Genomic DNA, 116,070 nt, shown 5'->3' with positions numbered 1-116,070 from the left:
GCAGAAGAGTGCTGCTGCATTCACTTTGAAAAATGTATCAGAAGGAATGAACTGGGTTTCCTGAATCGGGCAGCTGGTCTTTTTCAATACTTGTGTAGGCATTAGATTGAACATTCTTGCAGTTACTAGTCAGGATCCTTTATCCTGTGAACGGTTTTTTCCTCCCTACAGCTTTGTAGAACAGTTTTGGATTATGATAATCCACTGAATTTGTTCCACTGTCATTTCAGCGCAGGAACTAGATGTAAAAAGAAGTCACCATCAGGACAGATAGATGCACATATAACAAAACAAAAATGGGGGACAGGAATGTAAAATGTTTATCATTTCCTTGTAGTGGAGATTCTCCAATCCCGTGATTCAAGTAGCAGGAGTAATAGGAGCTGCAGAAGGAGAAGCTGTAGTAAAAGGAAGATTAGCTGCAGGGAGTAGCGAGCCTTGTTCTTTAGCTTGCTTACCTGTTTGTGGCAGCCCTACAGAAGATGTTTTTGCTCAGAAAGCTCCTGCTGAGAGGCCTGTCACTGACCTGACTCCAACAGACCTGTTTCACTGGACTTTTGTTCATTGGTTGCTGCTAGCAGGTTCTTTTGAGAAGCTTAGAAGCTGAGGACACCCCACTCAAGTCATAACTATTTCAGATATCTGAGGAACTATGTGGGAAGCAGCGAGAACATCATGGGGTGCATGTGGTACACTGTGCAGAAAGTGGTCTATGAAGCCATGCCCCCCTACAGTGCAGTTCTTCATATGTTTACTCAGAAGTAAATCATATTATTTGCCTTTATTCCCAAAAGAACATATGCCAAGCACCACTGGATCAGACCAGAGGCCCATCTAGCCCAGCTGTCTGCTCTTACAGCAGCCAACCAGATGCCCAGGGAAAACCTGCAGGCAGGACCTGAGGACAACAGCACTCCCCCATTGGTGGTTTCCAGCACCTGGTATTCAGAGGCACTGCCTCCAAAACTGGAGGTAGTAGATAGCCATCATGGCTGATAGCTATTGATAACCTAATCCTTCCTGAAGGTGTTCTTAAGATTGCAACCTACAGGGCAATTCAACATGTTTAATGAAAAGCAAGCTTCATTGAGTTCAGTGGGGTTTAGGTTGCTTCCGGATGACCTGCTTATTAAGCAGTCATTCTGATTTGTTTGCAGGGAGATTAGATGACATCATGTCAAGTAAGTGTTATTCCACACTTTCAAGCGCATTTCTCGATCACTTTCCTTATTGCAAAAAGCACACTTACCGTATTTTAGGGATGTGTGTTTGCTATGCAAAAGCTTTAATTGCTCAATCTGAATTTGCCAGTGTGTGACTGAAACTCACTCCAAAATAGCAATGGTCTGGAAGTACCCTTACTCCTATATAAAGATTGCATCCAGAGTTGCTGTGGAAAGAGTTACAGCCTTGGATTCACTTTCTTCTGTACACCAGACTTCATGTGTCACCTGATGCCATATGTGCTTCTTTTAGTTTCTTTGAAATAGTGCTGTAATTTCCCGATAGAACACTGTTTTATGAAGCCAAGTAAATGAATTAATCTGTGTGAGAGCCTGATGTTAGTCAATCAAGTAAGGAAGCATGTTAGACAGATGCCACAGGGAGAACTACTTGGGTAACCAAGGTACAAAGGAACAGATTACATTCAATAATATGCTCTGCTAGGTGAGTCATATTATTAACAGTGATGAGAGCAAAGATATTTCCAAGCTGACAGCCTGGGAGGATTCAGCAATACAGATTACTCATTTTCCTTCAGACTGCTTATGGAGCATGTTCCCACATGCCAGCTATATTGAAGCCTGAAGGAAATTCAGAAAGTAGCTGCAGCAAGGACAGAATAATCTGCTTGGGATCTGCACTAACTGGTAGGTTTGCCTTTGCTGGGCATAAAAACAGGCAAACCAAGAGGATTCCACTCCAGATTCCATGTCTGTGGCCTGACAGCATCTAGCAAAGGTTAAGGATGAAATGTTTAACAGTGTCAAAAACGTAAGACCACGTGCCACATATGCTACTTAAACTAGCTGTTTTATTTAGGAATGTCCTACAGCTGAGAAGCATCCTTACCCAGGCTGCCGCTGAAGAAGAAAATTCTATTTCTGAGATGCATTAAAATTCAATAAATGTTGGCTTGTTTGAAAAGCTGTTTCTCCTTTGCCTTCCTACACAGTGCCTTCCTTCCCTCTCTTTTCTCCCCTGTACATTATTGTAACAGGAAAAGAAGGGCATGTTCCTTTCTCAAATGTGCTTTGATCAATACTGTACCCACCCATTTTGTATACCTTTTTTCTTTTCCAAATTTTAATCTGAAAAGGAGTTCTTTGAAGGCAGTGGCTGCTATTCAAAACAGAGTTAGGGAGGCTTAATCCCATTGAAATCAAGTATGCCTAGTGTGTTTGTGTGTTTCTCTAACATCGGAATACAATCTTACTTTAAAAACAAACAAGAGTGAAAGCACGGCTACATCTATAACATTGTATGGCTACAAGCTATAACATGTAGCTTCCTGCAGGAGCAACATACACAATAATGTTATGGTGATGGGCTATATTGTGAACTGCCCTGAGATCTTTTGATGAAGGCTAGTATATTACACACACACAAACACACACACACACACGAGTCTAATGATATTGATTCAAGGCTAGCAGAAAATAGCAATAAAGGGGGGGGGGACATCTAGACTTTAAAATCTTCCAGAAATGCCTCATAACTAATTTTGAGTTTGTGGTTTTGAACCTTGCACAAGCCCGTCTTTCCAAAATTAGCAACACCTTGGAAGCAGACTACTGTCTGTGTGGGTAGAAGCAAAAAAGGAAAATGCTTTCCTTTTTCCTGATTCATTTCCATAGAATTACAGTGTGTTACTGGCTCTCTCGAAACCAAGATTTGTTGAGTCATAGATCCCCACCTTAGTTTAAGGTAATGTGAGTGAAGGATCGTATCAAGAACATACTGGAGAAGACTTTGTTGGAGAGAAGAATATGCTGTCCAGAAGTTACAAGCAAAGGTAAGCTTCTTCGTATGAGGGGAAGTGAGAGTAGATGGAGCATTTTGATGCTCTTAATCTTTCAGTTGTTCTCTGTAAAGGTTCCAGAGGATGGCACTAAGGAATACTGGCATACTGTTTCATTCTGAAATAAGGAACTTAAGTGTCGTAGGTTTGCAATGTCCAAGTTTTGTTTTGTTTTTGTAAAGAACTACTACAAAAGATAATACCATTCATTAACTATATTTGAACTGGAATATTTCACTGTAAGGTGCTTCCAAAGCATTTTGTGGGTAGGGAAAATAAAAATAAAATGCAGGGCCAAATTAGGAAGAGAATGAAAGGACAAGAGGAGACCCAAACATTTTGTCCAGTCATATGTGTGCCTGCCTGGACTTTGAGATCTTCTGTGGAGGCCACTAAGTGGCTGTTGTGGCGGGGGTCTTCTGAGGGTAGGTGTTGTACATTTTCTTTCTTTCTTCATTGTCGTGCTTTTTAATGGTTTTAAGTGTTCAAATTCAGTGGCGTTTTAATATGGCAACTTATTTGTTTTTTAAAAAAATATTTATATTGATTGGTATGTTTCCAGTTGTATCTGTTTCAGTTCAAGTTTTGAGCCTCCTTGAGTCCTCTACTGGGAGAAAGGCAGGATATAAATAAAATAAGGATAAATAAGAACATAAGAAGAGCCTGCTGGGTCTGGCCAGTGGCTCATGTAGTCCAGCATCCTGTTCTCACAGTGACCAACCATATGCCTGTGGAAAACACTCAAACAGGACCCAAGCATAAGAGCACTCTCCCCTCCTGTGATTTCCAGCAATTGGTATTCAGAAGCATACTGCCTTGACCGTGGAGGCAGATCATGGCCATTAAGCCCAGAACCTTGTATTTAAACACATCTGTAAGACTCTTTTGTGACATTTTCAGATTATAGTATGCTGCATGCAAAGAGTAAAAATGATCAAAACATTTATCCAAAAAGGTGACAGTAAAAATGGCAGAAATGAAAAGGTTGCTGCTTGAAAAAGTAATGTGAGAAGGTGTATAGTAGAAATATAAAGCAAGTATTTAATTTATTACAAACTCTTCTTACCATATTCTTCAGTCTGAACACCTTCAGAATGGCTTGCATCAATTTAAAACAGCGAGAGATAGCCAACTAAGCCATAGTCATAGCCCACCCACTGAAATCAATTGACTCAAGTTACGCAAATCCACTGATTACAGTGAGTCTGCTCTGCGAATGACTAACATTGGGTATCATGCAGTAACAATAAACCATGTAGTGTATCATGTGGCTCTCTGATCTACCGATGGTGCTGAAACCAAAAGAAATAATTTAGTTTACTGCTTTGTGGATCAAGGCTATCTGGCATTCGCCCAACTAAAATGGATGGTGTTTAAAGGAGGCTAAGTTAGCCGCTAACATATCACAACTGTGAGTGTGAACACTTCCTCCCTCTCTTTTTTCATATTGCCTGCCATGGACACTTATAGGCTGTGTAAACAGACACTGCCTCCAGTACGTCCCCCACTGTTGATCTGGGAAGCAAGTTTACCCACAATCCATTTTGAATCTCTATCTATCCTGTCATTTCTTATGAAATACTGCATTTTGATGTATTTCTCTCCAAAGCAGTTTCAAACCAAATTGAGAAAAAGAATGATATTGAAGTTGGTAATGTGTATACAGCAATGTATCCTCAGAGAGAATTTTATTTGTTTTTTAAAAATTTGTTTGTCTCTTTATCTTGCCCAAGGAAACCCAAAGCAACTTTGGTATTTTGTTGTATTCGGTTGACTTCATAGTCACAAACAAAAAGGCTTTTGGGGCACCACAAACATTAACCCATTTACAGCACATTCTTATGCATGACCCCCAAAACGAAGTCTCACTATATTCCAGGAGACTTATGTTCAGGCAAGCACGCATTGCATTGCAATCACATTGTTGTGGGAGCTACTGGAGGCAAGGGACTACTTCATCAGTTGTATGGAGCGGAGAGAAAATATGTGCACACATATATGTAGGCGCTCAAGTCTTGTGCAGGGAAAAACTAATATATTCTTATTATCCTCCTTGTATGTGTGTGGGGGGGGAAGCTATTTATTATTTTAAAAAATTATAGTCTGCTGTTCATCGCGTACTGATACCAGGGTGGAGTACAACATAAAACTAAGGACACAACACACACACACCCTCCCCAGGTACATCTTCACTTGTTATTGAAATGATAACAGGATCAGCACCTGACATACCAGTCCAGAAACGGAACTCCACAAAGGATGCCCTACTCCACATCAGCACCTCAATGAGTCTCCCTGAAAGAGAACTAGGAGATGGTGGCAGTTTTGTGTGGGGAAGTGACTAAAGGGAAGGCAAGGGTTCAGCTGTGGTCCTGCTCCGAGGGCCTTCTGGCAGTTCCCTCACTGTGAGAAGTGAGGTTACAGGGAACCAGGCAGGGGGTCTTCTTGGTAGTGGCGCCCATCCTGTGGAACACCCTGCCATCAGATGTCAAGGAAATAAACAAATATCTGACTTTTAGAAGACATCTGAAGGCAGCCCTGCTTAGGGAAGTTTTTAATGTTTGATGTTTTATCGTATTTTTAATATTCTGCTGTGAGCTGCCGAGAGTGGCTGGGGTATAAATAATAAATTTTATTATTATTATTATTATTATTATTATTATTATTATTATTATTATTATTATTATTCAGCAGCAGCTCCTCTCTCCAAGCTTGGTGCTTCTCACAGTTGCTTTTCCTTCAAGAACAGGACAAAACCCAACAGCATTGGGAGACAGTTACACATATCTACTGGATGACATCTATTTTGACCCTCACAATTTCAGCAGCAGAATTCCCCTCCAGCGTGGCTGATGGGTGTGTTTCATCGGAGAATTGCTCATCAGCAATTTTATAGGAACCGCTCTTATGCTGCCGCGCTTAACTTTCAAGGAAACTGAGAAGTTTTGAGTAATTTAAGTACGAGTAGCAGCGGCAGCCAGAGTTCTGCAACTCAAATCAAGTTTTAAACCCGCAAGGCAGAGAAGCAAAAGAGACACCTGATATTGGAGAAGGGGAGTGAGTGGGGGCGTACTGGTTAAACCAGTTGCACCGACACCAACACTTTCCCATGAAAACGAGAGGATTTTTTTTTAAAAAAAGCTTCAAATACACTACATCCTTTTACCTCTGTTGTGGGAGAGGGGAGAGAGAATGAAGAGGGTCAGCTTGTGCTTATGCCGCGGCCACAGAGAAGAGCACTCTGTCCATGCGCAAGGACCACTTGTTTTACAGTCCTAGGCTAGCTCAACCACGACGTGCCTCTCCGCAAAGCGGCCCGTTTCTTTGTCCCTCCTCTCCTCGCCCCTTTCGCCTCCTACTCCCTTGCTCCTCGCCCGCGCCCCTTTCGCGCCCTCCTCCTCCTCCTTCCTGCAGGGGCGGAGCCGGCAGCGCCTGCGCCCGGCAGCACCTGGCTCAGGTGAGCGCACCGCGGAGCAGAGCCGCAGCCCAGGTGAGGAGCGCCCGAGCGGTGAGTGTCGCGGGAGGGGGGCGAAAAGGCCGAGAAGGAAGCTTCCCCCTCCCGACCCGTCTCTTGCAGGTAGGCTCCGTCCCCTCCTGGGCTACGGTCGACGGTCATTCCCGCTCCAGAAACCTGCCCGGGCCTTTGGCGGCTCCAGCTTCCCACCCTCGTGCGCTTTGCTTATCCCCCTGCTCTCCGCGCTCCCTTCTCGCCCATGTGTTTCCTCCTTGCCTGGCCCTCTGTGAACTATTATTACCTCTTGCCCCCCCCCCCACTCTTCCAAAGCATTTTTTTAAAAGGCTGGTGTTTGTTTTGTTCACAGTTTCTGTTTCCCAGAGTCCTCATTTCCCTCCAAACTTCGCCCTCGTTGCTCTGCGCTCGAATCTAATGGAGGCTTCCTTGCAAATAATGGCTTGGTAGTAAGAGGACACTGCGAAAGCCTGAGGGAAAGAAGGGCTCCTTTGACTATAGCCTTGGGTTGGAAGAAAAGTTCCTGCTCTGGGGCCGTCCACACAAGCAGGAGTTGCTTTACTTGGGGCAAGTAAATAACCTCATGGGATTTAAATCAGTGGACGATCTACAGGACTGTTGTGCTACACGACTCTGGCGTGTTTACTGTGAAGTAGATGGGGAAGGCCAGGGCGCTGCACTAGATAATATTGAACTTGGTAGGAGCTGCTCTTTAGTGCATGTAGCTCCTGCTGCTGTAATGTGCCTGAGCCTAAAGTTTCCAGGTGTTTTGGGGAACATTGGAAGTTGCCCTGTGCCCAATATTGTCTACAGAGCCCCCCTCCTCTGGCCTGGATTTCAGACAGGAAACTTTCCCAGCCCTACCTGGAGCTGCCAGGGCTTCGAATGGGGACCTCTGTATGCAAAGCATGGGTTTTGCTATGGAGCTACTGTTCTTGTAGATCACCTGTATGCTGTGGCACACAACTGGAGCAGAGTTGGCTGGGAACTGAACCTCCTTTAAATGGATCCAGCAAGGATCTACCATGCTTACAACTAAGTCTGAGGATAATAGGCTATCCTGAGTCCATTTTTCTTGTGGGTTATTTGAGTTAAGACAGACCTTTTGTCATGGTAACTGAAGTGTTTGATGCGGGTTGATTAACTTATTCTGGCATTGTTATGCAGATTGTCCTCAAGTTTCAGATCTGAGATTAAAGTCTTCATTTATAGCAGGCCTTGTGCAGCTGCACCAGAGAGGAGTTGTAAACACTTATGTTACCTCATCGTGTGCATTTCTAGAATGACCACTTTTCTTGTGCCTCATCAAAGGACAGGGTTTAATAATATTTAATATAAGGGCTTAACTTTGTGGTATTTGGTCTAAAAAGCCAGATAGCCTAGTTACAATAAAGCGGGGAGCTTTATCTCTGTGGATGACACTTGGTGATATTCAGTGTAGAATAATAAAACTGAAAGCAGAGCTTTAAAGTTTGATAGTTTATTATGTTAAAAATTAGTAATGGAGGTACGACCATGCAAAGTAAGGGGTGAGGAGCCTCAGGCCCAGGGTCCTCCAGGCCTCTCTGTCTGGCATGTGGTCCTCTCCCCAGACTGTACATCCTTCTCAGCCACACTCCCTTCCCTAGCCTTTCTTCATACCCTGCCCCCCTTGAGTGATTTTGCCTCTCTGAAGTGTTTCCTTGAACTCTGAGTGCCTCTTAATTGGTTGGGGGGGTGGGAGTACAGCTTAAAGATAAAATTTGCATTTGTTTCTTCATTTTTGCTTTTGGCTCTGCCCATCACTATCTTGCGGCCTAGAAATGTAGCCCTCATTCTGAAAAACGTTCCCCACTCTGGATGTTTAGAGAAGCATTTATTTATTAACTTCTATCCCATCCTTCCTCCCAAATGAGCTGGGTAAGGAGCTGGACATCAAAGTAGTAAGACGTTCTTATTTAAACAAACCTACCCAGTTGTTTTGGGACGTGGGTGGCACTGTGGTCTAGACCACAGAGCCTAGGGCTTGCCCATCAGAAGGTCAGCAGTTTGAATCCCCGCAATGGGGTGAGCTCCCGTTGCTCGGTCCCAGCTCCTGCCAACCTAGGAGTTCGAAAGCACGTCAAAGTGCAAGTAGATAAATAGGTACCGCTCCAGCAGGAAGGTAAACGGCATTTCCGTGCGCTGTTCTGGTTTTGCTAGAAACAGCTTAGTCATGCTGGTCACATGACCCAGAAGCTGTCTGCGGACAAACGCCAGCTTCCGTGGCCAGTAAAGTGAGATGAGCGCCGCAACCCCAGAGTCGTTCGCGACTGGACTTCACTATCAGGGGTTCTTTACCTTTTTATGTCTTTCAGCTATCAAATATATATGTGAAATAAAATGTTCTTAAGTTGCTTCTAAAACTTAATAATGATAAATTAATAACAATAAGTGTGTCGCTTCTTTCCAACCTTGTTCATGGGCATAAATATGCTGCAGATAAGGGCTAATGGGTAGGATGTTGGTCCCTGTGAATAATTTTGAGGATAGGGTTGTGATCTTCTTATGTGATGTCTCCATATGGTGACATATCTCTAACATTGCATCTTAGTGCTGGGAAATTATGCACCTAATGAATTTCTGCCTGCTTGCTAAAGGCACTGTATCTCAGTTGGGAGTGGGGAGGAGGGAAATGAAGCAGTCCTAGTTGGATATTTGCTGGTCCTGACAAAATTGTTACCCTTTGAGGATGGAACACTGAAATAGTGTTGGTCTGTTTTCCAGCAGTCGTTCTTTGAAGTTTAGCTCCCAAGGAGACAAATATGACTGGGGGACGCATCTTGCTTCTAGTGCACATGCATATAAGTATGTGCACATGAATGCAAATATGTTTATGTGCTGCACAGGCTGCTATTTGACACACCGTAGGCGAGAACAAGAATACTGGAAGCATGTCTGTATTTTTCTTTGTGGAATGTTTGAGGGGGTGTACTTGAGACAACTTAAGGAAAACAAAACTGCATTTGAGATTGGTGAAGTAAGATATACTGAATGTGCAGCAATGACTTCACAGGGTCAGAAAAGTGTTGGGAAGGTTTATTCAACTCATTTAGGAGCTTAATGATAAGAATTGCATAAAAGAATTTTGAGCAGCATGCCTTCAAGCTACCAGCATGGGGCATACAAATAGCCCGCAGTAGTATCTGAAGAGCATTCTTAGATAACTGTCTGCCTAGTTTGCCAACATACAAGTCTGTGAAGCAAGAGGTGGGATTTGTACTTTCGGTTTCCCTAATTTGGTTGTGCCAGAGCCCTGCCTAATGTTAAGTGACTGCAGTACTTTGGATACTGCTCTACAGTACAGTGGTACCTCGGGTTAAGAACTTAATTTGTTCTGGAGGTCCGTTCCTAACCTGAAACTGTTCTTAACCTGAAGCACCACTTTAGCTAATGAGGCCTCCTGCTGCCACCATGCTGCTGCCGCACGGTTTCTGTTCTCATTCTGAAGCAAAGTTCTTAAACGGAGGTACAATTTCTGGGTTAGCGGAGTCTGTAACCTGAAGCGTCTGTAACCCGAGGTACCACTGTACTTTGGATACTGCTCTACGGTACTTCCTTAGCTCTCGTGAGGAAGTTTTCTTTTCTTTTTTATGATAGGGCTTGTGATCAGTTGCTGTTGTCAGAGAAATATGCTTCAGGATATATTTGGTTTCACTGTAATAATGGAAATCACCTTTTTAAAAAGGCTGGGACAAATTTGCATATGGTCAAATTTTGTCTGGGCTAAAATAAACAATAACTGACTATTACAGAAATACCTTTTTTCTTTAAAAAGTGGTATTTGAGCAGGAGGGAAGCTGCATTTCAGCAAGAGGGACAGAGGATACCCTTTATCTTCATGCACAATTATGCATATACATTATGTCTATTATGTCTTCGTCATTGTGCCACACTAGCAAAAACCTTTAAAAGGAGATTCCAGCACACAGCTGTAGGAATTCATTTACAAAACTGAAACTATCAGACTTGGGTTCACATAAGAGACTGGGAGTGGCTAGCTCCCTACAGAAAATTGTTGTCCCTCTTTAGGTGCTTATACATGTGACTAATCTTCCTTTGCCAATTCATCACCGGTTGAGAGTAAGTCACGCCTACTATGATTTCATCTCTTAGTCTGGCCGGATCACCTTTTCATTTGTGCTCTGCATGGTAATCTTTTACATTGTTTGGCTTCACATTCCTTCCTGCCCTCGTTTTTTTCCTCCCTTCTCTCATGGTATAACTGATGCTGACATTAACACATGCTTCTGATGAAGTGTCTCACGAAAGCAATGTATCTGTTAGCCTGTTGCAGGAAAAATGAGGAGTTGTGTGGCAACCGCTCTGGCTGGCTTCTTGCAAGGTGTTTGGCGAGCACTGCCTACAAATAAAGTGTTTTGTGTCTTGATCTGTAGTTAACTTATGCACTCCATTTCACTTATACTGCATGTAGCTGGAGAAACTGTGTTTGCTGCCGCACATGCCTGCTGTAAAGGTTTGCAGTCAGTTTCTTGAATGCCTCTGTTTGTTTTTTTGTATTGATTGTCATTTTCGCTACTGTGGCTAACAGAATAACAATAGCAATCTGCTTATTTAAATTTATACACATCCCATCTTTTTGCAGAAATCAGGTCTCCAAAGCATCTGACAATAAGTGAAAAATAATAAACAATAAACACAAGGTTCTTTTTAAAAATAGTGGTTTGGGAGAGTAATTGAAAATATATGATCCCTATGTCTTATGGCTTCAAAGAACCATAGAATTGTAGAGTTGGAAGGGATCCCAAAGGTCATCTAGCCCAACCCCCTGCAAAGTAGGAATCTCAACCAAAGCATCCATGATAGATGGCCATGCAACCTCCTTAGAAACCTCCAGTGAAGTAGAGTCCACCACCTTCCGAGGGAGTCCATTCCATTGTTAAACAGCTCTTACCATCAGAAAGTTCTTCCTGATGTTTAGTCAGAATACTTTCTTGTAACTTGAAGCCATTGGTTCAGTACCTACCCTACAAAGCCGGAGAAAGTAAGCTTGCTCCATCTTCCATGTGACTGCCCTTTAGATATTTGAAGATGGCTGTTGTTTCTTCTCTCAGTCTCCTCTTATCGAGGCTAAACATACCCAACTCCCTCAACCATTCTTCACAAGGCTTGGTTTCCAGACTGTTTATCATCTTGGTCACCCTCCTCTGTATACGTTCCAGCTTGTCAATATCCTTCTTAAATTGTGGTGCCCAGAATTCATTCTGTTAGTTTTGGTCCAGCTCTGCAATCCATTAAGGTCATCTTGAATCCTGATTCTGTCTTCTGCGTCGTAGTCTACACCTCCCAATTTGGTGTCATCTGCAGATTTGATGGGCATCCCATCAATTCCTTCATCCAGTTATGATGAAAAGACCACCTGTGCCCCTAGTCCCTTCAGGAACCAGGAACACCATTCACATCAATTCAGTGTCATGACCTCAAGGCATTAAATGGGATTTGTAAACACTCCAGTGTTGCCCCCTCCCCCCCGCTTCTGGCCTCTGCATGGCTCAGCCTTTCTTCCCTTCGCCAGGTTCCTCTTATCCTTCTGCTTTCCCTGGGAAAAAACACTCTTTAGTGGTCAGTTGGAGCAAACAGCAATTGGGTTTTCCGTGGATTGCAGTTTGTTCTGGCTTAAAGCTAGAGAGTGGGAAAGGAGCAGGGCAAGGGGAAAACTGTTTGGACCCGTTCTTTCTAGACACTGGACGAGCAGAAGTGGGGGCAAGGCCTTAGATATTTCTGCTGCTGATTTGACTATCCCAGCTGCTGCTGTTCAAAGATTCTCTAGTGATCATAGTCACAAATAATGACTATGCTGTAATGGTGGTACTATTTATCATGTGTTGGATGCTTTGTCTTTACACTATGGCCAACAGCCTAATGAGGAAGCTGACCTTCTTTCTCTTCTGTCTTTTGTCCTTTTTAACCATTCCTCTTCACCACTGATCCCTTTATTTTTCCTCTTGTCTGTCATATTTGCTGTTGTGTTAGTTTTCTGCTCTTATAGGGTTGATTTTTAGTGGGGAATGAGCTTTGTTCTGTGTGTGTGTTGTCTGTGTGTGTTGTCTGTTTCCTTATTGCTTTTATGTGTGTTTGGGCTATGATGTCACCTGTTGATGTACCACTGCAGCTCTGGCACTACACCTGAGCAGTTGCAGGGATTCATTACTGGGTGACTGGGTGTCTGTCCACTGATTCCTTAAGATTTTGCAGTGGTGGATGGTGTCTTTGCATTGGAACTTCAATCTTCTGCATTGGCACATGAAGTCTAAAAGCCCAATCATACTTTGAGTGTAAGGCCCTACTTTTGCACTTGACTATAAGGCATTGCTGGGGACGCTGGTGGTGCTGTGGTCTAAACCACTGAGCCTAGGAAGGTCGGTGGTTCGAATCCCTGCGATGGGGTGAGCTCTCGTTGCTTGGTCCCAGCTCCTGCCAACCCAGCAGTTCGAAAGCACATCAAAGTGCAAGTAGATAAATAGGTACCACTCCGGTGGGAAGGTAAACGGCATTTCTGTGTGCTGCTCTGGTTTCGCCAGAAGCAGCTTAGTCATGCTGGCCACATGACCCGGAAAAACTGTCTGCGGACAAACGTTGGCTCCCTCAGCCAGTAAAGTGAGATGAGTGCCGTGACCTCAGAGTCGTTCCTGACTGGACTTAACTGTCAGGGGTCCTTTACCTTTACCTTTTTATAAGGCATTGCTGCTTGGTAGTTCTGTTTCTTTAATGATGGAGCTGTTGACTTGCTGTGGATCATATGTTCCTCCCCTGCTGTGTAGCATCATGCTCTGGTAATGGATGCTTTAGTTGACTGCATTGATGAGTATTTAATATTATGATGACTAATTCTGAAGAAAAAGCATGCTGTAAGAACAATCAGAAAAAAGGGTGTTGGTTCAGAGTTCAAAAACGTGTTTTATCTATGAGGAGCACTTCCAGAAGTATAATATTTAATGAAAATGTTTCAACCATGTGCTCCAAAAAAATTAAGTATTTTTGATGTGGTGGTGGTGTGATGATTTTCTGGGTATGGGAGGAGCAGAAAAAGCAAGAGGGCCAGAGGGCGTCTTAGAAAACGGAGGTTGAAACAGGGGGTGCTGCAGAAGAGAAGAGATTAGACCCAGGGAAATGAAGGAAACTGAAAAGAGTGAGGAAGTTTGCAGCAACTTGAAATAATCGGCTGTATCCATTGGTGCAGATCTCTTAACATTATTGTGACATCACTCTGGTTATATTTATGTTGATTGTTTATTTCATAGCTGAAAGCTAACCCAGGGCAAGTAAACATGTTATTGCAGCTGCCTGTGCTACGGTGCCCTTTCTGGCTAATTCGTTTTATTTAAAAGCATTTCTAAACCACTTAATATTTAAAAATCTCTATAAACTGTGTACAAAAATAAAATATTAAAACAGGAACATAAAAACAGAGACACAATCTATGGCATATTTCTAAGGAGTGTACACATTTATTAGGCCAGGGATGGGGAGGCAGTGTTCCTCCATATGTTGTTGAACTTCAATTCCCATCAGTCCTTGGTTGCAGATGATGGAAATTATATAGTCCAGCAACATCTGGAGGACCTCAGGTTCCTCATCCCTGTATTAGACCTATTATTATTATTATTATTATTATTATTATTATTATTATTCACATTTCTTCTTGGAGCAGAATAAGGCTGGGATTACATGTGTCCTAGATAGAAGGGCTCAGTGGTAGGCCACATACTTCACATGAAGAAGATCCCAATTTGAACCCCACAGCATCCCTAGGTAGGTCTAGTATAGGCTCCTCTATCTAGAACCCTAGAGAACTCCAGCGTTGACAAGATAGACCAATGTTCTTACTGATTAGCCTGGTTTACAAGCCACAGTAAGCAAAACAAAGACTTACTGGGATTGCACAAATGTGCCGGCTGCTGGAAGAAGCTTGCAGCTGCTTTGTTCCTTCCTGGTCTTTCCACCCCCTAAACATAGCCAAGGTTTGGCTGACTGTGCTGTCTGAACCTGGGCTCTCTTCTAGCTAGCCATATGACCTGTACATTGTTTGGATGAGCCTGGTTTGGATGAAACGCTTCGCCCAATCTTTACTTAGCACAGTGCGGTGCAAGAGTAAAAAAGACCACAAAGGAACAAGGTGAATTTAAGCTACTCTCTGGAATCCTACATCTTTGTGCAGTACTGGTAAACCATAGTTAACCGATCTGTGAACGAAGCCACATGTAATGTACAGATGAACTGCCATTTCAAAGCAAGTCAACTTCAGACCATGACCTATGAAGCTGATGGGTTTAAGCAGAGTTTGTTTTAAGCCAGGATTCCTGATTCATACTATTTAACGAGCTGGCTGGGGGAGCCCAGTGTATTGTTCTACCATGGCTTAGCATTAATTTATCAGCATGGGTAGTATAAACCATTTCCATGTGTTCCTTTGTGTGGCTGCTGCTTTCAAATGGTCTGTTTCAGAGACATGCGCCACACTGTGATGCAGTGACAAAAGTAAAGTGTCCTAGATGTTACTGGTAGGAAGAAAGAAGCAGACACAATTTTGGAGGGGCTAGAGGCCACAGATATGTTGCTGTATCTAGTTGTGGTCTTGTTAGTTAAAAACTAAAACTAAAACTGTACCATACAACTTAGTCCCATTTGTTCAGCTGTTCTATCCCATCTTAGAATTGGTGTCCTCAGTGTATTAAAAATGGATAAAGGCCGAGATTTTAAATTAGAATTCTTATTTATATTTTGGGGGGCTATGCTCACCTGAGTTCAGCTAGTATTTCCAAGCTTATCTTGATAAGTTTAAGTTGACTGGATTCTCCCCTCCCACACCTTCAACAAAACTCAGGGAGTTGGCATGGTGTTTAAAGCAGCCACAATTGGTTTCTATTGCTTTGTTATCTAGAAAATGAAATGCTATTTGCATTTGCTTTCCCCCCCACTCCAGATAATGGCGTTACATCCACGGAGAGTTCGATTGAAACCCTGGCTGGTAGCTCAGGTAGACAGTGGTATGTATCCCGGTCTCATATGGCTTAACAGGGTTGCAAAGCGATTTCAGATCCCTTGGAAGCATGCAACTCGGCACAGCCCTCAACATGAAGAGGAGAACACAATTTTTAAGGTAATGAAATAATTCCATTCCGCTTTGGAGAGCCAGTGTAGATGAACTAGTAGTCATGGACTGGTGAAATCCAGATTCATGTTCAGCCATGCACTAACCTTGGTCAATCATTATACTGTCTTACGGAGTTATTACAGGGATAACATAGAAAAAAACCCCACCCTTATTTGCCATCCTGAGCTCCTTAGAGGAAGGGTGGGATGCAAATGTAATAAAAAGTATTACAGGTGACTTGCAGCAGCTAAGACCATTGTTTGCCAGCACCTTCTGCTTCATAGTCCAGGAGGATCACTGCTGCAAATGAATATGCATTTGCCTCCACTTCTTCCGTTTAGAAGGCTAATGCATTTCCTAGTGTTCATTTGTTTTGTTCATGTGATAGCAATTGCTTTAAACTTGGACATCATGGCATGCCACTGTATTCTGTTATTAAATGGTGTTTTAGTTACCATGGGATCAAATTGGTCAGCTGTGCTTTTAAAGCAAATATGATCCTAGAGCTGTGAAGAGAGATATGCAGCACCATGAATGTGTACTCAGATCATAATACGACTTGTACTGGGAAATACTGTGGCAAAGCAATGTGAAAGGGGCTGTTCTATTTAAATCATTCATCTTTCAAGTACTTGTGGGATAGAGAGATGCCTCTATAGTTTCTGCAATCAGTTCTGTCACATTTTTAAAGAGACTGATAATTTTGGCGTAATGCTGGTGGTCAACAGAAAAGGTTTAAAGACTGTCTCAAGGCAAATCTAAAAAAAGTAGTATAAACACCGACAACTGGGAAACACTGGCCTGCGAGTGCTCCAGCTGGAGAACAGCCTTTACCAATGGTGTCATGGTCTTTGAAGACACTCAAACTCAAAATGCAAGGGAGAAACGTGCTAAGAGGAAGGCATGTTTGGCAAATCCACACCGTGATCAACTCCTACCCGGGAACCAATGTCCCCACTGTGGAAGGATGTGTGGGTCCAGAATTGGCCTCCACAGTCACTTATGGACTCACTGTTAAAATTGTGTTTCTGGAAGACAATTTTACTCGGCTACGAGTGATCGCCAAAGAAGAAGAAGAAGACTTGTGGGATACAGCTTCCTCCCTCCCAATCAGCTGCTTTTTGCCTTATCATCACTCTGTGTACTCTGTGCTCCTGCAGAGTTGATTTTCCTGTCCTTTATCTGGTTGTTGACTGTTTCTCTTTGAAGGTAGCTCTTTAGTGGCTTCCCTTCTGAGAATCAAGGTTCTAGTTATCTACTTCTTAAGTCTTCATCTCTTCTCAAGTTAAGAGTCCTACAGCATGCCAGCTGAGTCCCGTAAACCTGCATAGACTTGCACTGCACAAGGCTCTTCTGGTTTATTGCTGTTGGTTTTTGACCTTGTTCTGATGAACTGTTTATATTTTGGTTCTCAGACTGAACTGAATTTGATGCAGAAATTATTTTAGATCATTTTATACGTTCTGGAAGCAAACTCCTAGGCATTAGCAATGGCTACTGTTTTAAGGAGAATTTTACAAATTTTCTGTGTTAAGAGATTTTCTTAGAAGATTATTGAGCAAAGCCATGCTTTTGTGGTGACCTGTGAAATGCTCTTCCTGTGGTAGCTTGCCTGGTACCTTCCTTACATATTTTTAGGCACCAGACAAAAGCATTCCTCTTCTTTCAGGCTAAGTAAACAATCTATGGCCTTTTATATGAGAGTGTTGTTTGTTACTCTGTTATGTATTTTTTTGTTTTTAGATTGTAAACTGCCCTGTGATCCTCAGATGAAGGGTGGCATAGAAAATTAATAAATAATGTTACCAGGATAAATCTGGGACCTTAATTCCACATACAAATAAGTAAATAAATGAGAGCCTGGTTTGCCATTAGATTGGGTTCCTTTAGACACAATTGGGTGGCCTCTATTGGAATGGTCTGTCATACCATGCATAAAAAATTGGTTTGGATAATCCTAAAATGATTTGTGCTGCTTTTGTCTGTTTGTGTTGGGGAGGGGGAAAACAGTGCCAGTCATGTCTGGCTGACTAGCTGCTGCACTAAGTATTTACTGCCTAGACTTATGTGATAAATGCAAGTTTGTTTGGTAGCATGATTCAACATTAGCTGGCATGATGACAGTACTTAACTGAGCATGATGTACTTTGCTCCCAGGCCTGGGCTGTGGAAACAGGAAAGTATCAGGAAGGAGTTGATGATCCTGACCCTGCGAAATGGAAAGCCCAGCTCCGGTGTGCTCTCAATAAAAGCCGGGAATTCAACCTGATGTACGATGGCACCAAAGAGGTGCCAATGAATCCTATTAAAATTTATGAAGTGTGTGACATTCCACAATCCCAGGGAGCAATAATTAATCCAGGTGAGATGCACAGTGATTCTGTTGGTTTTTAAGGAAGCCTGGTAACAGGAAGTCTTCTATATGCCATGATGCTATGTTGTTAGTGACTCCTGCTGGGTAACTCGTTTTTAATTGAGTAAGCATTTCACCTTCTCATTTGTGCAACGTAACTAACACAAAGTGAACTGTAGGTGACAGTTCTGCCTAGTCAAGGTTGCATTCAACACAGGGATGTTATTAATTGTTCAGCTTTCTGTTTTGTTTTTAATCAAGTCTAAAAGAGAAAAGATTTCAGGGGAAAGCTTTGAAGATCAGGTGCATGCTACTAAAAGCCAGAAGCAAGAGGGGAAAGGCATGGTGTCTGGGCTTAAGGGCTTTCAGTTCTTCATGGCCTTCCTTTCCCTTGTTCCCTCTTTTGCACATTGTCCCTAAGCAAGCATTCTAATAAGATGGCAGTCTTTAAAATTCCATTCTTCCAGAAATGAGTGTTTCATTAAATGAAATTCACTGGGAATTTCTCCTGCATGTTTACCATTGAAAGAAATGGACCTCACTGGGCACATGTATGTGTACCTGGTAGAAACATTTTTGGAGTTAGCTGTTGGATGCAGAAGGCTAGCAGGTTCTGGGATCAGCTAAATGTTCATCTGGCCCTCTGTGCACCTTTGTCCAAACCAGCTGAGAGGTTGGATGAGGCCGGTTGTGGGATTCTGGTTGGATAGTACAAGGGCTGGGAGAGAGTTGCTTCGTGCTATATGTCTTCCATGCATAAACTGAGAAGCATGAAAAGACTATTGGCTCTGGTGCTGTTTCTGGAGCTATGAAGCAAAGCAAACAGTACTTTGAATAAAAAGCCACAGGAAAGAGATGATTGTACACAGTGCTACTAGTAGAATTTTTCTGTGTAACTTCTGTGGGTGACACAAATGTCCATTCCACTTCTTTATTCTCTTCAGTTGATAAAATTCCATATTACTTGCTAATTCTCCAACTGCACTTTTCCTACAGGTTCTACTGGTTCCGCTCCATGGGATGAGAAGGATAATGAGCTTGATGATGAAGATGAGGATGAATTAAACCAGCCTCAATCTCATGTAGCAATTCAGGATACCTTTCCATTTCTTAATATCAATGGTTAGTAGATAGACTCTGGCATAGAGTGCACATCAAACCCTATCTTTTAAATGGCATTTTTCACTTCATTATTACAATATGAAGCAACCATGCTTTCAGAAAACAGTCTTTTAAAAATCTCTGGATTGCAGCTCGGCTAGCAGTTGCTTGACCAGTACGCTGCAGAAAATGGCAAAAGGAGAAAGGCAAAGTCTGCGCTATATGAGAAGTACAAGATTAGTCTGAACTGAAATATTCCTATTGTTCTGTGTTGATATGTTCATACACATGTTTAGTGTGGTCTAGCTGTCCAAAAGCTAGCTAGGTGTGAAGGAAAAGGCCATTCCCTTGAAATCTGTGCTGCTGTCATGGGTTGAACTGGGCCCTTGAGAGCTGTGAGGCCGACTGGGGCAGGGTGTGGAGAGATATTTGTGCCTTCCCCTTTGGTTGCAATGATGCTGTTCCAAGTGGGGCAACAGGCTGTTGCAGCAGCTCCCAACAGAATATAAAAAATAGAATCAAACATTAAAAATTTCCCTAAACAGGGCTGCCTTCAGATGTCTTCTAAAAGTCAGATAGTGTTGTTTATTTCCTTGACATCTGATGAGAGGGCATTCCACAGGGCGGGTGCCACTACCGAGAAGCCCCTCTGCCTAGTTCCCTGCAACCTAACTTCTCGCAGGGAGGGAACCGCCAGAAGGCCCTCAGCACTGGACCTCAGTGTCCGGGCTGAACGATGGGGGTGGAGTTGCTCCTTCGGGTATACTGGTCCGAGGCCATTTAGGGCTTTAAAGGTCAACACCAAGACTTTGAATTGTGCTCGGAAACGTACTGGGGGCCAATATAGGTCTTTCAGGATCGGTGTTGTATGGTCTCGTCAGCCACGCGCAGTCACCAGTCTGGCTGCCGCGTTCTGGATTAGTTGTAGTTTCCAGGTCACCTTCAAAGGTTAGCCCCACATAGAGCTCATTGCAGTAGTCCAAGCGGGAGATAACTAGAGCATGCACCACTCTGGCGAGACAGTCCGCGGGCAGGTAGGGTCTCAGCCTGCGTACCAGATGGAGCTGGTAGACAGCTGCCCTGGACAAGAATTGACCTGCACCTCCATGGACAGCTGTGAGTCCAAAATGACTCCCAGGCTGCGCACCTGGTCCTTCAGGGGCACAGTTACCCCATTCAGGACCAGGGAATCCTCCACACCAGCCCACCCCCTGTGCCCAAAAAACAGTACTTCTGTCTTGTCAGGATTCAACCTTGGCACTATGCCAAGACCTCACAAGTCACTGTGACAGTCACTTAGCTAGCATTCTAATAAGAGGGTTAATTCCCACAATGTAGCAAGAGCAGACACACCTTTTTGCCCAGTGTGTAGCCTATAATGATGATGCAGCTTTGTAAGTCTGTTCCTTGGAGTGTGGTTCTGGTTTAACAGGTTTTAACAGTAATATTGTCTCAGCAGACACATTTGCATAAGTTTCCCAAGAACCAGACCTTGTTTAAAGTTATATTTTGATGGTGATGTGTTTTGAAATAATATTACTAATCCACAAATGGTGTTTATTATGGTGCATTTTATAGTATACACTTTTCATTCAATGAACCTTTTTAAAATGTTTATTTTCTCTTGCAATCTAATTGTCTGTCTGGTGCATCTCTACCAATATTAATTCTTTGATCTCATAATGGGGTACATATTTTACTATCTAGTAAACTGTTCAGTTAGAAGTGATAGGCGAGTTCACTTATTATTGCATAGGGGGGAGTTTTCCTTCAGTAAGTTTGCAAAAGGCCTAGAGACTGATCTTTCTTTTTCTGTGTACACTTTGAAAGACATTTTAGGTCAAGTTGGGACATGTTGGCTGTGATGTTAGAATTACACTGGAGAAATCTGAGGGCATTGACCATTGTGTTCAGTAAAGAAAGTTGCTTCTGATTAACCTTGCCAATTATTTCCAAGATACTATACTTTTTACAGCAGGAATGCCAGGCATAAGTTGTTGAGTATATTTTGTACAGAAAGATGGGGTAAATTATTAAGTGAGAACTCCTGTGGCCATATCAGGACTTTAGGGGGTCCCAATGTGTCTTCTAGCAGTTCTTCCATGCTCCATACATTATTAAATTAACTTCAGAACTGGGAAGTTGATTTTCCCAGGCAAAGCACTAACCACTCAGAGCTGCTGTTGGATTCCACAGCAGTGGGTAGAATCCAACATTGTGCAAATGGCTTTCTGCTTGCATAGTGGGACTTCACCTTCCTCTCCCTGCACCCCTAAATGTGCTCTGCAGGATCCAGGGGGCTGCACTGGAGAGGATTAGGTTATATCTCCTTTCTTATGTATTGTTATAAGTATTGCATTTTTTGTTACGTTCATATTATAAATGGTTAAACATAGGTAACTTACCCAATCTGCAGGGGGCTTTTTTAATTTTCCCAGGGCTAATGTCTAATTGAGGCAAATTGATAGTTCAATGTTAAGGTCAGTTGGAATTGGCAGTTTTAGTGAACAGTTATAACCTGGCCCTAGGGCATCTGCTGGATAGGGGATTTTGTTTTCCAGTCCTTTTGACTGTGACACGCTTGCTTTATAAATGCAACTTTATAAACCAAGTTCCTAGATATCCTCACTACAATTTACAGAAGTATGAGCCATGGATCCCCACCCACCCTTTCTTGGCATAGCAGTTGCACCATCTTGATCACCAGTGCTTTTCAAGTCATTTGTTAAAAACCTGGGAAATGAACTGTCTAGAGTGGTCTTCAACTCATGGGCTGGGACCCATTGCTGGGTCACAGTTTGACCTGGCATGCAGCAGCACAACCACCATTCAAATGTATGGCAAAAAATTAAGTGGGTCCCCAATTGCATGTGTGGGCTAAAGGTGAAGCCTTGGTTGGAAAAGTCTATTGATCGAGAGCGTGCAATTAGTGCTGATATCACGTCATTACTGTGCTTGGAGCTAGATAATGCAAGCTGCATTCTTGCTTCTTACCAAGATATTACTTACTGGGGGGGGGGGGGAGTTGTAACCACTGGGGTTCCTTTGCTGATTGAAGGCACTTTGATCCAGTGGAGGCTTCCGGCAGCAGAACAAAGAACACTATTTCTGTTGATTCTTCCCTTCTCCTGCAACTCCTTTGACCACCAGCTCCAAACCGCTTCAGAGGGTTGCGGGACTTTTTAGAGCAGTGTGGGAGGTGCTGCAGAGGGAGTCGGAATGAACAAAAGTTGCCTTCCTCTCCATTCAGCTGATGGAAACCTCTGGACACAAGCCAGAGTATCCAAGCTTTCAAGTTCTTTTTTGTCAGACTGAATGAAAAGGAAGATAAATTACCATTGGTAGAAGGTTAAATTCTTAGCCACATAAAGTAGTTGAGCTATGCTTGCCATTCCAGTATGAGAAGTGTCCGAGTGACATCTTGTGTAATTTTAAAAATGTCAGCAGTCCTTCAGGATATAATACTACTACTACTACTACTACTACTACTACTAATAATAATAATTTATTATTTATACCCCACCCATCTGGCTGAATTTCCCCAGCCACTCTGGGCAGCTCCCAATCGAGTGTTAAAAATAATACAGCATTAAATATTAAAAACTTCCCTAAACAGGGCTGCCTTCAGATGGCTTTTAAAGAGAAGATAGCTGCTTATTTCCTTCACATCTGATGGGAGGGTGCTCCACAGGGCGGGCGCCACTACTGAGAAGGCCCTCTGTCTGGTTCCCTGTAACCTCACTTCTTGCAATGAGGGAACCGCCAGAAGGCCCTCAGCACTAGATCTCAGTGTCCGGGCTGAATGATGGGGGTGGAAATGCTCCTTCAGGTATACAGGACCGAGGCTGTTTAGGACTTTAAAGGTCAGCACCAACACTTTGAATTGTGCTTGGAAACGTACTGGGAGCCAATGCAGATCTCTCAGGACCGGTGTTGTGTGGTCCCAGCGGCCACCCCCAGTCACCAGTCTAGCTTACATAAAATGTACTACTTATGCTTAGATTCCCCAATGGCACCCACCAGTGTGGAGACCTGCAGCCCTGAAGCTGCGTGGCCAAAGAATGAACCTGAAGACATTGAGATGCCTATGCCTCCTCCGGTTATGCCCCATGATATGTTCAGCTCTCCTGAAGTCTGGATTAATTCTCTTCCAAGTAAGTCTGTCTGTTGACTATGTCGCTAGATACATCTAGATTGTTGTGTGCATGTAAAGTCCACATAGGGAGTATACTACATATTGCAAAAACATGCTGAACGTGTGCTGTTTCCCCCCTGCAGTTATTTCTGTTTAGATTGGGGTAGCCCAGAGAGGCTTCTGTGTCTGAAAATGTAATGTACTCATTGGCATCAGCAGATGAACAAAAGAAAACCAGCTGGAACCTGCTGTTGAATTTGGAATAGTGTGTGTCAGAAGTAACTTCTTACACTAGAAGCTTGTGTAAGAAGAAGCTTGAGGTGGTCGTGATCAGCCATACCAACTGATAAGTTTGTGTCTACTGATCAGTGCTGCATTCGTGTGAAGAGCAAGCCTCTCTGCGATAGATGAAGTACTGCTGCTGTTATTTGGTGTTATCTTGTGATCACCCTGACTTTGGGAGTTGGCTCTTGGTTTCCTTGGCACTTGTAAGGAAGACTAATAATTCTGCCCCTATTCTGTGCAAATTTCATTCAGCCCTAAAAAAGAGCCATGATAACCGGAAGAATAAGAAATCAAGATAACAAACTTTTTATAAAAGAATGGAAATGGTTTATTGAATATTTACAGATAAATTGCAAACAGATTAAAAACACTGGCAGGATTATTGTAATAACCTGCAGTTTCATAAGAGTTTATATTTAAAGTAGATAATTATATGAGCAAATAAAATGAATTTGGATATGCAGAAGATATTAAAAAATAAATTTAAGGAACCACAGAAAGAGGAGGAAGGAAGTCAAACTTTGAAATGTTAAAATGATTGTAAAATTAATGAAATGTATACATTTGAAAAGTATAAATAAAAACTTTTTTTTTTAAAAAAGTGCTATGATAGACAATGCAGGTTGTTGGAATTATGGATCCTGTTGCAGTGTCTGATATTCTAACAATATATCCTTCTAATCAAGTGACAGACCTTGAAATCAAGTTTGAGTATCGAGGCAAAGAGTTTGGGCCAACAATGACTGTGAGCAATCCCCAGGGCTGCAGACTTTTCTATGGAGAACTGGGTCCAATGCCAGATCAAGAAGAACTCTTTGGTCCTATCAATTTGGAACAAGTAAAGTTTCCAGCACCGGAACAGATCACCAATGAAAAGCAAAAGCTCTTCACAAGCCGTCTGCTTGATGTCATGGACAGGGGGCTGATCCTGGAAGTCAGTGGCCATGCTATTTATGCTATCAGGCTTTGCCAGTGCAAAGTGTATTGGTCTGGACCGTGCGCACCTTCTGGCACCACACCAAACTTGATTGAAAGACAAAAAAAAGTCAAGGTGTTCTGCTTGGAAACATTCTTGAGTGGTGAGTAATTATAATGCTCTTGGGTCACCATCACAGAGTAGCCAATATGTTCTTTTTAATCCCTGAAACATTTTGTATACCCGATTATGGTACTGCAGCCCATTGGGATTGGGTCCCAACCGGTTAAGTCACCTGGGGCTGTGTCTGGTGTTACTGGTATGATGCAGATAACAATTTGTGCAGAACTTGCTGGGCTCACAATGTGCACCTTATAGTGTTTGCATGCAGGCATTAGTGAATGGGCATTGGTTCGATGTTTGTTGTGCTCTAACATAGCTGGTTGAAGAGAAGCAATTCTCGCTTCTTCCTTTATTTTTTGCCCTGAATCAATCATCAGGAAGCATAGCTGTGGTTGACGTTCTCGCCTATGGTCAGTGAAGTGGCATCCCTTATATTTGTTATAGTATACAGGGTCAAAGGGAAAACAGCATTGATAGCTAATATCATTATGGCATCTCTAGACAAAAAGATTATGGGAGAGAAGATAGAAAAGAGTGTAGGAGAATTGGGTTTTGAACTAGAAGAGGCAATATGTGGGAAATAGTGTTGCATCCAATATGTGGGAAATAGAGTTGTACATCACAAGCTTTGCTTTCCCTCCTGCTTAGAACTGATTGCTCATCAGAAAGGACAGATTGCTAAACAACCCCCATTTGAGATCTACTTTTGTTTTGGGGAAGAATGGCCAGATGGAAAATCCAAAGACAGGAAACTGATTGTTGTTCAGGTAAGAGAACAATGAATTACTAAGGAGCGTTAATTGTCAGAACTTACTGTGAGAACATTTAGTTGACTCCTAGTTTTCACAAGATATAACTATGTGCCATTTTATAACCCAGAAACTTTAATTCAGCAGCCGATGTAAATGTACACATTAGCATGCATTCTGCTTCTATCAGGCGTGGACAATGCAAAGAAAAATGTGTGACTCTAGAGCCCTGGCCACTGGAAGTCCATTGTCTACAAACATTTAAGACTTGGGGCAGCCTCGATATTTGAAAGCTGGGGTTCTTATAGTGTTGAACGACTGTACTGATACCAGTTTCAGCACTGGCGTGTTCATCCACAACACAGACACGCTTATTTGCAATATTTATAGACCACCTTTCCAATGAAAAGGTTTTACAGCACTTTAAAATACAAATAAAAACCATTCATACGAAACAGGGGGAAATATAACTGAAGTAATAGCGGTTTAAAACTACCTAAAAGCATAGTCTTTCCACTAATGCCTGAACGCCCAAGAGAATAAAAAAATATCAGGGAAGAGAACGTGGATGTCCCCTGGAAGAGCCACCTGGCAACTTGGAACATCTGTGTAAATAGCCTCGGCCGGATAGATAACAACTTTGCCTTCCTCAAAGAAAGATCTTGAGGTCAAAACTCATGAATATGGCCCTCTGGGTTGTGTATCTGTATGTGTTTGGGAGAAGGCACTCCTTGAGTTGCTTAGGACAAGACAAAACCACCAAAAACTGGCACCTCTGAATTCTGCCCTGAAACAAACTGGTTTCAGTGTTATGGAATAGGCGTAATGTGTTTGTGCCAACCAATCCATGTCAATACAGTGGCACCTCTGATTACAAACTTAATTTGTTCCGGAGGTCCGTTCTTAACCTGAGGTACCACTATAGCTAATGGGGCCGCCTGCCGCCACCAGACGATTTCCATTCTCATCCTGGGGCAAAGTTCTTAGCCCGAGGTACCACTTCTGGGTTAGCAGAGTATGTAACCCAAAGCGTTTGTAACCTGAGGTGTTTTTTAATCCGAGGTATCACTGTAGATGGCCAATGACCATAGCTGCCACCTGAGAATCTAGGAGTAACGACAGGTCCAGGAGCACCCCCAGGCTAGAACCTGCCCACGAAGGGACAGTGATTCCATCAGTGATAGGCATTTTCTTAGCTAACAGGTCAACTGGGTCCCCAGCTACCATAAGAATAATTGAATAAGTTTGTGCAGTAGTTCATACTACTGCTCTTTCATCTTGGCTGCATTAGCATCCTATCTGTCTGCAACCAATTCTACCTGAAAGGCAGTGCAGACCATGTGGGCCAAATGTTTTATCTGAGGCCTGGATTTTTACAGATGATTGGAGCTAACATCCTGAATTGGTAGGCATTTCAGAATTGTTACCAGTGCATCTACTCTGCTCGCATTGTGAGAACATATGTTCTTTTATTTATCTTACATCCTTATCCTATCTTTCTTCTATCATGACTAATAATGACTCAAAATGAAAATGAATGCAAGAGTGAAAATTTTTGTGTGTGTTGCTGTTATACCTTCTACTTGAGCTTTTAGCTTATTATTTTCGGATACAATTGAAAATCCCATCTGGATTGACGCTGCAAAATTTCTTTCCAAACAGGTAATTCCAGTTGTAGCTCGCATAATCTATGAGATGTTCTCTGGTGACTTCACCCGCTCCTTTGACAGTGGCAGTGTACGGCTTGAGATTTCTACCCCTGATATCAAGGACAACATAGTTGCTCAGCTGAAGCAACTCTACCGCCTCTTGCAAAATCATAATGAAGGCTGGCCAATGCAGCCACCAAGCATGGAGATGGCCCCGCCCCTTGCAGCACAGTGATGACCTGGTTTTACCTAAATGAGAAATTAGCTGGATTAATGGATTGTGTGTTTATATTTCAATTAATTTTAAATGTCTTTTGAGTAAGTGCAACTGTAATGTATTATGTACAACATAATCTGTTTTAAATTTATACTTTGCAAAAACTGCTCTGGATTAATGCATGTAGACGAGAACATTTGTCTTTCTCTTCAATTAATGTAAATATATCAAATGGCATTTACCGTAATTTGCGCCTTAATTTGTGTGTTAAATGTTACACACAGTTTTCTTTGTATATGTGATCAGTGTTCAAGTGCTCTTTTTAAAAAGTAGTTTCACAGGGCTAACAAAAACACTTTCACCTTAGTTTTATCTCACCCACTGGCTTGATAACACAGTCAAATTTATTACATAAATCGCATGTTTCTGTATATTTTTTTATATAAAAAATAGCCAGTGCTGTTGGCACATGTGAAATGTTAGAACTAATGCAAAACATTTTTTTAGTGTCTGTAATTCTAACTGTTCAGTGAAACTGCTTTGCAAAGTAGTAGTAGACTGAGAAGTTATCTGGATTTTCCACTGCTATTTGATAGTATTTCCTGTCTGCATACACTACAGATGAATAGTGCAAAATAATGACTTAAGTCTTAAAAGGCATAGTTCTTATTAAAGTTACTTAACAATCAGTTGAGCCAGATCTTACAATAAATGAAGTACAGCTAAGGTATTCGGAAGATACTAAATTGTTAACTGGAAATCCAAGAAGCTGCTTTTATTGTAGTTCCACGTTGCATGCTGCAGCTCAGTACAGCAACTAGTGGCGCCTTCTGTTGGACTAATCCTTGCTAACCTGGATTTGTCCAAAAAGTCTCCATTGTTTGTAAGTATATCAGATTGCTAGAAGATAGGGAAAAGCACCAAAGCCCCCTGCTTGCTCTGTGCAGGACCTGTTTGGCATAGATGTAAGAAGATTGTGGAACCTAGGAAATTTGAATACTGTTTGAGATGTAATATAGCTGGCTTTAAATATGACAGTGCTTTCAATGCTAAGCTTTGTTCTGAACTGGTTAAATGGCTGCATTTTTGCGTGTTTCTTTCCTCTGCTGGAAAATGCCTTAAAATGTCCCATAATAAAGTTTCTGGTTAACTATAACGTTTTCATGTCTCTTTTACTAGCAAGAGTTAAGTATATTTAACTTGCACCTCCAAGAAAACTAGCATTCAGCTCTGTCCTACGTAGCATTTTGTCTGAAACATCTTGAATTGAATGGAAGGAAAATACCTTGTGTACTGCAAATGTTTCCCTATGGTGGAATTCAATGCTATGCTATTACAGACATTCCATCTGTGCAAGAATTTCAGCTTGCCAGATGGAATTATCCCCCCTAAAGTGTTGTTCTGGGGGTTCTCCCAACCCTCTGAGCCAATTGCAGGAGACACATGGAGAGTGTGAAGATTTTTTATTTGTGCGCAGTTGTGGACGAAATGCAATTATTTTGCGGTGGAGACAAGGGAATGTAGAACTGTGGTTGGTATTTAAATATCTGTGTTGGTGCAAGGATGCAGCAGGACTCCCATCCTCCCCTGTGTACCCCACACCATCCCCAAAGCTACCCTAGAGGGTCAGAAGAATGTTCTGTTGTGCAGGAAAAAATCCTTGCACTGACATACTGTTCTCCGTAGTGCTACTTTGTAATTTTTTCTTGATTTTAGGCTGTTATCTTTTCGTAAACCACTTTTGAGTTCTTTTTACAATAAATTTTATAAAATAAATACTTTGAATACAACCCTAAAACTATGCTATATTAATTACTTTAGGAGAGAGAAGGTGAAGGGGTGGATTACCTGCTTACAGCTGCTTTGCTGGTATGATGCTATAGCAACAACAAAAAAATGCTTCAAAAAAGGCTATGGTTAAATGTTTGGTTTCAGCCCTGCAATCAGGAGAGCTGGGTGAGTGGGGGAACACTGTCCATAGAGAGCATCAGAAATGCTTCTTAACATTATAGTAAAAAGGTAAAGGTACCCCTGCCCGTACGGGCCAGTCTTGGCAGACTCTAGGGTTGTGCGCCCATCTCACTCAAGAGGCCGGGGGCCAGCGCTGTCCGGAGACACTTCCGGGTCACGTGGCCAGCATGACAAAGCTGCATCTGGGGAGCCAGCACAGCACACGGAAACGCCGTTTACCTTCCCGCTGGTAAGCGGTCCCTATTTATCTACTTGCACCCAGGGGTGCTTTCGAACTGCTAGGTTGGCAGGCGCTGGGACCGAGCAACGGGAGCGCACCCCGCCGCGGGGATTCGAACCGCCGACCTTTCGATCGGCAAGCCCTAGGCGCTGAGGCTTTTACCCACAGCGCCACCCGCGTCCCTAACATTATAGTAGTGCTATTTTAATAGCTATTGAATGACTTCATATTTGCTCTAGATTGAATAAATATATATTTTTAAATATGAGGCCTGAAGTGCTCCCCTTATGTGATGGCAGTAATCTAGTTCAACCTGCTGCAGTGCTGGAATCTCAGCTAAAGCATCCATGACAGATGGCCATCCTACTTAACATTGTATGTCTTTTAAAATGTGTTTGTGGGAGCGGTCATTATTTACTGGTTGGTTGTTTTTTGGTTTTGTTTTATTCTGCATTTTGTCTTCTCATCTCATTTTTCTGTTGTGAATTGCCCCTGGGTCAAGGGCATTATTATTATTATTATTATTATTATTATTATTATTATTATTATAGACTAGCTCACTGCTTGTGAACTGAAGAAATGAGCCCCACTGCATTCAATGAGATGTAGTTTCAAGTACATCTGCCTAAGTTTGCAGCCTTAAAAGTCGTAGATGTGGGGCAGATGGCCTTAGTTAAGCCACTATTATCTCATTCTCAACTTAAGTTTCCTGTCTGCAATATGGGACGACCCACTACTGGCCTTGCCTTATGGGGCTGCTTTAAGGTGATGTGTGCGAAAGTCTTTGAACACACTGACATACTGTACTTGGTAAATGCTACAAGAGAAACCATGCAGAAACCTGAGAGCCTGCGGGAGAGAACTTAGCCTCCTCTCTGCCCTATACCAAAGAAACGCAAAAGGTAGATAACGTTTCATTTCGTAGACACCAAGGCGATGAAGACGATCAGCCTGTCCCCAAGCAGTTCTAGTGGAACTTGCAGCAGCCATAAAAAGGGCTTGTTGCAGCGGTGAGAAAACCGGTCTTCTACTGCAGTTGCTGCCGGACTCCGATTCCCATCATCCCCAGCCACGCCCAGGATGAAGGGAGTTGCAGTCCAGCAACACTTCGGAGGCCACGTTTCCCATCCAGGGAGAGCGACTCGCATGCCCCGGGCCAACCTTCGCAGGTGGAGCCTGCCGGCAGAAGCTCCCCTTGGTTTCTCTTAACTCCCGACTGGCCGGACCTGCACAGCTGGGCGTCTCCTGTTTGCCGCCGGACTCGACCCGGGCAGGTCCACGAGACCGGCGCTCTGCACATGCCCCGGCAGCGCGTCGACCCGCGGGATGCTGCCTCTTTAAGAGCCGCCGCCTACGCGGACGGTGCCCCTTGCCGCCGACTCAGCGTCCGCCTCCTCCGCTCAGGCGAGGGAAGCGGAAACGCCGCCCGCTCGCCCGGCAGGGCGCATGCTCGGGCTGGAACGGGGCGAGAGGTGAGTGAGGCGCGTGCAGAGGGCGGAGAGGCGGGAGCCCGGGAGAAGCAGTTGGCCGGCTGCCCGGCGTCGCTTCATATTCCGGTAGAGAATCCTCCTGTGCACCTGAACTCCGACCCCGGTTGCTCAGGGTACCGAAGGAGATCCAGCATCCCTGTGCAGATAACACGCATAGCCGGATGCTTCATCAACACACGCATTCACACATGCACACTCCCACCTAGCGGGAAGGGGATGCCGGGCGGGGAAGCGGGGCTAAGAGCACATTCTGATAAGAGCCCCGAATTTCAGAATTAAGAAATTACCTTCAGGCGTGGTCGCGGCTTCAAATTCTTGCGGCTTTTCTCCTCTGCTACAGAAGTTTTATCTTTGGAGATTGCTGGCGAGTTCAACCCCAAGAAGGGGCTGCTTAATTCTGAAAGGCGTTGGGTCTAATAAAATGTTTTGGCTTAATGCACAAGGAGACCAAAGTCATGCATTGCAATTGGGCTGCTGCTAGGGCTTCTCCTCCCAGGTAACTTTACAAATCAGAATATAATAGGGCATTAGAACTGTAGAATTGGAAGGGACCACAAAGGTCACTAATAATAATAATAATAATAAATGTATGCTGTCCATCTGCCTGGGTTGCCACAGCCGCTCTGGATGGCTCTCAACAGAATATAACACGATAAAACACCAAACATTAAAAACTTCCCTAAACAATCTAGTCCAACTCTCTGCAACGCAGGAATCTTTAACGCAGTGTGGGGCTCGAACCCATGACCTGGAGATTAAGAGTCTCATGCTCCAGCGACTGAGCCTGTAAAAACACTATTCATTTAAGCGTTTAAGAATTACAAACATGAACCGACCCGGACCCTGTGATGACCTGAGGCCCTTTTTCGTAGTGTTCCCCATGAGAGGTCTGGATGGTGGCAGCAAGAGAAGAGGCATTTGCTGCGGTGGCTTCCTACTTGCAGAATGCTCTCTTCTCGCAGGTCTTTGGCTAACTAAACAATCTATGGCCTGTTGAACTGTGTGTGTGGCAGGGGGTATTGTTTTTGTTACTATGTTACTATGTGTTTTGATACCACCTTATGATCCTCATATGAATGGCAGTACAATAGTACCTCGGGTTAAGTACTTAATTCGTTCCGGAGGTCTGTTCTTAACCTGAAACTGTTCTTAACCTGAAGCACCACTTTAGCTAATGGGGCCTCCTGCTGCCGCCACGCCGCCAGAGCACTATTTCTGTTCTCATCCTGAAGCAAAGTTCTTAACCTGAAGTACTATTTCTGGATTAGCGGAGTGTGTAACCTGAAGCGTATGTAACCTGAAGCGTATGTAACCCGAGGTACCACTGTAAAGTTAAAAGATCTAGTTAAAAAAACAAATGGAAGTTCATGTGCCCTGTCCTGTTTATATATGTTATGTGCACTAATTTAATTGTTTCCCCAAGTCCTTATCAACTCTTGAATAGCTAACAATAGTGGATGTGGCATACTTATCTCTTCCATCGCTGAGACTCCTGACCTCATATTAACAAGAGTCTCTACCCTCCCTTCCCTCTGTCTGTGTCACATGCATATATAATACACGCAGACGGAGGTTAATATTTAACGTTTAATGAACGTTAGGAAAGCTTGTTGGTCTTTCAGGCGCCACCACACATTTTTTTGCAGGGGAAGTGAACCCAGAGAATTCAGGTATTAATGGTGAGATGCCTGTCCAAGTGGTTGATCTTAGGATGAAGTGGTGAATATTTTTATTGGTTGTTCAAAGGTGGGCTGTTTTGCTAGTCCTTGGTTCTGAAGTGGCGCAGAGAGCCTGCGGATGTGGTTTAGTCCTCAATCCCTTTTATAGACCTTGTTATAGCAAGGCTGATTGATCGGTTTTCATTTTTGTAATACCCATTTTCCACTTCCAAGATGCAACTACTGTGGCTTAAATGAGGCCACATGCTCATAAAGCCTGAGTTCTACCACAGTTTCATCAAGACCCCTTTTTCCTAAAGATAAAAAGTGCACTGGTTGTTGTTACTTTAGCTATATTGATTGCTGTGATTTTTATTCCTAGAGCCAGGCTGAAGCAGCTGATGGTTAAAGGCCTGATGCAATGAGGTGATTCAGTTCCCTGAGCAAACCCAGTCTAGGACTTCTACCCACAGGGTTAAGAATGGCTGAGCCCTTCCCTCAACTCCTCATCGCTGCAGCCCGCCAACACCTCAGAATCGGGAAGAAGAAAGTCTTATCCCGCTCAGCCTCCTTGAACCTCGCTGGCGAGATACTGGCTGTAGCCGCCGGCTTGAAGCCAGCTTTCCTGTACGATTACAATTCTGCTGGGACTTCTCAGATCCTAAACTACGTTCAGCAGCTTCAGACCATCAATCCGCTTGGATGCCGGCTACACATTCTGAGCATAGCTGAAAATGTTCTGATTGTCAACTTGGGGCTGATGCTGCTGTGGTTGGAGACAATCCTGCTTAAGGACAACATCCCCTTTGTTGACGTTTCTGCTTCCAGGACATGCCCTAGCCTTTGTGATCTGGAAGACGTGGGTCTCATCAAAGGCCACCTGTCAGAGATACTGAATCATATTAAAGCCCAGGCAGCAGACACATCTCAGATGCTTTCCTCCAGTGCGGTCTTTTGCTCAAAGTGGAATCTATGCACTCTCTTTGGTGTCTTGCTGGGCTATCCTGCTGCTTACAGTTTCCCTGTTCAGAAGAGCTTTGACAATTGCCTTTCTCTGACCCCACTGAGGGTGTTCACTGTCCAAGCCACGTTCTGTAAGATAAGCAACGAATTTAGAGTACGCTTTTACTCCTTCAGCATCCCAGAGCTCTTGTATCCCGTCATGAAAAGAGGCCTTGACGCGTGGTGCGAAAATCTCAAGGATGCTTTTAAAGCTCAGAAAGACTTTGCAGATCTCTGTATTACAAATGAAGTCGTTGCTCTGGCAGCAGTGGCCTTGTAAATGGGAGCTGCAATTCAGAGGAATGCAGCAATGTTTCCTCACGCCATATTTGAGAAGTATTTTGGGGAGTATGACTCACTGCTTAAGAGAAGGAAGTGGGAAAATGGTGCAGCTCTTATTCTATTGGAGTCAGGGGTAGCCAATACGGTTCCCTCCAGATATTGATGGAATACAGCTCCCCTCTTCATTGACAGGAGGCTCCCACTTGCAAATTTCTGTGGGTGTCTATACCCAGACTCAGTGTATATATAGGTGGTATATAAAGCTGCATTTGGAAAGCCATCCTGCATTCAGTCTTCTCAAAATGAAGCCTTGTTAACCCCGGCCACAAATATTTCAGCTGTTTGTTTCTTTGTTTTTACCAGTCCCAACTCCTAGGCTGGGATGGGGAAGCTGCAGTTCTTCAGCTGCTGAACTCCATCTCCCAGCCAGTGTGACTACTGGTACAGTCAAACCTCAGTTGTCGAATGTAATCCGTTCCGGCAGCCCATTTGGCTTCTGAAATGTTCAACAATCGAGGCGCGGCTTCCGACTGGTTGCAAGAGCTTCCTGCACTCAAGTGGAAGCCATGTCAGATATTTGGCTTCCGAAAAACGTTAGAAAACGGAAGCATTTACTTCTGGGTTTTTGGCGTTTGGGAGCCGAAACGTTCCAAAACGGAGGCGTTCAAGAGCCGAGGTTTGACTGTATAGGATGATGGAAGTTGTAGTTCAATAATATCTGATGGGACATGGGTTCCCCAGCCTTGTTCTACATGGTCAGACAGCACATAGCTGGATTGTAGGTTTTGAGGTTTCCAAAGCTATGGGACAATTGTGTGATGTTTCCATTCAAAACCCTCTGGGGGGTGGATGCATCAGACAGACACTGTACTCTTTGTATTGTAGCCTTTAAATTTTTTTTAATTAAAAAGAATAGAACAGCCAAATGAAGCAACATACAAAGCCAAGCAGTCCAACAAACTCCTTTAGGAGATAGCAAATTTCAAAATTCTGTAAGAAATTAAAAACATGTTTGATACAAAAATAGTCACTCTCTGTAGACAACTCAGAATGCCCAAATGCAAAAACAGTAACATAAGCAAAACTAAAGGTAGGGTGTACTCAGGGTACAAAATTTATTAAGTAGGATACTACAGCTGTTGCCATCACTACCAGGAGGAGAGGAATCCAATGATCCTGCCATCTCTGGGGGGGAAAAAAGAGAGAAATCTGATAAGATAAACAAACTAGGGTATAATGTGTCTCTGTAATTCCTCCCTCTATTTGATCAGCTACACTTACGTCTCTCCTACACTTCCCTTTTGTATTTTATTCCAACAAAGTCTGTGGTTCTATTTGCATGGAACGGTGATATTAGTGAATTTTGGGGAGTAGAATATTCCCCCCACTTTGCAAAGACAACAAATGAGACTCACTGCATAGATGCTGAAGACTGATTATTCGGAACTTATCATAAATAAAATACAAGAACTGCTAAAACCCACCACTCTAGTGAACCTGAAAGACTTGCACTTTCCTGTATCTTGCTGGTCCACGATGGTTGTCCTAGCATTATTGTTTGAGTTTGTGCTGAAATCTAAGACCACTGACTCACATTTTGACCTGACATCATGGGTGTAGGGGGGGGGGCAGCTGCCCTCCCAAATCAATAAAAATAAAAATACATTGCTAACTGAGATTCTGCCCCCCCCCCAACAAAAATCCTGCTACGCCCATGCCTGACATGGCACGCTCTATCAACAGACTATATCAACAGTATGAGGTAGCACAAAGGGGGCATTCAGAGTGAATTCCTACTTTGGTCTTTTTGCTCTGAGGGTGATTGATCTCATCTCGGCACTGCTGTAACTTGGCAAGGCAGCTGCGGTACTCGTCACTCAGAATCTCTAGCTCACAACGGAGATCTATGCACTGGGCAAGAAAGCAAATAAGTGTTTAGTATGGTTGTCCACTCTGGTTTTTTCAAATGGTTTTGAGGGCAGCAGGTACCAATAAGTTTAGTGTGGTGGCACCTTGAGCATCCCTGATCCTGAATCAGGGTGGTTAGTTCTACTGTCCTAAACCTGGCTTTCTCTCCCACCTTGCTTCACAGCACATCTAGGGCTTCCTTCACCATTGGCTAAAAACTTCCTTCTTGTTTCAGGCTATGAATAAGGTTAACGCAGCATGTAATGCCAGAAAATGACATTGAACCTGAATGACTTCTAGTTCTTATAAATGTTATTGTGAATGAAGTGTATTGATACAAGTCTTCTGATCCTGATGAACAGGCATGGGGTTGAATTCAACAAAGTCATTGCACGAGCAGAACAACTTCTGCAAGTAAACTTTCCCCTGTAAACACCTGCCTGTTTTCTCCCCCATCCCTCCAGAGCAAGTTTGGGGTCCGTGTGCAGGGAGAGGGGAGAGGGAGAGTTTGCATTCCATGAGCAGAGACCTTTCCATTTGCACAATCGCTTTGTGGGATTCAATCCATGGTCTTCAAAAAGCATTCATTGTCAGCTGCTAGTCATACAGTTTCCCCTAAGAAAGAAATGGTATCCGGTCTCTCCTCCTGACTCCAAGGCCTAGCAAACAGTGGGGTTTGCTGTTTCTACATTAATATTTGAACATGCATAGTGCAATTGGGTGTGATGTCCTGTGAAGATGGTTCATGTGCCTTTGACATCACATTTAGTTCAGAATTTTGGAGAATGCCACACATGTGCATCTATTTGTAGAAACTTTGGTTTGAAAAATCTGGAGTTTCTAGTTATTGTGAAGCCTTTATTTTTAATAGCCTGAGTCTGTCCCTTGTTTTGTGTTTTTAGCTCTCAAAGCCAATTCATACACGCATTCAAAGTAGACACCAGAGAGCCACATGAACAAACTGTTATCTGCTGGCTGTCCACAACCAGCTAGTCAATAGTATGCAGCTGCCATCCTGGGCAATATTTTTGCATGCTGCGTGCAGGATTTCAAAATGATTACAGATGGTCACATGAATCAGCAGTGATTTGTTTTCTTCAAGCTGATGTGTCCTAGGGAATCACAATTTGGAAGTCTGCACATAAGATGTTTGCCTGCTTTTTTTTTTGTTTGGTTGCTGTTCCATACACGTCCAGGAAGATGCTTCTTCCAAAACAGAAAGAAAACTTGATGTGGGTCATTAGGATGAGCTCTCTGACTGATAGGAACATTGCTATGAATATTCATTTCACTGGATAGCTCAGTTGGTTAGAGTGTGGTGCTATTAACACCAAGGTTGCAGGTTTGATCCCCATATGGGACAGCTGCATATTCCTGCATTGCACAGGGTTGGACTAGATGATCCTCAGGGTACCTTCCAACTCTACAGTTCTATGATTTCTATAAAGCACCGAAACAACAATAACCTCTAAAAGCATCTAAGTCACCATTCAAATATCCCTTCTGCTCTCTTGTCACGCAAGTTGCAGGTACTCAGAAAATACTCTCTTCCAGAAGGAAGCAATGATCTCATGAAGAAAATGTTCAGAACATGTAAAGACTGTTGAGAATGACTCCTAGCAGGATATGGAATATTTGCCAACAATCAAAATCTAACAAGGGCTAGAATGTCCGTTGTTCATATGCCTACAGCCTGTAATTAAAACTCCCACCTTTTGTGTGCCATAGATTTACACTGCTAATAAAATATTTTACAATTGTGAACAGGTCCTTCTAAGAATCTTTTAATAAAATTGTAAACTTGTATATTTTTTGTTTCCTTGAACTATGGAATGCACGCTGTTTCAAAACTCTGGATATGCAGGTAACAGGCTTTCCTGTGTCTCCCTTACCTTTTGGCATGTTGCTTAGAGCAGTGTTAGAAACAGAGATATAAAAGCTAGGAGCTAAATGACACCTTAAAGCTAAGTTATGGGCAGAAAAAATGGAATGTATAGGCACACTTTTTTATAACAATACAAAGCTGGAAATGAATGAACTGCAGCTAAAATATTATGTTCATCTTTTACATGGTCTAGTCCTTCCCCTGCCCACCTCCCTAATATTCGTATGAGGCTTCAGAGAGTAGCTATAAGTGGGGAGGCAGAAAAAGGTCCTCCTTCCACTCTGCAGTTTTAATCTGAAATCTTGGCCTCAGTACTGCACCCAGAGCTCAGAAACTGCTTGTGCTAATGAAATTCCCTGACACAAAGTGTGCCTAGAACAATGGGAGTTTCAAACACTGGCTTAGAGCCAAACTAGACATGAGTGCAGTAGATTTAAATATGTTTAAATCTGGGGTATCCAATTGCAAGTGCAAAAGGAGGATGGAGGTAAAATGTGTTAAATCCTCATGTACCTGCAGCACAATCCATGTAGTCTGCATACTCCCAATGTTTTCCAACTAATCACAGGTGAGTCTGGCTGGGAGAAAGGCAGTGGGGCAGGGAGCAGCAAGCAGAGGGAAGGTTCTTACTCAATACCTGAGTGCTTCTTTCGCTGATAAACCCAGAATGCCACCACCTTGGGTTGCATTCAACTAAGTTATACCCTAAGTAGCTCCAAAGAAATAAATAAACCGATGTTAGTCATTCCATTAACTTCAGTGGACCTACTCTGGCATTGAGTACTACTGTGATTTAACACAGAGGTTTGTCACTACCATGTCCAGTTCAAATGGGGACAGGAAAACAGGCCTGGGGGCCAAATTTGGGCTATAGGCTGGGGAAAGTCCTGCAGATTGAATAGAACACTCGTTCAGTGTTAACGTCTGAATGCAGATGCAACCAATGGGAAAAAGTGGCTGAAAGCAAGCTTTTCAAATCAATGTGCTTATTTATTTATTTTTTAAATGAGTTTTCAGCCATCTGGTTATCAGGTATGCACACTGAAATGATGCACACATAGCAGGTATCTGTTGCCATCCAGAGTTTTCGGATCTGCATTGGAAGGCATTTGAAAATAGCAGTTAATCTCCCAATGAGATCCTTTAATCTCATTAGCTGCTTGAGTCACTTCCTCACCTCTTTTTCCTTAGCTGCAAGCTGGGATGTCCTCTTTTGCAGCACGTCCTCCAGGCTGCTTTCTCTCCCCCCTTCGTGGTCTTTGGACTGTTTGGTTCTGGCTGAGCTGAGTCCAGAGCTGCTAGCTACAGAACAAAATGGATACTTTCACAATTCCCTGAGCTATCTGGGAATCTCAGCAGGCATCACAGCACCAATGTGCTCTCCTCTGTTTATGCTTCATAGTTTAATTTTTTTAAATAAAAAAATCAGCAAAGCTGGACATCTCTCCCCAAACCTTATACTGTATTGTATAAAACATTAATGTGTCACATCGAATGTAACTGATCTGGAGAAAAAACCCACTGAGCCTAGAGCTTGCTGATCAGAAGGTCAGTGGTTCGAATCCCTGCGACGGTGAGCTCCCGTTGCTCAATCCCTGCTCCTGCCAACGTAGCAGTTCGAAAGCACGTCAAAGTGCAAGTAGATAAATAGGTACCGCTCTGGCAGGAAGGTAAACAGCATTTCTGTGCACTGCTCTGGTTTGCCAGAAGCTGCTTAGTCATGCTGGCCACATGACCCGGAAGCTGTACGCTGGCTCCCTCAGCTAGTAAAGCGAGATGAGCGCCGCAACCCCAGAGTCGTCCCTGACTGGACCTAACGGTCAGGGGTCCCTTTACCTTTACGTAACCCAAGAAAATCTTTAATAAAAACTACTTTGAAAAACAAAAACAAAGTGGACATCAACGTTTGAGCAAAAATCATTTATTGTACAAGAAGCTTGCTCCAATAAAAACTTGCTCCAATAGATACAGCTTCATGCCAACAGAGGAGAAAACTTCTAACAGTTTGATATATATTTCAAGCAGCCTTTTGCAGACCAGTAACAATACACACTATGTGGAATGCTTCTATTTGTGATTCTTAATCTGAGGGCACACATAAAACTAGAGTCTAGATCCAGTCCTATCCTGCGAGGAGTGGTTCTTAGAGTACCAGTCACAAAACCCCAGATGCCCAGAAGTCCCACTACTAGTTTAGATGAGTTCTTTGCATCTCATCTTCATGAACTGGACTGATTCTGCATCCCATCTGCAAATGGAAGAAACCAGAGCAGATCATAATGCAGAATGTTTGCATGAACCAATTGCTTCTCTCTTTCCACACTGCTTTTCTGTCTCCAACACTCGATTCAGTTATTCACGAACAATTCAAACAGTTGCAAAGGTGTTGCAATCAGTTGCAGACAGCATAGACTGTACTGGTGCTGCAACAACCCCTACTTAGTCTAAAGGACAAGCAGGGAACCAGCACACACTGAAACAACCTGTGCACTTATTATGGCGGGTTAGGTGCACATCCTTAAATAACTTGCCACCTTATTCTGCCAGCAGGTATTTTGGACTTGACTTGGGACTGGAAAAAATGCCCATCAGTTGCTCCAAAAGTAGATCTGTTGAAACCCTGAGCAATGCTGTCCCTTTTATTCTTTTGGTAATCAAGTAACCACAGAGTTCTGAGAAATTATATAAAATCTCTTGATCTTTGGTAGTTTGAATTATCAAATGTGTGCACTTCACAATTTATGTTTGGGGACAGCTGGCTCCTTTGCAAGTAGGAGTTAACATGGGAGCACAAATCTCAGCTATTTTTGCAAAGATCAATGCATACAACATTTTCCTGCCTGTGCACCACATGTTCAAATGCTCCGTGTGGTATACATGAGAAGTCCATGTTATTTGCCAACATGGGAGTTGTGGTCATATGCAAAAATCCTCTTGCACAAAGCATCCTTCATGATGTCATCCCTTACTGGGCACCCTTTCAATGACACAACCTATTATTAAACATAATCAGAAAACTATTGCCACATTCAGATGTACAGCTGGCAACACCCCCTTCCTGTCCCTCTCCACAAGTGACTGTAGCAAAGGAAAACAGCTGTAAAAATTGAAGTATACAGTAATTATCTCTGTACTATCAAATATTTACACTTTTATAGGAATCAAATGAATTATACCCAGAGGGATTTTAAATAGGGCTATTATACCATGAAGCACAATGTGTGAACGCTCTGTTTGTGGTCCTGCATGTTCACTGTTAATTTCTTTGGATCGCTATGATTTACTTACTGTGCAAATGTTTAATTGTTGCCTCCAGCTGTAGCTTATCTCTTTCTTCACTTCGCAGCTTGCCTGAAATTAACAAAACCATTCAGGAACAACACAGTTGACTCCATGCAGGGCTTTTCCTTCTCCCAAACCTGTATTCAGGTGGGATTCATGCTTTAGCCCACTGAAATTGTGGGGTCAGCACTACACTGTGGTTTTGCGATTTGTAAATGTTTTGCTTTTACTGAAACTATAGGAATCAAAAATGTGTTATTGCCGCTGCTCAGATGGGGAAAACAGATCTGCACTTTACATACCTTGTTTGGTATTCCTCAAGCAGCTCCCAGCACAAACAGAAATAGGGTCCACGTTTCCCAAAAAGTTATTTTCTTCTGAGGAAGTGACCTGACTTTGACTTCTTGTACATTGCCTGAATATATTTTACATGGCAGGCTGTATATGCATATTCAAAACAAAAAATAAATACCCACACGTTCAGGGAGGTATGCAGTACAATCATCCATATGACTGAATGCATACAGAGAATTGCTTGCTCACAAGCATCTCTAGCCCAGCATGTAGAAAGCTAGGACTTTTGGTAAGAAGTATCCTCAGTCTAGCTTGCAAGCTAGACATCAGACTCATCTTTCAGACAAGCAATCTGCCCATTCAGAGGAGGTACAGCTGTAAATGAGGGCTGTGCCACTCGCTTCTCACCAACATCTGAATCAGATCCTTCCCGCTAGAAATAACTGACTGAAACCTAACAGTTGACACTATGCTCAAAACAGCAGGTTCTAAGAGTCATGTATTTATTTATTTTTGGAAACCTGTAACTTTTCATTTTCCTGCTCTGCCTAAGACCCAGATCAATCAGCATCAAATCTCCTGTTTCCTCTACATATGTCTTACCTTCCAGTACACTGAGACACTCAATTGTGACCTTGTAGTCTTCCTGCAGATTATTAATTCTGGAATAGAGCTGGGCACGTTCAGTCTCAGAGCTCTGCAGGGCTTGGTGCAGCTGAAAGTTCAGGCTGTCGGACCACTGCAGGTAGCAAACAGCAGCAATAACAAGGAACTGGTTAGCAAAGAAATAACTAGAGAAAGGCTTGTGGGAATTCTTGTGGCATGGTGAGGTGGAGGCACTTACCTGACATTCCAGCAGGTGAGCAGCTGCTGCTCACCAGGAGGGAGATGGGGAAAGGAACGAGGTGGCAAGTGGGGGGACGGTGTGGTGCAAGCGCAGCAACAGGAGCCCTGAACTGGCCTCCTGTACTGGCATAATGAGTCACTACTCTCAGCACAGCAGCTATGAACTGGACCATCAGGTTCAGGATGAGGTCTAACATGGGCCCAGGATGCTTAAAGGATCATTGTCTCCCATCCTTCATCCTGTCTGCTCCGTAAGATCAAAAGAAGAGGCCATTCTTTGTGTCGCAACTAGGATATGGGTATGGCTGATGACAACAAGAGATAAGACCTTTTCAGGGACTGCTGCACCGACACTTTGGAATACAATAAATTCCAGATGGCCCCTTCTCTAGTTGTTGTCTTAGGATGCTGATTAATTTTTTGTTTTTGTGTGATGCTTTTGCCTGCTAAGCAGGGCTTTTTTTCAGCTTGAACACACCTCTCTAGGCTGCTGTGGCTGTGGTGGGCTCTCCCTCTAAAAAAAAAAAAAAAAGGTCAACAAGTTCCTGACCTCTTTTTCTAGGAAAAAACCCCCTGTTGCTAAGTATTATCTGAGGCCATTTTTATCAGTGATCCCTGCTGTTCTTAATGCTGCATATTTTATGTATTTTTCTTGTTGTTGTTTTGATATTTTAATATATTTTTATTGTATTGTGATTTTTAATGGTTGTAAGCTGTCCTGAGAGGTGCATGGACATTAAAAGAGCAGGACAGGGCCAATATAATTTGAGCAGTAAATGTGTGTAACAACTATTCATTGCGCATATTCAGGCCTCAAGCACATAATCTGCTTGTGAATAGAAAATTGTGCACCTTTCCCAGTCATTGTACATAGTCGCCAACAGGTCTTCAGAAATGTACATATTGTTTTATATGTAGATTATATTTTCCAATAAAATATCAATATTTTTGGAAAAAAACATGTATCAACTGAAATTTGTACAGTCTCAGTTCATTACACATGCTATCAACGGGCCCTGGGAAATATGCATATCTGCACTGAATTTTGTACATTTTGTACATTCTCCAGCCAACACGCATAATCCCCAGCAGGCTTTGGGGAATGTGCATTTCTCAGCGACAATTTGTTCATTCTCTGACCATGATTCACCCTCTCAAGGATCCTGTGATGTTAGCCACTATTATTCCTATTTTAAATTCTGACTTTGAGAAGTGATTGCCAGACTTGCTGCTGTGCAAGGGAAGGTGGTCTCACAGAAGGACAAGGAAGCTACCTGAAGTTTGTTCTCCAGGACATGAAGATTGTTTTCCAGTTCAATGTGCTTGTCAGTCAGCTGGCTCCAGTCTTCGTTTAATGTGTTGTAGTGTTCTTTCCAGAGGGCACAGTCTTCTTCTGCAACGGCTAGGGCTCTCTAGGAAGAACATGGTCACATGTAAGGGTGGAAGTCGACAAGCATGCCTTCTCGAGAGTGACAAAGGGAGCAGGTGGCGTGGATAAAGCAAGCTGTGATCTCCATGACTTGGGATGGGAACTCAAGAGGGCAGCTGTCTCAGGTGGCAGGACTAGAGCTAACAGGTGGAGATGGCACGGAAATGAAACTCCCTAACAGTGTCCCGGGAGGAGCTGGGCTCTCTCCTTTGATGAGGGAATTTAAGCAGAGGTTAGGAGGCTCTCAGGCATGCAGCAGTTCCAGGCTAGCTGAGGGTCTAAGGGCCACACTGTCTCATTCTGGCCTCGCCACAGGCCATAGGTCAGGAGTGGGGGTGGCCACAAAGTGTATGTGGTTAACTCACAGTCTTGTACATGCACAGAGCACAAGTCTCTCTCACACAGAGACAGGCACAGAGCTCCTCTTCTGATTGATACAGATCAACAGAGGAGCAGGGGAAAGCTTTCCTTCCCATCTCAGCACTGGGCAGGGCCCATCCTAGCACCACAATATCACTGGCCACAGATTCCGCTACTGCAGGCAAAATTGGTGGCTGTATGTCCATACTAGCCCACAGGCCTCCAGTTAACCACCCCTAATGTAGGAGTGCATTGAGCAGGGACTTGGGCTAAATTAGCTCCATGATTCTGTGATTCAACCTGGTGTAGATGGAAAACACCACATTCATTATAACACAACGGAACTTCCCTTCCATCGCTTCTGCCCCTCCCAAAAAAATGTTCCTGGGGTTTTCCAAGAGGGCAGAGAAGTTCTGTCATGCAACTCAATTTTCGTCTTCTTTCTGTCTGCATTTATTTGCTTGTGTCACAATAACTGATTTGTCCCTGAGATTTATGGATGTGGATACCTTAGGCTAACCTTAATCCTCTCCCCACTTCTGTTTTCCTTCAAGATGTGTGCTATTAAAGGGAGCTTCAGGCATTTGCTATTTTCAAATTTACTTCCAGAAATACTATCTGGCAAACTCAGAAGCAAGAGGGGAATCATCATCACCAGACACATTGCCCCCACTTCTCTGCAGCAAAGCAGCAGTTGATATTTCTGCCTGAAGGAGGGCTGAATGAAACAAAAGCTCAAACATTACAGTCAACAGATCTTGCTCCACTAGCAATCTTCTATTTTATGCCATATAGCTTTCCATATGGTGCCATCTAGTGGGGATGTGAAGGGCCAATCCAGATAATACATTTAATATTTGATCACATTTATGTATCCTTCATTTTTTCCAAAAACAAATAGCCCAAGCAGGTCTCCAAAGTGGACTAGGACAATGTGGAGGAAGGGAGCAAAGTCTTCCCTTATACTAAAGGTAGCCAATGTGGTTCCCTCATATATTTTTTTCTTGGACTGTAGCTCCCATCAGCCAATCATGAGAAATGGTAGAGAGTGATGGGAGTTGTAGTCCAAAAAATAAAAATCTGGAGGGGAGCACATTACAATCCCTGCTCTATATGATACTTTACCAATGAAAAATTACCCTCTAAAATTGCTGTAGAAAATAGCTGCTCCAAAGGGCAAGAGGGATGAGGCCTTTTTCTCTTTGTGAGATGGTGCAGGAGGAATAGGTTAACCTTCCTCCCCATGTGGCTGCTGGACAACCAGTTTTCAAAGACATAAAATAAAAGGTCTGCAATGTGGCCAGTCACTGTGCACATGTGTGTTTGTGTTAGTTATTATGTCGGACTCTATTTGGGATCTGTAGAATACTGAAGCTTTGCTGAAAATTAATTCAAATGATTGATAAATGCATTCATTTATTAATGTGGGATTTTATTTAGAGCTTTTCTCTCCTTTGTGCAGCATTGTAGACTGCTAACAGAACATTTAAAAATAAGTACTGTAAGATGCCTTGTTTGTGTTCTGTTTAATGTTTACTCTGCACACATCATTCCAAGCACTGGGTTTTTAATCCATGTTCACAACAAGTTATCCAAAATGCATTTGCATCCTGTACAGTGGTACCTTGGAAGTCGAACAGAATCCGTTCCGGAAGTCCATTCAACTTCCAAAATGTTTGGGTTTGTGGCATTCGGGAGCCAAAACGTTTGACTCGCAAGGCGTTTGGGATCCAAGATACGACTGTACCTTGTTTAAAAAATGCTGGTGTTTGATGCATTGTTTCTCAAACCAGATTCACAATGACTGGAGTCCTTAAGCCTATGAAATACATCCGAAAACCCAAACAACTTAAGTACACTCTAAGGAGGTAATACGAACACACCCCTTGTTGGAGCTTTAGGCAGAGAAAAAGTAGCAGAGGTGAGATCTGAGCCAGAGAATGCCTGATTGGCTCAAGTCTTTTAGTAAGCATACTGCACCAGCTTAATACTTTCTGAAGGTACATAATTAACCACGCACCACAGAAAGACATGTGGCTGCTTTGCAGAGTTGTTACACGTTACCTGAAATAACCCCCTTGTACATGGCGTGGGGTAATAACATGCTTAGCGGGGTAAAGAAAAGCCTGTGGAAGTTGGTGTAGTGAAGGCAAGCAAAATCCCCACCATGCTCTTTCAATTGAGCAATGTGGTTAAGGTTATGCTTCAGGCAGACCTGACCACAATGATGCAGCCAAGTGGTTATTGTCAGCAACTGTGCTCCAAAAATACACCTCTCACATTGCTCTGGAGCTTCAGCCTTGTACTGAATGCACAACAAAATTCCCGCATGTATGTAAAGATGGAGCATGTTGTGTAAATTGCTGCCCAATCCTGTCCTTGTTCCAGGCTGAAATTCCACACCTACCTGGGCATTCTGGAGCTGCCCTTCCACCTGCAGTTTCTCCTCAAGGAGTTTCTGAAGAGACTCTTTCGCTTTCAGCTCATAGTTCTGCTTTTGATCTTCCATCTCCAGCAGAATCCTCTTTAAGCTCCACTTTGAGTGACTCTAAACAAACAAACAGAGAACTGAAGAACAATGCCCAATTTAAAAATATTAAAACCAATACAACCTGTAGTTCACCAAAGTAGACAACATGCCCTGGAATTTTTTCACACTGGGCAATTATTAAACCCATTTGCTAGAGAATGTGGATGTGCACACACTCCCATTTACGCCGCCATTAAGAAGCAGAGGTTCTCCGTTTAATTGGATCTTTAATTGGTTTTAAAGTACAGTGGACCTCGAGTTACGTAGCGCTCTGGATACGTAACTTTCGGGTTGCGAACGCGGCAAACCCAGAACTGTATTCTTCCGGGTTTTGCCACGCACGCATGCGCAGAAATGCTCTGTGCACCGCACGCATGTGCAGAAACATTCTGCGCGCCGTGTGCGTGCAGAAGCAGCGCCGCCAGTTATGGATTTTTTAGGTTAAGTACAGAACCCTGGAACAAATTTCATTTGCATCCGGAGGGTCCAATGTCTCAGCACGTGATGGAAAAGGGTTGCAAAAACATACTGCAGAATATACCAGTTATATGGATCAAAGGTTTGAACTGAGATAAGATTTTCTTTGGCCTGAGACGGTTGGGGAGAGGGAAACCCATAGTTTGTTTACTCTAAGCTTCTTTTATATATTTATGATTCAGCAACCCTCTCTGGAATATAATATAAAAAGATATTTATAAGTGAGGAAGGGACGTTGGATTAATACTGATATTAACAAGGAAAAATGGAAACCACGTGTGATCTGAAATGAAGGAGGGGGAGGGGAAGCTCAAGTATGACTATGTTGGAAAGACCATGTAATTCCCATCACCTCCGATTAAAAACAATAGACGAGGAAATGGAGACTGATATTTGTGTGTGCTACTGACGGAATATAATCTAAGATAAAGTTTAATTGGGCCATAAATCTCTTGCTGGAAGGAAAAGAATTTTGGGGGCTGTGATTAGAATGCCACAGAGATTGGAAAGTTGGAAAGGAGATTTGCGACGTGTTTTGCTAGTGAGACAGAATGGTTTCGAGCAGACTGTTGCCTGTTCCGAGACATCAAAGCAAGGGGCGGAGAGATAAGAGCTCTGAGAAACTTCAAGATTCAGTTCTGCCCCAAGCCATGATGGGAGAAAACAACAGCTAGGAAGTGAAAGAGACAACACCATATATGGACAGAAGGAATCTCCAAGGACGTCACAGTTTTCACACACAGGGCAGAATAAAAGATAATAGTTTGAGTTCCTCACTTGAAGCTTTATAAATTTATATATTGTAACATCACGAATGGAAATCATTAATTATGTAGTAGCTGTTGACTAAGGGATTATTATAGTAAGTGAAATGTAACTGGCATTAATTAAGATTATGGAAAGCAGTGATATAAGATCGGAAATGCACCCAAACCACCATGCGGGGAGCCACTTTAACAAAAATGTATTAATTGGAAGTTGATTGGTATTTTGATAATTGTATAATTTGGAAATTAATTGTTATTGTTATAATTTGGCTATTATTGGGGGTATATTGGAAAACAAATTTTAAAAAAGGGGGAGGAGAAAAAAAAAGGTTGCCCACTTGTGATCTAGAGAATGGCAATGTTATAACAGAATTGGAAGCTCCATGAGGGAGTCAAGTAGGTCATGCCCAAGCACTCGTCTCTGAAACACAGAGCAGCCCTGAGAATACAAAGACTGGTCATTCCTGCCATAATTATGAAAATTCTCTCAGAGGGGAGAAACAGTCCTTTTTTGAGCCAAAGATGATTACATTATATTATAATTATTATATATTTATTTATACCCCACTTTTCCCCCTGACAGGGGCTCAATGAGGCTGACATATAAAACAGGAACACCTAAAAACATTTTATTTTTTTAAAAAAAACCAACAACCACCAAACATTTATAGAATTGAAACAATGTTAAAACTATTAAGACTATGTTACCTGGGTGCAAGTCTGCAATTGATTCTCCAGGGCACTCAGCCTGCACTTGAGTTTGTCTTCATTTAGCTGACCCTAAGAGGAGGGCGGGGGAAAGGTTGGAATTTTACATCCTCAACTTCCAAAGATTTGTCTAACAAACAAAGAAAAAGAACCCACGTCCCCATATCCCTGTGCCCTGGTTCACTCATGTTTTCCAGAGTTGGTTGTTGTTTTTTTGCAAAATATGAGCAATTCAGCTGAAATAATGGCAGTCTGGAAGTGCCTCTCATCTCCAGCACTCCCTAGTTATTTGTATCTATGCATTTTATCACTGTCTTATTGAGAGTGACTTGGTGCATCACAGAACAGGGTTCCTGGACCTTTCATAGTTGGGTGGAAGCCATCGCTTGTGCCGAGGAGAACATTTCAACAGGTGCTGCTTTCCTCACCACTGCAGAGCCCTGTCATGACAAGGCGTACCTTCCAGAATCTCCTCTTCTAGGCACCTGCCTAGCAAAGTACTGCACACCAAACCTGAGTGGAGCATTTCTTAATATGTTTGTGATTAAGCACAAAAACGATGGCTCAGATCCCTAGGAAATGCCTCAGTGCATTAATCCAATGTGCAAAATGGCAAATCTGCTTTCCAAAGAGCAATGCTTAAAATTAATGGAGCTGGTGCCTAGGGCAGCACCCCTTGAAACACCGAGGAAAGGGGATTTTAGGTACTTGAGTCTCTTAAGGCATGGTAACAAACTAGTGCTTCCACTTGTGTCCAAAATGGGCTAACAACACCTACAAAGAGGTACTATGTTGCAGCAGACTTTCAGTAACACCACACGATCCTAAGGCAACAGAGAGACATCACATTCACAGGGCATGTCTGCACTGGAGAATTATCTAGCTGTTAATCCACTTCTTCCCTCGTTCAAATTAGATCACATGTGTATGAGGAACAACTTTGGTCTTTCCTGTTCATACCAGTAGGTGTTCCCTTTTGTGTTTGTCCCCATCTTCCAAACTGCTGAATCTATTATGCAAATTCTGTTATGCCTATTAGGCACCGACGGGGCATACACAGATAGCTGTGTGCACACCTGGGGGCTGTTTTTTAAATCTCCCTGTCCAGGAAGTGTGCAATAGCACACAGTCAAGGAACTGTAAATTCTCAGCACCCAATTTTCACACGGTTTGCTTGTACAGTTTTCCGATTTTGTGCAAATCTGAGAGATATGGAAGGCTATGCCATTCAAGAGCACCCCGGAAATAATTACCTGCATAGCTGGAAAATAAAATTAAAAGAATCATAAATTGTCAGCACACACTTTTCAGAATAATGGTGCTGCTCAATATCTGGTGTGTAAATATTTAATGCTGTTTGCTTGTGCAGTTTTCTGGTTTTGTGCAAATCTGAGGGATCGAAAAGAAAAGAAAAGAGCATGTGGTCCCTTCAGGAGTGTGCTGGACATAGTTATGAGCATCGCTAGGAAAGAAATTAAAGGATGTTACAGGACACTAGCCTATAGGTTCCTAGAGGAGCCACATAGCCATTTCCAAATCAGATTTATTTCTCTTCTCTTATTTGGAAACAAAGTGATGAAAGCTTCCCCTCCCTTACACTCCTGCTCCTGACTCTGTGCCAACTGCTTATTTCTTTAAAAATCAAACATGGCAGAGCAAACTACAAGACAGGCATCACATCAAGTTTGCTCCTTAGACATTTTGGGGCACTGAAAATGTTAGATGCCACCTACGGTTTTAAAGAGGCTCTTATTTTTTAATTAACTCATCTCTCATCTGACATTTGCCGTGCCAAATCTCAAAGCTTCCAATCTGTGTTTGTTTTTGAAATCCCAGCAGCAGGCTATTTGTTCCTCTCCAGAGGTAAGCTGTTAAGGCAAAGGCTGCAGTGGAAAACTATTTTCTACAACGTCACTGCTGAGAGGTGAAGTGCAAACCCACCTGTTGCTAAACTGAGGTTTCAGAGACACTTCCTGCCAGCAAGGGTGTCAAGCTATTTTTTCCTCACTCCTCTTGAAGCTTGACTGAAGTCTTTCACAGAGGAAGTCTCAAACCACAAAAGCATCAAACTGTACATATTCTTTGGCATTTCTCTTCTCTCAGAGCTCTTGCTGGTCTTATTTTTGGGCAAACTACTTTGCATTGCTTTTCTTTTTTAAAACTGCCTGCAGCATTTTAAGGGCTTAACTTTCAATGCTGCCTACCTGTCTAACTGTGAAAAGTTCTTTAGGCTATAGAGAGGACCTAATATTTTGTGGGGTTTTGGGGCAGTACAATAAGACCATCCTTGCTAACAACCCAAACGCATTTCTTCCATCCCATAAAAGGATGTGCTTTTACTGGTCTGGCGGTTTTTCAATATGATCCCTGCTGAATCCACAAAAACTTGATTCCTCCTATCAAAAGGGCGATAAAGCCTGTCAGTATGGCTCCTATAGGCACCTATTTGCAAGTGGCCTATGATATTACCGCAGAAAAAACACATGCACTGCAATAGCCCAGTACAGAAATGGCCTGCTATTTAAAAGATCGTTTCCTTGTTTTTGGAAACCATTTCCCCCTCACCTCAACAGAGTGAGTTCCCACTTCTAGTAGACCTACTAACACTGACTTGATATAAAATGAGCACAAATGTTTTCCTGCCCTCTGCCCCACATGAAGGCACTCCACCGTGGAGCAAGACTCCTACTCTCTGGTTATCTAGTCTGATCATAGTGAAACAGGGACTGGAGTCACTAAAGTGATACTGGGCAAAATCACTCTCAGAATGTGGTATTTCTCTGAAATACTGCAGTGTCAGTGAAAGGGCCCAGGTCTACTGCAATTTCCTTTTTTGTGAGCCTTGTTTACACACTTTGGACAAACGTGGTGGCACATGAAGCACTTGATTGGACAGACTTACACAAGTCTCAAGCACTTAGAATGCATTTTCTAATTTTCAGGGTGCTAACTCCACCACCTTGAATCATGGTAATAAAAATTGGAGTTTTTTTAAATTAAGTTTTTCAAACAGAATAAAAGCCAGGTAAGAAGGAAGCAGAGAAGGTGGGATAGGAAGGAATAAATAACAATCCTGATATTCTGTCAGTTTGAACCATGCTTATAGTTTCTAAGTCCATAGCTTTTATCTGAAACACCTGATGCTTCTATGCATTTCAAGCTTTGTTCTATGGAAAGCAGGTAAGTCGTTTTTGCACACAGGGTCAAGTTGAGCATTGGTGCATATGAGTGCATGGCTAAATGTTAAGCGTACTTACCAGGAAATGTTCAACTCATATTTGGAATGTGGTACTTTTCTTGTCCCTCTTGTAGATGCCTAGAAAGGGAGATTCTTGGCAAGCACACCTTGTCACAACAGAGCACTGCACCTACTGAAATTGTCTCTTCTGCACAAGGAATGACCTGGGCCTAAGAATGAAAAGTCCAGGAACCATGTTCACTGATGCATCTGATCACTGGCTAAGATAGTGATAACATGTGTAGGTGCCTTGTCCCTACTCCTCTACCTCCAGGTAAACAGCAGTATTACGGCAAATCAGAGATCAGGTGAGTGTCACCACCCCACCCTTCACCTGCTACAGATAATCTCAGCATGGCTAATCAGTACCTTCCAAGACTTTTCTGCCGCTTGCAGCAACGTGGCAAAAAGTTCCTGTAAGATGGCCATCTTCTGCTTCAGCAGTAGCTCCCGATGAAGTGCCTCCTGAAAAAAGGAAAGGTAGATTTCAGGCCCAGCAAAGTGTGCAAAAGGTGTACTTATTCCCCAATGCACCCACACCATACTTTTAAAGCACATGGCTTCCCCCAAATAATCCCGGGAACTATAGTTTGCCCCCAACAGAGCTATAATTCCCAGCACCTTTCACAAACAACAGTTCCCAGGATTCCTTGGGGGAAGTCGTGTGCTTTAAATATATGCTGTGGATGTCACACCCATCTGCTGTGTCAGTACTGAGGTTTCCCTTAATCTCCCAGTAGAAATTGCTGCCAGGCTGGTTCAGAACACCTTGACTGCTTCACACAAAAGAGGCGCCCTGCATTTGCCAAATCTCTTCTGGGGCTCTGATTGTGCACATGCTCTCACACCAGCTTCCCATAAGCCGGCTATCAACCTGCATTTGTTGATCCTGTTGCTCGCAAGGGGCCACCTTTAAACTGCAACTCTTCCCCTCTATCTTCTTCACTTATCTGTGCCTGAGATGTCATTTCCTGCACACCACTGTTATCATTCCTGTTAGGCTTTCGGAAGGAAATCCCAGCATTGCGTTAAGATCAGACCGCTGGTCCCTCTAGCATGCCCTTTCCAATGACTGTCAGAAGCTTTCTAGGTTTTCAGACCTTTCCCCACCTCCAAGGACTAAGGCTGCTGCTCAACAGAGCAACTCGTAGACTTCAATCCTCGCATGTGAGTAAGTCCCACTGAACGCAAGTGGGTTCACTTCTGAGTAGATACATACACAATCATACTGCTCAACAATAAATTGGATGGCATTTTAATGACTGGTTGATGAAACCTGTGCAAAACTGCAGATGATGATGATGATGATGATGATGATGATGATGATGATGATTATTATTATTATTATTATTATTAAACGTGGTTTTGCACTAGCAGAAAGCACTTACTTGCAACTAAAGGTAAAGGGACCCTTGACTGTTAGGTCCAGTTGCAGACGACTCTGGGGTTGCGGCATTCATCTCACTTTACTGGCCGAAGGAGTCGGTGTACAGCTTCTGGGTCATGTGGCCAGCATGACTAAGCCGCTTCTGGCGAACCAGAGCAGAGCACGTAAATGCTGTTTTCCTTCCCACTGGGGTGGTACCTATTTATCTACTTGCAGTTGACGTGCTTTTGAACTGCTAGGTTGGCAGGAGCCGGGACTGAGCAACGAGAGCTCACCCTGTTGTGGGGATTTGAACCGCTGACCCTTCTGATCAGCAAGCCCTAGGCTCTGTGGTTTAGACCAGTGTTTCCCAACCTTTTTTGGGCAAAGGCACACTTGTTTCATGAAAAAAAGGCACACCACCATTACAGCCCCGTGACGTCAGCGCACAGCGTCACGCCGGGAGGGACGCACGAAAGTGTAAGTTTCAATTTTTTCAGCTCCCCCTTGCCTTCCTTCTGTGCCAACCGCCAAAAAGCCAAGAAAAAAGCCAAGACTTTAGGGCAGCAGGTCGACACGGAAGAAGCTCCTACCTAAGGACAGGTGCGACGGCCGTGTCCTCTTCTGCCACACTTGGCAGCCCTGCCTCACGGTCGTGACTCCCACCCTGATTTCTCCCCGCAGGTCGAGCGGCACAGGCAGCCCAATGTGTCCAGCCCAGACACAAGCCCCGCTTCCCCACTCTAGATCCTGAATGCGACCAAGTGCTCTGGACTCCCGAGCAGGGTGGGAAAGAGGGCTCGCATCTGGTAGCCTCCGGGCTCCTCGCCTGCTCGAGGGATGGCATTGCAGGCAAGCTGCCGGCCGTCGCCATCGCCGCCCCCTCATGCGAGTGGACCTGCCCGGAGTGGTGGGCTGGGGGAGGCTCGCTCTCTGTGGGGATGTGGCCCGCACGCGCGGCCCCGCTTCCTCCTGCCCAGGGCTGAGCTCCTTACCCGCGATCTCGGTCTCGCGCACGCGGATCCCACTTATTCTGAAGCTCGCACCACTAGCCGGGGCTCTCACACCGTGCCAGGGCGAGGCGGCGCGGCCCACTGACGTCATCGCGGCTCGCCGCCGCCCTCGACTTCCCTGTTCCCTCCCCTCCCTCGGGTCGCCGTGGTTACCGAGGACTGCAAGCTGCTTGGGCGAGCGTGGGGCATTAAGTGGGAGAAGGAAAATTAAAATTAAAACTCGCCTGAAGGTCGCCTCTCCGGATACAGTGGTGCCTCGCAAGACGAAATTAATTCGTTCCGCAAGTCTCTTCGTCTTGCGAGTTTGTCGTCTTGCGATGCACGGTTTCCCATAGGAATGCATTGAAAATCAATTAATGCGTTCCTAGGGAAACCGCCTTCAGACCAGGTCCGGGGACAGTCTGTCCCCTGACCTCTTCTGAAGGCTGGGGGGGGGGGGGGACAAGGGCTTTTCTTCCCACCCCCAGCATTTTAAAAAACCCCGGGACAGCGGAGGAGTTCTCCGCTGTCCGGGGCAATCTTAAAATGCTGGCGGGCGGCATTTTAAAATCGCCCGGGACAGCGGAGGACTTCTCCGCTGTCCGGGGCGATTTAAAAGCCCCTGGGAAGGCAGGCAGGGGGGACAAAGATTTTCGCCCCCCGCCCGCCTTCAGAAGAGGCCCTTGCCGCTGCCCCCCGACTTGGCTGGAAGGCTGGCGGGGGGAGAAGCCTGCTCCTCCCCATCGCCAGCCCCGCAAACTCGGGGGACAGCGGGAGAGGCGCAGCTCGCCCTTCCCGCTGCCCCCCGACTTGGCTGGAAGGCTGGCGGGGGGAGAAGCCTGCTCCTCCCCATCGCCAGCCCCGCAAACTCGGGGGACAGCGGGAGAGGCGCAGCTCGCCCTTCCCGCTGCCCCCCGACTTGGCTGGAAGGCTGGCGGGGGGAGAAGCCTGCTCCTCCCCATCGCCAGCCCCGCAAACTCGGGGGACAGCGGGAGAGGCGCAGCGCCCCCTTGCCGCTGCCCCCCGACTTGGCTGGAAGGCTGGCGGGGGGAGAAGCCTGCTCCTCCCCATCGCCAGTCCTGCAAACTCGGGGGACAGCGGGAGAGGCGCAGCGCGCCCTTGCCGCTGCCCCCCGACTTGGCTAGAAGGCTGTGGGGGGGAGAAGCCTGCTCCTCCCCGTCGCCAGCCCCGCAAACTCGGGGGACAACGGGAGAGGCGCAGCGCGCCATCCCGCTGTCTCCCGACATGGTTTGGAGGCTGGCGGAGGGCTTCCTCCTCCCCCAGCCCCGCAAGCTCCCAGAGCGATGCCAAAGCTGCGCGCAGCTTCGGCGTGGCTCTGGGTCCCGTTCTGGGGGAGGGGGAAGCTTGGGCTTCCCCCGCCCCAGCCCCACGCCTGGCGGTGGGGGAATAATTTTTCCCCCCTTTATTCCCCCCCCCCCGCCAATTTTTCCCGCGGCACACCAGGCAACGTCTGGCGGCACACTAGTGTGCCGCGGAACACCGGTTGGGAAACACTGGTTTAGACCACAGCGCCACCCGCGTCCCCTCACAACTAGTTATTGCTAATCCATCTCTGCAACTCTTCATGTACTACAGCTTCCTATGTCCTCTACAAAGATGCTTCTGATGGTAGGGGAACCTTCTGGAACAGCAAGGATATGGCAAGAAGTGATGCAGTAGGCAGGGAGAAGTTGGCTTTGCATGAATAGAACTTCTAGCTCAGTGTTGGACTTTCCAGGCATTCAGCCTCACCTCACCTAAAGATGCTAGGGATTGAACCAGGGATGTACTGTAGGCAAAGCAATTAATTGCATTTTAAATAACTTAAACTTCCTTTTTTATACCTGCTGCTTGATTCACATGGGGTGGGTTTTTTTAAAAAAATACTTTAAAAGATTATTAATCCATTAATCTAACTGTCTGTTTTTATACTTAACACTATTGGTAAGCCACATGTCCAGGAAAATGTGTGGCAGCCTTTACCTAGTGAAAATATGCACAAGGCCTAAAGCCATTTCTCCATTGGTATTGCCTTCAAGGTGTCTGCTAAGGCACCAAATGTGAGGAAATGTTTGACTCTAAATAATGCTTTCGTCAGGGATCTGAGAGCAAAAGCAAAACCTGTTGACAGAAAATCTGAGGTAATTTTCCTAACTGGTACATGTCTCATTTACAGTTATGGTCCTATCTGAAGGACAGAAGTCCTTTCAGAAGAAACAAAAAAGTCCTGGCACAACCCTTCTTGAAAAATGTTCCAAATTAGTGTTAATTACTCACCTTGAGGTAGTTAGAAAGTTGAATAATCTCCTGAAATTGAAATAAATGGACTTAAAGTTCTACTTGAGTTGAACATGGGAGTATTAGCGTATGTCAAGGAAATTAAACAGGCACTATCAATCTGTAAGCCTCAAAATGAAGCTTGTATTCTTGGCAAGATAACAGATAGACCAAACATTCAGTGTGTTTAGGCTATGGATACTGGTGGGCATTGCAAAGTTAAGGGTACTTGATAAGAAGGATTCAAGGCAAAGCCTTCTATGATAGAAAGACTACTGGAAAAGGCAGCTCTTCCCAGCCTGGTGTGCTTCAGATGTTTTGGGCTACATCTCCCATCAGTCTGGTGCGAATTGTAGCCCAAAATATCTGGAGAGGTGGCTGATTTGGAGAACAATCCACAATTGGCTGCAGCACAATGATATGACCTGCCCAGGTTTATCCAAGATGAGAGTCACTGCATGGTTCAGTGGCCCTTAACAATTGCCTACCCTGCGACTGCTTTGAAGTCCCAGATAGGCAGCAGAAAAGGAATGTCTCATTATACCGTATGTTTAAAAAGCTCACAAGGAAGGGATCTAGAGGTCATCCAGCTCAACCCCAACCCCATCAAAATATAATATAAGCTGTTTTCTTTGAGAAGCTTTCCAGAGCTTAGTCAGTATTTTTAAAGAATTCCCAAAACCCAGTTTCAAAAGGTTATGATGCCGCTGAGGTTGTTTTGCAATCCCAGGCAGGCAGCAGAAAAGGAAAGTATAAGCTAAAGTGGAAACACATGTACAGGTTTGTTTAGGGCAGCTTATAGTCTTTACCACCAAAGATATTTTATCGTTAGGATCTGGTTTGTGCTGCTACACAGAGTATATCAATCATTAATGTCTTAAAACAATAGGTTTCACATTTCTTGTATTCCATACCTTATCTAAAACTGCTGTTCCACAACTGAAAAAGAAAAAAGGAGAGGACTGTGTCAAAAGAGGATGTGCCACTATTGCAAAGAATGATACTGTAGGAAAGAGGTAAATGATCAAAAGTGTCTAGTGAATAGTATATATAGGTAATCATCAAACGTGTCCATACAAAAAACAAACAATGTGCTTCCTTACTCTGTCTGTTGGCCTGAGCTTCTCTTTACTGCACTCAACTCATCTGTGGTTTGGGTACCTGTAAAAACACAAAATGAATAAAATTCCATATAACTCCTTTCAACAATGGAAAGTTAAATATGATTGGACATATTTATTTTGCGTTTACGTATGCTGTTTATTTATGAAAGGAACAGCACAGGGGGAAAATACTTCCATTCCAGAGTCTTTGAAATGGAAGCGTTTGCATCTTAATGGCAACATTTTAATCATGTTTATGGGAAATAAATCCCACTGTGTTCAGTGAGGCTTATTCCTACCTAAGTGGACATTTGAAGTCTTGCCATTATCTGAAAGAATGCCCAACCAGTTCAAATGGAATCATGTAAAATTTAGAAGTAAGTTGCATACTAGTTTTTTGCTAAAGTGGTTTCAAAGTTTGCAGAGTCTTACCTTTACAGGTTGTGTAAACTTTCACAGTGAACATGTTTTTGGGAGAGGAGTTCAAGTTGCCATGTGCAAAAGTGTCAGTGAAGCTGTGCTGCACAGATTTGGTATGAAGCTGAGAGGTACAGTTATCCCCAGACTCCTGAAACAAAGTAAGAACATGTCTCTCTTCAACATATTGGTCTCAAGCTTGAGTAATGATGTCATGTCTTATAGCCACAATGAAATAGAATTGGGTGGTATTAGTGCCAAATTACCTCTAAATTGCCCCAGTATCAGATTGTCTGCCCGTGGAAAGATGGGACTTAAAAAATAAAATAATTTGAGGAAATGAACCATTTAAGATCCATTGGCAACTTGGAAATTTGAGTCATCACCATATTATAGTTTGTACTTAAGTCTCTTTCCCATGATCAGAATAAAAGCTTTGATAAATAGCTGTTTGATTTGTGTATGAGGTAAAATCATACCACACTATATAAAAATCAAATATTTTAGCTTTGCTCTTAGCTAATTCAAGTTGGTACGTCATTCCCCCCCACCCCCGCCATGGCTATTTGAAACATTTATATGCCACCGTTTATCCAAAGATATCTAAGCAGTTTAACAAAAGATAAAACCAGAGGCTATTCGTGACTAATCCCCCAGCCTTGATCAACAGGAAGTTGATCAGGAGCGGCCTCAGTTAGAACTTTAATACAGCTAACTCAGGTACTGTATTTTTCGCTCTATAGGACACACCGGACCATAGGACGCACCGGACCATAGGAGGGGGAGAAGAGGGGGGGGAATTCTCCCCCTCTCTGCTCAGCGCCCCTTCAGCGAAGCGGCAGGAGAAACGAAGCCCCTTCCATTTCTCCTCCTGCTTCACTGAAGGGGCGCTGCGCAGAGAGGGAAAACTGTGCAGCGCCCCTTCAGCGAAGCGGTAGGAGAAACGGAGCCCCTTCCATTTCTCCTCCCACTTCGCTGAAGGGGTGCTGCGCAGAGGGGGGAAACTGTGCAGCGCCTCTCCAGCGAAGCGAAGCCTGGAGAGGAAGAGGGATCGGTGTGCACCGGTTTTGCTCTCCAGGCTTCAGGCGGCTATCCGCAAGCCTTTGGAGTGCAGCGAGAACTCCTGCTGCGCTCCAAAGGCTTGCAGATAGCTGCCTGAAGCCCCCGGAGCACAGCGGGAGTTCCCGTTGCGCTCCAGGGGCTTCAGGCAGCTTCAGCGAAAGCAACGCGAAGCCTCCGGAGCACGGGGGGAGCTCTCCCTCTGCTCTTCGGAGGCTTTGCGTTGCTATCGCTGAAGCCAAGGAGCCTGCATTTGCTCCATAAGACGCACACACATTTCCTCTTAATTTTGGAAGGGGGAAAAGTGTGTCTTATAGAGCGAAAAATACGGTATGTCCACACTGATGGGCAATGGCTCTCCAGGTTCAAAAGAGGGGATATTCCCAGTCCTATTTGGAGCTGCTGGAAATTGAATCAGGGATTTCCACCACTGAGATACAGACGTTTCTCAAGGAAAATGGGCCACTGAAGTCACTGAGACCACATTTGTATCACTCATCTAAAGCACTGTTATACCACCTTAACAACCATGGCTTCACACAAAGAATCCTGTGAACAATAGTTTGCGATAGATGCTGAGAAAGACCTCCATCATCTCATGGAGCTACAATTCTCTGAGTTGTAACAATCAATCTCTTTTCACAGGGAATTATGGGAATTGTAGCCCTGTGCGGGGAGAAAGTCCCATTGCCCTTATGTTCAGATATTACCTGGTTAGCAGGCAATGATCTCAGATATGCTGATCTCTCCCCTAAATCTCCAGGTCTGTTCTCCGGAACCAGGGACATGTCTGTGCCAGGAGTCAAATGCACTTCCTTCCTTCCTGGCCCTTCCATTATTAAATTTCTTCTTCTGAGGATCACTTTTTCTCGGCGTCTTTGAAGTAGTTCCTTGGCTTCTTTGCTCTGGCGTTTATCCGTGAGGCGGCATGTGGTCCTGTTCCTCCTTCTGCGCAGCGTTTCTCGCTTTTCCTGCCGGCGTTCATATTTTTCTTCATAACTTTCATGCCTGGGGCCACGCCAGCCATGGGATTTGAAAATCTCTTTTATCATGCTGATGGCACAAGACACGGCAGTGCAGAGCACTTTCCAAATACACTTGAGAGTCACCTTCCTGGGGAAACCGTGAGAACAGAAATTAGCAGGATGTTAGGCTGTGGAAGATTTCTGTATACAATAATACACACAATGTATCTATGGAATAGGATGCAATTGACTCCAAAATGAAAACGTTTTTTCATAAAATCAAATATGCTGTCATGAGGGTAGGGTAACTAAATTCTGAGCTTCTGGAAGATGAAGCAAACTGTACTGTTCATATCATATTGCATATTGTGGAAATTTTACTGCTTCACTTGAGCAGGGTTATTTTAAAAGCTCCAGACCTTACTGTTCTCCTGTTATTCAAGTCTTTTGTGATTTCAACAACATGTGGGAAATAATATTTTAGAAGAGGATCATTCATCTAATTAACCTTCCTGCTCACCCTCCCCCCCCCAAAGTTTTATGTTGGATCCAAATGCAAATTCCATGATTTTTTAAAAACACGTGTGATTTTTTAAAAATGCTTAATTTTTTTTAATTAAACTAAAATTAATCTACTACTAATATACAAAAGAAATCCACTGTAGTTGCCCAATATTTTGAGTATTTTTTTTATCTCCCTGAAGCTCTGTAAAGCTTTTGAACTAGGAAAATCACTGGTTAATGCACACAGATATCTGCAATAGATGCAATTTTTGAAAGTGGGTTTCTTCCTCCAGATGCTTTTTGCATTTCACCTTCTGCTTAGGTTTAAGGGCTGCAGAGAGTGTGCTTTGCAGATTGCTTGGGAGTCATCAAAGGAACATCTAGAGATGACAAATTCTGAGGGCAAAGCTCACTGTAACAATGAGCAGGCATGCCACTGTTCCTTTAAAAAAACCCCGCCACCACTTACCTCCTGTAGTAGCTTTACTTTCTCTGTTTTCCACACTGTCCAAAGGCTGTTGGATTAGGGATGCCATTTTCTATTGCTTAATGCTACACAGTTAAATATATTTATGTTCACTTTGAAGAAGGCTTACAAACTAAAGCCCGAAAACTGCAGCTAAAGGCAGTTTTCTGTGTATATCAGACTTAATCCAAGTTACATAGGCAGGTTGTGCCAGAATTCAGACAGAAGAATGAATGCTTTTGTTTTGGCATTACCTTGTTACCCTGTGCCTATATAAAGAGTGAGTTGTTAACCTCCTCCTTCCCTCATTAAAATCTTGACGGCTCATATGTTACAAGTATGTATGTAATTTGTCCTAGGAGTCAACTATATGAAAGGATTCGGATCTTTGCTTTTCCATCAGAAATAGAAAACAGGGTAGTGGGGGTGGGGGAAAGAGAACTCAACAAAAAAAAACCTTATCCATCCTTTAAGCCAGTGGGATAATCCCTGTGCATATTCTAAGAATGGTGGCTGAAAGGAGGATCATGTGAGCATGCTAGGCATTCAGGAAAGAAGGTTAGAACAGGATTGGCCTTACGATACAATTTAGTGGCTAGCAGAGCTTTATTTCTTTCCATACCCTCCCCAGTTTAACAGTTATCTAGCTGCAACAGTAAAAGGGACACGGGTGACGCTGTGGGTTAAACCACAGAGCCTAGGACTTGCTGATCAGAAGGTCGGCGGTTCAAATCCCCGCGACGGGGTGAGCTCCCGTTGCTCGGTCCCTGCTCCTGCCAACCTAGCAGTTCGGAAGCACGTCAAAGTGCAAGTAGATAAATAGGTACCGCTCCAGCGGGAAGGTAAACGGCATTTCCGTGCGCTGCTCTGGTTCGCCAGAAGCGGCTTAGTCATGCTGGCCACATGACCCGGAAGCTGTATGTCGGCTCCCTCAGCCAATAAAGCGAGATGAGCGCCGCAACCCCAGAGCCGGCCACGACTGGACCTAATGGTCAGGGGTCCCCTTTACCTAGCTGCAACAGTATGCTTGACCACGCGGACTAGGAAGCTGGAACTGGTTTAAAATGCAACAGCCAGGATTTTAAGTGGAATTACTTGCTGGGAGCGTAACTTGACAATTTTGAGAAATGCACACTGTTAGCCAGTTCACTTCCAAGCCCAATTCAAGGTGCTGCTTTTGATGCTTACAGCCCTTCAAGCTTTAGGTCCCAGGTACTTTAAGGACTGTCTAGTCTCATATCTACCTACCTGTCTCAGTTTTGCAATACTAAGCCTAGCTTGGTTAGCAGCATGGCAGAAAGCGACAATGTGGGCATGGGAGAAGAAAACCAAGAGTAAAAGCGGACCAATGTGTGGCACCCAAGATGAAGGAGGAACCATAATCAGGGAAACAGGAGCAAAGGGCTCAAAAAGTTTATTGCAGAAGGTTCTGCACAGGTTCAGTGTGTGTTTCGTATGATCTGGTCCAATTCTTCCTGCAACTTACCTCTTTCTTGGAGTCTTGATTTCTGGGCTTGACCAATGTGGAGGAAGGTTTCCGTGATCTGCAGAGGCTTCACCTACTGGGAATTAAACACATGGCAATCAAGGGGACTGTTGCTTTATTTTGATCATTGGAACAGTTATATTACTTACAGCTCAGCAGCTTGCCAAGGGCAGGGAAGCACTCGCAACAGATGCTCTGTGTTGCACTTTGAAGGCGGCAAGCAGAAACCAGAATGTATGGCTGTGGTTGCATACTTTGGAACCATCTTCACAGTGATGCTCAATTAATACCAACATTATTATCCTTTTGGCACCGGGAGAAAATCTTTTTATTCTTCCCCACTTTTAGCATATCTATTGGGTCTGGCTTTTACACTGCTTTAAACTGCTGCTCTTGCTGTTTTGGGCTGTATTTTATTTTATATTGATGTTTTATTGTTTTATTGTCTTATTCCTTACAGAGGAATTGATTGTTAAATCACTCTGGAAACTATATGTGAGGGGAATAGGTTTCTTAAAACCTCTTAGCAACCTTAAAAACTACAGTTCCCAACATTCTTTTGGGAGAAGTTCTGAATAAGGCCAGGACCCAAAGAACTATGAAGCTAGCTTTTGTAAGCCCAAGGGTTTACAGAACTTGCTTTTTTCAAGCAGCTGCCACATGTAAAACTGCTTTTAAAACTGAGGGGTGTTTCAAAAGCAGTTCGTGAGAGATGATAAAGGAGAGGGATCATCAGTTCAATGAAAAGTTACAAGTTTTTTTAAAAAAATCCATTAGTATGGTGTAATGGCTCCTTTGTGAACTTAAGTCGCTCTTTGGAGTCTGAGCTAACATGCCCAGACTTCCAGAAGTAATGGCCAGCACTTTCTGGCTGCAACAGCTATTCTTCATACAATGGAAAGTAAATACTCATGCTCTTTGATTTATAAGATATATACATCTTCATAATGTACCACAAAAATCCAATGCATGAACTACTGCTAATGTATTGGAAACAATGGTACCCCCCCCCACTGCAAATACCATATGGGGTTGTGATTCCAACTGGAGTGGGGGGGGGGGAGCTAAATCCTTCTGCCCATGCCATGGTCCTGCTCCAGCTCAGCCCCACCCCAAGGTATTAGTTAAAAACATAAAACTAGCCAAACTCTGTAACTAACATCACCTGTAGCTCAGCTCTTACAGAGAAAGGCAAAAATGCAATGTACTCACACAAGCCAGGTACTCAATTATAAGTACAAATCAAATGTTTGTATTGAAATTCAGGTTATTATCCTTATTTTAAAAATAAATAATCAACTTAAAAATAACCACTTCTTAATATATATATATATATAGAGAGAGAGAGAGAGATAAACACAATCCCTACCTACAGCCTCACCACACTGCAATAAAATAAGCACTGTTACCTCTTTGATACACAGCTGGAAGATGTGTAAGGGAACGTAATTGGTGTCCATTGCACTCAGCTAATTAAAAAGTCACCCCACTCCCAGCTGATGCCTTTATCTCTGGCTGCAGCATTTTGATCTGACTACTCTGCAGTGTCCTCCATCCAAGTCTGTGCTCTGGGCCTGCAGCTTACTAGGCTGTAGGACTCCTAGGCCTGCTCCACCAGGATAGCTTCTCTTTAGGTCAAAACCCCCATCACAGTCAGGTGGGAGTCTGTCCCCTTGGCAGATGAAGCGATTGTCACCTCACTTCCAAAGTGGAGGTAAGAGCCCCATGTAAACACAAAGCAGAATGAAGGTGGGATGCAAGGGGCGTCAAAATGGGCTGTACCATTCCAAGTTGCTGGTGAATTGCCTCCCATTAAAAAAAAAGTTACTGGGGCTTGCTTTTCTATTTTTTATGAATGCCATTTTTTTAAAAAAAAATATATAAGCAGTTTTGCTTACGGCCTTAAATAAGTTGCTTGGAGACCTTTGGTGTGTTTTACAAGCAATTGACAATTTATAATAGTGCTGAAAATGATGATAATGTGGGAATGGGATTAAAAAAATATGGGACAGTCCCCACAGTCTGAAATGGTACAGTCCACTCTACCAACTCCATTATTTCATTTCATTTATACCCTGCCTTTTCATATTTAATGCCCAGGGCTATAATACTATATTTGGGAGGCAAATATCTTCCACACTCAGTGTAGGGGTGGAGCATGTGCATTGACAATTCGTTTAAAACATTTCTATATAGTTTAAAAATTATCAGTTTACCGTAGCTAACAAATATAAAAAACAGCAGCAAAAAGAAATTGTCCTAGAAAAAGAATCACCTTGATTTCAATGTGTTAGGCCATGCTTCCCCCCCCCCAAAAAAAAAAATGTTTAGGGGTACTCTCATTTTCCTACTCATATTGTAATACTGCCCCTCAATGAGGCCAAACTTAGATTCACAAAATGTTTAGGGGTATGCGTCCCCCTGTGTCCCCCCAGGAAAAAAGCCCTGGTGTGAGGTGAACGTTATTTTACGGGTTTCCTTCCATCTTGAATTGGCTTTTTGGTTGTGATTACGATTGCTAGCGTTCCTAGGTCAGGAGCATTCCAGAACCTGAGATTTCAGGGCCCAACCCTGAGATCCGGAGGTGGCCCCTGATGGTGTCATAAGGGTGAGCCCTGGAGATGGAGATTAATTGGGAGAAGGGAGAAGAGGTGAGCTGACACTTCAGAGCATCAATACTGTCATTTGCAGCCAGGCCCTGCCAGGTTGAATATTATTATTATTATTATTATTATTATTAGTACTCTTGCGCTCCACCTGGAGACTCTTCAGGTCAGACTTGATTGTCTAGCAACCCTAGTGACTGCACATATAGCAATTACAAAGCTAATAAAAAACAACCACTTGTGGATATAAAATACCCTAGATAATCTGCAACATTACACGATATAGCTTTATCGGCTAAAAATCAAACAAAAGCCCAAATGAGCAGAGGACTTTGCAAGCTTAAGAGCAGCACCATCTATTCTTAAAGGCAGATTCCCCCCCCCCTAAGAGAAAGACAACTTCAAAAATACTTTATCCACCTTTTTGAAACAACACCATTAGCCCACATATATATAGACTTGCAGTTTCAGAACGTATGAATCATCTGCTTCCCTTAACATGCAACCAGGAAGTAGAGACAAAGTGCTGCAGCAATGTGTGGAGGGATAGGTTGTGTCACACCATAGCAGCACAACTGGTTAATGGACTGGGTGAAGTAAGAGCAGTTGCAGTGTGTGGCAGAGCTAGCCACAGGCCTCTCTGCTGCTGCACTTCAAGCATACTGTGCTTTATTTAGCAGATGTTTTAAGAAACTGACAAATTTCCCAGCGTTAAGCACTTGGTAAATTGCCCATCTTCATTCCCTCATTGCTTGCCAGTCCAATATTAGTAAGTATCCCATTTACCTGAATGGATAATTTATTAGAAATTATTTGGTATGTATTCCACATTTGTCCGTATTTTATTGATTAATATGCAGCTTGGTCACTGTTATTTTTGTTTTCATTCATTGTATGTAATGTATTTAATTTTATTATTAGATGACAAAGATTCATCTTTGAAACAGTTGACTTAATCTGGAAACACTGTTCTGCTTGTTTGCTGTTCATTATTGAATTCTACATACCCAGCACTACAATACTGTTGGACAATATCTGTTGAAAGGCATTCTGCCTGCATCATGGTGTTCCCTGACAGCAATTCATTACGTTGACTATTTCTTGTTTATGGATTTATATATACATTATATAATGATGTTTATTATTTTGTAAATTTTGGGTTATATTCTAACTACTACTAAAAATACATTTACCATACTTATTAGCCGTGTGTTGTGGCTGTATTTGAGCAGATTATTCTGTATTGCAACACAGGGGTTTTGTTTTAGTCCAAAGGTCAGTGCATATTGGATGCTAGGCACAGCGGTATACCCACTGAAGATCCAGGGCCAAACTACACTTTGAGAATGGATTTCCTGAGGCATGGGTTTTCTCTTTTAAAAAAACCCCAGTCTCTTCTCCTCTAATAGGACTGGATAAATAATGCTGGGGATGTAGTTTTTTGTAAGACATTCCCTCCCACTGTTTCCCAACCTCAGCTGCTCCCTCCTCAAGCTGCTGTTTTCTCTACTGAGGAAAGAAATAGAGGCACCCACAGTGCATGCTGGAATGTGTACTTTCCTTAACTAATATTATTCAAAGCAAGCTTCACTCTCTGGATTTAGAAGAGACATGATTGCTGCCCACCAAAGAAGACAGCTGCCACACATTTCTCATACTGGATCCAATATCCCAGACCCTCCAAGTGTCCCTATTTTCCAGGGACGTCCCTGATTTAGAGAAACCATCCTGGTTTCTGATTTGATCCTGGAATGTCCCACTTTTCCATAGGATGTCCCTATTTTCATTGGTGAAATGTTGGAAGGTATGGAATTATCTGACCCCCAGGCAATCCTGTATAGGGAAGGCTTTTTTTTTTTTACTGTTTTTTATTATGCTTTTATATATGTTGGAAGCTGCCCAGAGTGGCTGGGAGAACCCAGTAAGATGTATGGCATATAAATAGTAAAATAATCATTATGAAATGGGACGTCCCTATTTTCATTGGAGAAAGGTTGGAGGGTATGTTATTCAGGCCACTTCTGGCAGGAGCCAATGAAATTAGGAAAATTCTATGATGAATGTATGTGTGATTATGCATGTGTGATCTCAAAAAGCAAAGGCACTCCTCCCTATTATGTATCTCCTGTTTTGAGGTGCAATGCAATCTCTGTTTAAAAATAAGTATATGGTTGACTTCATTTTCAGTCTTTCTCTTGTGAAAGTATTTCCTTCTTAGATGGGAATAGTCTCTTAAAAATAATTGAAAGAGTTAACAGAAAGGGTGGATAATTTATACATGACTTGAAACATTCATCTAGCCAACCACAGAAATGCAGGCTCACAGGATGACTTTCAAATGAATCATCTTTCTCAAAGTATGAGAGATGTACAACAGTTTTTATGTTTAGTGCTTAGGGAGATAGATAGATGATAGATAGTTAGATAGATAGATAGATAGATAGATAGATAGACAGACAGATAGATGCTTTTTTAATGTCCCTTTTGAATGGAATAACTTCAGAAACATGGGAGATAGTTAGGCCCTGAGTGGGTTGTAGGTACCAAGCACATATTAAGTGGTTGGATAGCTCACCAGTATAAACCCATCTTCAGTCCTTTAGTACCTGACTGTTATCTCACATTTCATGACAACCTGAAATTATCAGGATCAGTATTGCTGGAATGATCTAAAAGGAAGACTGTAGTGCAGAAAAAGTGCCCTCAAGAGATTATTGGACTCCAACTCCCATCATGCCCTGCCAGCATGGCCAGCGTTCACAGAAGATGGGAGTTGTAGTACAGAAGTATCTGGAGGCTAGACTTGCTGAGGCTATGCTGTTCATGCACAGAATCCTACTGGCTACCTTGCTGTAGCGCAAAGCTTTCTAAACTTTTCATGTTGGCAACACACTTTTTAGACATGCATAATTTTGTGACATGGTAATTCAGTTTTACTAGCAAACTGGAAGTTAAACTGACTCCTTTCCAACCCCAGGAGAAGCGCAGGGAGCGTTTGTGCGACACACCTACACACTGCAGCTAACACACTAATGTGTTGTGACACACAGTTTGGAAAGCTCAGCTGTAGTGTAAACTCTATCCAATATATATTATCAGTCCCTATTTCCCAGTTTAGCACTGCAGCAAATCTGCCTCTAGTGCAGTGAGAAACTGGAGGCAGATTGCACCTAGCAAAATTCATCGTGCTTGGATCTCCAATCTGCATAGGGTCTGTACAAAAACCTTTGCTGCTTATTGCTAGTCCAATGAGATAACATGAAGAATAGTAAGATTAGTGAAAAAAGATTGTATCAAGGAGCCACAATAAGCAATATGTTTTGCCTTTTTAATTTTTTTCTGGTAGGATTCCTTTTACTTGTATTCTTCATAGCCTTTTTGTCAAAAACCATTCAGGAATTTGTTCTTCATTTTCAACTCTTTCTCCCACTCACAGCCTGAGCACCTATCTTCTTCCTATACTGGACAATGTCATGTAAATGGATTAATAATAATACTATTAATAATAATTTATACCCCGCCCATCTGGCTGGGTTTCCCCAGCCACTCTGGGTGGCTCCCAACAGAATATTAAAAACACAATGTATACAGACAGGGTTAAGTGGAAAGTCAAGGCATATGTTTGCGATTAAACTTCCTTCATAGGATTTATGTCCTAAAAGGCAGGATAGAAATAATTATAGGATATAATAAAGTATTAATTTAAATAACAGAAAGTTGCAAAAGCTGAACAAGTATCTCTTCTTGCTGCCTAGCTTCTTATCCACAACTCTGATGTTATGACACGAGGCAGCCAATTGGTGGGAACGTGTTCCATAAGTTGTTCATTAATTGCCACCACATTTGATGTTCACAAATGATTAGATAAAATGGTAGAAATAAGCAATTCAGGTTTCGTCTCCCTGCCACTAAAATTTAATTGTTCATTTTTCTGCATGCACATTTGCATTTGCCACATGGTTGTTAGTGTCAGGCTGTCCTCTTTCTACAAAATTCTGTCTGAATTGAATTCCATCTACTTTCTAGTATTGCAACACTGTACTAAAGCTCCTGCTTGAGGGCATACAGTAAATAGGTTTGTTTTGCAATTTCCTTGCTTTTTTCTTGCATTCAGATGGTCTTTGCACATCTTGTCTTGGCACATTTTATGAGCCAAATACCAGGGCTGGACCAAGACATTTTGCTGTTTGAGGCAAAGTACAGGGTGTCCTTCCCTGAGCATTCCAAGCCTAGAAGCTTGGCAGCTAAATCTTTATTCAACTTGGGTGATGGGGACAGTGTCCTGCACAACATGTAAGGCAGCAAGTTGGTTCAGAGAGGCAAAGGCATGCCATGTAGCAAACACAGCTCTGTCTTCCAACAGAGGGAAATGGCCAGGCTTGTCTTAGCAGGAACAACCAAGGGCTGCTGCTGCTGTCCCCCGATATCTGCTACCTGAGGCAGTGGCGTGGCGTGGGTTGTCAGCACCCGGGGCAAGACAAGTAATTTGCGCCCCCTAACCTGTGAATTTTAGCTGCGAGTGCGAGCGCACCCCCCCCCAGATGTTGTGCCCGGTGCGACCGCCCCCCCCTGCTACGCCACTGACCTGAGGCAGGTGCATCTCATTTCCTATTGGTGGGGGGGGGGGTTGCCCTGCAAAATTCTCAGGTGATATATCCTGAATGAGACACGTTACATTATTATTATTATCATTATCATCATTGTTAAATTAAATTTATATACCACCCTATACCCGCAGGTCTAGTTATTTAGCTGACACATTATTTCATCTTCATTTTCTTCCACTGGTTCCATGCCACCTTTTCCCTCCTCTATTTTCTGCCATGTCCAGTTTAGATTGAGAGGCAGCATGAAAAGCTGCTATTTCTGCTTGCTTGAAGAAATAATGAAAGCTGTGTGCCGTAAGTGTTTAACTGTCATAAAGGGGGGCGGGAGGGAGAGAAAAGTATGGCGATCACCACCTCACTCCCTCTTAATGCCCACCACCACTGCAGTCAAAGTTGGTTTTGTTTTTCCTGCGAGTTCCTTCTAAAAAGTGGAAGGTTCACACATATCATGTACGGTAATTTTATACTAAACACAACCAGTTCTTTATTTTCAAAATCAATCCATTTCAAAGTCTAAAACTAGATATTTTAAACAAGGATTTTGAAGCCCATTCAGCCTGGCATATGAATTACTTCTGTACCCCAAAAAACTTATGCAACAGGTCCCCCCCCCCATGGAGAGCTTAGGAACTACCTACCTTCTCCAGATGCCATTACTTTATTTTGTAGCTGCTTGGAAAAAACCTTAGATTCAAACCAGACTATGAAGGTGAGAAGTGCTCTCTTTATTTAACCCACAAAACTGGGCACACTGCTGAGGCCTTTTAACCACATTATTAGTTTCTTTCTTCTAGTCTTGTCCGAAGTATTTGCCTCGGATGAACACAGATGCCCTTTATCTTTCCCGTGCAGGCATGGTCGCATACACACCAGTTTAATCAGGGGAAGTAATGCCTGCTCATGTTATGGCTGCACGTTGTCAATTGTGTTGTCAGAGGCTCAAAAGCAAAACGTTCCTTTTTGTAGATTGCGTTTGCTTTCTATAATCCACAAACGAAAATGGAAGGTCATTACGAACAAGGGAAGTCCTTACCTTTGCTTTTCCATGGTGGGCCTGAGTGAACTCGACAAGATCCGAGAAGCCTGGCTCTTCACTTGCCGAGGCACAAACGAGAAGATGCCCGTTTAGCTATCAAGTACTAACATGCTGCAACTGTCATTTTCATTCGGACGGCTTCACTTTGCTGCTCCGTTAAAAAAAGCAAAAAGCAAAACAAAACAGGAACTATAAGCCACAACACTTTACCCTAGTTCCTCTCTTTCGCTGTCTCTCATTCTGGCTTACTCTGATATGACAAGGGAGGAGACAGGAAGCCCACAACTCTGCAAGCAGGTTCATGGTATAATAGGTTGACCTCATTGTGGTTGGGCAGTCAATGTATTTCTTTCACTATCGTTGGGACTGCAGCAACAGTTCTTTGCTGAATTTCTGTTATCAGTTTTGGCGCCTTGAACCTGTACTTCGTTCCAAGGGACTGTGGTTTGCACCCCGGGACCGAGTCAACTATGATATAATGGCATCAGCCATGATACCTTATGGATTAAGAACTCCTTGACTTGAGAAGAAATTAACGTTCATCCATTCTCAAGCATTGTGACAGTCAAGCTTTTAAGGTGGCAGTAGAATAGTGGTTTATTTTGTGAGCTTTCAACCAGGAAGTCCTCCATCATTCTGACTTCTGTCAACAATTCGATTTTTTAAAAAAAGATGTGCCCTTAGACTAGTCACTGTGGCCCATTGCCCCCACCCTGTATCTATAATACTATGAGCAACTTAAAGCACACTATAAACTTCCAACTTAGGCTGCAATAGTGTTCACACTTTCCTGGGAGTGAGCTGCATTTAATACAGCAGGATTTACTTCTTCCTCTTCCTCTACAGGTTGTTGGCAACACTAAAGATGGTGTCTGTGTTATGCCAAATTCTAGCTTGTTTTTTTAAATATGTATCCCACCTTTACTTACAAACACTCCCACAATTGCTAATGCTAAAAAGAACAGTAATGACATCAAGACAACAACAAAAAAATTAAATTTAAAAAACCCAGATGAAATATAAATCATGACCATTGGTGCAAAATTTGAAGCCATAGCAGCAGATTAAGACCAATCTTAGTTAATATTTTTTATAAAGGCTTGGGGAAATAAATAGGCCTTTGGTGCTGAAAGGATATAATGCTTTGTGAACTGTCCCGAGGAAAGTCAATAACTAGGATGTCACAATTGAGAGAAAAAAATAGCACAGACAACTGTTTTAGTAGATATTATTTTAATGTATGCCCTTAGTTAGAAGGCACTTTCCTTGGTGTACAATCCTACAGTAGTAGGTTGTGAGAAGTTGTAGGACAAGCATCTCACAGTCACAGAAGAGCCCAGTTCCCTCCATTGCATAATCCCATCAGTTTAATTGAAAAATTACTTGGGGACTGATTTGCAAGTTCACACCAACCAGTTCACTATTTAAAGCAATATTCACCCGATGGATCCCATTATGTTACCTGTCATTCTTCCTTCTATAAAAACACAATACTGATACTGAAAGAGAGGGTGAAGTCTACTGAAAACAAAGTCTAAGTCCAGTCATGAACATTGGAAAACGAACTCTAGAGGCAGGGCTTAGAAATGGGTGGCAAAAGTGGCAAACAAACAAGGTGATAACATTAGTATTGTAGTAGTGTAAATATTAGTACTATAAAATTTGGGGTGCTCTAAAGTGAAGTGAGTCGTGATTTGACAGCATAAATAGGTGATATGGGAGTAGGAATGGGTGAAGATGTTAATCTGGTTTCTCTTGGCTTCTAATTTCCAGTTTTCAGCTCAGTTCTTTACACTTCCAAGTCAATTTGCATTTTTTCAAAATAAGTCCTTATGAAAATTCATCAACATTTTTGTGTGAATTTTGCTTAATATAGGGCTTATCCACGCTTACCCTTTGCCCTGCTCTTTTCAGGCACAGGTCCGCACTTAAAAGCTCTGTCTCTGAGCAGAGTTTTTGCTAGAGATGCTCCAGAACAAACAAACAAAACAACTTCTGCTAATATAATGCAATTTTGTACAGTGGTACCTCGGGTTACATATGCTTCAGGTTACATATGCTTCAGGTTACAGACTCCCCTAACCCAGAAATATTACCTCGGGTTAAGAACTTTGCCTCAGGATGAGAACAGAAATCGTGCAGCAGCGGCACAGCGGCAGCAGGAGGCCCCATTAGCTAAAGTGGTGCTTCAGGTTAAGAACAGTTTCAGGTTAAGAGCAGACTTGCGGAACAAATTAAGTACTTAACCAGAGGTACCACTGTATCTTCTTTTCACCAATAGATGTATTGTTATTCACACTTTACCCTACTATGTGCATTTTTGTACACATTACTTAGCTGGAGAAGTGCACCACAAAATTTGGAAAGTGTGAATTTTGAAGTATGGTTGTGTTTTAGTTTGCAAATGGTTTCAGGGAGTGAGAATCGGGTAAGTTTGGCTGATCAAGTTTCTCCTCCATGCCTGTACAGCAGACAGGAGATTTTCCCAAGTTGCCACCAAACTGAGATTTTATTTGCTTTGATGGTGTCAGAAGGCAACGTATGCCTCTGACCTCTGACCTCACCAATAGGACAAATCATAGTTGTACAGCTTCAAACTTGTATTGATTTTACTGTGCCGGGGGACAACAGAACAAACCCTTTCATTTTCTAGGCCTTCCCTTCTTCTTTAAAATCCTTCACATTTTGCCATGAACCCATGCATCAATCCCTTTTGCACTGATTCATCTGGCTCTGTGTTCATCTGGGTTCAAATAGCAAGCTTTGCCCAACAATTTGTCTTCATTTCTCCACAGGCTCAGTTGGAGAAGCTTAAAATAATTTTGTTTCCTGATGAGGAAAGCTTTCAGGCTGCAAGTCTAACAATTTGCCTAAGCTAAGCCTTTGATGCAATAAAATGAGAAGAGCTGTGTTTTCAGTACAGCTCATTTCTCATGCTGAGCTTTTAGGAGAAATGTGACAGAACAAAAACTGCTGGATGCCTAATATTTCTGAGAATCAGAAAACTATGCTCTTTCCCCTTATGGTTCCTGGACCTCACAGTGAGGGTTACAATCTTTCTGAATGAGAGATAATCAAAGCGAAAACACCTTGAAATTAGGGGTAAATTAAGCAGCATTGCATTTTCTATTCAAATATAATCAAGTAATACTTTAAGGAGCAATGTCAGTCTTTGAATGAAATATTGGTCATTCAGGGGACAGGAACTGGGAGTCCATAGGAGTTACTTCATTTGAATCTCTGAATAGGAAGCCTATTTGCTGGGACAAGAATACCCTGAAATAAGGTGCATTTCCTAATAATGATATTTACCGTATTTTTCGCCCTATAGGACGCACCGGCCCATAGGACGCACCTAGATTTGGGGGGTGGGAAATAAAGGGGGGGATTATTTTTTTTCCCCAGGCGCGGGGTTGGGGCGGGGGAAGCCCGAGCTTCCCCCAACCCCAGCCCCCAGAACGGGAGCCAGAGTGGCTCCTGGAGCTTGCGGGGCTGGGGGAAGCCCGAGCTTCCCCCGCCCCCAGCCCCCAGAGTGGGTCGGAGAGTGCTGGCAAAGGTGTGCGCACGTTCGCCATCGCTCCCGGAGCTTGTGGGGCTGGGGGTGGGGGAAGTCTGAGCTTCCCCCGCCCCCAGAGCAGGTCGGAGAGCGATGGCGAAGGTGCGCGCACGTTTACCATCGCTCTCGGAGCTTGCGCGGCTGGGGGTGGGGGAAGCCCGAGCTTCCCCCGATCCCAGCCCCCAGAACGGGTCCCAGAGCGATGGTGAAGCTGTGTGCAGCTTTGGCATCACTCTGGGAGCTTGCCGGGCTGGGGGGATAGCTTCCTGAAGCCTGGAGAGCAAGAGGGGTCGGCACACCGACCCCTCTCGCTCTCTAGGCTTCAGCGAAAGCCTGCATTCGCCCCATAGGACACACACACATTTCCCCTTCATTTCTGGAGGGGAAAAAGTGCGTCCTATAGGGCGAAAAATACGGTACTCTCTGGAGAGGAGAGGATAGCTTGAGATCAAGATGCCACGTGGCTATTTAACAACGGTTAGAGACAAATCTAGACAAAGATAAATCATAGTAACATCAGGAACATTGCCAACCTAATGAACAGTGGCTAAAACAAGTAGGGCTCAAATACAGGAATCCCTACTGGGAGGGCATTCCTGAGTGGTGGGGGCTGTGGGACAATAGAGTATTTTCTCATATTTGCAGTTAGGTTTTCCTGAATAATGCTAAACTGTGGTGTAACTTGCTTTCCCCCCCTTCAAATAAACCACCAACAAGATTATATAACAGTAGTTTTAAAAGTAGACAATTCTTACGCAGAAGCAATATATTAAAGCACAGCATGGTTTCAAGAGCTGCCATGCCCTAGTTTCAGCTCGCTGGCATGTGTTCAGATCAATGTGGTGCCTGTGAATCTAATCCACCAGATGGGGGAGCCATTGGATGCACAAAAAACATTGCTTAAAAGGCCATAAATACAAATCCATCCCTTAATAAAATCAGTAGCATAATATGTATGTTATAACTTTAAAGATCAGCTTTTAAAAATGAAATAATGTCTTTTTTTCTGGAGGGAGGAGGGAAAGCAATATAAAGACATATTTACATATAGCTTTAATTTTACGTCTCCTTGTACCCATTCTGGGCAGTTAGAGCTAAAATTTTGGAGACAATTTCTTGCAAGAAATCAACTTTATATTTCCCTGACACATTTTTTTACAACATTTTCAAATATGGATTTAGGTAGTTCAGTGTTTCTCTGTTGGTTTATTTTTTTTAAAGTGCAAAACCTCATGGGATGTATCAGTCGTCGTTTCTCAACTGACAACAAGGCTTCCATAAGTGATATAGTAAGGAAATCAATTTCCTTCTTCTAATCCCCATGCCTCCCTAAATCTACTCTGAAGGGTCTCACAGCACATTGGGAGGGGGTGCTGTCAGAAAAAAGCGCTCCCTTCCCTCCTCTGTCAATGGAAGACTTACAGTCAGTTGAGTGACATCTTTGGATACAGACCTATAAACTTTACCTTTTTATCAGCAAAACTAGCTCTGTCAAAAATGAACCCCAAAGACTTCAAATTTTCACATTTGATTTTTGTATGTGGGTGCCAAATCTGAAATTTGGGCAGAGCTTTATTTCCAAGTGCACTAAGTTCTCAGTGCTCTTAAGTTCTAGGTGCTATTATATTTATTTATACCCCGCCTTTTCCCCTGACAGGGACTCAATGTGGCTAATATGTAAAATAAGAAAAGCTAAAGAGCAGTTAATCTTTCAGTTTTTCAACATTATAATTCCTCTGAATGATATAATCCAGGAGATTTGGAGCCCAGTCCCGGATCAATAAAGGGATTCTTGTAGATAAATATTCATAATAAATCTCCCTTTGGCGCAGGGCTCCTCCCTTAATGATTTCCAGTGCACATTCCTCCTTTGGTGCTGCAGAGATCTGGACCACTCCAGAAATTGCTTTCATGGCCGTTTCTAAGGGAAGAAAAGGAGCTCGAGTTAAGTAGGTACCCTCTGTTCAAGAAGTCAGTCAACAAGTGCCTACTGGGCAGAGTGAATTATACCCAGGGATCAGCAACCTTTTTCAGCCGTGGGCTGGTCCACCATCCCTCAGACCATGTGGTGGGCAGGACTATATTTTGGGGGGGGAGGGAGGGGGGAAATGAATGAATTCCTATGCCCCACAAATAACCCAGAGATGCATTTTAAATAAAAGGACACATTCTACTCATGTAAAGACACACTGATTCCTGGACCATCCGCGGGCCGGATTGAGAAGGCGATTGGGCCACATCCAGCCTTAGATTGTCTACCCCTGCTTATACCTGTCTACTCAGAAGTAAACCCCATTAGGTTTAATGGGGCTCAGCCTCAGATAAATGTGTAAAGGATTGCAGTCTAGTGGAGCTGATAAGAAACTTTGCCTGGTTTTCTTTCCACTAAATACAGTGGTACCTTGGGTTACATACGCTTCAGGTTACAGACTCCGTTAACCCAGAAATATTGCTTCAGGTTAAGAACTTTGCTTCAGGATGAGAACAGAAATTGTGCTCTGGCGGCGCGGCGGCAGCAGGAGGCCCCATTAGCTAAAGTGGTGCTTCAGGTTAAGTACAGACCTCCGGAACGAATTAAGTACTTAACCCGAGGTACCACTGTAGTGCATCACTGAATTTCCAAGTGTGTGGGGGTGGTATGTGAGAATAGACTATTTCAGAGGAATTCAGATGACTAATTGCAGTGGCAGTTTCCACATCAGGAGTGTACCGTAGACCATATTTGGTACTGCCTTCATAGGATGAAACATTACAGCTTGTGGTGGTTGCCATCCGGTCATGGTTTTGCCCAAGTGGATCCCTACAACTTGTGCATTAGACAAGTGATTTGTTAGAAATCACTCTTTCAAGTTCTCAGGAATTTTGAGTTACATGTGCTGGCTGTTTCCAATGGTAACTCTTGTGTCTTTGTGCCGTTGCATGTGCAAGTATGTGTTTATGTAAAAGGGTCTCTATGTAAAAGGAAGTCGAAGAAGCTCACATGGTTTGGAGGGAAGGAAAGCTCACAGTCAATTCCAGACCTAGAAATTAAACCTTAAACATTGCCCTCTTCTCTTCAGCACTGTTCCTTCTCTTCTAAATAATATATGATATATAGAGAAGAACTGAGGAACCATTTTATATTCTACTGATGCAAATGGATGCTTTTGAGTTAGAAATAACACTTCATCATTAATGCAAAAGTTTGCATATTCACTTCAGAAGCAATTTGCACGCCTTATCCATTGGCTTCACTGTCCAAACATAATTTATGGGCAAGCCCTACTTGAGAAGACGTTTCTTGGCAATTTCATGGCATTACAATCTATGGTGTTTTAGATTAGAAAAAAGGCAATAAACAAACGATCCATATTCACGTTCACGTTGTTGAAGTTGAGATCTGAAGGATTTTGAGCACAGCACAAACCTGCCAATGAAAGCCAGGTCCTTATAGTCAGGTTTCAAAATGTTAAATTGTACCTGTATCGATGAGTCCAAGGACGCAGAGTGTGATGGAAACGTTGGTGTTCTTCATGGCAAATTCTTGCCTCAAGGAGCTGAAAAACCCATCCAGGGCAAATTTTGTTGCAGAATAGTAAACAGTGAATGGGAATGCAACTTTGCCTGCAAATACAGTATAGCAATAGTACAGTCATGGGTGAATTCCACTTTAATCCTGCAGGTGGCAAAGTAAAACCAGCATTGCTTGCATCTCTGTGAGAGATATTTCCCCCCTTCCTGCTTCCATTTGATTACTTATTATTTTGTTTATAAAATGTTTCCAAGTTATGTAAGCACTCAGAAACTTGAACTTATGGCATAACTGGACCTTGTAAGAATTTTTAAAAAGATACTGCATATCTTTCAAAGCTCTCAAGATGAACTGTTTCTCCCTCCCCACCCCCTCTATAGGGCTGTTTTGTATATTAGCAGTTATATGCAACTCTGATTATAGCCTGTGAAATTTTAAAGCAGAACAGAAACACTCTGATAGAAATGCAATGAAGAATTGTACAGAACCACACTTAATAAAAGCACAAGGCTGCCGGACTGTGACCCAGAGATCCTGTCAAATGCTTAGGGCACAAGTGGAGAAAGTTTAGTCCTCCAGAGGTTGCTGGACTACAACTCCCATCATCCCTGTCCCTTAGCCATCCTGACCGGGACCTAAGGTTGATGGGAGTTGTAGTCTAGCAACACCTGGAGGACTATAGAGTCCCGTCCCCTGTGCTAGGGTAAAGCTGCTATGAGGATTATGATGAATATATGAAATTCAATTGAGATACCAATAGTAGAACATTTGAATACCGTTCCCTGAGCAGTGGCAGGAGACATTCAAAAATTAGCCCCTGGCCTGTCTCACAAGCAGAGAGAGAGGTGAAGGGACTAGAAGCCATCCTTGCAGAAGTGCCAATGGAAGAATTGAGTAGACCCATCCATATAATTCACACCGGGTTTGTTTTGTACCCTACAAAGGAGAACAGTCACCAGAATCACTGTTATGGAAAATTCCTTAGCCTTGCTATTGCTTAACAAGGTGAGCAGCTCAGAGATGTTTTTTTTCATTAATGGGAGCATTTCAGGTAAGAAAACACATTAAAGATGTGAGTTGATCACCACACGTGATCTTTTTTGGAGTTGGCTGAGGGTGTGCACAATTGGAAGCTGCAACCAGCTGAGTGTGCAGTCATCTATGTTCGCAGTCATCAACGTGCACGGCGATCATAGCAGGGAAATCAGAAATGTTTTAAGGAGCTCTAAGGCTCTGAGGGCCGCTGAGAGCTACTTCACACAAATGCTGTTTGTACTCACCTGCCAAGGATGAAACCACTACGATGCTTCCTCCGCTGTTCTTAAGCATGGGAAGAGATGCAACTGTCATGGTCACATAGCTTAAGAAATTGATATTCAGGACCTTTTGCATATATGCAACATCACTGTTGAAATAGCTTAAGAAGGCAGGGCTAACATGATTCAGAATAAGCATATCGAGACCTCCTAAAAACAGGAAAGGGTTGTTAGAATTGTTTGTCTTGATCAGCTATCCTAGCAATGCTGTTTAATTTCTAAAAGAAGAGATACTTGAATGCCTGGTTCCGACCCATGTGTCTGCATAACTTGAGGTGCCTAACTGAAGGACTCAGCTGTGTCACTGCCATTTTTCCCTGCGTTTGGTCCAGAGTTTCTGGACTCAGCTTGTGCTTGCAACAGGCTTGTTATCTCAAGGAAACAATGTTAGAATGACAACCCTGAAGCAATGATTCACATTTTCCTGGGTGTGATCTAGCTCTGATCTGCAGCAGAGGTAAGGCTGGGCAAGGTTTTCTATCAGGCCATCTATATTTCAGTGAGTTATGATGCTCCGTACAAGCCTGTGCCTGATTCAGGGCATATAAGGCTGTTAACACTTCACACTGGAGCCAAACTCTTCAGGTAGATTTGGAGTACTTCCAGTTGTGTGCTTCTAGCTAGGGAGGTCCATGGTTCAGTTCCCAGTGTGTCAGCCATGCAATCATGTCACAAAAGCTTCTGCAAAATGGTTTGGTGAGTGTGAGCAACTGGGGTCGTACTGGGCCAGAAGGCTCCACATTCCTGATTCACAGAGAGTTGCAGCCCATGAGAATCAAAAACAGAGCTTAAAGCTTTGGAAAGCTTTGGAAAGCTTTAAGAGCACTTAATAGCATAGCAGAACTCGGACTAGCTTTCTCTATCAGGTTAATGAGTGATGCTTATACTACTATGGTAGTGGCCATTTTGGAACTGAAGATTTCAGGACATCTTTTCTTTGATTAAGTACTTCACCAAAGCCACAGCATAGTAGTATGTGTTAATTAGCTAAATGTTAGGCATAAAAGGGCAGTTTTAACAAAAACAGGGGAGTAAGTGGTCTAGTGTTCCACCAAGGAGTTCTATTGGAACACATTATTATGATTTGGAGTCAGGGTGAGCATTGCAGTGACCAAGGTTGTGAATGATACCAAATTACGGTATTCAGCATAGTGAAAATCCAAGTGGACTGTGAGGAGCAGGTTTAGAAGAATCTCTTCAAATTGAGTGAATGTGTGAGATTCAGGTTGCTTCCAAACTTGCCTTTCCCCTGGAATATTTTATTCATTCATATATTACAGGGAATACAGATAAGCACTGCATCCCAGTGTTTTGTCCGTTATCCTCCCACGCTTTTACAGGGATGATTTTGGGATTCTTCTTTTCTCTACTCGTAATACACAGCACTTCCACACAGGGCCTTAATATTCTAACGATGTTGGTAACAGGTTTTATTTTCCTTAGAAAGGATGCACTTAGATTAAATAGAGGAGAACAGGCTGGCACTGGTGCCAATGTGGATGCTGTGAAAAATCTGCAGCTACGGGGAGTGCTCATCCCACAATAAACACCTCCTGGAAGCACCCATAGGTGCTGCGCCAGTGTGGACAGATATACAGCAGGAGTGAGTTGCGAGGGACTTGGTGGCAGGGTGGAGTTTCCTGCATTGCTCTGACTCACTAAACTTTCCACTATTAATTTCTGGAATTTGTTGCTACAAGATGTAGTGATGAATGATCACCAACTTGGACAGCTTTAAAAGGTGACCAAACAATCCATTATGGAGGATAAGGCTATCAATTTATGATGGCTGTGTAGAAGCTCCAGGTTCTGTGGCAGTCTACCCCTGAATATTGATTGATGAGATCATGAGTGGGAGAGGGCTATTATCTTCATGTCCTGCGTATGAGCTCCCTATGGGTATCTGGTGTGGAGAGAGTCTCTTCCTTTAAATTCCTGGGAGTTTACCTTAGTGAAGACCTCACTTGGAAAAACAATATAACTCAGGTGGTTAGGAAGGCCCAACAGAGACTCGATTTTCTCAGGGTCTTGCAAAAGAACACTGTTAAACAACAGCTGATGACCTCCTTCTACTGGTCCACAATAGAAAGTGTCCTCTCATATTGTATCACAGTGTGGTACGTTGGCTTGACAGCCACGGACACAAAGTCTTTACAGAGGGTGGTGAACACAGCACATGATATCATGGGCTGTCCCCTGAGCCCGCTAGATGACATCGCAAGGGATCGTTGCCTTAGGAGAGCAAGAAGAATTCTCAGGGGCGATTCACACCCCAGCCAGCACCTCTTTAATCTTCTACCTTCGGGTAGGAGATATAGAAGTATAATCAGTCATATCAACAGGCTAAAAAACAGTTTCTATCCATGGGCTGTTAGGCTGCTGAATGGAAAATAATATAGTGCAACTGACATTCGGGGTTGGGGTGTTGTGTGACAAGTACACAGACTGCAATGAGATTGAGTGTTTGTCGGGGGGGGGGGAGGCTCAGTTAATTTCATTGTACACAGGTTGTACATTGACAATAAAGGTATTATTATTATTATTATTATTATTATTATTATTATTATTATTGGTTGACCACTGTGGCAAACAGGGCCCTGGACTTGATGGGCTTTTGGTCTGATCCAGCACAGCACTTCTGATGTCCTTATAAAGTAAGCATACCCCACAATTCCTCTGCTTTCTTCACCACAGACTGAGCGAATGCCATGTCTTCCATGCTGCCATTTATGTAGCTGGCAGATGCTGCTCCCAGCTCCAAGCACTGAGCAACCACCTGAAACAAAGAGGAAAGGAGAATTCTGGAGGCTCGTTGCCCTTTCAGCCCCTTTTGCATCCCAGCAAATTAAATTCCTATGCTATGCAGCATTGCAAGGAAACAGCTGGCTAGTCCAGCTTACCAGAATCCTCTGAGCACAACATTTTTTCGGGGGTGGGGTGGAGGCTGTGTGCATAAAGGGTCAGCATTATTAGTGGGGAATTTCCAATGGAAAAAGCAGCTTCATCAAAGTTTCCAGCTGCAAGAACACCGAATTTCTCATTTGTAAAAATCAAAATGAAGCAAAATGGGCTTGAACATTCTTAAAATGAACTTGCAAATTCTGGGTATGGGCTCTGGCTTTAGAACTTTATCCCTTACTGGTGTCACCGCAACAGCTGCTGTCACAGCCATGTCTGGCTTCTAGCTTGCTTTTACAAATGTATTGGAAGTCCTAAAAATGTGTCTGTAATCATGACCATATTTTGTATTGAGCAAGAGCTGCATTTTAAAGTCTGCAACAATATTCAGGAGACCATTGGATTTTCTATAATCAGGGCAGGTGGAAAATCCTCTTCATTATTCCAGTTTGACAGACTTAATTGTAAGTGTCACTGGCTCTCTAGTACCTAGTTTTTGCATTCTTCTTTGTTGTTGTTGTTTAGTCATTTAGTCGTGACTGACTCTTCGTGACCCCATGGACTAGACTAGAGCACGCCAGGCACTCCTGTCTTCCACTGCCTCCCGCAGTTTGGTCAGACTCATGTTTGTAGCTTCGAGAACGCTGTCCAACCATCTCATCCTCTGTCGTCCCCTTCTTGTGCCCTCAATCTTGCCCAACATCAGGGTCTTTTCCAGGGAGTCTTCTCTTCTCATGAGGTGGCCAAAGTATTGGAGCCTCAGCTTCAGGATCTGTCCTTCCAGTGAGCACGCAGGGCTGATTTCCTTCAGAATGGATAGGTTTGATCTTCTTGCAGTCCATGGGACTCTCAAGAGTCTCCTCCAGCACCATAATTCAAAAGCATCAATAAGTTGTACTACACATGATCAAATGAGACGTACACGACTGCTGTTTTCTGAAGTGGGTTGTTTGTTTGTTTTTAAGCAGGGGTGTTCTTTTTGTTTCATTTTTTTGTTTTCTCCTGTCATATAACTGCCCTTAGAATAAATGTGAAGGAAAATAAGTATGAATCGTCCTCCAATTTTCTTGAACAGATCTCTGGTTTTCCCCATTCTATTGTTTTCCTCTATTTCTTTGCATTGCTCGTTTAAGAAGGCCTTGTCTCTCCTTGCTATTTTTTGGAGATCTGCATTCAATTTCCTGTATCTTTCACTATCTCCCTCGCATTTTGCTTGCCTTCTCTCATTTTGCTTGCCTTCTCTCCCCCGCTATTTGTAAGGCCTCGTTGGACAGCCACTTTGCTTTCTTGCATTTCCTTTTCATTGGGATGGTTTTAGTTGCTGCCTCCTGTATAATGTTGCGAGCCTCCATCCATAGTTCTTCAGGCACTCTGTCCACCAAATCTAAATCCTTAAACCTGTTCCTCACTTCTACTGTGTATTCATAAGGGATTTGATTTAGATTGTATCTTACCGGCCCAGTGGTTTTTCCTACTTTCTTCAGTTTAAGCTTGAATTTTGCTATAAGAAGCTGATGATCTGAGCCACAGTCAGCTCCAGGTCTTGTTTTTGCTGACTGTATAGAGCTTCTCCACCTTTGGCTGCAGAGAATATAATCAATCTGATTTCGATGCTGCCCATCTGGTGATGTCCATGTGTAGAGTCGTCTCTTGTGTTGTTGGAAAAGAGTGTTTGTGATGACCAGCTTGTTCTCTTGGCAGAACTCTATTAGCCTTTGCCCTGCTTCGTTTTGAACTCCAAGGCCAAACTTGCCAGTTGTTCCTTTTATCTCCTGACTCCCTACTTTAGCATTCCAATCCCCTATAATGAGAAGAACATCCTTCTTTGGTGTCATTTCTATGAGTTGTTGTAAGTCTTCATAGAATTGGTCAATTTCAGCTTCTTCAGCACCAGTGGTTGGTGCATAAACTTGGATTACTGTGATGTTAAAAGGTCTGCCTTGGATTCATATCGAGATCATTCTATCATTTTTGAGATTGCATCCCAGTACAGCTTTTGACACTCTTTTGTTGACTATGAGGGCCACTCCATTTATTTTACAGGATTCTTGCCCACAGTAGTAGATGTGATGGTCATCCAAACTGAATTCGCCCATTCCCGTCCATTTTAGTTCACTGATGCCCAGGATGTCAATATTTATTCTTGCCATCTCATTTTTGACCACATCCAATTTACCAAGGTTCATGGTTCTTACATTCCAGGTTCCTATGCAATATTTTTCTTTACAGCATTGGACTTTCCTTTCGCTTCCAGGCATATCCGCAACTGAGCGTCCTTCGGCTTTGGCCCAGCCGCTTCATCAGCTCTGAATCTACTTGTACTTGTCCTCCGCTCTTCCCCAGTAGCATGTTGGACACCTTCCGACCTGAGGGGCTCATCTTCCAGCGTCATAACTTTTATATGCCTGTTGTCTTTGTCCATGGAGTTTTCTTGGCAGGGATACTGGAGTGGCTTGCCGGTTCCTGCTCCAGGTGGATCACGTTTGGTCAAAACTCTCCACTATGACCTGTCCATCTTGGGTGGCCCTGCACGGTATAGCTCATAGCTTCTCTGAGTTATTCAAGCCCCTTCGCCATGGCAAGGTAGTGATCCATGAAGGGGGCATTCTTCTTTACAATATAACAAATAATTTAAATATAAAGGCTATTAAAATCTAAGCAAAGGTGATTCATAAGTATGTACTAAGTATAGAGTACTGGCGTAGTTGCAGTAGTTAACCCTATCATAGGCTTTGTTACTTTTTCTGTTAAGTAATTCAGTCAGTGTACAAAGATAAAGATCCCTAGCTTGGACCCACTTCTACCAAACCTTGCTAGGCTGAAAGTCTGGTGCAGGGTTTCCCAGACTTGGGTCTCTAGCTGTTTTTTGAACTACAATTCCCATCATCCACGACCACTGGTCCTGCTAGTGAGGGATGATGGGAGTTGTAGTTGAACAACAGCTGGGGTAGTCAATGTGCTGCCCCCAACAGATGTTGTTGGCTACAGATCCCATCATCCAATGTTCAAGGATGATGGATGTTCAAGGATGATCTGGAGGGCTCCATGCTGGCTATCCCTGATGGAGACAGTGCTGAGCTAGATGGACCAGTGGCAACTTCCTGTGTTCCCATGAGTGGCTGGAGGAAAGGCAGTGCGCCCGTGCCAGAAAGAAGCAAGCTCGACACTAGACATGCAGATGCATGCATGCAAGTGGGCACACCAGCTTCAAGGCAGAAACCACATCAATGAAGGAATCACTCCACCCCTCACAAGCTCTTCTTCCTTGACTTTGCAGTGAGTGATGGAGCATGTTGGGCGCTGCTGGCAAAGAGGTTTTCCTGTGCTGCAAGACTTTGGCTGTACCAACACTATCCTAACAGCTCCAAGCAGGCATTGGCTCAGTGCTAATGCACAGATTACACTGGCAAAAGGTCCCAGGCTTAACCCCCTGCGTCCTTGGTGGTTAACTCCCCCTGTAAACAGTTGTTCTAGCGCAACTGGGGTTTGGGGAAAATATAGCTACTTGTGGAGCATAAGGGTCCAGGGACTGATATTGCTGGATGTTGTTAAACTGAATGTGTCTCAAGAAGGGATAGAATAATGCAGGCATAGACAAACTCAGCCCTCCAGATGTTTTGGGACTACAACTCCCATCATCCCTGACTACTGGTCCTGTTAGCTAGGGATGATGGGAGTTGTAGTCCCAAAACATCTGGAGGGCTGAGTTTGCCTACGCCTGGATTAATGGCAAAGGCAACCAACCAAGAAGCAGGCCAATAGGCATTCCCATCCCGCTCTAACATGCAATCACAGGACCTCAGATTTTTAGAATTCTTTGAAATGATGGCAGTGTCTGATTGTTTGCCAACTCCATGTCCCATTTCTGGCTTGACAATCTTGCAAAAGGGCATGTTGTTAATCTCCTAACTCTGAAATCAGAAGGGTTTGGTGAAGTCATTTACACTATGGTGCCTTATCTTTAAAGTACTGCTTCTTGCCTGCCATGTCCCAGAATTGGATAATGGCATTGCCAATGCCCTGTTCTTTACTCAGACAGTGCGATTTCATCAGCTTGGCTTAGTGGCCAGAAGCGAAGCAGAGGCAATGCCCACAGCTCTGTGTGATCATGGCAGGATGAGCCCGAATGCTCTAAAATGTTGGGAGAAAATCCTTGAAAAGATATTAGGCGACGTTGCATACAAATATGTGTATGTCGGGAGCAATGTGAACAATTCAGGTTAGGAGGGGCAGTCCTTAGGGCTGCGCAGCTTCCAGTCTCACTGTGAATTTGTTGTATAAAACACAAATAAAGTTGTGGCCCTTAATGAACCTAATGCACACTGCCTCTTCTCGCCTGGCTAAGGGTGCAAATAGGAACAAATGGAGTTGAGTTCCAGCATTTCAAGTCGCTGTGTGGGTTGCTATTGTCTATTGTCTATAAAACCTCCTGGGTTGTTTCTTTTTCCACTCTAGGGCAATAATCTTCCCACATCTGTGCTTCTCACACTGCTGTTTGTCATTATTGACATGCATGGTGACCCTTGGGTGGTTTTTCCTAGTGCTGTGTACTGAACTCTCTGTTCTTCAGGTTCTGAAAAAGTATTCTTCCATTGCAGAAGAGACTTCCACCGTCCCACCTCTTTCTCACTTTAGGATTTAGAATTTGAGTGGATGAGGGGTCAGGCTTATCTTATCACTGCAAAGTGACTGTGGGTGCGTCTTGTGTTTTTCTTTCCATGAAATGTTTCTCCAGAGCTCCACAGTCTTCCCAGCAGCTTGCACTTCCTGATCTGGTAAAGGCCCAGGGGGGGTGTTACTGCATGATTTCTTCCCCTGAGTTTGAATTGAAACATAGGAAGCCAGGAGGGCTCGCTGCCCAGGCACAGAGAACAGTGTGATCACTGATTTGGTTTTTTTTTGTTTTGTTTTTTGAAGGAAGTCCTTTAAAAATCATTTTTCAATGGTTTCTTTAAAAGGAAAAAATAAAATTAAAACCCTTTACTTTTCAAACAACAACAGCCAATAGCTGCCAGGAGCCTCCCCGCTTTCCCATGCTTACAGAAAAGTGCAGCTAAGGACATCATGGCTTTTTCAGGAAATGCAGGCACCCAGGAATGCTGCAGAGTGCAGACCACTGGAGAGAGGATTTGCAGAATGAAAGGGAAAAAATGCTCAGAAACATCCCATAACCAACCTGAAAGTAATGTAAGCACAAGAAAAGGCCTGCATGCAACCCACTAGGAATTCTCCAAATTTTTATCTTTTCTTTCATAATTTTTGAATGCCCTTATATGTGGATCCCTTTTCCCATGAGTCACACTTCTGTAACGGCACCTACTGCCTCTCTCTTCTATTTTTATGAGCAAATGCACTGATATTCCTGTAAATTGATATTCCTGTAAATTGAGACATGCATTCACACTCTGCTGGTGGTAAAACTGCAAAACCTAAATTGCATCTGGAAATAAATAAATTTATATAAATCTGAATTTTAGTAAAGCATACGACTCTCCCTTCCTTCCTGTCAGGTTTGGCAATTTATCGTCACCCGTATGTGAATGTTTATCCCAATGCACATAAATATGAATTTTACATTCATGGGGTTACACGTTATCTATCACCTGTGTGTGCAGGTGACTCTACAGAAGCATGCCCAGTAAAAGGCATGCATATATGAGTATATGACATTTACTTTCTGGAGCTTGGCTTCTGTTCGCGCAGTGATCAGTATGTGGGAGCCCATGCGTGCCAGGTGGTATGCCATCTGCTCACCGATTCCAGTGCTTGCCCCAGTAACAATCACACGCTTCCCTTTCAGCATTTCTGGAGAGCAAGATATAGGGACAGCCATTTATAAAGATCGCATTAAACACACCACCCAATCCTAAATCAGTCTCTAAAAGGGCAAGAAGCTCAAGAAGAAAAACAGCCATTTCTGCCTGCCGATCAGTTGCCCAGTCCCAACAATCTTCCAGTCTAATCTGCATTCTTCTCCCAAGAAACCAGCAGTCATAAGAATTGCTAACATTCCAAAAAGGATGCAGAATGCCAAGACAGCCATTTATTTTTGTTGTTGTTGTTATTTTACTCTAATTAAACATGAACATGCATTTGTTTTTCAAGCCACTTCATACGTTCAGCTTTCTTGAGTTTTTGAAGCAATTGTACAATTAAGCAACTTTAAAGAAAGCCTTTTCGAAATAGACAGAATATGAAAGGCTGTTGGAGAATCCAAATGGCAAGCCTCCTAACCACACCTGTTTGCAGGAAGAAAAAAAAAATAGCCCTGCCTGTTGCATGATGTATTTCAAAGGCTTGCCAAGCAAAGCCTTCTATTATCGGCAATGCAAGCAACGCCCAGACATGTTTCGTTTTAGGCTTGCACCAGTTCCTGTATAAAAACCATTCCAGTGTGACTCCTTTCTCTTTCTCCCCCTCCGTCTCCCCCCTGCTTTTATTTTAAAATGTCTTTACTTAAAAACAACAACAACTTACCCGGCTTAAAGTCTTCATTTCCCGAATAAAAAAAGAAGGCCAAGATCAGTCCTGCAAAAAGAACCAGAATCTTTTGCAGCAGACCCATCCCACTGCAGAGTCAGGAAATAATCAAGCATGAGAAGCAAGGAGGAGGAGGGAAAAAAAGCCCTGCAGAGCTGTTCCAGACAGAGGGAGCAATGTCTATGCTGCAAAAACCTGGTAGCATAGAGGCAGCAACTTGCCCAAATGTCCAACCTTCTGACAATTCAGGGTACTCGTGGCAACAGCTCCATCACAAGCCTCTAATTTACTGTTTGTCAAGAGTTGATAAACTTCGGCCTACGTGATCTTTGGATCCTGGCTGTCCCATTTCATATTTCCTGTCCCTACGGTTAAAATAGAGAAATTTGCACAACACCCTGAAAGAGGTGTGTCTTTGCTGAAAAGCATCAAGTTTCACTTCAGAGAAGATCCCAGGCTGCCTACTCCAGGTGGGCTATTTTTTTTTTTATAAAAAAATATATCATTGTTTAACATCTGCCAGGCATAGACCCCACACACAGCACAAGGCTCAAGTGCAAGAAGCTTATGACTTCCACCCCAAAGAGCTTGCAGAGACTGAAGTGCAGAAGCAGAGGATGTTGTTGTTATAATATCAGGGATTCAGGGCAAATGGGTGGACATGACTAAGTTGCACATGTTTGGGAAGCTGAGCCAACAAACGTGTTGCTGTGAGTTTTCAGATCCTTTTTGGAACTCTTGACAGCCTCGCAGAGTTGTTATCAGTCTCCAAAGTACTTTTATGCCCATAATTAGTAGAATATTTCAAAACTTCATATTCATCATTGGCATTACGTGGTGCTGTTTATGCTTTCTGATACCACAGAGTAAGCCATTCTAAGATAGGTTAATCCCCACTTTACAGTCGTGGGCCTCCGACTCTGAATGTGTTCTAATACAGATTTGTGAGCCAGATCCGCCCTAATTGTACCATGGTGTTCATGTGACGCCCAGTGCCTGCGCAGCTATGGACCAGTCAAAGATTCAAGTTGCCAATGAACTCAGCACTGCATCCAATGCAATTGTGGTGCCAATGACTGAACCACGTTAGGTTCACTAGCAGCACTGTGTTGTGTGCCATTTTGTTCTTCATACACTATGTGCATGGCTTCCCCATGATGAAACGGAAGCAACTGGTGATACGGGCCCAGAACATACCACCCCAAAGATTGTACATCTAGTCCATCCCCCTGCAATGCCGGAATCTTTTCGATCCCTGGTTTCTCCACCCATAAAGATCAGGGAACAACCTCTGTTGGAGACCCTGGAGTACCACTGTCAGACCAGTCAGCTATGGGGCAACTTTGTATGTTTATATGATTCTTCCAAGACATACTGGAACATACAAAAAACCCCTTGTGCTTCTCTCTCTTTCTTTCTAATTTTTTTCAAAGTCAGTGCCAAAAGTGACTAGCATGACCAGTATGACTAATGAAGGAGCTCTAGATGAAGATGAGGAGGCAGAGTTATGCAGAAAAGAGCCAGCCTGATTCTCAACACTTGGGGTTATTAAAGTAATAAAAGACAAATAGTTTCTCTCTCTCTCTCTCTCTCTCTCTCTCTCTCTCTCTCTCTCTCTCTCACACACACACACACACACACACACACACACCGTAGCTTATATGCTGTATAGTGCTTTTTTTCTAAGAAAATGTTTAGGGGCGCTGTCATTTTCCTACTTATATTGAAATACTGCCCCTCAATGAGGCCAAATTTAGATTCACAAAATGTTTAGGGGGAGGCGTTCCCCTGTGTACCCCCAGAAAAAAGCCCTGGCTGCGTACATGTTGCTTATAAATGAACTGCTGCCATCCATGCCTATGGGAAAAGGAAAGCAAAGGAGACACTGTTCTAGCAAAAGGAGGTGGCAGAAGCAGGGGGTCCATATCAGACACTGGGTGGCCTCAGCCTTCCATGTAAGGCAAGTGTGGGGGAGCTTCTTCAGCCCCTGTAACTTTCCAGGGGCCACATGCCAGTGTTGGGTAGAGCAATGGATACCAATTTAACTTTATAGTGGTGGACCTACATTTTTGGAGCTCTGAAGCTTGAACTGTTATGGGGGCCTCTTCGCAACCAGTAAGGGGGTCTGGGTAACCACTGTTACCTTCTTCAACCTTTACAACATCTGGGCTACTAACTCTTAAACTTTAGGATTGTTGAAATATATACAACAAATTTTATACACACACACACAACAAAAAATAAATCTGTTTGAGTTGTGTGACTCAAATTGGGTGTACTAGATCCAATTTTTAAAGGACGTTTAAGCCATTTTTTAATAAGAGAGAGAGAAATTAAATGTAAACTAAAAAGCATCTAAGGTCTCTGTACACTAGGAATTAGTATTGACAATTCAGCTCTTATATAACAGGTGTCATCTTAAATTACCTACTGCTTAGATCTATTTCAGAGAATCTTCCTGGATAGTACAGAACAGTAGAGTACATCTCATTACGTGGCGTTCTGGGCATGATGCCATAGTACTTATAGACTAGGCATGACCCCAGTTGGGCTAAGAATCACCTAACAGGATCCTGAACATCTGTGTTTGGAGGAATAACACAAGATTAAAACCAATGTTCCACAGGAAACATTGTTGGCAGCAGTTTGATGATGTTGAAGTGTTCTAGTATAATGGGCATCTCTCCCACAGTCTATGCAGACTCTGGAATCTTGACTGCTAGAATCAACTTAAAAAACAATTAGGAAAGGGGGAAGTTAGCAACATCTCCTCCCACTCAAAAAATAAGCCACTGAAAAGTTAACCCTGAAGTATCTGTTCTTGGTGCAAATCCCCAATGGCATAGCAGCCAAGTAGTAATAGAGTATCAGAGGGAGAGAGAGATGTGACACTACCAAAAACAAAGCAAAGGATGCAAATTTCCATTCAATCATTAGTTGCAAAGTTATTCTTATCTAGGGGGCTGCAGTGATGGTTATAGTTAATGAATACCTGCCAGTTTACTCTGTCTTGGGATCATCTCAATAGCAATAATTGCCAGCTCCTGGTAATTAAAGCCAACTAATTATGAGCCTTGTTATTATGAAACAAAAATTGCATGCAGAAGGTCCCAGTTTCAATCTTTGACATCTACAGGTCGGACTGGGAATGCCCCCTGCCTGAAATGCTGAACCACTGCCGGTAATGGATCAGGCTCATTATTAGGCAGCTTCCTATTTTGCTATCAAATGATGTAATTTCCAGAAGGTCTGAGAAGTGACAATTTGTCAAAGGCTTTTTGAAAGTCGAAGTATGCAGTGCTTATTGGACCACCTCAATTCACAAGCTTGTTGACACTCTTGAAGAACTAGAAGATAAGCGAGACTGGGCTTACCTTTGCAGAAGAAGTGAAGCTTCAGGCAAGACTTGCTCTCTGCTAAGCTCAATAATTTCATATTGAACACTGCTTTCCGTCATTAGGAAGTGCAGGCAGGCTTGATTCATCATGTAGTCAAGTGCAGGCAGGCTTGATTCATCATGTAGTCAGTGACTGAACTTCCACATGATTAGAGCTGCCATGGAGTCAACTTTTGAATAGCCATCACATGCTGAGCTGTATGATCCCACCTTGTTATACAGACCATGATTGGGACAAAAAAATAAAAATGAAAGTTGGTTTTCCCCTTCCACACCCCCACAGCAGTCTGTTCTGCAACTGTTATATTACACAGATTTTGCTTGCTGCAGTGTTTATTTCTCAACTTCCCATTGTTGGTGAGGAAAAGGTTTTCCAAAAGAAGCAGCAGTAGCAGCAGCAGCAGCAACCCCCTCCCCACTTCCTAATAGACATTTAAATAGAGCCGGATGTTTAAAAATGCTTATCACCTGCACATCCCGTTGTGCTAAACTGAACTCAGCACTCTGCGGAAGTGGGAGGCAATTGCTCTTACAAACACAGCCAACCTTTTGTGTGGCTTTTCAGTTATATAATGAGTCCTTGTTTTGCAGGGAAATTCTCAGCTTTCCTGTGACTCTCCTCCTTTTCTTGTTCTAACCTTGAGGTCACAGACTCAGACACTTGACCTACATGAGTGAATAAATGAGGAATTAACAGCTGTCATATCTAACACCTGTATGCTACACCAGTGGTGGGAAGCCCCCGCCCCTGCACACTGCAGAAACTAGCTCTTCTGTTACTTGGCCACATTTTTTAAAACTGCAAATTCAGGATGAATCTAATGAGTTTGTTCAAGTTCATAAATTTAAAGTTCTGTCGTCTAATGAAAGAATGCCCAACTTTGACTCATACCCTGGCAGAGTTTGCAGGTACTGTGTGTGGTTCCCTCGTAGCTCAGTTTTGGATTTCAAGCATGGCTTTTAGTCAATAACTTTGACTTCCAAGTCAAATGAATACTAAATAACTCAGGGCTCTTTCAGACAACCTATTCATAGAACAGCCCCCTTCTCTCCCCAAGACTGTGTTACAGAGCTGCCTAACTAGAGCATGAATGGTTGGGGATAGATCAGGACATACGGTGGTGAGAAGAGTTTCTGCCCATCTTGAAGGCATTAAAGTTATGAAGCCATCAAAAGGATGGCAATTCTGCTCTGACAGATGTGCGTCTCTTTTAAACTGACCCTGGCCCAGTGAACTCAGCCTTTGGTATGGAACATGACAATTTGCTGATGTTTAAATGTGTCATTCCTTTCTAAAGAGGCCATCGTAAAAACAAAATTAAGCATTTGGCCACTTGCCTATACCACATATGGTAAGTCTGTGGCCTTCCAGGTGCTGTTGGATTCAACTTCAATCAACCCCAGCCAGCATGACCACTAGTCAGGAATGATGGGAGTTTTAGTTCGACAGCATATCCAGGGCAACTGGTTCTCATACCCCTGATTTGACAGGAACCCTGTATTTTTTTTAAGGCAACAGGAAAATGCTTAATAAGTACTGCAGTGGAGTTAAAATGCTTTCCTCCACTGCCAGCCCAGCCCACCCCACCCACCCACGCTCAAAGTTGCTATGGAAACCTGTGAGTATCTAATGATTTGAATTCTAGATATGGTCCTGTCCACACCAAACGTGGAAAGCACTATCATGCTACTTTGAGCACTCATGGCCATCAAATAATCCTGGGAATTAAAAGTTTGCTGAGAGGTGTTGGGAAACACCGGGATAGATTGGTAAATCACTCTGAGAATTGTGAGGGAATAGGGGTCTTCCAGGATCCAGTTCCCAGGATTCCTTTGGAGGAGCCATGAATATTTAAAGTGATATTATACTGCTTTTTAAGAAAACAGCGCAGAAGGGGCCATGAAACAGTAATTGGGGCCAATCCCTGGTAGACACCCGTTTGTATTTTCCAGGATTTTGCCTGTTGCCTTTTCCAATACAGTGTTAAAGTAAAACACATCAAATGAAGACTCTACCATCCCAGGATGAGTACTCCCATCACAGCCAAGAGCACACTTCCAAAACCTATTTCTTTTCCTGTATGTCATCTTACATATTATCTCTTTTTTATTATTGGCACCAAGCTGCACTGCACTGAATCATTCCTCTCCACTGAAAGTGCTTCTGTTTACATAAGGGATTAGCACGCCTCCTACTTGGCTGATCTCTCCTGATTTTGGCTTGATGAGCTCTTTCAAACATTCAGAGGAGGCACATGGCCAAACCCTCTTGGGGCTGCACCATTTCAGAAGGTGAGCGGGGGAGATAATATGTTTCACTGGTCTCCTATGAAAACCCCACACATTGCATGGCAGCCAGTGGTAGCTTTGTGCTGGTAGAAGTGCTTCCACTAGCCCAAGGCCAGGCACCCCACTTTCATCAATATATAGGTAGCCCTCTATACCTTGGGTACCCAGATGGGAGACTACGACTCCCATCACCTGTAGCCAGCTTAGCCAGTATTTAGGAACAGTGGCGTAGCGTGGGGGGTGCAGGGGGGGCCGGCCACACCGGGCGCAACATCTGGGGTTAGGGCAAATCCATAGGTTAGGGGGCGCAAATCCACGGGTTAGGGGGCGCAAATTACTTGCCTTGCCCTGGGTGCTGACAACCCATGCTACGCCACTGTTTAGGAATGAAGGGGGTTGTCTGGGGGCCCAATGTCGAAGAACACTGCTCTATACCACATACCATGCAGTTCTGGTGGGAATTCTAGGGAACCCTCAACCCTCTAGGGAAGATTTTCAAGGGGCTTGCATTGCATTGGAGGAATCAGCACAGACTTGTGGAAAATTCAGTGTACCTTCTAGCACAGGAATGAAGAAGCTTTTTTCACCCCAAGGGCCATATTTCAGTACAGTGGTCCCTCGGGTTATATACGCTTCAGGTTACATATGCTTCAGACTCCGCTAACCCAGAAATAGTGCTTCAAGTTAAGAACTTTGCTTCAGGATAAGAACAGAAATCGTGCTCCGGCAGCGTGGCAGCAGCAGGAGGCCCCATTAGCTAAAGTGGTGCTTCAGGTTAAGAACAGTTTCAGGTTAAGAACAGACCTCCGGAACAAATTAAGTACTTAACCTGAGGTACCACTGTATTGGACACCTTCCAGGAGGTATATGCAACTGGTGGGCAGGACCAGAAGCAGAGCAATGGATGCTACCATTGCCATGCAAAGTCAGAGGTTTCTACACACACACCATTGTCTCTGCTTCACAACGTCTACATCTGCTATTATCCTTGCTTTGTTTTCCCGACTCTGGAATGTGTCCTCTTGCTTAGAGACAAGATAGAGAAGTAAGAAGGGTGCAGGAGTGCATACAGAAACTAGGCTGTTGTACAAAGGTAAAAATTTATACCCATTGCCCCACCCAGGAATGGCATGTGGCCCCAATAAAGTTGCTCAGAATGGAATGTGGCCCTCAGACTGAAAATGGTACCACACCCCTGGCACAGTTGTAGGAAACGGAAGGACACTTTTTACAAAGTCATTTGCACCTTCCTTATTTTACCCATTTTACAGCTGGGGAACTGAGGCAGAAAGATTCTATGGATTTCAGCATTTAAATGGCATGGAAAGCATCCATGAAGGGTTTGAAGAGGTCTGTGTGTACAAGAATAAGTTTGATAGAGGCAAAGTGATTGCATGTAAAATGCTCATGTGGTACCTTAAGGGTCGACTGGTTCAACCTCCTGGATTCACTGGATCAAACCCTCCTACTACAGCAGCCCTGACAAGTAGCCATCACAGGGATATAGGATTATAGGAAGCTACCTGATAGTGGATCAGACCGCTGAGCCATCTAACTCAGTATTGTCTACACTGACTATGAGCTGCTCTCTAGGATTTCAGGCAAGAGTCACTTCCAGCTACACCTGGGATTGAACCTGGAACTTCTACATGCAAAGCACTGAGCTAGGGCCCTCCCAGCCTCTACTTAAAGACAGCTAATGAAGGAAAAGTTCACTATATTCTGATACAGTCTGTTCTATTGGCGAACAGCATGTACCTTCAAGAAGTTCTTTCTAATCTCTAGAGAGAATCTCCAGAACGAGACCCTTCACTGGAGGACCTCTTTATAGCCTGCATGAGCTTTTTTATTTCCAAAGAATGATTTGTCCCAACATCTTGGCAAAATATCTATCACACTTGGTTTCTGTTGTACCAGACGGCAGGGGTATGTTTACTAGACATAAGGAAGAACAACTTTTGCTGAAGCAACAGAAAACAACAGAAAACTCTCACAGAGTTTAGTGGGACTTACTCCCAAGTATCTCTATTGATTAGACTATGAGTTGCAGAAACTGCTTGTCAGAAAGACTGACAAGCCAATTCCATTAGCTTGTTGCATAATTTTTATCTCTGATGTAAAGATCATTTCATTAGCAGCTTCAATGGTGTTTAAACATAGCAGGTCTCATTTCCTTTCTGACATGGAACAAGACTCTGCCGCACATGTACAGAGACCATATAGATCAAGCAAAGGTATTTTGTTGTTTATGAACAATACAATGACTGTCTTGGGGTCTCTGGCTGTTAAACACCCGGCTCCCTGGGCACTCCTTAGCCTATCATCAAATGAAAAGAAGAAAGTTTCATGAAGCAATTGGTCTTCTGACATCTGCTCACATGTATGCTACACACTATGCCTGCTGCCTCCTTTATCCTTCACAAACATCTTCTAAATTGAGCTGGGAAACATAGTCAAACATGAGGAAAAACCCCAAGATCTAGTCCAGACAGTTGGGACAAAAGATACATCAAGATGCCCTTGAAAAAAGCATCATGAAGAAGTCACTACTGAAGCAAGGAATTCCAAACTCAGTGAGACTCCAATGCCCATCAGCCACAGCCTATGCTGGCTGGATAATAAAAAACGGCTAGATTCAGGTAGGTAGCCGTGTTGGTCTAACACAGTCAAAATATATATAAAAAATAAAAAATTGTCCAGTAGCACTAGAGACCAACTAAGTTTGTTCTTGGTATAAGCTTTCATGTGCATGCACACTTCTTCATGCACACAAAAGCTTATACCAAGAACAAACTTAGTTGGTCTCTAAGGTCCTACTGGACAATTTTTAATTTTTTTAAATATATTACAAAAATTGCTGGAAAGCATCAAGTTGGCAAAGGCTGCCTAGAACTCCATTTCTCACTTGAATATTCAAACTATTTTCAGTCAAACTATTTTACAGTAAGTGCATTAAGGACTGTAGCTGTAGATCTTATCAACAAGATTTTGGCAATGCCTGTTTCTGGATTTCATGCAGAGTGAGTCACTGATCCAAAAGATTTTTTTAAGCATACCACGCGGTTTAAGATACTTGTATATTTCAACCACTTTCAACAGGCAGAAAGCAGCATATCAAATCTGTCTCTTTCTTCTCATTTCACATTTTGCGTCAGCTGTGGGGAAAGGGTGCAGTTGAAACTGGATCTTAACATGCTAGGCACAAACCTGGGGAATTGTCTATTCACACCTAGCCAAAGCGAGTTGATTCCATGTCATGGTAAAGGAAGCTTGAGAGCACGTTCACGGTTGGGTCTCAGATTTGGGATGCTTTAAATTTCACTGGAAGTCCGACAGCTTTAGGTTCTGAATAGCCTAAAAGACAGGGAACTGTTGCCACTGCGTGGCTCTCCTCTCTTTTCCTTGCAGCATCTAGCACAAAACACGTTGCATGTCATTGCACTGTGCAACTTGTTTGGAAGTCACAATGCCACTATGTACCACAGCCTTGGGCTCACATACTCGACCCCACCTTAAACAAGAAGAACAGGAGAGGCACAGGAAATTTCTGACACCAGCCAGATACAAAGAAATTCTGTGCCACCTAGTGACTAAACCCTATAATGACACTATCCGCATAATAACCAAGTCCTGGGATCCAAATGTTTCTTTTATTTTATATCTTTCTTCTATCATGGAGCCTGAGGTGGCACAGATGGGGTTTTCAGAAGCTCTCCCATGCTAGCACAGGCCAGCTCCAAACCTGCTTAGCACCAGCAAGATGACTGCCTCATGTGCACTCAGACCTTGCCCTTACACGTTTTTACAATTCTACCACGACCCCTTAGGAACACTTCAAAGCTGCTTTCAAACCTTGGGAAGCTGATTTTGCTTTTTCAAGGGCACGTGTTTCCAAGACCACAAGCAACAAATGGATCCTTCCCCCAAGCTGCCAAATACCACCAGGAATTCTTTATGAAAGGTTCAATTGAGGCCATCAAACAATCATTTAGGCATCTAGAAAAGCAAGCCAATGCCCGCCGCTGCTCTTTGGAGAGGGCAAGATTCTATTATAGGGAGTGGAATGCACTTTCATTGTGTTAGGAAAGTTGTTTATTGTGCAAGTGTCACACTGAGTAACACTGGACGCTTTTGCAAGCATTTTGCTCTCCATGTAAATAGATCAGGGCGGCAGAAGCCAATGCCATTTTGTTCCGCCATGATGGTGCTATGATTTAAGCCAGGCATGTCCAAAGTCTGTTTCGGGGGCCTAATCAGGCCCGCTGGTCGGTTTAATCTGGCCCCTGTGGCAGTTTATTTCCTGGGGTAAAATCCTAAAAAAAGCTCAACAACTTCAGTCCTAAAAAATCCTTGCTCCCCAAACACCCATTTCGGGGATTTCTGCCTGCCACCACCAACAGCTCCTTTCCACCCAGCTGGGACCTCCATCCATCAATGATGGTACTCCTCTATCTTCCAGCATCCTTTCTGCAGAGAAGTTCCTAATGTGCCATACCACCTTCCTCCACTATTCAGCACGGTGATGGTAGAATTGTTCCCTTAGTAATTTGTCAGTGAACACATTCATGTTATGGTCGGGAACTTAATCTTCTGGAGCCACTCTTTTGTGAACGTTTATTGAAGGGCATGTAACTGCAGCTATCTCAGAAACACTTCTTTGCCTGCCATGCGCGTTCCCAACTCGGGTAGGCATGCATCTGGCAGCCACTCCTGGATACTATTCTTGATACTTTCTTTTTAAAAAAGAAACATCACCCCTCTACATTTAGTCTTGGTGGCATTTGGAACCTGATGCTTCGAGCCTGTAAATAGCAGTATCTCCTTCTATAAACAGCCTCCCTGCCCTTGAGAGAGGTCTAAAAGGGTGGGTGGAATTTGGAAATAATACAATAAACTATCATCACTTGACTGAACTGGCTGCCTGTTAGTTTCTAGGCCCAATTCAAAGTGTTGATTTTGACCTATAAAGACTTAAATGGCACTGGACCACAATACTTCAAGGTCTGCGTCTCCCTGTATGAACTATCCTGGACCCTCCGCTCATCATCTGAGACCCTTCTTCATGTGCCTCCTCCATGAGAGGTGTGGAGGATGGCAACATGAGAAAGGGCCTTCTCTGCAGTGTTCCCTGTTTGTGGAGGAACACCTGCCACCATCATTATATATCTTTAGGTACCAGTCATAAACTTTCCTCTATAACCAAACTTTTGGCCTTTAACTATCCATTATCTTTTAGAAGAGGGTGGGGTGTTTTAATGTATTTCTTTGTTCTTCTTGGTTTTAATGTATGTATGTGGGAGATTTATTCTTTCAGCTTGTTTGGTTGTAAGTCTCTGTGGGTTGCCCTGGGCAAGATAAAACAACTAACAAATTTTAATCATCTTCACCATCGTTCTTTCCTTGCTTAAATGGTGGTTTGGAAATCATACTTACTAACAGTAAATTCATTCTCTGACTGTGGATCCTTATATAATGAAAACTGCATAATCCATGCACAAAGAGGGAGGTTGATTTTAAAAGGGGGGGGGGGGAATCACAAAGGAAGAGGTGGTTAAGGGAACACTTAGCCACTTTAAATGAATTGCAGTATCCAGGGGCTAATGAGCTGCACCCAAGGGTACTAAAGGAGACTCAGTCTATAATCTTTGAGGATTCATGGAGAACAGCTGAGGTTGTAGACTGGAAGTGGGCAAATGCTATCCCCATCTTCAAAAAGTGGGGAAAAGAAGACTGGTCAGCTTGACATTGATACCAGGAAAGCTCCTAGAACAGATCAATCAATGGTCAGTATGTGAACACTTAGAAAAGGATACTGTGATTACTAAGACCCAGCATGGGTTTCTCAAAAACAAGCCGTGCCAATCTCATTTTTAATATAAAGTTACTGGCTGGTGAATGTGATGTGGTAGGATCATTGAATATTGCTTTATTTGATATAACCTGTTTATTTTACAGTTATTGTGACTTTTTATATACAATCTGATTGTTACTATTAAGGTTTGATGCTTTATTTTTATTTTTATGTGTGTTGGAAGCCACCCAGAGTGGCTGGGATGGGCAGGGTATAAATAAAAAATTAGTACAGTGGTACCTCGGGTTACAGACGCTTCAGGTTACAGACTCCATTAACCCAGAAATAGTACCTCGGGTTAAGAACTTTGCTTCAGGATGAGAACAGAAATCGCTCCGCAGCAACAGGAGGCCCCATTAGCTAAAGTGGTACCTCAGGTTAAGAACAGATTTGGGTTAAGAATGGACCTCCAGAATGAATTAAGTTCTTAACATGAGGTACTACTGTCGTAGTAGAGTGTTTTTTTTTGGCAGAATGGAGTGTTTAATAAATGAAGCAATGCTATAATGACTTTATTGTTGGTCTTTTATTTTCTTTTTCTTTTTTGCTCTTGTGTCAATACAGTTCTGCTAGTGTTGTTAAGAGCAATATTGTGCTGAGGATGTGAGGCAATGGTCCATAGGAACACTATGAGAGCAGCTGCCATTGTGGTTACATTGCCCTTCCACATCATAGCTGCTATTGTGCATTTGGCTTTTATTCTGAGAGAGCATAGGATTGCAACTAGTTATACTATGAGCTTGGGAATTTGTCTTCTACAGTCATACTAAATGGTCCATCTAGCTCACTATAGTCTACTGTTTCAGAAATCAGTCCTTTCCAGCCCTACAGGGAGATGCTGGGGATTGAACATGGGAACTTTTGCATGCAGAGCACTATCTACCACTAAGATATGGCTCTTTCCTGCTTTAAGCTCTAGAGTAATGTTAGCTATGTTTGCTGAAGTACAGGATTCCCCTTGTCCTGGAGTCTGCATGAATACCTACTTTGTCAGAGCAATGGCTCATTCGTTTCAGTTTTCGCCCTGTTAAGAAACAACTTTCCAGTTTGGATTTCCCAAACAGATTGCATAAGATGTTATATAAAACAGGCCTGAAACACATATTGTACTCTGCCCTCAGAAGCTGTGCCCACATCTTTTTATTACTTAAAAACACACACAGAGATTTTATAGGAAGGAGGTTGAAATGCTCAAAAACTTTACACATATTATTGTATCAAGGATTCCCACCCCCCCAACACAATTTACTCTCTAGCACTTTCCCCATTAGTCTAGTTATTAAATGCCACATTGACAAAGTAAGATGGATGGGTTGACCTCTTTCAGTAATATTACGAGAGTGTTGACCTCTGAGATTACAACAGGTCAGGAGGCAGAAACAGCGCTGGACGGAAGGACTAACATAATCCTGTCTATTCTAGCTGCCTGAGCCACCTGGGTGCTATTCCAACAGTTACACATATCTCTTTGCATTAAGCTTATAAACGATGACATTGCACAACTGCTTCCAAAACGGTACAGGCTGCAGTGCTCTGCCCCGTTCATCCTGACAAGAATCAAATTGCCATTTTTAAGTGTGTGAAGTTGAAAATATTCATTAGATTAAGCTCTGCCCAATCAAGCATTAGCCAAGACCGGTGTTGCTTTTGAATAAGGTGGCAGGGGTGAGAGAGTGGGTTTTCTAATTTACATGTCTTTTTATTGCTACATTTTATATCAGTAGCCTTGCTCAGTGGAAACAAGGTTTAATAGCTAATGTGTCTGCAGTTGGGCATTTTCACTGGAGCAGATATGAGATACTGTGTTGATGGATCATCATTTGACAATAAATTACTACTACTGTGCTGTATCCAATTTTTGCATTCCCCCCCCCCCCGCAAAAGTTGCCTCTTTAGGAGTGGTGGCAAAAAAATCCATAGTAACATTGCTACACTCCACTCTTTCGCAGATTTTTTTCACATCTATTTGTCTCTACTTCTGTTTCTCCTCTTTTTAAATTTGAAAGCTTTTTCACTGTGTGATTTCAGTCAATCAAATGTCATGTCATACATACATACAAATGCATATTTTGGGGTTTGGAAGCTGGTTCCAAAGTACTAAACTGATTTTGGACGTCAAGGCTGAAATATTGGAATTCTCTGGAGATCATAAGCTTTGGTGAATACAGATGTACAGTGGTACCTCTAGTTACAAACTTAATTTGTTCCGGAGGTCCGTTCTTAACCTGAAACTGTTCTTAACTAGAGGCGTGCTTTCGCCAATGGGGCCTCTTGCTGCCGCTGCACCTCTGGCACACGATTTCCGTTCATCACCCTGGGGCAAAGTTCTCAACTCCAGGTAACTCTTCCAGGTTAGCGGAGTTTGTAACATGAAGCGTTTGTAACCTGAGGAGGTACCACTGTACAAGGTTTGAATCATCGTTCAACTTCTAATATCAGTGAAACCAAAGCAAGCTGCGTTTTAAAATTATTATTTACACCATTACCTCTTTGAATGGCTTGGGGCCAAACACTACATTAATAAGCAGTAGGGACTCTGGTTTCCTACCATTCATCACTGCCCTGTACCAGTTAGCTAGCTTGAAGTCACATAAGTAGTACAAATTCCTGTAGACAACTTGTTCCTCAAACATTTTGACCCCAAAGATGCAGATGTTGAAACAAATTATGTCTAACGTGCTTTCTTCTAAAAACCAGGTTTCTAGCCCCAAATGGTACAAATATGAACAATGCAGAGTGAGGTTTCAGGTGCCAGATGGGTGGGTGGGAAAGAGTGGAACTACTAGGGACTAGAGGGTGGGGGTTCAATGCCCTGTGTTGTCTTTGCAGAAACAGAACAAATTATGGAAATTGAGCATGCATGTATATAGAATTCAAATGATCAATGCAGAGTTTTGGACGAGAAGCATCCTTGGAAAAGAAATTGTAGCAGCAACGTCAGACTACCCATGAAGAATGGCGTGCAGAATGAAAAATCCACATGGATTTTACAGGAAAGCTCCACAGACAGAAATTGGGGCCCTACTCACTTGGCATCATTGTCCTTTCCATAGAAATATGTATCAGTTCTACCCTTCAGTCTAAGAGGTGTATTTCTCTCTGGATCTGTGTAGGGGGGGTATTCCCTTTGAACTGATCTTCTTAACCCAGCATTTAAGACCTCAGCTGCCAGTGTTAACATGCGAAAGCAAAAATTAAAAACCAGCAGTTGTTTGTGAGTCTCTGTTTGCAAAGGAGACCATGTTGTGTTGGCAGTCTCCCTAATTATGCTCCCTGGAGATCACATTCTCTAGGCCCAGAAGCATGAAGTTGGCAGGCTGGCTGAACACTTGATGGAAGGGTGCTTTTCTTATCTCTTAAATCAGGCATGGAATTGGGCCAGCCACTAGTCACTCCAGAGTGCTGGAAGAGAGGTCAGACTTATTTTCCCATATTTGTTTGAAAGTCATCACGACCTCATAACTCTTTTTTCATAGCTTCCTTGCTGGACAGTCTCCATGCAGAGTGTTTTAACTAATCCCCAGTGGGCTGGCCAGATTCAAAAGAGGAAAAGGCTCTTGTGCCTTTAGAAGCTGCACAACATGTTACAACTGCTGAAATCCTCCTTCTACATAACCATTAAAGGTGTAGGAATCATGAGTTTCCATTTTAAAATCTCATGCCAGTAAAGAAGCAAACATTTATTTTAAAAACATACAGCTATCAATGGCACTTCAGCCATGGGCACAGCATTTCACATTATTAAACAGGCTTTCTTGCTCCACTGGAAGAGTCATATCAGAGCTACAAAATCCAGTTGAAATGGAACTTCTGCCATTTCAGAATCACAAGCTTTACAGTGCAGTCCTATGCATCTTTACTCAGAAGTGCACCTCATCATGTTTTGTGAACCTTACTCCCTAGTAGCACAACCTGACGCCTTCATCTGCCCCAGCTGCAACAAAACATCTCTCTCCCTTATTAGTCGCTACAGCCATGGCAGGTGCTGCAACCTTCCAACAGTTTGACTTCACCCCCAGAGGCAGACTTCTCCATTGTCTCCAGAGACAGATGGATGCCCACAACTCCCTAGTAAGTGTATTTAGGATTGCAGTCTTAAATGTTTCAAAATATATTTGTAGTGTTTTCTGTTGCTCTCCTTATTTGAAATCCATTGTCCTCTGTCTTCCTTGTCTGTCAGAGAGATGGGCAGGGGACCAACATGGGCTCATTTTAGGGTGATTAGTGGGGAAGTAAAGTGCCCCCACATCCCATAAAAGCAGACACACCCTTAAACTTAAAGTCGGTTTGGGTGGTGTGTGAATGTTTGGGTCTCTGAATCAACTTCCACCAACATGTGGGCTGTGCAGCCAGAACAGATGGGATCAGTAACTTAATTACATTTTTTGAAATATCTGCCTTGTTTTTAATTTACTGTGTGCTGTGTCTGTGGCTGGGATTGCAACATGCCTTTTAGGGCATGGGACTCTTTGAGAGCTGCAAAGCTAACTGAACTCCAATCTTGCTCCCGACTTTATTTGAGGAAGGCAATTTTATCCTGGGTGAAGTTTGTTCTCATTTGTATGCTAGCTGCTAGGGAATGCAATTATCTTGGATCTTGACTGCCTGAGGAAATGAGCACTGAAAGACTTGGTGGGAACAAAGTACTTTCTCAAATGGAACTGTTGGCTGACATCCTAAGATTTCCCAGGACAGGGAAACTTGTGTGGGTTTTGCCGTTACAGGAGCAGGACATATCACATAGCATTAATTCTTTTTTTGCAATAAAGAGGTTTTTTTTTGTAGGATGATAATACCCATTTCCATTTGGTTTTTATTTTTTATACTGAAGTCTTGTGCAAGAGTGATCTTTTCCTGATTAAGGATTGCCTAAGAGTGATAAAGAGGTGTTGTGAGAAATCTTTGAACTAATTTGTTTTAAAAAGTCTGATATATGGATTGTGATTACGGCAGAACAACTACTCCAAACAGGGTTGCTGAAATTTGAGCATGCATTTAGGTAAAGGTAAAGGGACCCCTGAATATTAGGTCAAGTCGTGGCCGACTCTGGGGTTGCGGCGCTCATCTCGCTTTACTGGCTGAGGGAGCCGGCGTACAGCTTCCGGGTCATGTGGCCAGCATGACTAAGCTGCTTTTGGCGAACCAGAGCAGTGCACAGAAACGCCATTTACCTTCCCGCTGGAGCGGTACCTACGGTATTTATCTACTTGCACTTTGATGTGCTTTCGAACTGCTAGGTTGGCAGGAGCAGGGACCGAGCAATGGGAGCTCACCCTGTCGTGGGGATTCGAACCACCAACCTTCTGATCGGCAAGTCCTAGGCTCTGTGGTTTAACTCACAGCGCCATACGCATCCCTGAGCATGCCTTTAGCATGCAGCAATTGGTGGAAATAGTCATAGACTTACAATATTGGCTGCTGGAAACAAACTGGTTAGGTTGTGCTCTGGTAAGGAAGAAATGAGAGCGGTGATAATGACCACACATATGACAAATTGTCTATCCCAAATAATGCACTAATCACCTTCCACACTGACTTGAGGTGTAGAACAGGCTATGTTTACTGATCAAATCTCCCATGGTAAGAAAATAATCTGAATTAAATTTAAACTGAAGTACGGGCTGGCATTTTGATGGCAACAAGGCTGTGTGGAGGCTTTTCTCAATCAGCAGTTCTGATTCCACAATACACTCTCACCAGGAGCTTTCTATGGGAAAATAAAAGACGGATCCCTCAGTTGCTCCTCCTATTTCAGAAAAAGGACTCACCACTGCCTCCCGGTGCTACTTCACATTATCTCCACTTTTCACCCATCCCTGAGCCATAGGCTCTCCCCCCCCCTCCCCGCAATCAATCATTTCCTAGGGCATTATAAGGTTATTGTTGCTGCTGCTTTAAAAGGAGAAAACAGAGCCTCTCCCTCTCTAACCTCTTGGCTTCTCCAGACACCTGTGGTGATAAGATTCAGCCTATGGCACCCAAATCTAAACCACACCTCTCAGTTCTTTGCACTACAGCGCAGCTGCTTGTGGAAACTCCATCATGGCTTTTTAGTCGTGTCCGACTGAAGAATTGTAAAGGACAACTTGACCCCAAAGGGAGCAGTGAACCAGAAATATGCTATTCGTTTCAGCTGAACAAACAGGTTCTTTATACACACTCCTTTTCATACACAGGTGGGTAACCTGCAGCCTGAAGGCAGCAGCTTCCAACCTAATTTATGTGACTTCCAGAACCACCTGAAGCTGCTCCATTCTTCCATCCCCTGGAGAGCTCCTTCATTCCTGTTCATTCCTTCTTTATTTACCCTAGCTTTTAAAAGAGCCCCTCACCCCCACTCACCCGTGCTTCCTTTTTGTGCATTTTTCAGAACTGGAAGGGGCAGTATTTTATTTTACAAAAAATAAAAATAAAATAAAAATAAAAATAAAAAGATAAGTTTTTCAAAAAAAACTCATTCCTTTTCCCTTTCCTGGTTATATGGCTTGGGTAAGAGAAGTTTCCTCCCCTAGCTGCCTAATAACAACTTGAGAGCCAGTGTGGTGTAGTGGTTAAGAGCGGTAGTCTCGTAACCTGGGGAACCGGGTTCGTGTCTCCGCTCCTCCACATGCAGCTGCTGGGTGACCTTGGGCCAGTCACACTTCTTTGAAGTCTCTCAGCCCCACTCACCTCACAGAGTGTTTGTTGTGGGGGAGGAAGGGAAAGGAGAATGTTAGCCACTTTGAGACTCCTTAAAGGGAGTGAAAGGCGGGATATAAAATCCAAACTCCTCCTCTTCTTCTTAATGTGAGTAGAGCAGGGCTTTTTTCCCCAGCTGGAACTCACTAGAACTTCCAGCATCTCTCAGGTGGGCACCGTTGCCATTCTAAGAGAACAAGGGAGGCATTCATGGTACCTCCTTTTCTAGAAAAATAGCACTGGTGTGTAGCATGCATTAGTACACAGCATTCATCTTTTAACTGGGTGTGGTATGATGTGTTTATATGTTATTGCAAGCTGGATACTTTTAGTTAAGAATATTGTAAAACTTTTGATGTATTGCAATTTAGTATTCTTTTTTTTGTAGGGACAACTATCTCATAGTAACAATAGTAACTACAGTTATAGTAAAGTCAGAAAGTAGTTACAGTAGCTATATTGGTCTGTTGTACTAAAAATAAAATAAATCCTCTGTCTACACATTTGAGAGTAATCCCATCAGTGGGGCTTACTTCTGATAGAATTCCTAGTCCTGTTCAGGTCTGTCTGAGAATTGAAACAGGGTTGTTGATGTAGACCATCATTTGATCTGCCTCTACCCACCATTGGTATGCACCCCTTCCTTGATGGAGTATCCCCAAATGAATGTGGTTCTCAGCAGGAAAAAGTGGCCCACCACTGTTTAAATACTATAGTAGCATCATGACCTGTGGCTTGATTAATTCTGTAAAATCTGTTCATTGACAAAGTGGGCTCTTAACTATCCTCTGAGAGCACCAGCTATTACATTTCACTGGGCACAGAGAGGCTATAGAAATCCCAAAACATGTTTGTGTATGTGACAGTATTCACTGGTAGAAAATACCAGCACCACTTTTTTGCTGCCCATGGCAGCCATTTTTTTACTGGCACCAATGGCACTTTTATCAGTGTATGAGTACTGACACCTCATTTATAATAATAATAATAATAATTTAATGATAATAATTTATTATTTCTACCCGCCCATCTGCCTGGGTTTCCCAAGTCACTCTGGGCAGCTTTCAATGGAACATTAAAAACAGAATAAAACCTCAAGCATTAAAAACTTCTCTAAACAGGGCTGCCTTCAGGTATCTTCTAAAAGTTAGTTATTTCCTTGACATCTGATGGGAGGGCATTCCACAGTGTGGGCACCACTACCAAGAAGGCCCTCTGCCTGGTTCCCTGTAACCTCACTTCTCACAGTGAGGGAACTGCCAGAAGGCCCTCGGAGCTGGACCTCAGTATTCTTTTTTTGGTGGAGGGGAAGACAAACTTTATTGGAAGGACACAGGGTGGATTACCTCTCTCTGACCAAGCTGTACAAACATGTCACACAGGGGAGTTTTGACCCCATTGGGCTAAAATCAGCAGCGGGCCTCAGAACAACCAGTGGGCCTCATGTTCAGACTCCAGAAGTGTGAGCACATCCCCTTCTCAGACTGGAATATGGAATATGGATGATCAAAATGCTGATGTCATCCTTGAATTCCACACAGACCTGGGTGGACTGTAACCTGCGAGTTAGTCTGGTCCAGCACTTTGGTGACTCAGGCCAACTTGATGGGTCCATGGCAGAAGTGACACCTCATTTCTTACAAACAACCAACCCACCCCAAAAACCAACCCATTGGAAATTCCTAAACCTGGCTGAATCTAATTATTAAATTATACTTGACCTAATTATCTATTATATTTCCTCTATTTTCTGATGGAGTGTAGTCAAATTAGTAAGTTAACTATAATGTAACCATGTAAAGAGTATTATCAATATAAGGCAGCACCGTGACTGCGGAAGTATACTCCAGAAGATCCCTTTGTAGCAAGCTACGTGCTAAAGCCAAAAGATGACAAAGCACAGAGCAAAGAGGAACTGCCTAATGAAGTTTCCAGGCTGGGGAAGGCACAGATGATCTAGTGAATTTGAAACACCAAATCAACTGACAAATATTTCATGATTTTTAAACATTGTATTAATTGTTTCAATTTTTAAAAATTGGCAAAATGTGTGGTTTTTTGGAAACAGAACCAGAAAGTGTTCTTTTTTGGGTGATTTCCCCCAAAATGCTCAACAACTTTCCCAAGAAAAGCTCAACTTTTTGCATCTGGATTTCTACTTTTTGAAATATGGCAACCCTAGGCTATAGGGACATCTCCCTTTTCCCCTCCTGATATATTCAGGTTCCCTAGTTTAGGGATGGAAAACATGTGCTTCCCCCCACCATATATTGCTAGGCCAGCTGGGCTTATGAGAGTTTGATGTCCTATGGAAGGCCCCAAATTCCCCATTTTTGTTGTAGTATTCAGTTCCTAAATTACCAGCCAAATATTCCTGTATTCTGATGAAAGGTTTCAGAATTCAGACACTTACCCAAACATATTTCTCATTGCTTCAGTAGCAGTGGACACCATTTCCCCCCTCAGTAGAGAGTGCTCAGGAACACAGACCAATTGCCCCAACCCTAAGTGTACTTTCATAAAACTAAGTTCTACAAAACCCAGAAAATGGTGATGAAAGATCCCCCACCAATGCAAGATGACCAAAGCCAATAGTGTCAGGTATAAAATAGTTTATTTAAAATGAAAATGTATGTAAATTGTATGCATAGTTATCATAATAACAATAATATAAAAACAACCACCCCACACAAAGGTGGGTACAAGATGCTACAAGCTTCACATATCCATACCTAAAGAACAGGTACGTAGATTGAAATGGCTGTGTAGTTAAAACTGCTGCATGGCAGCAAAATAAAACAGTCTTGGTTTTAGGTATAGAGTCCATTTGCATCTCGCATACAAGTCACAGTTCTCTTGCCTTCTGGAAACTACACTGTCAAGAAGGAATGGGGCAAGGAATGTCCTGTGCATTTCACGTCACCATGTTCTTGCAGGCGCCGGACGTGTTCTTATGATGCATGCTGCCGGTTCACCAAATTTCTCACTGCTAACACCTGCTTGCTTTTTTCCAGTGTTACACCCTCCTGTTTCTGAGGCACAACCTCCTCTTTCGTCAGGGGGGTGGCAGGTCTCTCCTTTTCCTTCTCCCTCTCCTCCTCCTCCTCCTCCTGCCTCTCCTCGGAGGCGAAAGGGCTGCAGACCGTCTCCACCAGGCCAATGACCACCCCAAAGAACGTCAGCACGCTGCCCAGCATGTACAGCTTGACCATCTTCCCGTTGGGTTTCTGGCTGAGCATCTCTTTAGCAAAGGGAATCAGCTCCTGCATCGTCTCCATCGTTAGCTAAGGGAGTAGACACAGCGAGTCACAGAGACCTGCAGAGCAAAGCGGAAAAGAGAAAGGACATCAGTTGCAGTTCAAAGGATGCCTCCCCCTCGCCAAAAAAATCCCACAAGCTGATCTTTGAAGAAACCGACAGCACTTACAGAAGTGCAACTTACAATGGCCACGTTATCTCTGCAATTACAATGCAGTTCAGATTATCTACCTGTCTCACTGCAGGACGCATGCATAAGGCTTACCAGTGCAAAAAGCATGGGAGCTCGGAGAACACCCCCCCCCCCCATGCAGCCCCACGCTTGGAAACCTTTAATTCAAGGATTAATTAATTCAACCTCATCCCAAACTGGATCTAGGTGAACTGAGCCGCCAGCTATCGACCTATCTCAGCGCCTGTCGTTTAACATCCTTTCAGAAAACAGAAATCCGCCGTACTCACCAGAACCACAGAGCTGTCAATCTTTGCCTCGAGAGATCTCTTGTTTAAGCAACAGCGGTGCTTTTTCTCTCTGCTCTTTAGATCCGACCAGGCACTCGGTGCTGCTCAGCTGTTGCCTTTGCAAGCGCGCAGCCCGGGCCTTTATATTCCCCACGCTGGGCGAAGCCCCGCCTCTGGCCCCAGTCAGCTTGCAAGAGGTCGCCCAGGCAGGCGGAGGGCCAAGGGGGCTGTCCATGCGCCGAGCACGCCGCGAGCACACGGAGGGCTTAGGGGGCCGGACCCTCCCGGGACGCGCGAGCTGGCAAGGCGCAGGGCCGGGGTGGGCGCCAGCTGCCAGTGACCCGGGCAAGGAGACGGGAAGGGGGAGGCCCGTCTCCTGCGCCAGGAGAGAGGGGTGTAGTTGTGTGTCACGTAGCAAGCGGCGGGCCCTCAGACGGGATCTTTTCTTTTTGCAAAGGTCGGGGGGGGGGGGGTTTAGCCCATTTTACTCAGCCAGGGAATAAGCAGGCGGAGACGTGCGCGGGTGCCAGTGTTAGGATGACCTTCACTCCCCCCACTCTAATAAAACAGTCTTGCGCTAAAGGGCATGAAGGCTTTGCAAGGAGGCTTAACCGGTGACTTGGCTTATATGCCTCTTCGTTTGCTTTGTTTCGCTCAGTTGAGTGATTGGGGTTATTAACCGGCCCCCAAGCGCAATGGTTTAAGAGCAGGTAACACACGCTGCATCCAACAGCAACCAAGTGCCCCCCGGTTGTTGCTGGGCTGCACCTCCCATCAGCCCCAGTCAATGCACTGGGATAGTGCCTCTTCTAATGACTCCGGGGTAGCTTTGTGGATAGGCAAAGCTTTGAACCCTGGTTTTCCTGAGCCAAACTGAGTCTGCAGACTCTGCCATACTTTAGATACCCAGTTTCTATATATCATAGAATTGTAGAGTTTTAAGGGCCCTATATATGGGTGGGGGACGCGGGTGGCGCTGTGGGTAAAACCTCAGCGCCTAGGACTTGCCGATCGCATGGTCGGCGGTTCGAATCCCCGCAGCGGAGTGAGCTCCCGTCGTTCGGTCCCAGCTCCTGCCCACCTAGCAGTCGAAAGCACACTTAAGTGCAAGTAGATAAATAGGGACCGCTTTCTAACGGGAAGGTAAACGGCGTTTCCGTGTGCTGCTCTGGTGCCGATTCGCCGGAGCAGCTTCGTCACGCTGGCCACGTGACCCGGAAGTGTCTGCAGACAGCGCTGGCTCCCGGCCTCTAGAGTGAGATGAGCGCACAACCCTAGAGTCTGGCAAGACTGGCCCATACGGGCAGGGGTATCTTTACCTTTATATATGGGTGGGTGTGTTTCTCTTGTACCCCACCTTCCACTCAAGGAGTTCCACTGCCCACGTACTGGAGCGGGTTACTTCTGGGTTTCAGCGGTCGCGGATGCACAGAAGTGCTAAATCACGCGTTGTGCATGCGCAGAAGTGCCGAATCGCAACCTGTGTGTGCGCAGACGCGGGTTGCGAATGCTGCGGGTTGTGAACGTGCATCCCGCACGGATCATGTTCACAACCCAAGCTTCCACTGTACATTTAAAGCAGGATTATACCACTTTAAACAGTCATGGGTCCCACCCTGCAAGAATCTTGGGAACTGGAGTTTGTTAAGGATGCTGAGAGTTATTAGGAGACCCCTATTTTCCTCACAGAGTTACAACTCTTGAGTCGTTTCACAGCTAGTCCCTGTACTCTGGGAGCTGTAGGTCTCTGTGGGGAATAGGGGTCTCTTAACAACTCTCAGCACCCTTAATAAGCCACAGTTCCCAGGATTCTTTGGGAGAGTGGTATAACATTGTCGTCTTTGTGTGGTGCAGATGGGACCAAAACTTGTCACACTAACCACTACGCCACATTGGCTGTATGTAGGTTCTTTATGTTAAGGCCCAACAACTACCTTCAGAATCCAGCAGTGGGGACCAGCCACCTCTGAGCGGATCCTTCCAGCCCCTTCCTCCAGTGCTTGACTCATGTTTTTTTTTTTAAGGGGAAAGGCAAGCAACCCATGTTAGCATCGTTTCTGTTCTTGCCAGCTTTGAGAATGGTTTGGAGAAATTGCTCTTCTGGTACACAGGGCATGGTTTTCGGCCTTTTGGGATCTGTGTTCTATTTCTGTCCCTAAAGCTGCTGGGCACTCTTGCGTAAGCCTTTATGCCTCCCTCTCACCTCTCACCCACTAGCTGTGTTGTCTATTTGGATAATAAGGGGTTGCGAATGCATGCAGTCTGTTGCAAAAGTGTCTCTCATTGCAGCAGAGACCTTGTTGCTTTATCCAGATAAGGAAGGGTTGAAAAAAGTGAATCAGTGAAGGATAGAGCTTGGTTTAGGCTTTCCAAATGAAAGTGTGGAGGATGGCTGATATCATGGTCGTGCCCACAGCCCCCAACTTCCATGCATTGTATGCCTGGAAGGGTCATCACATCAGCTGGCGTGGACAGATTTCATGTTTTTAGAAATATGCTGAGGTCCACCAACTGGTGCCAGGTGCAACACAGTATCTATTTTTTGGTGTGTGGAGTTGTAGAATCAGGTGCAAAATAGTGTTTAGGTGATAAAACCATTTATTTATTGTACCCCATGAGCTATACACCGATATTTTCTGTATTTACAGGTACAAATCTACATCTGAGCTAATGCAAATCAAGGTTTGAGCAGCAAAACGTCACCCACCTTTTGCATTTGTTAAACTGTTGGGAGTTAGAAACCCTTGCTGATCCACTGCAAGTCATCTAGCAATGTACCTACAGATCCCAATTTACCTTCTGCCCATTGTGGATGTCCAGTGTTCTCAAAGAGTTTAGACAGAATAGTGATTCACAAATGATTCCAGAAGTTGTTAACAGTTTGCAGGCAGAGATTCACTTCTAAACTGAGATTAGGGGACTCAGGCTACAGTTTATGATCTGAGAATCCTACTTCTTCACCCCACATGTGTGGCAGCAGTTGGCTGGGCTTCCTCAGTGGTGGAAAAAAAATCACTATTCTCATGTTCAGAAGCCATGTTTTATTATTCCACATATTCTAGGGATGAGCTCTGGCACTGGAAGCAAATTTTCAAGCGCCAAGCCATGGTGAGTTCTAATTCTGGTTCAAGCTAAACCTTGGGTGTTGTAGGACTGGTGGTTATGGTCTTTCCATACTGGAAAGTGATTAAAGGAAGGATCACTTCCATGTCAAGCAATTAAACCCATTTCCCCCCTGGGAATTGTAGCTATGTGAGGCAGTTAACTGCAGTTCTCAGAATTCTTTGGGTGACCCACATGCTTCAAATAAGCTTTAAATGTACAGTGTGGATGTGCCCCATGATCGTATTGTACCACTTCCTGTTCCATCATTTTGTTTGGCCATAAGACCCACTGAGGAGCAAGTGTGAATACTCAATGTATAAGAGGGAAAGATTTTGTATAGTGGCTGAAACACTTTAAGAAATCCAACATATTATTACAAGCCCAGACACCTTTTTTAGCCAATCCATAGAATTGGGTTAAGGGACGCGGGTGGCGCTGTGGGTAAAAGCCTCAGCGCCTAGAGCTTGCCGATCGAAAGGTCGGCGGTTCGAATCCCCGTGGCGGGGTGCGCTCCCGTTGCTCGGTCCCAGCGCCTGCCAACCTAGCAGTTCGAAAGCACTCCCAGGTGCAAGTAGATAAATAGGGACCGCTTACTAGCGGGAAGGTAAACGGCGTTTCCGTGTGCGGCTCTGGCTCACCAGAGCAGCGATGTCACGCTGGCCACGTGACCCGGAAGTGTCTCCGGACAGCGCTGGCCCCCGGCCTCTTGAGTGAGATGGGCGCACAACCCTAGAGTCTGTCAAGACTGGCCCGTACGGGCAGGGGTACCTTTACCTTTACCTTAGAATTGGGTTGCCTAACCCTCAGCGGCGTAGCGTGGGTTGTCAGCACCCGGGGCAAGGCAAGTAATTTGCGCCCCCTAACCTGTGGATTTGCGCCCCCTAACCCGTGGATTTGCCCTAACCCCAGATGTTGCGCCCGGTGCGGCCGGCCCCCCCTGCACCCCCCACGCTACGCCACTGCTAACCCTATTCCCATTTTATTGGTTTTTGCCAATATATATAATTGTAGAGTTGGAAGGGACCCCAAGGCTCATCTAGTGCAACCCCTGGCAATGCAGGGATCTTTTGCCCAATGTGAGGCTCAGACCCACGACCCTGAGATTAAGAGACCCATGCTGCTGTGAAGTCTCAAACAATATTACTCTGTCTGATGTCCTCTCTTTCTTGCATCTCTTTTTCTTCATGTTTTGGAGAGATCTGACTGAAGTGTTTAGTTATTCCTTTTCTCCAGAAGCATTCTAAAAATTCTTGTTCCCAAGCAGATTGAGTTTGATCAGTTGGAGATGTAGAGGGAGATGTGTTTTAAATCTGAATGCAGACATAGGTACAGACCCACATTTATAAAATATCCCCTCCCGGCAAAACTACTATATCTGAAAAAGAGCACAGCAGTGAAACTATTAACAGGGATTTAAACTAAAATTATGCTGCATGCGACTATTTCCTTTCCCCTTTCTACAAAACTTTCCTTATGCAATGGGCTTTCCCTTCTCTAATAAGGAAACTATGCAGAAACCAACTGTCCCCCAGCAGCGAGTCAGAACGACCGCTCCCCACATTAAATGGGGGGGGCACCCTTTGCATGGTCACACGCAGCCCCCTGGACCCTATGAGGCACCATTAGCACAGGCTTGGCTTCGCCTTCCCCAGGTGGGATACCTGGAGGTCTCCGCCTACCTCAGCCAGTTGTCCAATCCTGCCTGGGGAGGCGTTGCCAAGGTGATCAGGCCAGGTAGGGGGAGGGACCACCCTGCCCACACAATAGGGTGAGGATCTTACCAGGGAATCCTCAGTTGGCTCCAGAGCTTCTCCTGCCCTACCCACCCTCAGTTAAGACTTATTTTGCAGGTTAACCTTTTATTCACAGGTATGCTATGTCAGGGTCCCTGTTGAAGGGCCGGAAAGGAATTCTCCTGAATTGGCAGGTTAGCCTTTCCCATAGCAAAACATCACAACTTTGGCGGTATCAGGCCTTGGGTGGAATCCTTTAGTCTATCTTCCCTAAATGGGGGTGGGCATGTAGCAGTGACCCACGCCCCCCTTCTCTTTGCGGTGGCGATTCCAGGGTTCCCCATTAAAGTTGTTTTGAGGGGAGGCTTTGGTCGTACGCCTAGAGGTTGTCATTGCTCTCCCCTGCGACGGCGGTGTAACGGGGGCGGGCTCTCTCTGCTTGAACATATGTTCTCCAGAGCCAGCCCATCCCCCCCACAAACTGGATAACCCTGATGTTCCCCAGATCCCCGGCAGGGGACTGGGAAGGATAAATGCCCAATGCCTGAGCCAAGGTCTACCCACACCTGAAACATAATAAAGTTGTGGCCAATTTTAATCCCATAGCACATTGTCTTGAGTTGTTTTTCCACACGGGGCTGCCCAGGGTTTGGGGGACTCTGCCTGTCCACGCAAATGGAAGGGATGCACATTCTGTGAAGGTGATAGTGAATCTCTCCCTGCCACTTTCACACTTCTTCACCTCCATCTCCAAATGAGCATTGCATCAGCAACATAAAGCAGGTTACATAAACTTTGGTAATACATTCTCTAACCTCAAGCTGCTATTAACCCATTTCACATAAATAGTAAATACGTTCTATATTTTGAAAGGCTGTGTCTCTGGAGGATGGGACAGATGCACAATCAACTCCAGTGCTGACACAAGGCATTTTCTCACAATTTTTTTTTCTGATGTGACTGTCAGCATTTGTTTTAAGGGCCAAACTGGGCAAGATGCAGTTAGCATTGTGTGGATGGCTTTAAAAAACTAAATAGCAAGTGTAGGAGGAAGCACTGAATCCCTTTGATCACTGTCTCAGATAGCCAATCCACTTCTAACCCAAATGCAGCAGCTAGGTAAAAAGTGAGCACCCTTCCCAGCATTCAATGT

The 116,070-nt window shown here is 43.6% G+C and overlaps 5 protein-coding genes across 16 annotated transcripts; 2 read left to right on the top strand and 3 right to left on the bottom strand.

The window, feature by feature from the left end:
- Positions 1–6,439: 6,439 nt before the first annotated feature.
- Positions 6,440–28,308, top strand: IRF6 (interferon regulatory factor 6). 3 transcript variants are annotated; one of them, XM_028734477.2, is made up of 8 exons: positions 6,440–6,599; positions 15,454–15,630; positions 17,782–17,986; positions 18,974–19,099; positions 23,080–23,232; positions 24,185–24,577; positions 25,186–25,304; positions 26,949–28,308. In XM_028734477.2, the coding sequence occupies exons 2-8, from the start codon at positions 15,457–15,459 to the stop codon at positions 27,168–27,170; spliced, it is 1,392 nt and encodes a 463-aa protein (XP_028590310.2). In that variant the 5' UTR covers positions 6,440–6,599; positions 15,454–15,456; the 3' UTR covers positions 27,171–28,308. The 3 variants fall into 3 exon arrangements, with proteins under 3 accessions (XP_028590310.2, XP_028590309.2, XP_077785181.1); XM_028734476.2 differs by having other exon boundaries at positions 6,492–6,512; XM_077929055.1 differs by lacking the exon at positions 6,440–6,599 and adding an exon at positions 6,892–7,058.
- A 2,171-nt stretch (positions 28,309–30,479) lies between these two features.
- On the top strand, positions 30,480–37,489 carry C5H1orf74 (chromosome 5 C1orf74 homolog). 2 transcript variants are annotated; one of them, XM_028734472.2, is made up of 2 exons: positions 30,480–30,815; positions 32,874–37,489. In XM_028734472.2, exon 2 carries the CDS (start codon positions 32,973–32,975, stop codon positions 33,771–33,773), a length of 801 nt encoding a protein of 266 aa, XP_028590305.2. In that variant the 5' UTR covers positions 30,480–30,815; positions 32,874–32,972; the 3' UTR covers positions 33,774–37,489. The 2 variants fall into 2 exon arrangements, with proteins under 2 accessions (XP_028590305.2, XP_028590306.2); XM_028734473.2 differs by having other exon boundaries at positions 30,810–30,899.
- Positions 34,867–71,453, bottom strand: TRAF3IP3 (TRAF3 interacting protein 3). Of its 8 annotated transcripts, none has more exons than XM_028734464.2 (16): positions 70,381–71,453; positions 62,135–62,210; positions 59,424–59,826; positions 57,670–57,805; positions 57,238–57,295; positions 57,049–57,073; positions 56,135–56,164; positions 51,869–51,964; positions 48,262–48,333; positions 46,187–46,327; positions 43,265–43,402; positions 41,748–41,883; positions 40,857–40,919; positions 38,746–38,870; positions 35,573–35,686; positions 34,867–34,960 (listed from the first exon to the last, which is right to left on the bottom strand). In XM_028734464.2, the coding sequence occupies exons 3-16, from the start codon at positions 59,763–59,765 to the stop codon at positions 34,877–34,879; spliced, it is 1,560 nt and encodes a 519-aa protein (XP_028590297.2). In that variant the 5' UTR covers positions 59,766–59,826; positions 62,135–62,210; positions 70,381–71,453; the 3' UTR covers positions 34,867–34,876. The 8 variants fall into 8 exon arrangements, with proteins under 8 accessions (XP_028590297.2, XP_028590302.2, XP_028590295.2 ...); XM_028734469.2 differs by having other exon boundaries at positions 62,135–62,207; XM_028734462.2 differs by lacking the exon at positions 70,381–71,453 and adding an exon at positions 69,986–70,307.
- A 146-nt stretch (positions 71,454–71,599) lies between these two features.
- On the bottom strand, positions 71,600–88,738 carry HSD11B1 (hydroxysteroid 11-beta dehydrogenase 1). 2 transcript variants are annotated; one of them, XM_028734460.2, is made up of 6 exons: positions 88,142–88,736; positions 87,339–87,469; positions 81,431–81,542; positions 78,731–78,916; positions 77,399–77,542; positions 71,600–75,860 (listed from the first exon to the last, which is right to left on the bottom strand). In XM_028734460.2, the coding sequence occupies exons 1-6, from the start codon at positions 88,227–88,229 to the stop codon at positions 75,643–75,645; spliced, it is 879 nt and encodes a 292-aa protein (XP_028590293.1). In that variant the 5' UTR covers positions 88,230–88,736; the 3' UTR covers positions 71,600–75,642. The 2 variants fall into 2 exon arrangements, with proteins under 2 accessions (XP_028590293.1, XP_077785180.1); XM_077929054.1 differs by lacking the exon at positions 87,339–87,469 and having other exon boundaries at positions 88,142–88,738.
- A 20,218-nt stretch (positions 88,739–108,956) lies between these two features.
- On the bottom strand, positions 108,957–110,226 carry G0S2 (G0/G1 switch 2). Its single transcript, XM_028734458.2, has 2 exons — positions 110,080–110,226; positions 108,957–109,675 (listed from the first exon to the last, which is right to left on the bottom strand). Exon 2 carries the CDS (start codon positions 109,635–109,637, stop codon positions 109,311–109,313), a length of 327 nt encoding a protein of 108 aa, XP_028590291.2. The 5' UTR covers positions 109,638–109,675; positions 110,080–110,226; the 3' UTR covers positions 108,957–109,310.
- Positions 110,227–116,070: the final 5,844 nt, after the last annotated feature.

The sequence above is a fragment of the Podarcis muralis genome, chromosome 5, assembly GCF_964188315.1.
Source record: "Podarcis muralis chromosome 5, rPodMur119.hap1.1, whole genome shotgun sequence".
Classification (NCBI taxonomy): Eukaryota; Metazoa; Chordata; class Lepidosauria; order Squamata; family Lacertidae; genus Podarcis; species Podarcis muralis.
The sequence above is the reverse complement of the archived record's forward strand: the minus strand, read 5'-3'. Positions and strand labels throughout refer to the sequence as shown.

What these genes read in the sequence shown, in the direction of transcription:
- HSD11B1 (XM_028734460.2), bottom strand. Translation starts at nt 88,229, where the DNA reads ATGGGTCTGCTGCAAAAGATTCTGGTTCTTTTTGCAGGACTGATCTTG. An exon ending in GAAAGCAGAGGAATTGTGGG is followed by an intron (nt 78,917 to 81,430) that starts GTATGCTTACTT and finishes TCCTGTTTTTAG; the next exon opens with GAGGTCTCGATATGCTTATT. An exon ending in AGTGGTTTCATCCTTGGCAG is followed by an intron (nt 77,543 to 78,730) that starts GTGAGTACAAAC and finishes CTGTATTTGCAG; the next exon opens with GCAAAGTTGCATTCCCATTC.
- G0S2 (XM_028734458.2), bottom strand. Translation starts at nt 109,637, where the DNA reads ATGGAGACGATGCAGGAGCTGATTCCCTTTGCTAAAGAGATGCTCAGC.
- IRF6 (XM_028734477.2), top strand. Translation starts at nt 15,457, where the DNA reads ATGGCGTTACATCCACGGAGAGTTCGATTGAAACCCTGGCTGGTAGCT. An exon ending in GGGAGCAATAATTAATCCAG is followed by an intron (nt 17,987 to 18,973) that starts GTGAGATGCACA and finishes CTTTTCCTACAG; the next exon opens with GTTCTACTGGTTCCGCTCCA. An exon ending in GGAAACTGATTGTTGTTCAG is followed by an intron (nt 25,305 to 26,948) that starts GTAAGAGAACAA and finishes CTTTCCAAACAG; the next exon opens with GTAATTCCAGTTGTAGCTCG.
- TRAF3IP3 (XM_028734462.2), bottom strand. An exon ending in AGCTCAGGCCAACAGACAGA is followed by an intron (nt 57,074 to 57,237) that starts GTAAGGAAGCAC and finishes TTTCTTTTTCAG; the next exon opens with TTGTGGAACAGCAGTTTTAG. An exon ending in GAACAGCAGTTTTAGATAAG is followed by an intron (nt 56,165 to 57,048) that starts GTATGGAATACA and finishes TTTCAATTTCAG; the next exon opens with GAGATTATTCAACTTTCTAA.
- C5H1orf74 (XM_028734472.2), top strand. Translation starts at nt 32,973, where the DNA reads ATGGCTGAGCCCTTCCCTCAACTCCTCATCGCTGCAGCCCGCCAACAC.